General features: G+C 48.5%; 1 protein-coding gene and 1 long non-coding RNA gene across 3 annotated transcripts; one reads left to right on the forward strand and one right to left on the reverse strand.

Moving 5' to 3' along the window:
• Positions 1-318: 318 nt before the first annotated feature.
• On the reverse strand, positions 319-91,077 carry CPLX2 (complexin 2). Of its 2 annotated transcripts, none has more exons than XM_070796840.1 (4): positions 90,946-91,077; positions 5,530-5,649; positions 5,209-5,384; positions 319-4,460 (listed from the first exon to the last, which is right to left on the reverse strand). In XM_070796840.1, the coding sequence occupies exons 2-4, from the start codon at positions 5,558-5,560 to the stop codon at positions 4,263-4,265; spliced, it is 405 nt and encodes a 134-aa protein (XP_070652941.1). In that variant the 5' UTR covers positions 5,561-5,649; positions 90,946-91,077; the 3' UTR covers positions 319-4,262. The 2 variants fall into 2 exon arrangements, with proteins under 2 accessions (XP_070652941.1, XP_019823610.1); XM_019968051.2 differs by lacking the exon at positions 90,946-91,077 and adding an exon at positions 13,114-13,343.
• Positions 68,578-74,194, forward strand: LOC109564444 (uncharacterized). The gene is made up of 3 exons (XR_002181495.2): positions 68,578-68,686; positions 70,659-70,800; positions 73,221-74,194. It is a non-coding gene; the product is annotated as an uncharacterized lncRNA (long non-coding RNA).
• Positions 91,078-143,339: the final 52,262 nt, after the last annotated feature.

The following is a 143,339-nucleotide window of genomic DNA, read 5'->3' on the forward strand; positions in this document are numbered from 1 at the left end:
CCAAGAAACTTGTGAGAAAGGGTGGCAAGAGATGGGGTGTGGGGCTTACAGTCAGGCTGAACCACCAGCTCCTGGGGTTGCCAGCTGACTTTGAAGGGCAGGATGTGAATGGCCCTGAATCTCTGGAGCCAGCCTTCACTCTGGCCTCAGTGGTTTCTGGGGGTCATTCATTGCCACAAGGTCCTGGCCAGAAGTGAAGGTAAAAGGGAAGGTTTTCTGGGGCCGCTCCAGCTCTGTGGGTTGGCCCCTCACTTCAGCTGGTGTCGCAAGTCACCCAGGCGGTGCCGATGGACAGAAGAGGACAGACAGACCGAGAGCTACTGTACAAGGTCTTTTCTTTGTGTCATGGTTGGTTTGGTACATCTTAGCATCTGCGTCATACAAAGGGGGAGCAACAGCCATGGCTTTTGGTCAGGTTCAGGGGGCATGAAGGGGTGCCCCTCCCCTCCCCCCAGGCACTGACACATTTAAAGGAAGCAGAGCAACAAGGACACAGCACAGAGGTGGGGAAGGGGCTCCCCCACATGGGTAGGATGGCCGTCCTCGCCCAGGCCTCACTGGGACCCCCAGCCCCCACTGCCCCAAGGGCCAGCAGGAGTGCCTCTTACTCTCTTTCCATGAAGATAGGGGACACCGGGGTGGGGAGGAGAGCAGGGGCTGTTTGTGGGGGGGCACGTCCTCAGTGCCAGTCTGACCCCCAGCCCCTGTGCTGGCCCCCACATCCCAGCCGGATGGAGCAGTGGCGTGGCGGTGGTGGGCAGCCCTGCCAGCTGGGCTCAGGGGCTCGTGGGGCTGCTGCTTTGCCCCCCTTTTACTCTAGCCAGGAGCCTGTGGGGAGGCTGTTTTGCTCACCAGCTGTCTCATCTGAAAGGGACCTGAGCTGGAGTTATTCTGTACCCTTCTCTCTCTCTGGCTCTCGCCCTCTCTCACAGCCAGAAAGGTCTCTTGACCTTGCATTTGGAGGAGACTGCTTCCTAGTTAAGGACACCTTCTGGCCCTGGATTGGAGGATGTACCTGTGTGGAAACCCTAGCCCTCACCAGTGCCCAGCACAGGGGACCTGGAGAAGCCCGTTCTCTGGTCTCTGGCGGTCAGCTCCCAGGCACATTGAGGAGGAGGCCTTCCCTGGCAACTTGACCTCTTGTTCTGTTTTCACTCACGGGTGCTGATCACTCCTTCCTTTCTCCTAGCTAGGGGATGCCTCCCTTGTGTGCTGTGTGTGTGCGTGTGAATTGTGGGGTCACTCCCTCCCTGCCCCGCCTCCTGAGTGTGTCGCATGCACACTGCCCCATTTGGGTGTGATACACTCTGCGTCCTCCCATCAGCGGGCCTCACGTCCCTCTCACCCCATGTACTTCATGGGACCATCCATTCCCAACTAGAGTGCCCCACAAATATTCTGTGCCCCCACAAGTGTGTTGCCCATGACATCCTCTCTGGTCACATGTTAGCCTCTCTCCACAGTGAGGTCTGTGTCAGGAACGATGGTCATTGTGTTTCTCTGGACCCAGGAGTCATCCCCTGGAAGTGGGATTTCCCCTCAGCAGAAATTCTTCCCCTGTCTCCTCCTCTGGAAAGATGGCTAGTCCTGTAGCTCAGAAGCAGGCTGGAGGAGTCTGGGATGTGCACCAGCCTGAAGCCAGACAGCTTGGAAGGCACTCTCCTCTGGGAAAAGCCCTGAGCCCACTCTGGGCGTGCAGAGGGGCTGTGAAGACTGTGAGAGACACCCTCTGAGGGTCTGGTGCTCCTCGGGCCTGCCTGGGATGTCCTGCATGTATGAGTAGGTTCCCCTGTGCATCTGAAGCGCCCTGGGCCTTGGTCTCCACTGCCCATCTCGCATTCTCTGTGCCTTGGTACCACCTCTGAGGTCTGTGGGCCCTTGTCAAGAGGGAGACCTCTCTAAACACGTGGGGTCCATCCCTCTGTCTAGGTGGAACCTACACACAGGGTTGGGGAGGTCTGGGGCCCCAAGATTGGACCCCGTCTGTTTCTGCCTCAGGCCCCTGGGGCCCCTGAGAATGACCATCCTGCCCAGGATAACAGACACAAATAGACAAGCAGACAACAGGGGTGCAAGGTGGCTCCCCATCACAGACACAGGCACAGACACGGGCCCCTGGGGCAGGACACAGGGGCACAGCAGAGGTGGTAGGGGCGGGGGAGAAGGGCAAGTCCAGGGGACTGCAGCTGCTGAGGCCCTGCTCCCCAGAGAAGGGACAGACCAGGGGACTTTTCTGGTTCCCTAAACATATGGATTGTTTTGTCTTGTCTTTAAAGTATTGCAGTCTAACTGATATGGCTTTAACTATTGGAAACAGACAGAGAAGACACATGTCTGTCTCTGAAATAAAAGCATAAATTCACTAAAATGGAAAACCTGCAGAATGCAAACTGGGGCCAATGGGGCAGGGGCTTCGGGGCAGGCAAGTCGCCCCCTCCCTGGCCCCTGCTTTTGGGGTAGGCCCTGGTGGGGGCCAGCATGGCTTCTTGGGGCACTGCCTGGGTCTGTCTCAGTGGACTTCTAGGACTTCAGGCAGGAACCCCCCAAGGGCAGGAGGACTCCAGGCCAAGGACAAGGTCTCCTGTTGGATGTGGCCACCCGTGACTAGTGGTTTTGGGTCCAAGAGCAGCCATCTTACCTATCTTCCTTTTCCCCAAGCACACATCCAGCACACAACTGCTTTTTCAGAGCCCACACACATGCATACAATAGTCTCAGCATATCTGACAGCTCTCTCAAACATGTACTTTTACAACATTTAACACATTCTTATCACTCCTGATGTATACACTATTTTTGAAAACAATTGCAGACATGAGCTAACTCATGCAAGCTGTAACACACATACGAGATGGTTAGTTTGCACCTATGACACAATCTCAACTCATACATACCACCTCAAACAAGCATACATATACAAGGCTGCCTAACATACATGGATCTCTGACACAGGGATGATGACTAACACACACACAAAATCTCAAGACACTGTAATCACAGGGCTATATGTATAACCTCAGGACACACAATTGCTGGTACAGTCTCTGCCATGCACATTCATGCATGGCTGGACACACACCTTCCTCTCTCACGTGCTCCACGACTCCCTCGTTCTCACACAACTGACTGAGAAGGAGGCCTTGAAAATTTGGGGTGGGGGGAACAAATGTCCATCTCACATCCCAGAGGAGAGATTGTTCTTGGCCAGTGAGATGAATGAACAGACACCTTCTGTCAAGTGGGAACTGGCTTTTCCCCAAAAGCTTGGGGCTTTGGCCAGGAAGGTCAAAAGTGGTCTTCCTGGGGTCTGTGGAGCCCTGGAAGCCCATGAACAGGACAACGTGAAGAGGGGTGGGTAAGAATGGGGGCAGCGAGGCTGCGCCAGGGGGGGAGTCCCATGGCATAGGCCATCGCTGCCCAATGGCTCCAAGTGTTTTCCGGGGGCCTGGGCAGCCCCTTGGCTGGGCAAGCTGGGCCCAGCCTGGCAGTGGGGCTCCAGACCTAAGTGGAGTGGGGGGAGGGACAAGGGGCTGCCCTACCCTGGGGTCCCTCCATAGATGAGTCAAAGTCCACAGAGGATCCGTGTGGAGGGACTGGCTTGGCAGGGGCTGTGCCTCTTCGGGTGGGGGTGGTAGAGGGGTGCTCCTGGACCGGGTGTCTTTAGAGGGAGGCAGGAAGGAGAGCCCCAGCCTCCTGCCCAGCCCCGGGCCTGGCCACAACAGAGCAGGCCAGCCTCAGGCTAGGCCCTGACAGGCCAGACTTACCCTGACTCCCTTTCTCAGAGCCAGGCCACTCAACCCCTGCCCTGACCTGGAGGCCCACGGGGATTTAGAGGCCAAAGGTCAGCATGCTGGGCAGGGCTGGAATGTGTCATTACTTTGGCTGGCTGGGGACAGTGGTCCTCCTGGCAGTGGGGCGCATGAAGGAATGTATGGGCATCACCACACCAGCACAGACTTCAGGCTTCCGGAGGGGGCCTCCAGTGCCTCCCGCCTTGGGCTTAACACCTCCTGTTGGAGAGAAGCTGTCTTCTTCTTTTCAAGCAACTTGGGAGTGAGGTGATGGAGGCGGGATACCCTGGATGAAGGAGGGCATGAAGGAGTGCTGAGGGGGAGGAGCCCCTGGCCGGGGAAGTGGGGCAGAGGCCAACTGAGGTTTTCCCCTTCAGAACTGAGACTTAACAGAATAAAAAGAAAAGAAAGAACCAAAAAGAAAAGAAAAGTAACAAGTGGATGGGGCCGGGGGTTGGGGCGGGGGGCTGGTTACTTCTTGAACATGTCCTGCAGCGGCCCGGGCAGGTATTTGAGCACCGTGTCCAGGATGCTCTCCTCCTCCTCCTCCTCCTCGTCCCCGCAGCCTGCTGGGATGGCCTTCTTGGGCCGGGTCAGGCTCCCCTCGCAGGGCTGCTCCAGGGCCGCCTTCTCCTCGGCCTCCTTCTCCTCCTTTTTCTTCAGCCCATACTGGGGAGAGGAAGGGTGGAGAGGAGCGTGAACGGGGCAAGGAGAGAGAGCTGAGTCTCACGGTCATGCACGTGCAGCTGGGGCAGCCCATGGGAACTTGCTAAGCCTCGGGCCTCCCATCTGTAAAATGGGCATAAGGGCATCTTCCTTGTGGGACTGTGCCTGTCTTCTGTGGGTTTTTAACAAGAGAGACGATGCACGGGGTTTCTTTTAAAATAAATACCTGCCCTGTTAATTTCTCTGCTTTTGTTTGAAATCTTTCAAGATCTGAAAACTGAAGGGTCTCCCACATGCTTGGGGCCCAATTTTGGTGACAAAACTTGTCTTGAGCTTATGGAAGGCTACTTAGAGCCTTGATTTTTCTGCAGGGCAAGCAGACAAGTATTGAACTGGCACAGGGCGGCAGCTGCAAACCCACCGGAAGTGATGCATGACCGTGCTCGGGGCACTATAGTCCTTCCCCCAAACATCTAAATTCTGGATTCCAAACTTGTATGGTCTCCAGGATTTTGGACACAAGGTCATGGACCTATAGCAGCAAACATTCAGGACTGTGTGCACTATCTTAGTTAATCTCCAAAACGGTCCTTGAGGGAGGGTGTTCTGTGACATGCATTTTTCTGATGAAAAGAGTGAGGCTCAGAGAGAACCAGGTCTAAGACAAGCACCAAGATTCAGGGAAACCTGAGGTTGTGGGGCACCTCTTTTACCCCCTACACTCTAGGATGGGCAGGAGGGCGGCGCTGACCTTGTCTCGTATCTGCTGCCGGACCTTCTCACGCTCGGCCTCCATGCGGGCGTGCTTGGCCTTGCGTTCCTCCTCTTGCTGCCGAAGTGCCTCCTGCCGCTCCTCTTCCTTCTTCTGCGCGTCAGGGTCCTTCTCCTCCTCTCCGCCCAGCATCTTCCCCATGTCCTTGGTGGCCCCTGTGGGGGAGGGTTGGGGAGGAAGAGGGCGGCGGCGTGGTGGCAAGGCTGGCATAGGGAGGCCCGGGGCACTGAGGCCCCTGGGTTGGGAGTGGGGAGCGGGTGCGGGGGGCGGGGAGAAGGGGGTGCAGGACTAGGGCCTCACCTCCAAGGGCCTGCTTCATGACGAAGTCCATGCCTACAACGTGCGTTAGTGTGCCCTAGCCAGCAGCTGAATTTGCATGCAGCGCTCCAGGCAGGCCTGGCTTGGGGGCGATGCGGCTACCTGCAAAAAGAGGAGTTGGAGGTCAGATGGGCGAGGCCTCTGCATAGGCAGGATGGTGGAGTCAGACAGAGGAACGCCTCACTCTAGTTCGGCATCAGGCACCATCAGTCAGACCCTAAAATCCAGTGCTTGGTACTTCAGGGAAAGGGGATGGAAAGGAGCTGTTTCCTGAGCACTATGCTTCATGCAAGGCATGAGTGCGTGAGCATGCTCAGTCCCGCAGTCCTGTCCGGTTACTCTTTGCAACCCCATGGACTGCAGCCCACCAGGCTCCTCTGTCCATGGGATTTCCAAGGCAAGGATCCTGGAGTGGGTTGTCATTTCTTCCTCCAGGGGATCTTTCTGACCCAGGGATCCAACCCATGGTTCCTATGTCTCCTGCATTGCAGGTGGATTTTTTTTTTTTTTTTTTTTTTTTTACCGCTGAGCTATCGGGAAGCCCTGTGCCAGGCACATATATGCTGTCAAATGACTTCTGATCCATATTTTAAAGCCTTCATCTTGTCTGTATTGTTTTAATTTGATTAAGTCCAGGAAAGCTGGAGAAAGTGCAGAATCTGGATGCAGGTGGAGCTGGGTTCTAATTGCCACCCTAACTCCTTATTTACTGTGTGACTGCCACACAAGTAGTCCAATCTCTTTGAGCCCCCGTTTCCTCCTCTGTAAGACAGAGATGGCAGTGCCTCCTTTCTCAGGGCTGCTGTGGAGACTGGAGAGAATTCCAGCCTGGGTTGCTGCATCAAGCCCTAGAAGGAGTGAGCTTGCATTTGGGGTCCCAGCAAATCAGAGGTGGGTGGAAAAATGAGAACAGCCCGCTTATATTGAACATATCCAGGCTTCTGAAATTAGACAAATGGAGAAATAAGTTATTTTCATTGCATCATACATGTAAGTTTTCTGTTTTATAGCTTAATACTGATTTTTATTTTGAATTATGCATAGGGAGTTAGAGAAATGGTAATATTCTTGGGGCTTAGGCCTTTAAAGTACCAAGCACTGGGTGTTGTAAGCACTCAGCTTATGTTAGTCCTCCTTTCCTTCTCCCTAAATCACCAACTTTCAGTTTCTATTATATTTTTTATTGTTATTTTTTTGCCTCAGAAGATTTTCTCCAAATAAACTCTTAATGGGAATCTCATTATGCAAAACATAAATATGGAACTATTCCAGCAGTGGTGGAGTGGAGGGGTAGCCTAGAGCCTTTCTCTACCCTTGGCCTCCTTCTTATGCTGATCTTCCTGCATCCCTGAGAATTTGAACCCAGATGCTCTAACTCTCAGACTCTTTCTTTTTATTTTAATCATTCAATTTCACTGGTGCCTTTGTAGGCAAATGCACCACAAATTCTTTCTCGGGTGTGGGGGGGACATCCATGAGCTAATCAAAGTGTGCCCTGATGGTCAACTGAAGCCAGACCTACTCCCCGAGGCTTGGGGGTCTTTATGCTTGGCGAGGAGGATAAAGGGGTCCTAGGAAATGGTGGCAGAGGAGTCAGGCCGGATATTACAACCAGGCTGAGTTCAAGGTCACTGGCTGTTTTCTGATCTTGGATTTTCCTCATTTCTTTCAAAATGAGGAGACGTATCGGCAGACTGAGATCTTTTAATACAATGGTCCTGGAAGTTCATCTGAGGACTTCTACGTGAACACATCACCTGATTATGGGTTGTTTTGTGGGGAGAAAGTCATGATGGAGTTGAAATCCATCCCCAGCGACTTTGGTATCAGACACACCTGGTTTGAAATCCTGCCCCCACCCCCAGTCCTCACTGGCTGTGGCTCCCTGGGAAAGCTTCAGCTTGTTCCCTGCAAAATGAAGGAGTGTTAAAGGCTAACCCTGCACTGATGTTAGAAGGGGAAGATAAGATACCGGTCAGGTGCCTGGTGTGTGGCTGGTCCTCCTTAATGTCAGCCATCGCTGACTGCATGTTTATGAAGACACTCCAGAAAGGAACAGGATTTCCAGGAAATGCAGGAGAACCCACCCTGATCCAGAATTCTGAGTTTGAAGGCGGCTCAGCTCAGTCAAGATGTTTTCATTTGACTAAAAATATTGTAAAGAGACTGCATTTCTAAGAACAGGAAACGAATAATAATCAAATGATTTCAGGAACTCTTGGGTTCCTTCTCTGTGTTTACATGCAGCTCAAGGAATTGCCAGGTGGTGGTGGAGGACGCAGGAGTCTAATTTGAGATGTTTCAAATTGGTCCACAGGGCACCTGGGCTTTAGTGCCTGCCTCATCCCTAACTTGCTGATCTGGCGAGTCTCTCTCCAAAGTCAGATGATCTACTGGGCCCTTTTCCCAGCTCTTCTGTTGAAGCAGTTCTGAAACATTTGAACTGCTCCCTACCCCACTGTATCCCCAAACCCCTCTCCTTTCTTGCTTCTGTGACTCAGTTCTTTCCTCGCCTCCTGCTCCTTCTTCCCTCCCTTCATTTGCTGCTTCTTTTCTTCCTCTTGTCTCTTCAAAGTGAGTTCTCCAGGACTCTGACCTCAGTCCTTATCTCTTTTTCATCTCTAATCTTTCCCTGGGGGAACTCATCCTTTCCAGGGGCTTTGATGGGCACCAACACTGATGACATCTAGGCATCTTTTCTGGGCACCAGATACTCATTCATCCAATAAGCATTAGTTGAGCCCCACCTACTGCATGTCAGGCAGTGTGTTAGGCACTGGGGAGATAACAGTGAACAAGACAAAGTCCTGCCCTCATGCAGATTACATTTTGGGGTGCATGTGAGTGAGTGTGTGTGTGTGCACGCACGTATGTGTGAAATAGGCAAATTAGTCCAGAAATACACTTGCCTCCCTCTTGAACGCCTCCCCCTGAATGTCCCCTGGCACCACACTCGACATGCCACCTCTCTATCACCAAACCATCTCCTTCTCCAGACTCCTCTGTTTCCTGCATTCATTCAGAAAACTTCGATTGCCACCACCCACGCCCCTGCATGCAAAGCAGTCAACTCAAGGACTCGAGTCTTCTCCATGCTACACCCCTGTCACTCCAGGGGCCTCTTACTCCCAGCTTGCCAGGATCATGGAGCCCAGCTTCTTGGGTCCACCACCAAGGTCCTGCGGCTGACTCCCAGCATGGCCCTTTCAGCTGCTGAGCCATTTGTTCACCCTAGTGAGACTCCCCCTAACCAGTTTCTTAAGGCCCAACCTACTCCTTCCTCATCCCTCTCAGCAGGTGATTTCCTTCTCACTCTGTATGATGTGGTTCAGCTGAAGGTTCAGGAGGCCTGGAGTCAGGCACATCTGACTCAGATCCCAGATCTGCCACTTTTTAGCTGTGTGATAGTGAGTAATCGACCTAACCTCTCTGAGTCTCAGTCTTCTTTATAAAGTAAGGATTGTAATAGCCTTTTGAAGGCTTAGAAATAATCTATGGAGTGCAGTTGGCATAGGATGGAAGTTCAGTAAATGGTGGCTGTCATCATTATCAAAACAATTAATGTTTTGGTAGTGTAAGCTCCCGGAGAAGGCGATGGCACCCCACTCCAGTACTCTTGCCTGGAAAATCCCATGGATGGAGGAGCCCGGTGGGCTGCAGTCCATGGGGTTGCTCAGAGTCGGACAGACCTGAGCGCCTTCACTTTCACTTTTCACTTTCATGCATTGGAGAAGGAGGTGGCACCCCACTCCAGTGTTCTTGCCTGGAGAATCCCAGGGACAGGGCAGCCTGGTGGGCTGCTGTCTATGGGATCTCACAGCGTCGGACACGACTGAAGTGACTTAGCAGTAGCAGTAGCAGCAGTGTAAGCTCCTGCACGCCGCAACCCCCCTCCATCCAACTCCCAAGGGAGAAAAGTCTCCCTCCTCCCCCCCGAAGCCTATCCATCTGCCTTAGCTTCAGAGTTTCTCTCTTTGCATCTTCTCCTTGATCCGTTTACTACTCCCATTCCCTCACATCGTCAATCTCTTCCCCTTAGGTGCCTCTCATCCCCTTCCTTCTCCAGCCCCTGCTCTGACGCCCATCTTTCTCTTAATCTCTGCCTCCTAGCTTCATGATCAAGTGGTTTCCCCTTGGTGTTACCACTTTTCCACCTCCCAGTCAAACGCTTTGTCTCTGTGAGATCAGAGACATGGAACTGCTGTCCTGCTGTCGAAGCTGCCCTGGCTGGAGTTGCCAGAGTCCTCCTAATACCAGACCCAGGAGTGTTTCCATGGCCCTCCTCCTCCACCACCTCCATCCCTCTGCAGCATCAAGGCCGATGAAGACCCCTCACCACCCTTTCACTGGCTCCGCTGTTTTCAACCTTCTTCCTAAATCTCCTGAATTCCATGACACAGCCCTCCTGTGGTCATCATCCTACTTTTCAGATGGTCTTCCTCTATCTTTTGCTGACTCCCCTCCATGGCCCCTCACTCTCCCACTGTTTAAGGGGAAATTTCACCTCCCCTTAATGGTTTATGCCCTTCTTCAACCCTCTGTCTCTCCCCAAACCTGCACATTTAACTCTCTGCTAGATAGTCTCATTTTGGATCTATCCAAAGCTCCATCTCATCCTCATCTCTTTTTCCCCTTACCCCTACCAACCACCTTTTCCTTAGCATGCCTTGTTCCCATGGCCTCAGTGAAAAACACCAGAGTCGGTGAATGCTTCATTCATTCCTTCACTCACTCACACTACAAATGTTCTTTGAGCATCTTCTGTCTGCCAGGCATTGTTCTGGGTGCTGGGCTGCGGCAGGGAACAAGGGAGTCATTGCATTTGGTCTCACAGCATTCAGTCAGCTGCGGAGGTAGACGCTGAACAAAAACCGCAAAGGGAATTGGCAAGTTATAATTGGGATGGGCTTCTGAGGGAGAAGCCCAGGGATTATAGCTTCATAGTGTTTCCTGCATCCACACACCCCCTCTCCTGAGGCTGCTAATGCCATGGTTCAGGGCCTCCGTGTTCTGAATTTGCACATAACCGCTAACTCTATCCCTCCGCTACCTTTCATCCATCCTCCATAAGGCTGTCCGATTAATCTTCCCAAAGGGCAGATGTGCTCCTGCAAACATACCCTGCAATGGCTCCCCATGGCCTGGTTAAACCAGCTAGAGTCCTTGTGGTGACCTTCAGGTCCTGCACAGTCTAGCATCTGCCTGCCTCACCATTCATTTCCCATTCCTTGCATGTGGCTCGGTATCAGCTATACCTCCACATATATCCTTTCCAAAAACTCCTGGGCATCTGTTCAAGCTATTTCCACAGCCCTGGAACCTCTTAACCTCATCTCTGCCAGTTCAAGCCCTGGCCTCTCAACTTAGAGTGACCTTGAGCAAATGACTTTATCTTTTCTCATCTGTAAGATGGGGACAATAAAACTTATGCCCAATTCATGTTGTAAGCATTCAATTAAATAATGCAAATAAAGTGATCAGTCCAGCATTTGGCACATAGTAGGTTCTCAGTACATGTTAGCTGTCATCATCATCACCATCAGCAGCAGCATTAATTTTCAAAGGTTCCCTTCATACATCATTTTTGCCATAAAATTTCCCAGATATCTTTGGTGACATGTGATGGAGTCTTCCTCTTTTGAGACCCATGGCACGTTCTAGGGCAACCCTGCCTGCCTCCAGCTCATGCACCCTGTCCACCTATGCGTCTTTCCCTTTCCAGCCACTCTGAAATCTTCCCAGGGCAGGGTTTGTATCTTGTGCTTTTTTTTTTTTTCCTTTCCCAGAATCTACAATCTCTCCTAGCTAATGGTAGAGCCTCAGGACATGTTTGCTGGATCGAATTGAATGCTGTGTTTAGCGAGTATGTGGGAGTGTACTCGTTCAAGGTATGCTCCTGTGTGTTTGAACTTAGGCATCATTGTGATTCTTCGTGAGCGTGAGTGCAGGCGTTTGTGTAGATATGCCTGGAGGAGTGCTGAGGTCCGGCCGGGTTGCCTGCAGTTGATTTTGGCCAGACCGCCAGGAGGCGCTCCTCAGCGGGTCTGCGGGAAGCTTGGTCGATCCCTGCGCTGGAAGGGCGATGGTGGTGGTGGTAGTGGGGACGGAAGGCTGGGGGAGGGGATGCAACGAGGGGTGGGGGAGGGATGCTGCTGCAGCACCAGGTTTCCTTGCCCTTAGCGCGCCCGGGATGCAGCACGCGCCTTCAGCTTCCGCTCCCAGACTCTCCCAACTCATCCCAGCCCGAAGGCAGCTGAGGCACCTCCTCAGGCTCGACCATCTGAGCCCCGGGCAGGTTTTAGGACTGGGCCCCGCCACCCGACAAGCAGACTCGAGCACCTGCAGTGTTTGTTCTTGTGACTGTTTATCCGTTTTTGTTTCTTTTCTTTCTTTCTTTCTTTTTTCTTTAATAGCTCATGTCCGGGCCATGTTCGCTGCAACTCAATTCAACACTCATTTGCTTTTTGCGGGGAACTCTATGCAAATGCGGTACAATGACAGGGGATGTCCCCCCATCCCCCTCCCCACCCCCACCCCATGCTAGAAGGGAGAGCGCTGGGGGAGAGAAAGGAGCAGTGGAGGGTGGGAATGGGTAAGGAACTGGCTTCTGGAGAAAAGCGGAAGAGGCGGGGGCTTCGTAATTCTCCCAGCAGAAGAGGGGGACAGAAATCCTGGCGCCCCTCGATCGGTCCCCCGCGGAGATCAACGTAGCCGGCTGCTCAACCTGGAGCTCGTGGTTGGCCACTGAAAGCGCCCCTCCCCACCGCCCCCCAACACTCAGAGCTCCAACCTCAAGACCTGGCCGGGTCTCAAACTTTGCTGAGGGAGGGGGCAGAGTAGGGCCGGCGACTGTCCTAACTGACCCCAGGCAGCGAACAGGGGCAGCCTCAACCCCGGCCCCTCCTCCTCCACGACAAATAGAGTCCTCTAGATTCCCCACCCCCAGTCGACGTGTGGGCTCTCCTCCCCACCACCTTCGGTCTGTCCGCCCCACTCCCGCCGCCCTCTGACTCACTCCGATACCCGAACCGTACCCCTTGGCGGGTGTGTGTGTGTGGGGGGGTGTAGTCCCTCTTCCTGGGCGAAGAGGGCCTTGGCTGTCTCCAGGTTAACCACAAACCTAAAGTAGCTTAGATTGACGTGCCCCCATCCCTCCGCCAAGAGCTCGAAGTTGTTCTCTAGGTTCAGACTTGAGTCGCCCGCCGCCTTCGGGGCGGTCCTGGCTCCCCGGGAGCCGGGCAGTTTTGGGCTTCTGCCCGAGGGTCTCTGGCTCAGGGACCCACCCCTCCTTCCCAGTTGGCTAGCGCTTCACTGCCTTTCCCTTCCGCCTGCAGGCGTCCCCTTCTCGCGGGGAGCTGTCCTTTCAGCACCACCGCGAGCGCGCCCGGAGGGTCCCTGCAGCGGCCGCGCAGCCTCCGTTTCCAGCGCCCGGGTAGTCGCGGGGAGCTGTCCCTCCGAAAGCGGTACTCCGCAGCTTCCCGGGCTGCGCTGCGGCCTCGAGGCGAGAGCCCAGACCCTGTTGCCCACAGCCCGGCTCCGCCCTCCCGGCCCGCGGCCAGCACCGACCTGGCGGTCCTCGCAACCGTCTGAGCCACTGCAGGGCTCCGGCCGAACTCAGCGAGGCAGTTCCTTCTGCGATTCCAGCTCCCACTGCCGCCTCGTGCAACTCCGCCCGGTGAGCTGGGGCCGCGGCTACTGCCGCGGGCGGCTGCCGGAGGCGCCCTCCAATCACGCCCGTCAGCCAGGCCCTGACGTGCTACCGCTCCCCTTCCAGATGGGAAATTCAAATCTCTCTCTCTCCCCTCTCTCCCCCCCTCTTCTTCCTCCGGCTCTCTCCCCCTCTCTCCCTCTCTCTCCGTTTCTCCGTCTCTCCCTCCCTCTTCCTCCTCCCCCTCCGTTTCCCTTTCCCATTCTCCCTCCTTTCCCCTCTCCTAAAATAGAGATATCTCCCCTCTCCTTCCTTCTCCACCTCCCCTTCCACCTTCTCCTCCAGATACCCCAGCAATCCCTCCCGCAGGGATTTAGGATAGAGCTGCCTATCCCGGCCAGGCTCTCCGGACGGCAAGCTTGCTCCTTCAATATTCCAAGCGGTAGTGCGAGTCAGGAGACGGAGGGAGGGTGTTTTTTGTTTTTTTTTTTTAAAAAGCAGAAATCCAAGATCCATTGCTCAGGAAAGCCCACCTTGAGCCGCTTTTTTGGGGGGGTGGGGCGGTGGCGGCAAGAATACTGGAGTAGGTAGGAGATCCTCCCGACCCAGGGATTGAACCCGAGTCTCCTGCATTGTAGGCAGACGCGTTACCGATGAGCCACCAGGGAAGTTAGGAAAGCCCACCTTGATTCCTCCAGGCAGAACTGATCACACTTGCCTCAGCACTCGCTCAACCCCCGCTCAACCCCCAAGCACACCCCTGTTTCTCTGTTTGCTTGTCTCTTGCCTGTGAGCTCCTACAGGGTGACAGGACCACCGTCAGATCATCTTTGCAGCCCCTCCACATCCTGTCCTGTTATGGGAGCACTCAGGAAACGGATGGATCATATGGGCAAGGCCTCCATAGGCAGTAAGGAACATTCCACGTGGACCCAGAGGGAGAACACTGCTGCAAAACTGCTGTGGACCTTGGGCAAAGTGAAAGTGAAGTCGCTCAGTCGTGTCCGACTCTTTGTGACCCCGTGGACTGTAGCCCACCAGGCTCCTCCATTCTTGGGATTCTCCAGGCAAGAATACTGGAGTGGGTTGCCATTTCCTTCTCCAGGGGATCTTCCCAACCCAGGGATCAAACTCAGGTCTCCCGCATTGCAGGCAGATGCTTTAACCTCTGAGCCACCAGGGAAACCATTGCTAAGACGTTCTAGATCTGATATTCTGTGAAGAATAAGAATAAGGAATTCTTTGGCAAAGTTTATTCTGGAAGGCCATATTTTCTCTCCTTTGCCCAGGGAAGAAAAGGAACTACCAAGAGGCAGGACAACATATGCCCCCCCACCACCCCAGTCTTTCTTTCCTCCTCTCCTCACACTCATCTTTCCACTTTATGACTCTCTCCTTATGAGCCTCTCTATTCTGCTTGCATCTTTTGGCTCTAAAACGCTTCCTTTAATCCAGCCCCATGTGTAGGAAAATGGCTTCAGAGAGGAGGGGCCATGCACCAGGCCTTTGAAAGATTTGCTGGAGTTTATGCATCAATCAGGGTTATGTCAGAGTGGAGATGACTCCTGCTTCTGTAGGGGATGGCTTCCTTCCAAGAAGGGAGCAGTAAGAGCGGCAGAAGGGCAGGATCTGGGAAAGGCAGGAGGCCTGATTTTATTCCAATAAACGGGGACTATTCCTTTATTTATGTCAACAGCAAAGACCTCAAAATGCAGGACCCACCCCACCACCACCCCCAACCCCCCGCCGCACACACACACACACACACACACACACCAGAAGGCATTGGAAGACCTACCTTCCTCACCTATGGAGTCACTTTCTAAAGCTTATCTCAGGTTGTGAGACTGGGAGTAGGGGAGTCCCTTCCTTTATGGCTGAGTTTTCCATTCCATGCTGTGTTGGCCCATCAGCAGGCTCATTTAAGATTTTTCTTCCTTTTTTAGAGGCAGACACTAATGGAGGGGGCAGAGGGGAGGTTGTTTGATTAGAGTGACTTAGACTTGCCACTAATGCCTGGAGGGGAGTTCTGGGCAGAGAGATCTGACATCCTGTCATTTCAAGAGTCATAGTCCTCCTCTCTCCGCTCCCCTCTTTTTCCCTGTTCTCCTAGAACAGAAGCTCAGCGAGTGGATCTGGCTGGCAGCACTCTAGTTGCAATTTGGCTTTTTCCACAGTGGGCATCGCCTTTGACATGGATGTTGACTAAGCTGGGCTAAAAATCCAACTTAGCCTTCAGAAAAATACTAAGCTCAATTTTGGTCACAACACTTTAAGATAGATTTTAGTAGGCTCAAATATGATTAGAAAAGAAGCAGAGTGGTTAAGTGGTGGGTGTCTGGAAATCAGGTTAAATGAGAGATGGTTGAGGGATTTGAGGATGCATTTTACCTGGAGGAGAGGGTTCTTAAGTGGGATTAGCCCTTCAAGGACTGGCAAGTTTTGCTCAATTTGTAATTCCAGCACTTAGCATGCCCCTGGCAAAGCAGGCGCTAAAGAATGGCTGTTGAATGAATAAGTGACCATTGCAAGGGAAAAAAGGAACTATCATTTTTACCAGTGCTAATGACAGAATGGGGGCAATGGGGGAAAGGTAAAGGAAGGCCAACAGAAGCTCTAGGAGGAAGAACCTTCTGCCAGCTGGAGCTGTACAGCTATAGTATGGACTGCCCATGTGAGGTGCTGAGTTCCCTATCCCCAGAAGATAGCAGGTGGGCGGTAAGTGACAGCTAAAACCCCCTTTGAGCCCAAGTTTCTATGAGCCTATTAAAACTGCATGAGCTGACATGAGTCATGTCTAGCTGCAGAAAATCTTACTGGCGAATAAAAGGGCAGCTCAATCAAGTTTTGGTGGCTTTGTCCTTTGAACGACTAAGACATGATATTAGCCACTTCCTGTCAAAAAAAGATGGTAAAAAGATGAACACTTGCTCCTGTTACCACTGTACCAGTGGACAACGTTCAGTGTCACCACTGAACCAGTAGACATGGTTCCCAAACACTCTTTTATAATTGCCAAAATGTTGCTAAATATTGTGAACATTTCCTACTGATTATATTATTGCTAATCATATGACCATCAGGCCCCAGTTATGTCTTAGGTGCTCACTTCGGTGCTTTGCATAAAGTATGCTCTCTCCTCTAGTTCACACAGACCCCTATTTTCAAGATACAGAGGGCAAGGTCCAGGGAGATACGGTGAGTTTGGGGCAGATCCAAGACTCCAGCCCATGATGGCATGACACTGAGCTCCAGGGGCCTTCCACCAAGCTGGGCTGCTTCTCTTCTGACACATCCCACAGCCTATGGAAATGTAACTTTTGCTCTGCCGATATATTTTTTTTACATTGACATTTATCGTCTTCCCTGTTCTCCAGTTTCTCGCTTGAAAAAAGAAAAACCTGCTATGAGTTCACACTCGGATTGAGGTCCTCATGTCATGTGGGTTGTCAGCGTGTCCTTCATCTACTGCATCTCTAACCCAGCCTGCTGAAGTCCCCACCCCACCCTGAGTCTTGGACCTTGCAGAGCCTGCTCTGTAGACAGCTTCTAAGACACCTGCTAAAATATGAATATGGCTCTGCTTAAGGTGTCTAACCCTGGCTAGTGTTGGATTTCTACTCTTATTTATGAGCCCTGTGGGCTGGGGCAGGGGGCCAGGTTTGAACAGATTTTAAAAAATGATCATGTGCATGTCTCGAATGCTCACTAAGAAGCCAGTCAAGAGAGCGAATGTCAGTACTTTGTGTGAGGAGTGAGGGACAGTGTGTGAGGAGTGACAGCTGTCAGAGACTATAAATGTGATCAGTGAGAATGGCTCTTGTCCAAAGGTCAGCCCGTCTCTTCCCTGCAGCTGCCTCTGTCCAAAGGACACCCTGGCTGCCATGTGGGAGATGAGGAGGGTCTTGCTGAGCTGGCCCTGACCTCCGCTAGGAGATGAGCTGGTCAGTGCAGGGAGACATTTGAATGCTCCAGATGCTGACTCTACATCCTGCCATTCCTAACTGGAGCCTGGAGGGGCAGAGTTGGTCTTGGTTTGAGGGCATGGCTGCATGCCAGAGGAGGACCAGAGCTGTGGGGGTGGTGCACAGGGAAGGGCTCTAGGCCACCTTACTCCTCTGGTGAGTGCCTCCCCCCTTGTCCCTGATAAGGCTAGGGTGCCATCATTGTCGGGCTATGAGGTCAGGGGCCCAGTTTCTCTCCTTCAACATGGAGTGACACAGACAAAGGCAAACCCGCGGATGTTCAAAGCTGCGTGTGTGTGTGTGTGTGTGCCCACTTCTGGACGCCATGCAGGTGGGAGTGGGCAGCATCCCTGTGGGGGCATACAGGGGCTAGCAGGGCAGGTGTGGGTCTGTCTCCACGTGTGGTGGTGTACCCCTTCTGACCTGAAGTGACTCTGGTGTGAGCGTGTGATTTTGTGTAGAGCTTAGTGGGTTGTTGTTACAGTAGAATGTGATAATGGCATGGGGTGATGGTTTGGGTGTAAGGCACAGGTATTATATGCAGCTAGACTCTCGAGTTATGACCAACCCAAAGAGCATATTAAAAAGCAGAGACATTACTTTGCCAACAAAGTTCCATCTAGTCAAAGCTATGGTTTTTCCAGTAGTCATGTATGGATCTGAGAGTTGGACTATAAAGAAAGCTGAGCGCTGAAGAATTGATGCTTTTGAACTGTGGTGTTGGAGAAGACTCTTGAGAGTCCCTTGGACTGCAAGGAGAGCCAACCAGTCCATCCTAAAGGAAATCAGTCCTGAATACTCATTGGAAGGACTGATGCTGAAGCTGAAACTTCAATACTTTGGCCACCTGATGCGAAGAACTGACTTATTTGAAAATACCCTGATGATGGGAAAGATTGAAGGCAGGAGGAGAAGGGGACGACAGAGGATGAGATGGTTGGATGGCATCACCAACTCAATGGACATGAGTTTGAGTGAACTCTGGGAGTTGGTGATAGACAGGGAGGCCTGGCGTGCTGCAGTCCATGGGGTTGCAAAGAGTTGGATACGACTGAGCGACTGAACTGAACTGAATGCAGGGTGTGCTCTGTGCAGCGACAGAGGGTGCCCTTTATGTAGACCGTGCCAGGTGCAAAAGTTCTGGGGCATGTCACCATGTCTGTGTGATGATGGATGTCCTGTGTGTTCCTGCCCATGAGGGATGACACGGTGTGTCAGCGTCAGTGTGGAGTGGTGCTGTCACTGATGGTAAGGGTGCAGGGGTAAGTGTGTCACAGTGAGTTGGCACACATGCCACTGTCCCTGCGTGGGACAGAGGGGCTTGCACGTGCAGCCAGGAGTGTGTCATCACCACCGTGCAGGCAGACAGCCTAAATGTGTCACCAAGGATGAGCGATACTTTCTTTTCCATTCCCCCACTCCCAGAGAAACCCCTGGTAACCCAGCCTGTCCCGTCTGGGAAGCCGGAAACTTTTGCCTCCCTTCTCCATCCTCCGCTTTTGTTTCTCAGGAAAAGGATCCCAGGTTCCTCAGCTGAATCCTGACCCTTTGGTGGCAAGTGGAATGTGTGTGGGAACATTCTGAGGAAACCCTCTCTATTCCAGACTCTGCTCCCCAACTCAAAGCTCCTCCCCAGCCCAGCATCTGCCTACCAGCTCCTCAGAGGTCCTCCCTACCATCCTCCTGTCCCCACCCTCCCAGATCCAGGCACTCATTAGCATGTCAGACAGTCCTCTTTCAGCCCACACGTTGTACCCTGGGATATCCCCACACAGTTGGCTTCCTCTCGTCCTGGGTTTTCCTAAAGCCTTACATTTTCATGTCTGCCAAACCAGTCTGCACATCCCCCCCCCATCCAGCACAGGCACAGGGAGGATGTTTTGGGGTGAATCCTTCCTCTGTTGCCACAGGTTCTTTTTTGAGCTCTCTGCTTGGCTACTGCCTCCACTCCTCCAGCCTCAGCCCTTCCAGCTCTCTGGGACATGGTTGGATCTCTCTGTCCATCAGGAATCCCCCCGATGGTCCCGCATGCATGTGTCATCCCAGAACCAGCCAACGCACCCCACCAAGTTTCTTCATTTGAGTCCTAGTGCTGGACTTGCTCAGGCATATCAGTAGAGCATCAGCCTTTGGGCTGTGCCCTCAGGAAGTTCCCCTTCCAGAATGTCCCTCTAACCCCATGACACTGGGTCCCTTTTCCCCTCCCCCAAGTAAAAACCTTTACTCAGAAAGATAATCTTTAGACCTTGGAATCTTGTCCTTAGGCATATGGAAACAGAATAAGAGTTGCAGAATACTAGAATCATGAGCACGGAGAAGGCAATGGCATCCCACTCCAGTACTCTTGCCTGGAAAATCCCATGGACGGAGGAGTCTGGTGGGCTGCTGTCTATGGGGTCGCACAGAGTCGAACACGACTGAAGCAACTTAGCAGCAGCAGCAGCAGCAGAATCATGAGCAAAGGGCCATTTTAGAATCACATTTAGAATCACAGACTCTAGAATGACAGGCTCTCTAAGTGGTCGCCTCCTACTCAGATCCCATGCGATGGGGGGAAGTGTTAAAAAGATTGCAGACTTTTGGGGCTCATCCCATGTGAACAGGCAACAATCTTAGAGATGGGAGCCCAGGAATTTGCATTGGTTACCAAGACCCCAATATACCCTCTAGTTCTCAATACACCCACTAGTTCCCTGGTGGCTCAGACAGTAAAGAATCCACCTGCAGTGCGGGAGACCTGGGTTCGAGACCTGGGTTGGAAAGATCCCCTGGAGGAGGGCATGGCAACCCCCTCCAGTACTCTTGTCTGGAGAATCCCCATGGACAGAGGAACCTGATGGGCTACAGCCCATGGGATCATAAAGAGTCAGAGACTGAGTGACTAAGTACGCACACTAGTTGAAACAGCCTTGTCTTGGGTCAGTAGAATCTGACTACCATATGATCCTGGGTCTTATAGGAAAAAAAAAGACTGGATCAAGGAATCATAGAATATTTTACAAGCTAAGTTTCAACTAATCACACACACGCACTCACACTTTGACAATGTCTTGAACTGCGGATTGGAAAGCCATCCTACAGTGTGATTTTGTTCCTGTTCTAGGAGGAATTTTTCTTTTGCAGCCTCGCTGCTCCTTTTGGAATGGAAGGCTTTTCCCCCGTCTCTGCCTCCATGGTCTTGCCTCCATTTGTGGAGTTAAATGTTCTTTCCATCTGGGTGCAAAGGCGGCCGACAGAACCCCTGTGTTTACGGAGCAAGTGAGCTGGAAATGACTTCTACTTTCCATTTAGGACCAGCACACCCTGGCCCACAAAACAGATTTTGCTGCTTGATAAAATGAATCTGAGGGGACATTATCGCTGTTTTACCAAAGCAGTCATAGCTGACGAACATGGACAACAACGGTTAGTAACCTCATAGAGCTTCTTCTGGTCAAGGAAATGAAAGACAGAAAATGCCGAGGGGCAGCAGAAGGCTATTTTGGAGACTGACGGGAATGCATGTGGGGTGTGTGTGTGTGTGTGTGTGTTTGGGGAGGGGGAGTGAAGGGAGGCGATTAAACATGCATGAAAAAGCACATGTATTTCAGCAGCACTGAAAAGGTACATTTCTGGCCATCTCACCCAATGTGTTCAACTCACAGATGAAGAAACCGAAACCCCCAAAGCGGGGGACTTTCTAAGGCCACACGGCAAGTTATTGAAACCCCTAACTCCTGGATAAGTGTTCTTTCCCAGTTGCAGCTCAGCATCACGTTCTTAAAACACCTCCAGCATGCCAAGCACTGTTCTAGGGATGTTATAGACATCAACCCTTTCAGCTCATGACAATGCTATGTGGTAGGTCTTTTTCACTCAATTATTCTTTTATCAAGCATGTGTGGAAGGCCTCTGACACCAGGCAGTCTCCTAGGCAGACAAAGATAAGAACTTTCAGAGTTTCTCTTCTCCTCTTGATTCTGCAGCAAGAGATGCAAATATTCCCCAGAGAGATAACGCAGGACCAATTCACACGTTCAAGATCTTTTCAGATCGGAAGCTCTGATTTGAAGCAGTCAGGAGTGAGCGGGGAGAGGTGCCCACCAACAGTCAATGATAAGACAACATACTAAGTGCTATCCTAGTGAAGAGGCAGCTCTGAGGAGGAGAATCAAAAACACAGCTTGCAAGACAGATGGGACTGGAAGCCCAGAGCAGGGAAGGACAGGGAGGCTGGCTCCAGGGCTGCGCGAGTCATCTCAGAGGCACCATGGAGGGGACAGCAAGGGCTCTGCTCACACAGAGAGATGGGTGAAATCTCAGCAGCTCTCTGCCCTTTCCGGAGACAGTGGCTTTTCTCTGAGACTCAGTTTCCTCTCAGTGAAATGGGTTAACAGTCCCGAGCTCCCAGGGCAATTGTTAGACTCAGACAAGACAGTGCCTAGGGAATCACAGCACAGTCTCAGCAACCTCTTTCTCTCCAACAGCTGAGGAAGGTGGGAATTTCTTCTGGTGTCTGGGGCAGGGTGATCATTAGACAAAGCCTCCTTTTATGAACTTCTTGGTCAGAGGACTCTGCATCACGAGTCCTCTGAGTTTGGTTAAGTTGGGGTGAGAAAGGAGAATTGGAAGCTTAAAGGAAGCTGGGTTTGGGGAGGGGGATGTTTCTTCTCCGTCTTTACCCCTCCTTGGGCTTCCTCTCCAGCACAAGTGGGGTTGGAGCATCATGTCCTCTCATGTGAATTGCCTGGTAGAAGTCCAGAGGGGGCTTAAATTGGGGCTTGAGAACATGAAGAATTTTCCACCCACAAATCTAAAAATGGCTGCTCTGTGCCACTCAACCTCCAGTTGTTTCTTTCTGGCAGGAAAAAAAAAAAACCACCTTTTATTTGGCAAACAAGCAAGGGGTTGGAAAGGTCTTGGGAACATGAAACCAGGGAGAAGCTGAAGGGTTTGAAGAGGAAGGAATTTTCATATCCTGAACCTCTCACTGGGCTAGGTGATTCATATCTTTATCTGCTTTAATCCCCACACAGACGCCTCCCATACCTTAAATGTCACCATGTCCACTTTATATTCAGGTAGTGATATTCACACTCAGAGAGGTTAAGGGCCTTGCGTGGGGTAGCACAGCTGAGAAGTGGCAGCAGCAGCAGCATTGGAACTTGGTAAGTCTGTACAGGTGGCCACATTTTCAGAGGGGGACCAGGTGGGTTTCTGGCAACCAAGCTAGGATCTGCAGCTTTGGGGCAACTGGTCCCAGAGTGTAGGTGATCCTGCTAGGGCACCTATATGGGGATCATGCCACAGGCTGGTCCTTTATGGGGCTGGGTGTTCCAAATCTGAGGTGATTATAGGTGATGGGGGCTGTAGGTCAGGGCCCTGAGGATTTAAATGAAAAAAATCCCCCCTCTGCCACACTTGGCTCACTTCTGCTCAGGCTGGCTCAACCTGACTCTTCACACTGGCATCTCACCATTGCTTCTGCCTCTGGTCTTCCTGCACGTTGACTTTCTAACTGGCTTCCAGATCTGTAGGAGAACCATAGCTTTCTAAAACACGGCCTGATTGCATCAGTCTCCTCCTCAAAACACATGGTGGTCACAGCTTATTTTGCCACCTCGCACCCACTCCTCCCGCGCGTGCCATCAGCTCTGGAGGAGCCAGCCTATGTATCTCATCTGGAGCCACGGATGGATCACATGACCTGGGCTAAACCAATCAGCATCTCGTTCTCCTTGGTTCCCCAGGTCAATTCAGGGATAGTCCCAGGACCCAAGTCAGACCAGTTGGGGCTACAGAGACACTCGATTCTGGAATTACTGCTTGAGCTAAAGGACGTGGACTCTCTCTCGCTTCACTGATCTCTATGAATCGAGTTTCCCAAGAGCTACCGTGAGGAGCTTCAGAATGGGGACCAGCTCAGAGTCAAAAAAAGGAGAATGGAAAAACCCTAGCCTGGTGACCTTCTTTTCCCCCTTGGCTCAAGCTGTACCTAGAGCTCTCCTAGATCTTATCATTTTTATGAGCCGATAACCACCCCTTCCCTTTTTGTTCTCCTTAAAGCTGCTTTAGTTTTTTCTCTTCTTGCAAAGAAAAGGATCTTAACTGACACAAAAAGTCCTTTAATGTCTTCTGATTGCCTTCAGGAGAAAGTGCCAACCTTTTAGACTGGTCCTTCAGGCCCTCCCAGACCAAACGGTTTCTCCAGCTCCATGAATGCCATCTGTGCTGCCCGACCCCGGTGCCTCTGCACCTCTGCCCACACTGGCTGCTCCCAGCAGAGGCCTGCCTGCCCTATTCCGCTTTGACTGGCATGGCTCAGCTGAGGTAGAAAGGAACCCTTCTGGAAAGTGAGGCTGAGTCCAGGGTGTCCTATGTGTTCCCACGTCGACCTCTGCATTGTAGCACCCTTGAGATTTTACATTGGATGTTGATTTCCTTGTCTTTCTCCTGAGATTTTGAGCCCTTTGAGGAGGGGGGACTCACTGAGCATGAGGGATTCATTCAGTCAGCAAATATGGACTAAGCGCCTACAACAGGCCAGGGACTCCTGTAGGTCCTGGAGATACCACGGAGAGAAGAAAACAACTCACAAACTTCTGTCTTGTCTGAGGGGGGAAGCAAACGCTGCTCCAGTAAACAGACACAGCACTGGGTTCATTTCAGAAGGCACTCAGGCTATGAGGTAATAGGGGAAGCCTGCCCCCGTCTCTGGGCTCAGAGGCTAGAGGAGAGCCAGGCTCAAAGCAGGCCCTCAGGAGCAGTTTTTTTCATGAATGAATATTGAACATCCCCAGACACCCGGGTGCCCCTCAGCCTTCCTTTATGACGACTGCTCAGAACTCTACCAGGACGTCTTTGTTAGTGATTTATTCCCCACTTCCAGCCTATGCCCCATCTTGTGGGGATGAGGGGGGGTCCCAGTGACATAAATGACATTTTTTGTTTGTGTGACACTCACCTGTCCCCATAGGGGTTAAACAAAGCCACCTTCTCTATGACTTCGTGATGTGGCTCCACCTGCAGCTCGGTCCCGTGTCAGAAAGCAGGGTGCGCCTCTGCCTGACTTGGATCAAGTCTAGGCCTGGCCTTTATCTTTCCAGTCCTCGCTCTGTCGTCTCCCTCCACAGACCTGTCGCCAGCCCTTTGATCCCCTCTGTGACGCTCCTTTGGACTGTATCTGGCTCCATAAAGCCGATGAAACCTCTTCCTGCTTGTGTCACTCCCGGGCTCCGAAACCTTCGGTGACTCACTACTGCCTACAGCAGGTCCAGACCCACGAGGGGTTCCCTTGATCTGCCTCCTGCCTCCTCCGCCAGCCGCTCCCTGCTGCAGTCCACTCCACACTCTGAAGTTCACTTCGTTCCTCTATTAGTTCATATATCCTTGGTTGTCTTCTCCTACTGGGGTGTAAGCTGCTTGAGGGCAAGGAATGTGTCTTGCTCATTCCCGAATCCCCAACATCAAACAGTGAACTTCCTCGCTGTGAACGCTCCATGCCTGTCTCCAGAGGCAGCATCTGTGCATTGCATCGCCCTGCCACTTGGGGTTGAAATGGCTTGTGGGCCTTGAGACCTTCATCTTAGGTGCGGGAACTTGGAGACCTAGGCTCCTTGCTGGGCAACAGACCACAAAAATAGTGCTAGCATCCTCATTTAAATCTTGTACTGCTGCTCCCCTCTGTCCCCTTCTTGTTTTTTTTTGCATTTCGTAATCCATACACATAACCCCCAGGAGTCCCTTCCATGCTTTGGTCCCATCACTATGGTGTTTTGTCATTGGGATGTTTTTGGTGTCATTTGCTGTGGTGACCACATTTTGGCCTGTTTGGCATCTCTGACATCTTTTTGTTCCCTGCTTTTAGACTTTATGATCCCGGTGCGCATTAGACCCACAGCCAGCCAGTGAGCACTATTAGCTCACACAGCTCTGGCCACTGTGATTGGCTCAGGGTTGGCAAGTGACGCAAGTTAAGCCAATGAGAGTCAGCTCTGGGACTTTAGTAGGAACCAATGAGAAAGAAGCTTTCTATTTCTAAGGGATTTGCAAGGTTGGCAGAATGTGGGCCTGAGCAGCTGGACCTTTTTGTCACCACCCAGAGAGAGCCTGCCTGAGGGTGATGCCAACACAGAGAAGAGGAGAGCCAAGAGAAGGGAAGGAGACAAATTCCTGATGGCAGCGTTTGAGTGTCCAGATCTCGATGTGCCTTTAAGCATCATCTGCTCGTGTACTTTTCCATTATGGGATCAGTAAATGCCATCTTTCTGCTTAAATTGTTTGGAATGAGGCTTCTACCTTCGCCACCTGTAAGGGACTTGCTGGAATCTGTGATGTTGGAGCTGTATGTCCCCTCCTTCCGAAAACTTCTAATCAAGCAGGCTCTGACCCTGGAAGGACCCTCTGTTTAATGTTCTCACATCCCGGGAAAGAAAGAGCTGCTCGTCCTGGTCCCAGTTTTCTCTCTGTCACCAGTGCGATGGTTCCCACGGTCATGTTGATTTCAGCGAGAGAAGGACCTCACATTGCCAAAGCCCCAAACTTTACATCCACAATTCCAGTTCACATATCCACATCCCCTCAAAAATGCACATATTTTTGGCCAAGAGCTATGCAATTTCACCCTTGAGTGGCATCAGCTTTCTTGGGCGGGTGCCATCTCTTTCTGGCGATTTGTCTGCATCTCATTTGTCAGTTGGAGTTGGAACATTTGCCCGTCAGAACAGTGCCTTTGGTGTCCCCACTTCCAAAAAGCAATTTGGGAGCAAGAATTTCCCTGAGGTCCTCCGCAGTCAAGGCTGACGCCGAGGCTCCCTCAGATAGTCCAGACTTCTCCTTTTCGTCTCTGAGCTCTCTCCCAGAACTGGGATCAGAAAGCATCTTGCTGGTCCTTTATCTGACCTCTTTCCATCTGATGGATGTGAAAGACTTAGGATTCTTGTCCCCACATTCCTTCTCAAGGTGACTTTTGGGGTGTCTTTGGACTACATCATTTCAAGGTCTCACTGTCCTGGGTAAGCTTCTTGAGCCTAAGTCATTAGTTTGTAAAGGTTTTTCAAAAGTTGCCTTTCTCCTTGCAATGCCTCTGAGGCACCTCTGTTTAGCTTATTGTTTTATCTTGTTTTGTTTCTGACTATAGTAGTCAGACCATGCTGAGCTGTGGCTGGGAGAAGGAGGTTCTATGCAAGGTTGATGAGGCTCAAGGAAAGTTCTACCATCTTGATGATGCTGCCAACTCGATATGTGGCTTCCAGGGTCACTGTGGCAGGAAGGGAGAGCTGGAGTGTCACAGAGGTTCCCACAGCCTCAGCTGGGAGGCGATCTTGTGGGCTTGCTTCTGTTTGCAGCTCGAGATCCATGCTCCCACTTCCTGCCCAGCTCTGGGCCCACAAGCCTCATCCATATGGACCAATCACCAGGCTCCCTTTGCCCCTGAGCTTCTTTGTCTGTGTGTGTGTGTGTGTGTGTGTGTGTGTGTGTGTGTGTGTTTATGGGAGTTACTGGCAGGGATTAGAGGATGTTTAGAGCAAAATGAGAGCGGCCCTTGTCTGAAGGCCACTGCTCCTGTCAAGTGGTCCTTTCCGCATAGGTACCTGCTCCAGGTTTGGCAACTACTCCCTCCTTGCCCTTCGGCCTTGGAGGTGGTGATGGCTCCCCACCAATGCTGGCCCAGGGGAACCGCACTGTCCCCATGGGACATGCCTGTCCTGCCTATGTTTCCTCATCAGCGAAAAGGGGCATTGCCACTTTCTTTAAGATGCACTGGAGAGCTGAGATGGTGCATGTACAGGCGCTGGCACATGGAGGCATCCAGGGAATGGCAGCTAGAATTAGCCATCACATCCCTGCCTTGGAAAGAGTGGCATCCAGGTAACACGTTTCCCCATGCACCTGCTCAGGGTTGGGTGTGTCTCGGTGCTGGAAGAGGGGTGGGCAAGAGAGAAGAGGTATCTGCCTCGTGGAGTGTTTCTGGTAGGCGTGGTCAGGCAATTAACAAGTAAATGGAAAGACAGATTATTTCAGAGTGGTGAGTGCGCTGCCGGAACAGAAAGGGGAGATTTGCGAAAGAAAGATGGGGTAGGGGTGTCTGGGAAAGGCTTCTGGGGATGACACTGGAGCTTGGCCTGAATATGGGATGATGTGGGGCAGCAGATTTGGGCTGAAGGACCCCCCCCTTCCCCGAGCTGAGTGTGAGAGTGGCCTATTCCTGGAACAGAAAGGAGCCTGGGTGGGAGGAAGTGTAGGGAGCCAGGGGTACAGAGCTGGCATCCTCTGAGTCCTTGTCAGCCACACTGAGAGTCCAGGGTGTTACTCAGCTGGGATGGGGTCATTTGCTAGGAGGTCAAGGGTCAGGTCAAACTCATGCAAAGTCTCTGGTTGAATTTTGCTATCCCCAACCCCAAGTGCTCTGATCTCATCAGCTGGGGTAATTTCTTTCTCAAATTGCCATTTGGGGAGAACTGAGGGCCTCCGTTGCAGGGAATCTGGGGCCTGCAGTCCCTCGGGTCCGGCCATAGTCCCCTTGGATCCCCTCTGAGGGAGAGCACAGCTGCTGAAGCCCCTCTGTCCTCCAGGCACAGTGCGAGCCCTGCATGCATGCTCTCTCCTTTCCTGGCTCCACCTCCCAGAGAAACTGGCGTGATCCCCTCAGCTCTCTAGATGTGGAAACTGAGGACCCAGCACCTCCTGTTCCCTCCTCACCTCAGGACGGCTCCCTCTCTCCTGCAGCAACCCACACGGCATCCTGTAAATAACTGCATGTTCCCAACACCTCTCCTCCTTCTCCTTGGAAACCTGCTCTCTCTTTGGATTAGGGCTGCCTGGTTGTTAGATTCCCCTCTGTGGTTCAGAGCTGAGCATGGTGGAAGCGGGAGCTGAAACGCTGTATCTAAAGGCCTGGCCTCTTTCCCTCATTAGCTGGGTGACCTTGGGCAGGTCACTTCACGTCTCTGAGCCTCAGTTTCCTCACCTGAAGCTTGAGTAGTGGATGGTAACTAACGTTCATGATGGAGATCAAATGGGAATCTGTAAACAAGGGCCCAGCTGAGTGTGGGACAGGCTCAGGGTGATTCATGAACGTGATTTACTGCTTTTCTTGCTGCTCTCATCAGTTCTGCCTCCTAGATGTTTGGGTCGGGGAGGGGTAGATCAGGGTGCACACACTAGGGCACTTGTAGGATCAGACAGATGACAGACAGGGAACACAGCTGAGCTCCTTGGGAGTGTCCTGTGAAGCAGCTGGTTCTCTGAGCAGACCTGCACAGAGCCTGTAACAGGGAAGGGAGTCTGGTCCCCGGGAGGAGGTAGCCAGAGTAGTCCAGGTTCTGATGCCCCCTCCTGGGAGTTCACTTTAACTCAGGGCTGGCTGCAGACTCCCCCAGATTACAGGATCCACTCACTTAGGTTTCCTGTTGCCCCAGAGTTTCATATTTCCATCTAATTTCACCAAGTGGAAGGTCAAATATGGCCTTTTGTTGGCTTTTGGTGGATGTTCTGGAAGCAGGGGGAAGGGGCTTTATCTGCGGGGAGGGATGAACCAACACGACCCCTGAAGTTCAGAACCTGTGGACTGATGGTAGTGACAGGAGCCAACCTGACTGAGCGGCTGTGTGCTTCATACCTGCTACCCTGTTTATGCTGCGCGACCGCCTTAGGAAGTACTACCGCTGTGCCCATTTCACAGATGAGGGAACAGGCAGAGACAGGACAGGAAAGTTGTCAAGGTCACACAGCCAGAAGCTGCCCTTAAGGATTTGCATCCAGCCTGTCTGGTCCTGGAGTAGGCGCTCACCCCTCTGGGACCAGGGAATCTACCTGGGGGTGGGACTCACGCCATGACCAGGCTCAGGCTGAGGCGACTCTGAGAGATTTTTGAGCACGGTTAGTGTGTCCCCGACTGCCGTAGCCCAGGTCCCTGTGTTTCTGTGTGTTTGCTATGGCAGACACAGCTGTCTTATCTTATCCTGTAGCTTTTATTCTGCTCAGCAGCTTAGTACTCCCTTGAGGACCCACCCTCCCCTTGTTCTCTGGCCGTGTGGTTTGCATGGAGTCCTCTGGTCCTCTTTCCCTCAAGCTCTAAGGGACTGGTACATAACCCAGGCCTAGGGATGGATATGTGACTCAAGATGGCCCAGGGACACTCAGTCCTGAAGCTTGTTTTGGAAACATTAGAAAAATTCTCTTTCTGTTGGAGTTACTGAGCTGAAAAAGTGTGTACCTAGAGCTGCAGGGTCATGGTGTGGAGAGAGCCTGCCTAAGGGGGAAGCCGTGCCAGAGAGAAACTGAACTGATAGAGAGGGAGAGAGACTGACCCCTCACGATTTTGCATGACTCCTGGATCAAGCCTTTCCTGAAATCCAATACACTTGAATTTTTCAGTTACACGAACCAGTACAATCCTTTTTGCCCTTAAATCACTTTGTTTGATTTTTCTACTATTTTCTATTTCTAAAATAGGATTGACAGGCATTGTGCTAACTATTCCATGTATGTTATTACCTTTAATCCAGTGAGAATATTGGCGTGGTGCCCATTATGCAGCTGAGGGAACTGAGGCTCAGAGAGATTTGTTATACTGGCGAAGGTGTCACAGCTAGTACATGGCAGAGCTGGGATTAGACCTCAGGCATTTTGACTCTAGACACCTTGATCACTTTGCCTTATGATAGAAGGCTGGTTTTACCCCCTAAATATCTCTTATAATCTCTACTCTCCGATCTCATCCAGCTGCTCTCCCTGCTTCTCCTCTGATCCCCTTTAATCCCCACTTCCTATGAGAAAGAAGCCTTCACCATCTACACCCTCAGACTAAGCTCTGTTTCCTAGCAGACATTTTTATGGCACAATGTACTTTTTCTTCTTAGCTCCACTGAACTTCAACAATGATTTGTTCCAGGTTTATCTCTTCTGCTGGGTGGGAGTCCCACGGGGGCAGAGATGACGTCTGTTTGGCCATTCTGCAGTGCTGACGCCTGGCACAGTGCCTGGCCTGTGGTGGGTGCCTGGTAAATGTTTGCTGAATAAATGAATTGTGCAGTTTTTTCGCTCCCACGGTGGCCCTGGATCACTGTGCACCTGTTTGACTGCAGTTTTGTATCATTCTGACACTGCAAAATTTGCTTGCGCTCTATTCTAGTTCACTCTAGTGTAGGGTACCTATGACCTTGGATGCTTACTTATCTTAGTGTATATACCAGAGAGTGCATTCTTTGGAGACTGGGGCAGAGTCTCCAACCATCATCCCTCAAGTAGTAGGAATAATAATAACAACAACAATACAAGGAATAATACTAACAATGAGCACTTACTATTTGCTGGGCTCAGCTCTGAAGCTTTAACATGCATTGCTTCATTTAATCCTTATGCCAAATGTATGTGTGTATACTATGATGACCCCTTATACTTAAGGGCAAACTCAAGCTCAGAGAGGTTATATGGTCTCCTTTGTGTCTCTAGTTTAGAGCTCAGATTCTGTTGCATGCACTCAAGAGAACTTGCTCCCCTAGTGACTTTAATGCAGGAAGGCGAGCTGGGTTGGAAGGCAGGAGGAGTAGCAGAACGGCTGAAGGGGGGCTAAAAGGGCCTCTTGGAAGGAAAAGCATCTTCACTGTGAAGGTCAGTGGAGGGTTGAGCAGTGAGGCGGGAGGGGAACCCTGAGGGCATGGGGGTGGGGTAGGAAGAGAGCTCAGGGGTGCCATAGAAAGGGCACCGGATTAAGCTGGAGAGCCTGGGTTCCTGCCCTGGCCCAGTGCTTGCTGGCTGTGTGACCTGGGGTAAGGGGCTGCATGTCTCCAAGCCCACGTTGCAGAGCAGATATCAGCCTCGAGATAACACCTGGCAATTGCCTAGCCGGGGTCTGACACCAAGTAACAGGCACCATGCCAGGGGTGGGGTGCAAGCCACTTGCTGGGGCTGCTGTGAATTCCTCCGCTGCCTGAACTCAGGTGTCCCTCTCCAGACCCCTAGGAAGTGGGCCCTGTGACGGCCCCACCCTGCAGAGCAGGGGCCTGGCGGGCCACGTGGCCTCTTGGCTCAGCATCTCCCAGCATATGCGAGGCAGCTGGACCGTGCTCTGGCTGGGTGGGTCCACACCTCCCTTTACCCTTGCACTCTTCTCAAGAAGGTTGAACTTGGATTTCAGTGGGAGAAGGGGCCAGGTGGACAGTTACTCGCTTGGTACTGTCGCTTCTTTGAGGCTCCAAGTTTCTCTTTTCATGGTTCTGCCTCTAGGGCCATGCCCTTTCTCCCTGGTGATCTCAGGGGGCAGCAGACAGGTATGTGTCAGCCCACGTGTGGGGGCCTGCGCTGGCACGGGGCCCAGGAAAAACAAGACCCCGAGCCCAGCCTGCTCTGTGAGCAGGGAAGCGCTGGAGCCGGCTTCTCAGGGGCCCCACCAGTCAGCTCCAGGGACGCCGCGTGGGGCTGGTGCCAGCCCCGGCCTAGAGGTGAGGCGCCCGCTGTGGCAGCCTCACTCCCTGGAGTAGCACCTTCACGGGTTTGTCACATCTGTACAGCACCTCTGCTCTTTACTTAACGTCACCCTCTAATTCCACTCACTTGCAAAAATAAAACCCTTCACTGCGTTCACTTAAAAAGGAAACCTCGACTTCCCGCTTCACACCGGAAAACCAGTGTCACTTGCTGTAACGGGGTAACGGTGTGCACACACACAAGGAAAAGGAGCTGCGTGTGTGTGTACAGCTCTGTGCTCGGGGGCGGGTGCGCCCCGCGCCTGAGGGCAGTGAAGGGGAGGGGCTTGTATTGGAGAGTTGTGAGGACTCGGCCTGAGCCTGTCTCCCAGGCGCGATGAAACCCTGAAAGAGAACTGAAAAGGAGGCGTAAACCCAGCCAACGACTTTGTCTCTAAAGAGGCACCTCCCAAAGGACCTGCAGTCATCGGGGGACCCAGGCTTCTGGGCCCCGGCAAATACCCGCAGACACCTCACTGCTCACCTCGCTTCCCCTCTGTCCAGAGGCCTCCTTGGCCTCAGCTCCTCCAGCACCGAGGAAGCCACGACCTTGCAGACTGGTTGCTGGAGGAAAGGCCCCAGGTCGAAACAGCTTTCCCTGTAGCCAAGCGGGAGGGCACTTTGTCTCTCTGACCCTCAGTTTCCCCATCTAGAAACTGGGGATGACAGTTCCTATTTCCAGGACTGTTTGAAAAATTAAAATGAGATGCTGTGTGTCAGAGTGACTTTGTATGGTGCCTGGCACAGTGAGCGGGACTCAGGCGGCGTGCCTTCCTGCCTTTTTATCCCAATCCAATCTAATTTAAAATTCTGCCGCCACCTTTGCTGCAATTCCATTTCCTATCTCACAGGCTCTTTTTTTTTTTTTTTGTCTAGAGACTCTGACAGCCTTGAACTCAGATCTTCTCTCCTTCATGTCCTCCAGGGTCAGGTCACTTCTCTGATCTTCAATTTGCTCATCTTTAAAATGGGAACAACAGGGAATTCCCAGGTTAGGGTTTGGTGCTTTCACTGGCAGGCCCGGGGAGGAAATCCCTGGTCAGGGAATGGAGATCCCTCAAGTTGCAAGCATAGCCCCAAAACCCCCCAAACAAAAGGGAGCAATAGCAGCCACCTCATCAAGTTGCTGTGTGGGCAAGAAAACACATCATTGGCAAAGTTTGGTACACATGGACTGACTTATTTTTATGGTTTGTGACCCTCTGGGATGCGAAGATTGCTGAAGTGTTTCTGAGGTTGGACTGCCCATATCCTCGGGGGAAATTATCTGAGTTTGAGCCCACGTGAAAGACTTCTGAGTTCACGACAGGCGCGAGCTGGTAGCTCTGCAGAGGGGGATGTCGTGGGCTCCAGCTGAGGCAGCTTCTGTTTTTAGCTGGAACCATTGCTGCTGAGTCCTGCCCACCCCCAACCCCCCACTGCACCCCTCCCCCATGTGGGAAAACGGAACGTGGTGCAGAAATAGCCTGGTCCCAGGGGCTGCCCATGAGAAGGGCTTATTTTGACTCAGGATGCTGTAGAAGCTGTGGCAGGCTTGTCAAAATACATCTGCCTCTTCCCGAGCGGCCCACGGAACCTCAGACTGGCGCCAGGACCAAAGCACCGCTGCCAGACGTGCACATGTGGAACCGGGCCCCTGGGAGCCGAGGACAGGCCCTGCTTTGTTTCCAACAATAACCACCTCCCAAGCACTGGAGGGCAAAAAATAGATACCCTCTGACAGCGGCGTGGAGGAGCCCACCTGGGTCCCGAGGCTTGTTCATCACAGTGACTCCCCCACCCTCTGCCTCATTCATCTCCGCACAGGGCCTGGCAGGGCCTGGGAAGTGGATGAGAGGGCATCACAGCCCTTCCTCTGTGGTCCTTACAGAGGAGCCTACCATGAGGGTTGTTATACCCATTTCACAGGTAGGAAATCTAAGGCCCAGGCCATGCAGTGACTTCTTGTGATGAGGCCTCTTCTCCAAGCCCTTCTTTGCACCTTGAGCTGCCGTCGCTTTCCCCCTGGGGTGCCCTTCCTCCTCTTAGGATGGCTCGTGACTCAGGACACACGTCTTCTTCTCTGCGCAGAGCTGGTCCCCGCCTCCTTGGGACTTGTGCCTGTTCCCAGATGGCTCTTGTTTGCCTGCCTGGTGACTTGGCATAGTGGCTCGTCTCAGAGATGGCAGTGTCTCTGCACTGCTGGGCTGAGCCTGGCCGGCCCAGGGTGGACCTGACAAATTTACTGTAGGAACGAATGGCTCTGGAGTATTTTCATCCAGGGGCTCCCCACTTAAACCCAGGGATTGACTGAGTGCTCAGTTAGGGAGCAGAGGAGGGCAGGCCTGCATGGGGCTCCCTAACCCGAGGGTAGCTTCAGGATGACAAGAAAACAGGCTCATGGCTTTAGAGGGTGCAGCCACCTGACCATGGGCTCTTCCCGTGCGAGGTGCCTCAAACTGGACTCCTGCATCTACCATCAGGACCGTTGTTAAGTAGCGGCTCTGTCATCTCCCTGTTTCCTCAAGCCCAAAGCCCCGGGCAGTGTGAATGCCCAGCTCTGAGTCTGGACTACCCACCCCATGCCATCTCTGCCCTTTCTCCTCCCCGTGGACTCCTCAGGCCTTACCAGCTCCCCCTGCACTGTGGCCCAGCCACCTGGTGTGTTTCCCCACCTCTGCCTGGCTCCCTCAGCCCCACCTCCCTCCATATCCCTTGCATGAGGCTGACTCACAGCTCCTCTGTGCGCTGAGCTCTGACCACGCAGTGCTGACCCTGCTCAAAACACTTGGCAGCTCACTCCTTTCTCCACCGGCATTTTTCCAGTGGGTCGTGCAGGTGTCCACAGGGATTCTGTGAGGAAGGGAGCCCTCCGTCAGGTGAGCGGGGATTGCTGGGCTAAGTGAAGTCAAACAGATTGTTCCCTGCAGGAATTTTCAGGGCCTTTGATGTGCTGTTTGGATTACGATTCTCTGAGAGACGACACAGCGCCTGGCATTTCTAGAGCTTATTTGAGCACAGGACTTTCCGGTATGGAAGGAACATCAAGGCGAGGGGTGTTCTGAGGCGTGCACTTGGGAAATGCTGCAGTGTTGGCTGGAGCCTGAGTGCCTTGCCCTGGAGGTCAAGGTCCTTCACAGCACAGCCCTAGCCTGCCTTTCCAGCTGCCAGTCCACAAACATCCAGAAATTTCCACCCAGAAAGCGACCCTTCAGATGCTCCCTGTGCCGGCTGCGGCTGTCTGCCGCCCCCTCACCCACCTGCCAGCTCACTCGTTCTGTCTGTCCAGAGCTGCCTTTGCTAAGAGTGAAGATGGAGTCGCTCAGTTGTGTCTGCCTCCTTGCTACCCCATGGCCTGTAGCCCACCAGGCTCCTCTGTCCATGGGATTCTCCAGGCAAGAATACTGGAGTAGGGTGCCATGTCCTCCTCCAGGGGATTTTCCTGACCCAGGGACTGAACCTGGGTCTCCCGCATTGCAGGCGGATTCTTTACCATCTGAGCTGCCAGGGAAGCCCCCAGCCCAAATGGCAGCGACTCTCCTGAGCGATGGCATGGGAGTTCTCCCGAGCGATGGCATGGGAGTTCTCCCGTCTTCCTCTGGCTCCATGGGTCCCAAATCTTGCTGCCCTCAGGTCATTCTGAACATGACTTTATTATGGGGAACTCTTTGGATCCCCTCTAATTTGCTTTTAAAAATTTGCAAACTTGAGTATTTTAACCCATATCAGTGCAAGCCCCTCACTTACGATGCATGTCTGGTGTATCTAGCTGCTGAGGGTGAGGCTGCTACGCAGACAGTGCCTCCCGTGTGTGTGTGTGTGTGGGGGGGGGCATTAAGAACTCCTGATTCACTAGGCAAACAGGACGTGTGCAAAGCCGTGCTTCTGATGCTCAGCTCACAAGTTTATTCCCCCTAAAGGAATGATCTTATTAATATTCTGGGAGAGGCTAGCATTTACTGAGAGCTCTCATGGTGCACGGTACTGTCTTGACGCTGTACACCTGGCACATTACCTATTGGCCAGAAAGGTGCCAGGAGGGGAGCTCCCAGGAGTGGAGCCATGGAGCGCTTGAGGGAACAACGTGGAAACGTGACCCCAGCCCAGGGTGGTACCAGAGCTGGGCTTCTGCTCTAAGGTCCCCAAGCAGGACTCACGTCATAGGACTCCTCTTCCAGGAGCCTTCCCTCACCCCACGGACCAGGCTGCCTACACTCAGCCAGAGCCTCTGCTCCTGTGTTTGAATCCCCCACTGGGCTGGGAGCTCCTCAAGGTCAAGGCTTACTTGTCTTTACACCTCCAGTCTCTAGCATGGGGTTTGGCTGCATGCATGGAGTCGTGTGCCTGAGGGAGGGATAAATGTGTCCAGGCCTAAGGAAGATTCCGGGCTTTTGTGGGAACAGTCCTGGGAAGATACAGGCTGAGGTCCAGCGCCCTGAATCTCACATCACACATTCCTATGAGTTTCCCTCTCCTTTGGCTCCAGGGTAGCTGGCCTGCCTGATGACTAAGAACATCACTTCTAGCTGCAAACAGCCACCTGGAGGTGGCTGGTGGCAACAGGTAGGCCAGCCCCACCCAAACAAGAGGACTGACTAACTTTTGTTCTCTGTTGGTACCTGCTGAAATGTGGACACGGTTCAGCATGCTCTACAGCACTGATTGGCATCAAAACACACCAACACAGTCTTCCTGGCATGCGGAGGAATCCTGAGAAAATGCAAATTAGATCATTGCATGCTTTTGATTAAAACCCTCCATTAGCTTTGGAAAACAACAACAACAACTACACTTAAAATGAAATACGACATCCTGGGACTTTCCTGGCTCTTCAAGGCCCCCGCGGGAGCTGGGCCCTCTTGCCCACCATTTGCCCTTCATTAGCTCCACTCCAGTCATACGAATTCTTTGTCTTCCTTGCGCTGCCAAGCTTATTGCTGCCCCGGGACTTTTGCACCTGCTGTTCCTTCTGCCTAGGACACCTTTCTGCCATATCCTCACCTGGCTGGCTCCTTCTTGATATTCATATTTGCCTCAAACATCCTCTCTTCAGAGGCTGCCCCTCTTTTACTCTATCTAAATTCTATTTAAATGAGACCATCACTTCTTATCTCCATTTAATGGTCTTCATGTCACTTGCCGCGGTCTGAAATCGCTTTATCTTTTTTGGATGTGTTTGTTTACATGCTTATTGCTCATCTCTCCAGCTAGAATACCGTCTCCATGCGGGCAGGAACCTCCTCTGCTGTGTTCACTGCTGTGTCCCGCTGCCTGTTTCACCCATTGCCAACAAGAGGGCAGCTGGGAGACAGTGGGGTGGTTTGGAATGTGGGCTTGGGCTGATGGCCAGGGTTCAAATCCAAGCCTGCCATTCACTGGGAGGTGACATTCTCACTTTACAGATGATGAAACTGAGGCACGAGGAGATTTACCCTGTACACAAAGCACCCTGGTGGCCCTGGGGAGGAGTCATGGTCCCATTAGCTGTGGGGCTGGGGACAGGAGCGTGGGAGTAGAAGCTGGCGGTCCGCGGGCTTTGGACCTGTGTCCTTAAGCCTGCTGCCTGCACCTCCACTGAGTCGCTGCCTCTTTAACCAGCCTTCCCTCTTGTCACCAGGCCACCCCCATGTGGCCAGGCCCTCTGCACCAGCTGGACTATCATTCTGGCTCTCTAGCTGGACTTGGGTTCCCTGAGTCCCCCCACCCCCCTGTCCCAGATCTGACCAGTGTCACCCCCCTACACAGAAGCTCTCAAGAGCTCCTGCCTGCTTTCCAGATGCAATCCTGCCTCCCCCACGTGGTGAATAAGGATCTCTGCCATCTAGTCCCTGTGAGCCTCTAGGGCCTTAATCCACCTGCACCCAGCCCCCTGCCCCGGCATCTCTCCTTTAGTTGCTCTGAACTACCTGCGATTTCCTGAAAACATCCCGTCTGTGTTCTCGCCTCTGTGTCTGGGCCCCTGGCTCCTCCCTTTGCCTGGGACACCCTGTTTGTCAACCTGGCTCATTTACCTCCCCAGCAGGCTCAGCTCCGCACCACTTCATCCGGACACATTTCCTGACCACCGAGTCTGTGAGCCCCATCAGCAGCAGTCCTGTCCCTGGATTCTCACCGTGCCTCAGCCTTGGTCGCTCGTCCGTCTTCCCCGCCCTTCTCTGTACCTGGCTCCCCGTGCCCCCAGCTCTGTAAGCAGGTGTGGTGGGCCCTGGGAGCCTTCCTGAGTTCCTTGGCTGGCTGAGGCACCCCTGTCTCTGGAAGCTGGCTGTGCACCCCTATCACACACTTACCATCCTGCAACTTCCCACCTTCCCCTCCAGCCTATGGGCTGTATGAGGGTAGGGATCTGTCTAAACGTTCTCCAGGGCCATGGCCAGGACCTGGTGTCCAGCAAGCACTGCAGACAGCTTACTGAATGAACAAGCAATGATTGTCAGCCCCGCGAGGCTGCTGCCAGGTGGTGGCTGGGAGCCACGCTGACAGCATCACTGACTGGAAACCTCACTGATTACAAGAAGACCTGAGCCTCACAGGGCACTGGCCAGCACAGCGTTTGGGGAGGGGCCCAGGCTGGGCCAGAAACGCAACCTGCTGGGGGACCTGGGGAACCATGGTGCTCGGCTGTAGGCAGCTCTTTCTGCTACTGACTAGTCAGGCCTGGGGAAGCCGGGGTTAACTCCGTCGTGATTGGTACCAAGAAATGGAGCCTGTGTGGATCCAGGCATGTTTTGTATAGGCTGGCTGGTGCCTCTCTTGGAATGGAGGGCCCTGGGCTGAGCAAGGCTTTCCACTCTATCTAATCCTGTCCTGGACTGAGATGAGGGCAGAGAACGCCTATCGGAGACTCAGGGTTCCGGGGACTGGCCCATTCCCACCCCCACCTACTTCGAGTTTCTGTGACTGCATGGAGGGGCATTGAATTCGATGTCCTTATAAGACCTGGGTTCAAATCCCAGCTCCCCAGCTTCAGCCACAGCTCTGAGATGGACTGGCTGGCCAAAGGCGATGTGCAGGAAAGTGCTTTATCATGGTGCTAAGTCGTTCAGTCGTGTCCGACTCTTTGCAACCCTATGGACTGTAGCCTGCCAGGCTCCTCTGGCCATGGGATTCTCCAGGCAAGAGTACTGGAGTGGGTTGCCATTTCCTTCTCCAGGCTGCCATTTCCTTTGTCATTGCCAAGGGGCTAATGCAGCTCAGGAGGGGAGCCAGCTGGAGAGTTTCCATGGAGCAGACCTTCAGCCTGGGGCCATAAATGCAAGCTGGGTTAGGGAAGAAGAAGCCCCCAGCCCCAACCTGCTTCTCAAACTGCCTCGGATGCTGGAGTGCTGGGGAAGGGTAGGGGGGCTCACTTATAAGCGTTTTCCAGGCACAAATCCTGCTCACACTCCTCCACACAGCTCTTCCAACCCAACCTGTGCTGTGTTGCCAGAAGAATCTTCCTAAAATATTCCCATCATATCACTCCCTTGCTCAGAAGCTTCCTGTGGTGGCCCCATGTTGCCTGGGACGAGCCCACCTCCTCTGCCAGCACCCACAGCCCCCTCCAGCCTCGTGTCTCTCTGTCTCTGTACTCAGGGTCCCATCTGGAACCTCCTTTGTGTCCCTGGCACCACGGTCTCCTTGAGTCATCTCAGTGTCTCCGAAGATCAGAGGTGCCCCCTACCCATGTTGTATATGAGGAAGCTGAGGCTCATAGAGGTGGCCTGACTGGCTTTGCTCTTCCTCTTTGGAGCCGCAAGATTTCTCAAAAATCACTGCATCCAAGCTGCTTTCCTTTTGCAGATGAGGGAACTGAGCTTCAGAGGAGGGACTGATCTGCCCAAGGTCACTCTGCTACAAGTGGGTGGAGAAGCCTGGAGCCTGGGTCCCCAGCTTCCCACCCAGCCCTGTGGTCACGTCACCCCACCGCTGGGCTGACCACGTGCTCCCTTGAGCTGCCGGGGACACACAGGCGTGGAGCACTGGTGTGTCGTGCTTGCCCTGTGGAGTCACAGGTCGGCATTCTGGGGGTCCCGAATGGCTAGTGCTGGAACTGTGCCCACCCCTGGGGAGGACTGGCCTGGCACCAGGCTGAGGGGTGTGTGGGACACGGTCAGCAGTGAGTAACTGTAAGGCAAGCCTCAAAGGGAAGGGAGGAAAGAGCCAGGGGTGGCAGGAGGGTTGCTGTCCCCACTGAGGTCGGGTCCCAGTGATTCAGGAGGGGGAGGTGTGAGCCAGGAGACTGGTCGTTTGTATCACTCGGGCTGCAGAGGTTGAAGTCACAGGTGACTCCCCTTTCCTGCAACCAAGACCACCCATCCTGAGTTCCCTCCCAGTCCGGGGCCCCTGAGACCATCTCTGGCCTTAGAGGGTCAAGGGCTTGGGTGACCTTGGACACAGGTCTGTCCATCCATTCCAATAATCTCCCCTGGGCTCTTGCTCTGGGCCAGGCAGTGTGTCAGGCCCTACCAATGAGAGCCCTGCCCTTAGGAGGCTCTCCATCTAGCAGGGGCATCAGACAACACCTAAACAAACAAAAGACAAGGTAATGTCAGACAGTGATGAGTGCTCTGAAGACAGTGAGCATGGGATGGGGGGGAAGGGGCCATGGGAGGGCTTTCTCTCAGAGAGCAAGCCCTCCCGAGGAGGTAACATTTGCACTGCAGGCTGATCTGCCAAGGGAAGGAAGTGGCAAGTGCAAGGGCCCTGGGGCAAGAATGACCTAGAGCTTTGCAGCAATGGACAGGAGACCAGTGTGGCTGGATCTTCAGCAGCAGGAATTTGGGGAACTGAGCCATGAGAAGCCACACTGGGCCATGAGGGTCCCAGAGAAGACTGGATTTTAGTGTAAGTGTAGTGGATCCTTGTAGAGTTACAAGCAGGGGAGGGACAGGTCCAAATGCCTTTTAAGAAGACCTCGCTGGGTGGTGTGTAGAGAACAGATTAGGGCAGGGACCTGAAACGGGGTTGATGGGATAGAAGCGGGTAGGTGGGTGGCTTCCTGGGAGAGGCAGACAGTGAAGGTGTTATGTGTTTGGCCTCTTAACATCTTAGAGCTTAAATTTTATGTTCCAGAAAAGGGATCTGCTAGTGACTCTTGCGCAGGATTGCTGAGAAGTTAACATGAGAAGCCTTCAGGAGAGTGAGCAGTTGGCCATGGCATCTGCAGCCATACGCTGTCCAGGGCGTTGGGAAGGCCTTCCGGAATCACAGGTCAGGTCCGTCTGGGGTTGCTGTCTCTAAGAACTTATCACTTTTGGAGATATTATAGGCAGAGGGGGAGTCTGGAAGCCCACCAAGCCATGTCTCTAAGTCTATGCCAGCCTCTTCTGTCTCTCCCAGGGGCTACTGCATTGAAACAATATTTTCCAAAAATACAACCCAGCTCCCAAACAGAGATGCCTCTTTCCAGCCTCTGCAATTCACAAACACTCCATTTGTAGGACTCAATATCCTACAGAATCTTGTAGGAGTTTTGTCCTGCAGAATGTGTCTATAGAATGCCCTCCTCTGGAAACGCACTTTTCTACTCCCCCCTTCTCTACTCACTCAGTCTCAGAGGGTCTCAGTCTGCTCTTCTGGGTGTGACAAGTTATTCCTACCTCAGGGCCTTTGCATTTGCTCTTCCCTCTGCTTGGGTTCCAAGGGAACATTTCATGAAAAGATGGGGACAATAAAGGACAGAAACAGTATGGACCTAACAGAAGCAGAAGATATTAAGAAGAGGTGGCAAGAATACACAAAAGAACTATACAGAAAAGATCTTAATAGATCTTTTAAGATAACCAGATAGCCATGATGGTGTGATCACTCACTTAGAACCAGACATCCTGGAGTTTGAAGTCAAGTGGGCCTTAGGAAGCATCACAACGAACAAAGCTAGTGGAGGTGATGGAGTTCCAGCTGAGCTATTTCAAGTCCTAAAAGATGATGCTGTGAAAATGCTGCACTCAAGATGCCTGCAAATTTGGAAAACTCAGCAGTGGCCACAAGACTGGAAAAGGTCAGTTTTCATCCAATCCCAAAGAAAGGCAATACCAAAGAATGCTCAAACTACTGTGCAATTGCATTCATCTCACATGCTAGTAAAGTAATGCTCAAAATTCTCCAAGCAAGTCTTCAGCAGTATATGAACTGAGAGCTTCCAGATGTTCAAACTGGATTTAGAAAAGGCAGAGGAACCAGAGATCAAATTGCCAACATCTGTTGGATCATCAAAAAAGCAAGAGAGTTCCAGAAAAACATCTGCTTCTGCTTCATTGACTACACCAAAGCCTTTGACTGTGTAGATCACAACAAACTGTAGAAAATTCTTCAAGAGATGGGAATACCAGACCTCCTTACCTGCCTCCTGAGAAATCTGCATAAGGTCAAGAAGCAACAGTTAGAACTGGACATGGAACAGTGGACTGCTTCAAAATTGGAAAAAGAGTACGTCAAGGCTGTATATTGTCGCCTTGCTTATCTAACTTATATATCATGTGAAATGCCAGGCTGGATAAAGCACAAGCTGGAATCAAGATTGCAAGGAGAAAATCAATTACCTCAGATATGCAGATGACACCACTCTTATGGCAGGAAGCGAAGAGGAACTAAAGAACCTCTTGATGAGAGTGAAAGAGGAGAGTGAAAAAGCTGGCTTAAAACTCAACATTCAAAAAGCTAAGATCATGGCATTCAGTCCCATCACTTCATGGCAAATAGATGGGGAAACAATGGAAACAGTGACAGACTTTATTTTTTTGGTCTTCAAAATCACTGCAGATGGTGACTACAACCATAAAATTAAAAGACGCTTGCTCCTTGGAAGAAAAGTTATGACCAACCTAGACAACATATTAAAAAACAGAGACACTACTTTACTGATAAAGGTCTGTCTAGTCAAAGCTATTGGTTTTCCAGTAGTCATGTATGGTTGTGAGAGTTGGACCATAAAGAAAGCTGAGCGCCAAAGAATTGATGCTTTTGAACTGTGGTGTTGGAGAAGACTCTTTAGAGTTCCTTGGACTACAAGGAGATCCAACCCGTCCATCCTAAAGGAAATCAGTCCTGAATATTCATTGGAAGGGCTGATGCTGAAGCTGAAACTCCAATACTTTGGCCACCTGATGTGAAGAGCCAACTCATTTGAAAAGACCCTGGTGCTGGGAAAGATTGAAGGCAGGAGGAGAAGGGGATGACAGAGGATGAGATGGTTGGATGGCATCACCAACTCGATGGACATGAGTTTGAGCAAGCTCTGGGAGTTGGTGATGGACAGGGAGGCCTGGTGTGCTGCAGTCCATGGGGTCCAAAGAGTCAGACATAACTGAGCGACTGAACTGACTGACTACTTGGGCTGCTTTTCTCCTTTACCTTCACACAGCTGGTAGCTTCCCATTCAGATGGCAAGACAATTTCAGGGCACCCCCTCAGAAGCCTTCTGTTATTTTTTCTTACCCACAAGCTACCTTCCTAGTCACTGGGGATAATTGCTGTATTTTATTTTTCCCAGCCATTATTGTCAGTGGGGCCATTATCTGTGTGCTTGTGGGCTGTCTTCTCCCACTAGACAGAAGACCCTTGAGGCAGGCCCTTGTCTGGCCCTGTTGGTTTCCATAAACCCAGCACCCAGTCCACAGTAGCAGCTCAATAAAGGTTGCTGAATGAATAAATGACCAATTCTTTTACATAGACACTCATTTTCCTGATGAAGAAAACAGAAGATGCTTGCCTTCTGGCACCTCCATTTCTCTCTCTCTCTCTCTTTTTTTAGTAGCAAATACTTTATTTCATGTTAAAGAAATTTCAGAATAAAAAATGTTTTTAATTTGACCCAGGATTATCTGCAATGGCAACCCACTCCAGTACTCTCGCCTGGAAAATCCCATGGACTGCCTGCAGTCCATGGGGTCGCGAAGAGTCGACTGAGTGACTTCCCTTTCACTTTTCACTTTAACGCATTGGAGAAGGAAACGGCAACCCACTCCAGTGTTCTTGCCTGGAGAATCCCAGGGACGGTGGGCTGCCGTCTATGGGGTCGCACAGAGTCGGACTCGACTGAAGCGACTTAGCAGCAGCAGCAGCAGGATTATCTGCGTGCCATATATCTGACTTTTTAATAAACATTTACAGGAATGTTTTGTCTGGTTATTACTAATTCACTATTCTCCTTTTTTGAAAATGGAAGTGTATCCACCGCGTTGTGTTAGTTTCTGGTGATGAGCAAAGGGATGAGTTATACACATGTACATGCATTCTTTTTCATACTTTTCCATCATGGTTTATTAGAATATATCAAATATAGTTCCCTGTGCTAAGACCTTGCGATTTATCTTGGGGGCCCCGTTTCTGTTGGTGGTCTCCACCCTCTCCCCACTGCCTTCCCACTGCCATTCAAAATTGCGACACAACCATTGGCTGTTCCTCCTTGCCCCGCCCCCAAATCCTGCGGGCCACTAATAGCTCCACTTGGACACTGCTTTCAGTCTGCAAAACTCTCCGGAGACAGCCTCTTTTTATTAATAACAAGGCTCATTAACCTCGTCCTACAGACAAGGAAACTGAGGTCAAGAGTGAGGCTGAACGTGCCACCCCAGGCTAGCCCCTGGAGGAGAACACAGTGAACCAGACCTTTTGGGCGGAGGAGTTGTGAATGGCTGTCTCGGTGGTGGAGGGTGGGGTGGGGCCTCCCCAGGGCTCCGTGGCTCCTGCGAACCCTCTCATTGCTGGTTTGCCCAGTGCCCTCCTCCCCATAATTTTGAAGGGTCATCGCTAGGGCCTGAAGAGCCAACCATCCCCTGTCTTGCTCTCTTGATCTCTTGTTAGCCTCTTGCTGGTGAGAAGTGACAGCCTTCTTCCCCTGAAAGGTCTCTTCAATCCTTTAGGTGATGGATTTAGGGAGAGACACTTGAGTGCCTCCATTACAAAAATGCGAGGAGACAGGAGGTGGTGTGTGCGCTCTGGTGAGGGGGTGTGTGTACACACGTGTGTGTTGAAGGTGTGTGTACCTGGATGTGGCGTGTGTGGACGCACATGACTCTGTGAGTGTGTGTGTGTGTGTGTGTGTGATATTGCACAGTGTGCATGAACCCGTGTATGTGGGCGGGCGGGGAGGGAGAGAGGGACCAAGATCATAGTATATGCTCCTGAGCGCCACTGTTTACAGCTCAGGGCTTTCTGGCTGGTGCTCCAAGGCTTCATCAGGAGCTGAGGAAGGTCAGGCTGCCACAGTGATACAGCTGAGCTTGGCCAGTCCTCTCAAGACTCTTGAGGAAGGCAGAGATGAGAGGGAGCCTTGGAGGAGGGTGTGAGCCAGGGCTGGCTTGTCTTTGCTGTCTGACCAGCCGCCCCTGCCCGGCTGACTCAGACACTGCCTGCCAGACAGTGACGCTGTCCCCCCGGCCCGCTGACCTCCCCGGCCACCGGCTGGCTGACCCTGCTGGCTGGGAGATGCGCCTCTCTCAGGAGCCTATTCCCTGGGAAGCCCGCCTCAGTCCTAGCTCAGCCTGAGGGCTGGCTGCTGTTTGGAGATATGAATTCTGATTCCCTTGGTAAATTAAGAAGGGTCTTTATGCCTTCCGACCCACTGTTTCCCTAAGGCCTCTGGACCTCATCTCTAGGGCTTCTGGTTGTACGTTCCCCAGTTTCCTCCTCTGTGAAATGGCCACAAGTCAAATGTGCTGTGAGAGTCGTGGAAAGGCAGAGCCAGCAGATCCCGGGCTCGGGAAGGCTGCCTCAAGTCCCAAAGGCCAGGCCCTTTGCCTGGGCCACGGCAGAACAGCCTGGCAACTTCAGGGGGGCAAGAAGGGCCACTGAGGTCGCGGGCCAGGCAGGGCCAGAGGAACAGGGCTGAGAAGCTGGGAGCACAACCCCGTGGCCATGCCTCCATAGGCTCCAAGTGCTCAAAGAGATGTCAGGTTGGGAGGATGCCATGTGACTTCCTGTGAACGGGGAGGAAGACAGTCAGGTCGTGGGGGGACCTTTGTGGCAGCAGCTGAGAGCGGGGAATGGAGGGGGAGAGCGTAGGTTTTGGAGTCAGGCTTGGCCCAGATCTCAGTGACCTCGAGAAGTTCACACCCCTTCTCCTGGTTTCCTCTTCTGTAGGATGAGATAATAATAGCTGTCTGGCTGTATCGTTGGGAGTGTTGGTTCACTGAACAGGAGCATGTGTGTGAAGTACCCAGCCATGCTGGGGGTCGTCAAGGAAATGATGATGAGGGGGCCCTAGTGGACCAGCTGCTCCTGACTGTACGTGGCCCTGTGGTACCACCCTGCAAGGCAGCCCCAGAATCGCCCCGCTAGGCAGCCTGGCTGCCATGTCCTCCTCTCAGCTCCCAGAGTGCTCTGTATCCCCTCCTTCCCAGCGCTTCCTGTCAGACAATTATTATCAATTATTTGGATCTCTGTCTTCTCCATAATTCTTCAGCTCCTGGAAAAGGGGACTAGGGGAGAAATGCTTGTGCCTGATTGAATGGTGTCTGTCTGTCTGTCTGCTGCATTGAGCAGTGAGCAATGGAAGGGCAAGGTCAGGGAAAGGTAAACAGATTTATTCAACTCCTTCTAGCTGTTCTACATACTTCACATCATTTCTCACTAAAACTTTGCAAGGTAGGCGTCATACTCCCATTTTGCTGATGGGAAAATTGAGGCTCAGAGAGAGGGGGCACTGGTCTGAGATCACTCACAGCAGGAGAGGAGGGACCTGGATTCCCTCTCAGTCTGTGCTTCTAATCACTACGCCATTCTGACCTCAGGTGTAGAAGGCAGGCCCCTCACCTGTCCACCCCAGGCCCGCTGAGCAACACATATCCAAGAGCCAGCTCTGCAGTAGAGGTGCATGTGTGTCCCTGTGAGCCAGGACCTCTGTCCTCTGGCGCTGCAGGGGGCAGGGGTGGGGTGAGGAGGAGGAGGCGGCTTGGGGTCCCAGGACCCTAAGGATCAGATCAGGGCTTTGTCCACAGCAGGCACAGGCACACAGCAGTTCCACGCTCCAGCTGTCTCCACCTGTAAGTTCAGGCTGTGTGTTCTGGCGTGTGTCTCCCGTGTGTCTGGGTTATCTCCATGTGTGTGACTGCTCCCTGGGTGGGCCTCTGTGTGTCACTGTGTTTGAACCCACGTGAGCACATGGGTAAGCCTATGGTGCATCCGTTGGGGGTTTGTGCAAAATAAGCACCTGTGCGCCATGGTTTCCGACTGGGCCTCTGAGTGTTTGTATCCAGGCGCAGGTTTGCAGTTTGGGGGGGATGTTTGATCACGTGCAAGTCTAGGGTGTAGGGTGAGAAGCAGCCACTGTCCTGAGTCTCACCTTCCCCTTCAAACTCTCTGCTTCTGGAATCATTCAGGTGACCAAATGTAACACTTTCCTTGTCTCTACTTTCAAGCAGTTCTGGCACCGCCTTTCCAGTTAGAGAGTTCTCAGTTCGAATCCCAGCTCCACCACCTGCTGTGCGGGAGGCTGGTGGGTTACTCACTCTCCCAGGCCCTGGTTTCCTCCGTCAAATTGTAGTGACGACCCGAGATGACACCCCTGTGCCCAGCACAGAGGAGATGCTTGGAGCTCAATGTGCTCAGAAAGTTTTGTCACACCGCGAGTAGTTCCTCTTGCTTCCCCACGTGTGTGGAAACCAGATATTTCCCAGATGTCATTACCAGACAGTCGCCTTGCTGTCTGGCCACGCTCATCGCTTTCTCGGACACCAACTAGTGCAGAAGAGGCGAGACCCTGTCAGACCTGCTGTATCTGAGAATAAGTGCATACTTGGCGATGGGGCCATGTGGCTGGTGTGATTGACTTAGCCCTGCCATGAATTGTGCGGACTTTTCACCTCTGTGGAAGGCCAGATATGAAGCTCTTAAACTAAAGACAGGTGTTTCCTATTTTTAAATGAATGGGTAACCAAAATTTTTGGAGCTACAGGCTTGATAAATGAACGTGTGAATTTGTTTTGAGGATCTTATGACCTTTTCGTCGGAGAAGGCAATGGCACCCCACTCCAGTACTCTTGCCTGGAAAATCCCATGGACGGAGGAGCCTGGTAGGCTGCAGTCCATGGGGTCACGAAGAGTCGGACACTTACTGAGAGACTTCACTTTCACTTTTCACTTTCATGCACTGGAGAAGGAAATGGCAACCCACTCCAGTGTTCTTGCCTGGAGAATCCCAGGGACGGCGGAGCCTGGAGGGCTGCCGTCTATGGGGTCGCACAGAGTCGGACACGACTGAAGTGACTTAGCAGCGTGACCTTTTCGAGCAGGGTCCACCTAGTGGTGAAGTCAGACATTGCAACTCAGCTCTATTCGGGCTTGTTAAATACCCAGGGGGAAAAAAATTCAGGTTTAAATAAGCTTTTTGAGAGCTTCCACTGAGCCAAGCTTTGCACTGGGTTTGTCTCCATGTGGTCTCATTCTTTTGATTAGATGGCAAGCTCATTTTATAGGCGAAGCATCCAGCCTGCTAGGGGTCATTTGCTATTAAGTGATACGTCTGAATTTAAATCCTGGTCTCCTGACTCTGGGTCACCTCCACAAAGACGGCTGTTTCTTCAACCTCTTTCACAGAAATGGAATTCTCTTTTTAGAGAAATTTGAAAATAGATAAGAACATTAGAATAACTTTGCTATCTGGGGTGATTGTGGGCCTGGAGACCCCTGCATGGGTCCCTTCTCATCCCAGAGGTAGACCTCAAGTCCTCTTGTTGAATATTGGTGTTTCAAAAAACACAGCTGGCAAACCACATGCCCCCGCCGACCCCGACTCTACCAGAAAGGCCTGGCTTTGGAAACTCTGAGAAAGTGTAAAGGTGATTACTACAAGAGGGGAGATATGGAAAATGCTAGAAACAGCTGACTTCCCACCTGGGAATGTACGAGTGGGAAGCTGCTGTTGCCCTGGATCTGCCAGGATATGTTAGGGTGCCCCCAGCTTCAACAAGATTCTTAAGCCCATGACTCTGTCCACTGTGACCCCTCCCTCCGGTTTGGGAAAAAGTGAAAGTGTTAGTCACTCAGTTGTGTCTGACTCTTTGCAGCCCCATGGACTGTAGTCTGGCAGGCTCGTCTGTCCATGAAATTCTCCAGGCAGGAATACTGGAGTGGGTTGCCGTGCCCTCCTCCAGGGCATCTTCCTGACCTAGGGATGGAACCCAGGTCTCTTGCATTGCAGACTGATTCTTTACCATCTGAGCCACCAGGGAAGCCTAATTTCTAGATGAACATTACAATAAAAATAAGTCATTTTGGAACAGGAGGGAAAAAAAATGAGGAGGGAAGGGGGCAAGGCACAACGTTTAAAAGAATGACATAGCCCTTGAGGATAGGGCATAAACTGATTAGAACCAACTAGACCAAAGATGTCAGAAGATTTGACTTCCAGCGGACCTTAAACCTCATTATATGCTCATTGTAATTTGGACTGCAAGGAGATCCAACCAGTCCATCCTAAAGGAGATCAGTCCTGGGTGTTCATTGGAAAGACTGATGCTGAAGCTGAAACTCCAATATTTTGGCCACCTCATGCCAAGAGTTGACTCATCGGAAAAGACTCTGATGCTGGGAGGGATTGTGGGCAGGAAGAGAAGGGGACAACAGAGGATGAGATGGCTGGATGGCATCACCGACTCAATAGACATGAGTTTGAGTGAACTCCGGGAATTGGTGATGGACAGGGAGGCCTGGCCTGCTGCAATTCATGGGATTGCAAAGAGTCGGACACGACTGAAGGACTGAACTGAACTGAACTGAATACATTAACATCTAAAGACATGCCCACTAGCGCCGTGACAGTTCTGAGGCTGACTATCAAAGGCCCAAAAGCGGGCAGTAGCCCAATTCCTACATATCTCTTCCCCTTCTCCAAACCAGTTGGAACAATCCTCCCACTCATTAGCCTATGGAAGTACCCACCCCACAAAACGAACCACCCCTTATCTCAGGGCCCTTCTCATCTTTTGAGAGGACAGAATTCTGTTTACAGAATGTGTGTCTCTCTAAATAAATCCACTTCTTACCTATCTCTTTGCCTCTGAATTCCTTCTGCTCTGAGATGTTAAAACTTGAGCTTCGGTAAGTCCTGATACAGATGAGCAATTTCAACTAAAAGACAGTTGGGTTCAACTCCCAATCTGAGTTTTGGCTGGGTTCAAATTCCATCTGAAGTGTGGTTTCAACTTTATTACCCAGAAGAATTTAGAGGTGTGTTGTGGTTTAAAAAAATACATTTATGAATTTGTTTTCTAACAACTTCACTGTCAGCAGCTGTGATTATCTTGCTTGCTCTGTCTCTCCAGTGAGACACAGACCAGCTGCAAGAGAGCAGGAACCTTGTCTATCACGTTCTGCGGGCTCCCAGGGCCTGGCCTTGGGCCAGCAAGTTGGGTGCTCAGCCAGCAGTGGTGAATGACTAACTGAAACAAAGGGGAAGACTATTCCCATTTCACAGATGAAGAAACCGAGGCTCAGAGAGGCTCAGGGGCTGCCCATGATCAGGCAGCTGGTAGACAGCCAAGTCAATTTGCATCCAGCTACAGCTTTACTGTTCGCTGTGGAGCAACAATGAATTGGATGAATTTATTCACCCACCCCCGTCCTGCTGAGCAGAGATGGAGATTGACTAGACTCTTGCCCAGTAAGCCCCCAATTCGCCCTCCAGCCTCCTGGTCTGGGTCCCATTAACCTGTCTGCCGAATGGGGATATAAAGACAGAATCTCTCTGGGGCCTGGGGAGGATTAATCAGCAATTAGTGTGCAAAACATTTTCCAGACAAATGTTAAGTATTATTAGTATTTAAATTTAGTTTCATCTTCCCCTGCATCCAGACAAAAGGGAACAGATGGCCCTGGCTCCAGGTGGAGAGGGGGAGGGCGGGGCCGCGCCACACCAAGCGGGAAGTTTCAGCGCTCTGCCTTCCAATTAGCCCCTGCCTGATGTGGGAGCCCAGGGTGTCGCGCTGCAGTTGCAGGGAGATCTTAATAAAAGCCACGTGAAGGTCATGGGATAGCAGGGTTTGGGGTCTGAATTTCCCTTCCTAGCTGCCTGACCTTGGCCAGGTCAGTGCTCCTCTGCAAGCCTCAGAACAATGATATGTGCTTTGCAGGTTTGGAGTCGGGGGTGAATGAGACCCAGTGTGAGAAAACGCTGGCTGTGGCCCCCGAGCCGTGAACCAGGGTCTCCTTCTCATCCACGCCTTCAGGATGCCAAGCTTGGATCTGCTTTCCTCTGGAGAGGCTTTCTGGGAACTGAAAAACCCTGGGACGTGGAATCCTGGAGATGTGAACGCAAGCTCTGGCTCCACCACTTTTGGGTTCTCTTCTAGCCGTGACCACGAGCCTTACCTGTAAAATGGGCGTGATGCTGGTACCTGCTCTGCTGCCTTGCAGCATAGAGATTGGCTGAGACGCTGGCTTTGTAAACTTTAAAGGAAGGTATAGACGGCAGTGTTTGCTTCCTGTTTTTTGCTCCAGGCCTCTGTCCTTCGGGCTGTGGAGGACAGTAGTAGCAGGTAGGAGGCTTGGACAAAAGCTGCATGTATCTCACTCTGGCTGAACCCCACTTCTGGGCCCCATCTCTCCACCTGCCCTCTTCAGTTAGGAGACCAGAACCCAGAACACAAGTGTTCACAAGTGGGCTCTGGATTCCAGAGTTGCAGGGAATGACCTGAGCAGGAAAACCAGGGTAGCCAAGATGGCTATGCCATTCACGTTTTCCTTGGGGCCAGAAAATATGCCTGAAGTATATGGGCAGCAGAGGGACTGTGGGCAGCCTGATATGCAAGAAAAATGGGCTGCAGAGACATCAGAGCTCAAATCTAGAATCTGCCCCTTCTAATATCTGGGCCCCTGGGTATGCAGTTTTATCTCTCCAAGCCTTCATTTTCTGATCTGTAAAGTGGGAATGCTAACACCCTCAGAAGGGCCACTGCTGCTGCTGCTGCTGGTAAGCCACTTCAGTCGTGCCTGACTCTGTGCGACCCCATAGACAGCAGCCCACCAGGCTTCCCCGTCCCTGGGATTCTCCGGGCAAGAATACTGGATTGGGTTGCCATTTCCTTTTCCAATGCATGAAAGTGAAAAGTGAAAGTGAAGTAGCTCAGTCGTGTCTGACTCCTAGTGACCCCTTGGACTGCAGCCTACCAGGCTCCTCCGTCCATACGGATCAAATTAACAGAGAAAATATGGAACCCAAAGCTGGAGTGCCTCCTGGGATGACTCTGAGTTTTCTTAAAGCAGAATAGAAAGGGGAAGAACTTCCAGTTGGGTACACTGCCTTGACATTGCCATTATCCTTATTTTCTGTGCCTCCTTATTTTCTGCGCCCCTTCTGATAACAGCGCCTTGCTGTATTATCTGGGAAGCTACCATAGTTCTGTTGTCCATCCGCGTCTAGTTCATCAGATCACTGCACCTCTCTAGTTTAGGGAGGCCACGTGACCTGAGCCAGCAGTCCGCAAACTTTTTGGCACCAGGGTCTGGTTTTCTGAAAGATCACTTTTCCACAGTGGGAAGGGATGGTTTGGGGATCATTCAAGTGCGTTACATTTATTGTGCGTTGTGTTTCTATTATTATTATTATATCAGCCCCACCTCAGATCATCAGGCATTAGATCCTGGAGGCTGGGGATCTCTGACCTAAACAAGCCAATTTGAATGAAACCTAGGACTTCTGTCGGCATTACAAGGAAAGGGGTCCTGCCCTTCCAGCTGGCTAGGAGCTGAGGGACAAACACTTGATGCTCACGGCAATATTTTGTGACCTGAATTCTTATTTTGGGCTGCACACAGGCGCTGACAGTTGTTATATCATCTGAATTTATGTGTCATGGTTTTCTGTTTTTACTTAAAAAAAAAAATCAAATTGTTTACAACCTGCTTAAAAGATATTAACATAATATAGTTAACTTTGATCTTATCTCAAAGCAGATATGCTCTGCTTAATTTTCAACTTCTTTCACTCTGCGATGTCCCAAATTGACCCCTTGGTCCTCCCTTCTGGCCTTTGCCCATGTTGTTGCCTCTGTCTGCAACTCTCTTCCCTGACCCTGCCCCAGCTTACACCACTGGGATCTTGCTTTTGCCAAGTTTCTTTTTTTTTTTTTACTTCCCATGCTGAGCTGGCTGACTCTCCTGGCTATCCGTAACCCCTGTGCCTCTCCATAACCAAGCACAAATCATGTTATATTGAACTTGTCTATGGCTATCTCTGTCCCAGATACTGAAGTCTTTGAGGGCAGACCCTGCATCTACTCAGTTCATTGCGGGGTGCCAGCTCTGAGCACAGCGGCTGGCACATTGGTCCTGGATAAATGCTTGTTGAATGAATGAGCATTTATCACTATTCATGCCACAATCACAGCAATAATAACACCTACATGTGCACGTGCCCACGCTCAGTCGCTCAGTCGTGTCCAACTCTTTGTGACCCCATGGACTGTAGCCCGCCAGGCTCCTCTGTCACTGGGATTTCTCAGGCGAGAATACTGGAGTGGGGTGCCATTTCCTCTTTCAGGGGATCTTCCTGACCCAGAGATCTAACCTGTGTCTCCTGAACTGGCAGGTGGATTCTTTACCATTGAGCCACTTGGGAAGCCCCTATGTACGCATATCTCTGAACAGTCTATGAGCGGTATTCACATGCATCATCTCATCTGACTCTTCACAGAATTCTGTGCAGCTGGTGTTATTGCCTGATTTTATATTTGTGTGGACACTGAGGCCCAGAGCCGTGTGATGACTTCCCAAGCTGTGTAAGTGGCAAAACTACCTTTCAAAGGTGAGTCTTCCTGTCTCTAGATCCAGTGATTCCCCCTCCATTTCCATTTCATGCCAAGACGCTATTGGTTTGGAAAATACGGTAGGATTCACCCCGAAGTGAAATCGTGTGTTGAAACTGTGGCCAGCTGGAGGGGTGGTGCTCCAGGAAGGAGCACTGGTTTGTGATGGGGGCTGGAGCCAGGCTGCACTTCCAGGTTTGAGAAGTTCACAGCTCACAAGGAAAGGAGATGTGATGCAGGAGAACTGGAACAGGGAGCAGGAGGCTGGCAGTAGCTTAGCCCAGGGCCCGGGTGGGGTTTCCAAAAAGGGGCCAGTTATGACAGGAAGGAGAGTCCTCTCCAGTCTGGGGACCAGCTGACTCTGGAGATGAGATCTACTATCCTTTCTCTGGTCTCCCATCCCTACCTCAGACTCTTGTTGCCAAAGCTTTCAGACCACACCCATCTGAGGACTGTTGAATTAAGACTTCTCAGAGGGGGTAGAACCTGGGCTTTGGACTAGAAGCTTTGTTCTATTGTTTATCATTTCTTCCTGTCCATATTTTCCTGTTTAACTTTGACTCACCCTCAGGTCTCAGTTTAGAGGTCTCCTCCTCCAGGAAGCCTTCCCTAGTTCTCCCTGTTGGAAAAGGAGTCTTTCCTGTGCCCCTATCTTCCCCCTCCACACTTCTATCACAGCCATAAGTACCCTCAATCTATCACAGATAGATTACCCAAGTGGTGCCAGTGGTAAAGAATCTGCCTGCCCATGCAGGAGATGCAAGAGCCATGCGTTCAGTCCCTGGAGAAGGACATGGCAACCCACTCCAGTATTCTTGCTTGGGAAATCCTGTGGACAGAGAAGCCTGGCGGGCTACAATCCGTGGGGTTGCAAAAGAGTCAGACACAACTGAGAACACACTGCCACTGAGTACCCTAGAGGCCCCTTGTGGGTTTGTATTTCTTGACTGTGATTCTTTGAGGGTGAGGGCCGTGGTTTGTTCATTTCCACAGAGACAGTGCTTGTCATCTGTGAATGGATGTAGCCATACCTAATCACAGGGGGGCGGATTGTGAAGATTCAGTCATAAATAAGATTTTGAAAACCTACAAAATGTTATGGCTGACATGCGATGTGGACTAGTCACTTTCTTCTTAGCTAATGTTATGGAGAGCTTACTCCCAGCAAGCAGAATGCTGAGAGTCTCACGTGCGTGGTCTTGCTGGGTCCTCTCTGTGTGCACTTCCTTTCTTAGTCTGAGTAGTGAAGGGTTCTGGGCAGGGATGCTTTTTTATTAATAGAAGGCATGGAAAACTAGGAGGTCCAGCCGTGTCCCCTGAGGCCTCCCCATGTACTCTGACCTCAAGTCTTCTGGGCCTACATTGGCTCCTTAGAGGTGGACGTTTGATCCCATTTTCTTTGAACCCAAGGGCAAAGAAGCCCCCTACTGCCTAGGGCCTTGCTACTGACTTGACTGGCATTTCCAAAAGGAACATAGCTGAAAGCTTAGAGGACTCAGTGAAGAGATGGGTACAGACAAAAGAACAGCAGAAGCAGCAGTTTCCAAAGCCTATGTTCCCGGTCATGCAGACAGCCAGCTGGGCCTGGCAGAAAGGACCCAGACTCCAGAGTCCCACAGACATGGCTTGCCTCTGCACACTGTGCTCAGTCTCAAATAAGTCAGTTCATCTCTCTGAGCCTCAACTTTCTTTTCCAGAAATGGGGCCATCAGGACTTAAGTTTCTATGCTCTAGTAGGGACTCATGCCTGGCATGGCAAGGTCGTCACTGAGCTTCCTTCCTCTCCCCCATGGTCCTCTCATCCCTCACTGTGCTGAGCACAGGGCTGAACACATGGAAAACAAGGAGATGCCACTGGCGGGCTGAGTCTCCTGCTCTGAGTCTGGGACTGCGCTCGAGTCCTGTCTCTAGCTCCTGCACCACTTTCAGGGCCAGGCACCTATTTGGGGCCCAGGACACGTTTGCTGAAGGAGAGTAGGTTCTACGTGGTGGAGATACAGGAGCACAGGAGAGAGAGGTGGAGGGCAGACTAAGGTGAGGGTGAAGGTATATCAGGAAGGAGCTGGATCCAGCTAGAATAAAGTGTGAGGATGTAAATAAGACCCCTTTGTATAGGCTGTGCCCCAGGCTTGGAATGCCCAACTTCAGTGTCTGAGGTACTTACTGAACTGCCACATTGCCTCTCTTCAATCCAAACTCAGATGTCACCTCCTCACTAGCTTTGCTCAATCTTCTGGGCAGGCTCACGTGCCCAGGCCTCTGTGCAGAAAAGCAGGTGCTTTTACCCCCAGGTCATAGTTTTTGGTTTACTTGCCTGACCTCCTGCAGCCTCCTTGGGGCAGGCACCATCGAGCTTCTCTTAGGATCTCTGTGGGCCCAGGGTTCAGTAGCCAGTCAGCTCAGCTCATGCTCTTTCCCTGAATCAAGGCTGTGTTATACTCGTGAATGTTCTGCTCGGAGCCCAGAACAGATGCGCATGTGCCTGGACACCTCTCCTTTCTCAGTCACCAGTTCAAAGCCCAGTGGGGATGAAGGGCTCAACTGACCCTTATTTGTATGGGAGCAGCTGTTGACCTTGGAAATGCAGCTTGTATGGTGTGATTGGGTAGACAGGCTTTTTTAATGGGGAGGAAGGGAACCGGATTCCAGTCCTTTCTTCTGCTGCCTGACGTCAGGCAAATCCCTTTCCTTCTCTGTGCTTTGAATTCTCCTTCTGTGACTTAAGCCGTGGAGATAGCAGGGGCTGAGCTCAAGAGATAGCTTATGTTTCTCCAGCATCTAAAATTACATCATTTACCTTCTGGGCTTCCCAGACACACATAAACACTTATGTGTATACACACCTACACACAGAAATAAACAGATAGAGCCTACCCAGACACACACACACACGCACACACATAGATTCACATCAACATACTGACCTTCAGAAGCAGAGACACCCAGTCACATGTCACACTTGCGCGAGACACAGAGACACTCGGGCTGCCATGGACACACACCACCCCCAGATACACAAGACTCCACTTTACGGTACTCAACAGATGCAAAGTCTCTGATACCCACGAGTGTTGGCGCACAGGCACACACACATCGCCTTTGAGGAATCGGAGGCCCCGTCCAGCTGGTAGGGTGGGGATGCTTTGAATGAGAAACACGGCCCTTCCCCTGGCACGTGACATGTCCCCCTGCCCTGTCTCCCAGGCCTGGGCCAGGTGGGGGCCCTGTGGTCCTCTAGGCTGAGCAGTGAGTGGGATAAGCATCACTTCCCACCAACAGGGGTGAAGACTGGGCAGGGGACCCATCTCCCAGGTTACTGCCTACGGATGCAGCTTTTTAAAATAGCTTCCTGCTGTTTCCAGGAAAGCCCTGTGGAATAAAGACTCCAGAGACTGGATTTTACTTGTTCCTTGCTGTCTGTGTTGCTATGTGCAAAGTACCCCAGAAAGACCTCCAGCACGCCTGCCCAGCCTCCCTGGTCGTGGCTGTGGGCTGCAGCCAAGAGGCAGAGGCTGAGTGTATCTGATGGTGAGGGCTGGGGTGTGCTTCACCACTAAACCAGTCCCTCCTGGAGGAAGGCCACTGGCTCAGCAACCCTGGGTGGGGGCTTTCCGCACCTCCTGGGGGTGGCATGACATAGTGGTTTACACCTGGGTTCTGCCACTCCCTGGCTATGACCTGGAATCCCTTAACGTCTCCGAGCATCAGTGTTTTCACCTGAAAAATGGTACAAATCATCTCTCTCCCACGAATTGTGAAAATTAAACCACAGACTGTAGGTCCCATCCTCTCTCCCCCTGCATGCCGCCCTGCCTTGCTCCCCTTGCTGAGGCCCTGAGCTCTGTGTCTGTGGGCTCTGGGCAGTCGCCATCATGCTAAGGGTCTGGGCCTCATCCCCAGCTCTGTGACTCCTGACTGTGTGTCCTTGGGCACAAGACGCAGCCTCTCGTTTCTTCATCTGTACTGCGGGACCTCTATTGTCCGTGTCTCAGGGTCATTTCTGGGTCGACAGGCCATGGAAAATACTCTGTCAGCCTGGATGTGGCCAGAAGACATCATCCCCACCCAGATGGAGACCTGGGAATGAGAAGACTTTGGACGGTGGAATTCTAGACCTTAGTGTTGAAGGGACTAGGTCAGTCCAGAGAGGGCAACAGCCTTTCTGAAAGGCCCAGTAGAATTCAGAGGGCAGGTATTGCTCCAGGCCCGCTGTTCCTCCTGATGCTTTGGCAAATGCTGACAGAGGGACTTGAGGTGCTGGTCTGTCTCTCACCCACTATCCTGGCAAAGGGGCACATTCCTAGGAGGAACTGATACTTCCTTCTGGCAGGTGAGCTGGTGAGCATCCTTGGGAAGGGAGCATGGTGCAAGGCATGTGGACCTCCTCCAGGGCCCTTTCCACTGCTTATTTGCTGGCTGATCTCCAAGAATTGGCAGCTTCTCTGAGCTTCAAATCTCCAAGAAATTGGGGATGCCTGCCTTGCAGGGAGAAGAAGAGAAGTGAGAAAAGCCTAAGACCACTCATGAAAAGGTAGAAGGAACATTCTACCTCCATGACACTGGTTTCTGCATCAGCCTCTTCTGCCCTTTGCCTGACCTGGGGGGACGAGGCCAATTCGCAAGATGATTTGTGGGTGGAGGGCCCATCCTGGGTAAGAGAGATGATGCATGCTGGAGGCCAAGTCAGGAGTGTGGGGTATATTCTGCCCCAGGGGCTGCTTTCCCTCCACAGACCTGCCTGTCCCCCTGGCTATGAATCACAGCATCTCTACAAACAGAAGGTGCTTCACACCTGTAGGTTTGCTGGCCTGCTTTTCTTAGGCATTAGGAGCCTTGGGGTATACATAAGACAAAAGTTGCCTGAGTATACAGAGACATGTATGAATACCTGAGGCAAGACATTTAGATGAAGAAGAAGATAGAGTTATCTAGCTCACTGAGGCTCAGAGAAGGGCAGGACCTCACCCAAGGCCACATTGTAAGACAATGACTGAGGTAGAACTCAACCCTTGGTTCAGGAATCTCCCAGTTGGAAGAGTCTGAATCTTTTGGTACAACTTTCTATCCAAAAGTTCCTGCTTACGTGCCTCCAGGGGTGAGGAGCTCACTACCTTATACAGCAGCTTATTCATTTTGTGATAGCTCTGTCCTTGGATATTTCTCATTCACACTGAGCTAAAATTTTATCCCCAATGACTTGAACCTCTGCCCTGAAGACCAACATTGCATTGCTTCCGCAGGTAGATATTTGACAATAGGCATCACATGCCACCAGTATTGTGTTGTCTGGTCTCCAATTTTCCCCTGATCTAACAGATCTTTCGGAGAAGGCAATGGCACCCCACTCCAGTACTCTTGCCTGGAGAATCCCATGGATGGAGGAGCCTGGTAGGTTGCAGTCCATGGGGTCGCAAAGAGTCGGATATGACTGAGCGACTTCACTTTCACTTTTCACTTTCCTGCATTGGAGAAGGAAATGGCAACCCACTCCAGTGTTCCTGCCTGGAGAATCCCAGGGACGGGGGAGCCTCATGGGCTGCCCTCTATGGTGTCACACAGAGTCGGACACGACTGAAGTGACTTAGCAGCAGCAGCAGCAGCAGCAGCAGCAGCAGCAACAGATCTTTACCATCTTAGTCTGTGGAGAGACCACCACACCTTGTCATATCTAGATTTCCAAAGAATAAATCATGAAAACACCAGAGGCTGCCTCAATGAGAATGTTCAATAAATGCAATAACAACTAGATTTTTTTTTATTAGTAAAGGCAAAATTGACTCAGAAGTAAAAAGGGAATTTTAAAGGCCTTTTCAATTTGTGATTCTCATGTGAGGCAGTTAATCTAAAAGTAAATAAAAGCATCCAAGTGCCAGAAAAAAATATGCAGTGAAATGTAATTTTTTGCGGGTAAATCTGACTCTACTAAATTATCAGAGAATTATACTTAAAATAGACTGTGAATTACTTGGGGAAGAGTCTGAGTCTTTCCATCATCACCCACAACAGCCAGAGCTGGCCAGGGCACACAGACTACGTGAACGGATAGTTTCAGTTGGTTTTACTTTGAAAGTGCAAAAGGCCAAGCACATCTCCTTGCTCTAGACCTTAAAGATGTATTAAGCAGGCCTGGGTGCAAGATCTAATATAGATGCCAAACTCCGGAAGGCATAGTGGTCCTTCTGTATAGCTCCAGGCTGCAATGGAAAGGAGGTCAATAGCTGGTAGTTTTGCATACTAAGCACCCATTTCCCTTTCTTTTAGTAAGGCACCCCCATTTCCTTTGGGGGAACAGCTCCTCTCCCAGACTCCTTTCATGCATTAACTAGAATGAGCCTGGCAGCCTGAAGCGCCAATAGATGTCACATGGCCAGGGTTTGGCCAATCAGCGCCGCCCATTCATCTGGGCTACAGTGATTGGCTCGAGGATGGGCATGTGACCCATGAGAAGCCAATGAGGCTCAGCGCGGGAAATACTGTTGAAGCTGTTGGGAAGCCTCTTTCTGTGGTGGGTTGCTAAGCTAGCGGGCTCTAAGTCTAGAACTGCAGGGACCCGAAGCTGACTGAACATGAAGCAAACACCAAAGGAAAGAAGAGCCAAGACCTGGAAAGAAGCTGAGATCTACTCTTATCATTCTAGTTGCCTGATTCAGCTAGGGAGGAAGCCAATCATCCTTTGAATTTCTCATCACATATGCCAATAAATTGTGTTTTTGCTAAATTTACTTTCAACTGAGTTTGTTTCACTTGCAACTGGGGGATGTGTTGACCAGTAGGAGAGTACAAGAGTTAAACTTCCTCTTCAATTTTGGAAGATAGCTGATAGGAAGTCATCCTTCTCCAAGCTTCCTTGGGAACCTGAGTTGGCCTGGACATTGGTAGGTCAGGTAGAGTAGAGGGGCAGGTAGGAGCCAAAAAGCAAGGTGCCATCTTGAGAGATTTCTTGCTGTCTCTCATCCCCACATCCAATCAACCATAAAATTCAATATATTCACCCTCCACAAAACCTCTCTAGCCTAGTTCAAGGCCCCTCTGATTTTTACATGAACTATCACTCATGTTTCCAAACATCTGCCTCTAGTTTTATCCTTGTGAATCTTTTTTCTACAAATAGAGAGCTCTTTCTAAAGTGCTAGTCTGATCACAGACACTCTTGTGCCATGGCTTTCCATGGCCAAAGCCTAGAATCCATTACCACTAGCGACGGCATTCAAGACCTTTCACTCTCTAACCTAACCCAACACAGTTTTCCTTTTGTCCACCCTCTTCCATTCATACAACCTAGAATCATCCTGAAAATGTTCTCCCATGGCCCTGTCTTTCCATCTGTCCCACTGTCTGAAATTGCCTTTTATACCAGGTTCAGCATAAACATCAACCTTTTGTGAAGTTTCCCCATGTTTCTCTCCCCACTCAGTCAGCCCCACCTATCCCTGGGCTCCCACACCTGCACAGAGTTCTAGCATAATCTCTAAACTGCCTGGTGGTCCTAGCTTGTCTTTGTGTCCATCTCTCCCTCTAGTCTGGGAGCTCCTGCAGGGCAGAGCCAGACCCACTCATCCATTAGTCCTCAGCACCCAGCTCACAGCTGGCCCTGGGAGGAGCCTCACAAATCTCTGATATACTGCATATTGCCCAAGCAATTCTTAGTGTTCCGTCCTACTTACCATGTCTATTGAACTTAATCATTTAAAACCATTTCGGGGTGGGAAGGACCAGGGAGTCAATTGCTCAACCTCCCCTTTGTCCAGGGCAACAACCATGGCAGGTCGAGGAGGTCGCCCTCTCCAGCTGCTGGGAGCTAAGATTTCCACTTAGGGAAATAAATGGGATTTTCAGGAGGGTGGGGATGAGGTGTAGAATTTTCAAGACATCTGATCTGATACCAACAAAACCAGACATAAGATGGTGATGGCCAGGAGAGCATTCACACTGGAGGGATAGGGCCTCGTCCCACACTTGGCTCCAGTCTTAGAATTATTGGACCAGAGGAGGACAGTCCATTTAATTGATAACAGAGGGAGAACAGAGCAATACTTTTCTTATCCCAAGTCTAGGAGATGCCCCCGAACATAAACAATCAGATCTCTCATGCTGACTTCTGTCAGTTTGGATTTTTAATAAATAAAGGAGAAGCCAATTCCAAATGCTGTACCCCAAGATCTGTGCTGGACTCTTAAACATCCATTGTCTCTTTTGACCTTCCACAATCACTCAAGGAACAAGATATTACCCCAGTTCCCCAGGTGAAAGAATGGAATCTCAGAGAGATAGGATCATTAACCAAATCACATGGTTGGTAAGAGGTGGGCAGAACTTGAGATCCAGTCTGAATGGCTGCCTTGTTTCCTCCCAGCTAAACCAGTGAGGTAGAATGAGTATGAATTTCACAGTCAATGGGAGAACCTGCTGGAATCCTGATCTTTCACTTTCCAGCCAAGGGGATTATGTAACCCACAGAGCTTCTTTGATGCCCAATTTCCTCCCATGCATCATGAGGCACAGTAACCTCTCCTCTCAGGGCCATTGTGTGAGAACAAAGTAGAAGAATATATCTCCTGAGTCAGGTGCATAGTAGGGTTCCAATGAAGGTGCTGGCTATGAGGCTTTTCCCCCCTGCCATCCTCTTACTTCCATATCCCTATCTCACTGCCAAGTTCTAGATCAACTGAAGCTGGAGAGGTCAGACCTCAGCCTTCAGTTCGCACTGATTCTGAGACTGCAGGCAAGTCCATTCATCTTTCTGGGTCTCAGTTTTTTACTCTGTGAAGTGAGCATGCTGCCAGAAGCCCTGTACCCCAGTTGCGTGTGTGTATGTGCTCAGTCGCTTCCATTGCGTCTGACTCTTTGCGACCCCGTGGATTTTAGCCTGCCAGGCTCCTCTGTCTATGGAGATTCTCCAGGCAAGAATACTGGAGTGGGTCGCCACGCTCTTCTCCAGGGGATCTTCCCAACCCAGGGATGGAACCACCATCTCTTGCATTACAAGCAGATTCTTTACCCAGCAAGCCACCTAGGAAGCTCCTGTTTTCCAAAGCAAGCCACCTAGGAAGCTCTTGTTTTCCAAAAACAGTAATGAATGGGGGTTGGGGAGAGAAAGTGGGTTTTTTCCCTAACAGCAAGGTGGGTTTGTCTAAAAATGTTGTCAAATTTCTCACTTTTGGGTTGGAGTGATATCCTTGTGACTTACTTCTTGCTGAACAAAGCTCTGACTGGCAGTTAAGTGTCTTTGATTAATAAAAAATGGGAAAAATGAATTAATCATGACTTAAATGCAGTGTGTTTGGGAAACAATCTTTAAAAGCTCAAATCTCCTGGGATCAGGAGAGGGGAAAAAAGTGTCCTTGATGGTGAAAGGCTGAGGACCCCCGACGTCCATGGACCCTCCAGCTGTGGACAGAGGACTGTGTGACTGGGGTGTGTGGGGCTGCCCCTAGGGACCAGAGGCTTGGTCCCTTTAAGGCTCTTCTCCCCTCCACCAAGCCCCGGCCTCTGCGGAGGAGGACATGCATTATTGAAAGCGCATTTCAATACCTATTCACTCTCCTTCTCCTCCTCCTCCTGTGGGTGGCAATCACAGTTTACATAATCTGTCTCTCTGTCCTCCCCGGCAGCTGCTCCCTTCTGGCTGAGAGGTTTGAGGAGGGGGAGGGAGGGGAGGAGGGAGACACATTAACTGTGCTGCCCCCGTCAAGGAGTGGCCAGGTTCCCTCGGAGTGAAACAGTGAGAGCAGACCTTGACACCGCACAGCCCTGAGTGCAAGTGTCACTGATGTGATGGGTGTGACCTTGCATGCATCACTCACCCACTCCTGCCCCCTCCCTGGTGATCTTGATCAACTCTCAAGGCCTCCACAATTGCCTCCGGGCTGATAGCTCTCAAATCTCTATTTCTACCCCAGACCTGCCTCCTGAATTCCAAGTTCATCTGTCAACAGCTTAAGGGACATCTCTGTACTCACAGGCAGCCTATGCTTAGCACATCCCAAACTTGTCCTGCTGGTTTTCTTCCAGACCATTCATTCGTCTATCTAGCCAATCATCCATCTCTTCATTCTTCCATCCATCTCCATCCATCCATCCCTCCACCCACCCAGCCACTCATCTATTCATCCAACCACTCATTCATTTATTCATTTCAACCACCCATCCGTTATCCATTCCTCTAACCATCTATCCATCATCCCTACATTCAAGCACTCATCCATCCATCCATCCACTAAGTGTCTAGCATTTGTCAATATGAAGGCTACCATAACACATAAGACAGGCACTGTGGTTTTCTTCCCAGCACTGTGAAGGAAACAGACAAGTAAATAGAAAGTTATAATGAATGTGATGAGTATGACGGTAAGGGAAGCATAAGGTGCTGTACCATGAGGGTGGTGGTCGTGATGGTACCCTATACAGCCTTGAGAGGTCCGAGAAGAATTTTGGAGGTGCTGACAACTAGGCTGAGACCTGAGAGACAAGGAGTACATCTTCTTTTCCTCTGTGTTCTTTGTCTGCATTACCCAGGTGAATTGACCCCCAGTACCCATTACCCCACAAAGAAGGCTGAGTGCCAAAGAATTGATGCTTTCTAACTGTGCTGGAAAAGACTCATGAGAGTCCCTTGGACAGCAAGGAGATCAAACCAGTCAATCCTAAATGAAATCAACCCTGAATATTCATTGAAGGACTGATGCTGAAGCTGAAGCTCTAATTCTTTGGCCACCTGATGCGAAGACCCAAGTCATTGGAAAACACCCTGATTCTGGGGAAGACTGAGGGCAGGAGAAGAAGGGGGCAACAGAGGATGAATGGCTGGATGGCATCACTGACTCGATGGACATGAGTTTGAGTGAACTCTGGGAGTTGGTGATGGACAGCGAGGCCTGGCGTGCTGTGATTCATGGGGTCGTAAAAAGTCTGACACGACTGAGCAACTGAACTGAACTGAACTGATGCAAAAACCCAAGTCATTGGAAAAGACCCTGATTCTGGGAAAGACTGAGGGCAGGAGAAGGGGGCAACAGAGGATGAGATGCTTGGATGGCATCACCAACTCTTTGGACATGAATTTGAGCAAACTCTGGGAGATAGTGAAGGACAGGGAAGTCTGGCGTGCTTCAATCCATGGGGTCACAGAGTCGGACACAACTTAGGATAAGTCATAAGTCACAACAACAACAACAACCTGTTAAGTAAATAAATAGGATATCCATTGTCCCTACTTGTAACAGTGTAACAGTGCCTCTCTGGGAGGACCTCGCCCTTTCCCACTCATAGTCATGGGTTCGGTAGGAGGATCACGTCATCACCAGCTCCGGGGTGAGTGTGTGACCCAGGTCTGGCTATAGGGATGGACTAGGAATCAGTTCCCTGAGATTCAGTCCCCACTGGGAATTTGGTAACCTATTTCCACTGGATTGACTCAGCTAGTGGAAGGTGGTTGCTGTGTTGCCACTCAGAGTGGGAATGCATGCCTAAGAATGATGCCAATGTGTGGAGGAGCAGACCCAAGAGCTGCAGAAAGAGATGCTTGAGGTTATCATTTGAGTCTCTGGGTCCAAGAGTGCGTGACACAAGCCATGTCAGACTTTTCTTTTTTACTTTAAGCCATTCTGAGTTGCATTTCTGTCCTTTGCAGTCAGAAGAGCCCTCATTAACGGTAAAGAGCCTCATTAACAGTAGGAAAGCATTTTCAGATCCTTTGTCTTATTTGATTTTCACAACAGCCCTAGGAGGCTGTTTACAGATGATGAAATGAAAGCTCAGAATGTTGAGTCAGTGAGACTCAGACCCAGGTCCTTCAGACACAAAGTCCACGCTTTATTCAGGATTTCTTGGAGGTTAAATAAGGAGGACACTGAGCAAGACTTCCACGTGAGAGGAGTGCACTGAGCAGCTAGCCCATAGGAGGCAATCTTCCTCCCCGTAGTCAGCCCACATTCCACGACACGACCGTGTTCTAATGTCTGACTAAAAGTCACCTCCTCCATGAAGTCCCCAGGAACCCCTCTCCTTGATTCCCTTCAGCCCCTATCTGTGTCTCCTTTATCACATCAGTCACTTACAGCCTCCCCATCTCACTTATTCAAGTGCATGACTCATCTCCATTCCAGGGAATTGCATGCTTTACTCATCTTTGATTAGACCCAAGCTCCTTGCCCCATGTCTGGCACCCAGTAGGGGCTCAATCCATTAAAAAAAAAAAAAAATCAGTATTTGAAGTAAATTAATGTCTGAAAAAGACATACATTTAGGATGTGAATTAGAGTGACAGGGGAAAAAAAAAATAGAGTGACAGGGAGATGGTGGGGGGTGGGGGTGGTGATCAAAATGAGACACAGAGACAGACACACAGCGAATGAGTCAGCAAGAAGGTAAAAGGCAGAAAGAAGAGGGGGTCTGAGAAGAGAGAGTCCTGGGTGTAGGGAGCCAGGAGGGGCTGCTGGCCTTGACTGGGGCTCAGTTGGCCTTGTCCTATGTTGGGGCAACCAACTAGAAAAGACTGTTTTCTCCGAATCCAGTAAGATTGGAGGGTTCAACCTATGGGATGGGTAGGGAAAAGCTGGGGGATCGAGAAAGAATTCCCAGGACCCTCTCCCTGCCACTAGGGCCCAGAGTAGGCAGACTTTGAAGGAGCTGGTTCGAGAGGAGGGGGCAAAGCAGTTGGGAGTCAACAGCAGCTATGACCTTCTGTTGCAATGTCTTGGGATCTCCCCACAGCGGTGGCTGCGGTGACCCTTCCCTCCAGGAGTTGAGATTGGAACCCAAACCAGAGAAGGATATAGCCTTGCAGGCAATGGGCCTATGACTCTCCCACTCTGCTCTGGGACTGAGTGGTTGCCCACGTGTCCCCCTCCATCAAATCTTCCCCTTTCCCCATGTCACGGCTCTAAGGGAGGTAGAATAGGGAAAAGGAGTCCAAAATGGCGGTGGCTAAAAGACAGGGAAGGGAAAAGCCCATGAAAATAGAACAAAAGAAGGTCTGAGGACCAAAGAAGGTCTGAGGACCGGAGTGCGGATCTCAGGTAAAACAAACAACACTCCTGGCTGGCCCAATTTACATAGGACAGGCCCAGGGAGAGATAAACATATAAATAGAGGAGCCAAAGCTAGCTCTCTCTCTCTATCTCTCTCTCTATCTCTCCCACGTGCTGGGGTGCTCTTCTCCTTGTGTCTTTGGATCGACGTGTGCTCACGCCTCGAAGATGGATTTTCCTGCTATCTTCTAAATAAAATAGAGCTGTAACACTGATTTGTCTAAGAGCTATAACATGGTCCATTCGAGACCTGAGAGCTATAACATGGTCTATCCAAGACCCGAGAGCTGTGACACGCCAAGGGGGCTTTAATGTCCGTCACTCCAAATCTTTGTTGTGATGAGACAAAGAGCCGAAGAACATACACTCGTGTGACAGTACCATCCAAAGTGATCCTATTTACAGTAGCCATCTGCTTGTTTATTATCCATCTCTTCCCCGAAGGGGAAACTCCATGATGACAGAGACCTTGTGGGTGTCCCAGTGCCTAGCAGTGCTTGGGATGCTCACTAGATGCTGAGTGGATTAATGAATGGGAGGACAGGCAGGATGGCACTGTGGGGTGTGTGTGTGTGTGTGTGTGTGTGTGGTAGGAGTGGGAGGGTTGCTTGGAGGTGGCGTTGACAAAGCACTTCGCAAAGCGAGGCTCCCAAAATAAAGACGTCTGGGCTGAGAGCTGAGAGCCCTTGAGAAGAGAAAGGCCCTTCTGGGGTTAACTGTGTGGCTGTCAACCTGCATGTGGGCAGCTGTGGGGAAATGGAGCTCCTGGTGGGAGGGGAGGGGCGGCCTTCCTGCCCCTGCCACACCTGCGCTTGAGCAGTGAGGAACCCTCCAGGGCCTGTTGTGGCTGCCGGAGACAAAAGGATGCTGCTCCTGCCACTCAGGAAGGCAGGAGGCAAAGAACAGGGCAGTGGGCAGGATGGGGAGCCTTGTCCCCAGTCCTGGAAGGCTCAAGGGAGGGAATGGGAGTGTGTCACCTAGACTGGTGCTACCTCACGCCAGGCAGGGAGCTGGCTTGCTGGGTCCCCTCCACAGGCTCTGAGGAAGGCGGTATTGAAACGGATGAAGAGCGTAAAGGCCCAGGGAGGTAGTGACAGGTCGAGGGCCCACAGTGGGTGGTGGAAGGCGGGGATCTGACTTGGGTGGGCCTCGCTCCTCCTTTCACGTCACTGGGCATCCAACACAATATTGGGGTTGGTAGGCACGTGGCTTCTGATGGCTGCCCACCTTTGCTAGACTTCTGGGGAGAAGGAGGAAGGGAGAGGGGAAAGGGAGAGAGAATCTTTTCTGGTGTAAAATAAGAGAGATAAGTGTCTTTGTAGTTGTTTTTTTACTTTTCTTTCTTTCTTTTTTTTTTTTCCTATTCTTTTTTTCCTCCCACAATGTCCCACTCTAGTCTGAGACTGATGAGGAAATGAATTGAGGGTCTGAGGCCCCCATCCGTGGGCTTCACTCTCAGCCCCAACTGTGAAACCTTGGGCAAGTCATTCCTCCCTGTTACCCCAGTCACCTCATCTGTGAGAGGTCGATAAGGAGGCATTTGAAGAAGCAGAGGAAGTAGATGAAGTCCAGCACCTACATGAGACGCCATTGGTATCAGCCAGAAATTTCAGAGAACCTACTTCTACCATCTCCACCATGCTACTTGGCCACCCAAGGTGACTTTCTGAAGTGCAACGTAGACCTTGTCTGTCCCCTTCCAAGGACTTGAATAAGTACTTCAGGAAAGATGATGGTCAAATGGCCAGCAAGCCTACACGTCAGTTTTCAACTTTACTAGTCCTCAGGGAAGTGCAAATTACAATCAGTGCATTCTCACAAGAATGGCTTAAATGGAAAAGTCAGAAAATGCCAAGTGTTCGTGAGAATATGGAGCCACTGGAATGTTCATGCAGTACAGCAGGGACTGTAAGTTGGGTCTACCATTTTGGACCAAAAAATGTTTGTTCTCCACAGGGAACCTGTATCCTCTTGGATGCATTGATTCTACTTCTTGGCATAAACGCAACAGAAATGTACATAAATGTTGATCCAAAGCCACGTAGAAGAATCTACATGGCAGAACTTTTCATAAGAGCCCGAGGTGAACACAACCTGAATGCCCCTTGGCACGAGAGCGGTGGACAGACTTTGGTACAGTTGCACAATGGAATGAAATTTAGCAATGAGGATGAACACCGTGAAAGAGTGCAACATGATGCAACAACACAAAAGACATAATATTGATTGAAAGAAGCCAGACACAAACACTGCATGATTTCATTTACATGAAGTTCAAAAGCAAGCGAGCTAATCAATGGGGTTAGAAGTTGAGACAGGGGTTCCTCTGCAGGGGATGGCGTCTGGGAAGGTGAGTGAAGGGGGCTTTGTGCACTGCTTTTAACTTTCTGTTTCTTGGTTGGTTACAGGGGTATGTTCATTTCGTGAAAATACATTGAGCTGTAAATATATGATATGACCACTTTTATGAATGTAGGTTGTGTTGCAATAACAATTTCCCACAAAGCCTCACACCTTTCCAAGCCTCCTCCTAGTCTGGGGCAGGGTCTCAGCTCTGCGCTGTCATTCCAGGCCCTCTGCTGCCTGCTCCGGCCACCCGACCATCACTCCCTGCCCTAAGCAGCGGGACAGTGCGTAGGTCTCTCCACAGGCCAGGATATTTCTTATCCTTGTGTCTTTTCCTACGTTGGCCCTCTGCCTAGCATCCCCATTTTTGCCCACCTCCTCATCCTTTCCTAAATCCCCCATCCTCAGGTGGGCCTGGGGCCCCTCTTCTGAGCTCTCACAGTCCCCATACTTCCCTTTATCTCAGCAACTCCCATCATATGGGTTTAATATTATTATCACATGGTCTTCCCCAGTATCAGGGCCTATGGCTGATTCATGACTCCAGTGCTCAGCATGGAACCTGGCATAGAGGACTGTGAATGCTTGCGAAATGAATAAAGGAATGTTCATTCTTATTCTGAACTCCTGTTGGCGCCCTTGTAGCTTCCCTTACTCCCAGGCTAGGCCCCCATCATTGTCCTGTGACAGTCTTCCAGATATTTCTCTTCTCTGTGATCTTGTCTCCCATGTGATGAGTTTCTCTGTCCTCTCTCTGTAAGCTGGAAATGGACTCATATTCCCCTTCTCTGAAACCCTCACCTCCTTCATTCTCACTACACTTACTTTCTCCTAGGGGCAGAGGTAGTGATCAGTCATCTAGAGAGGAGAGTTGGGCCAGGCACCTTTCCCTCCAACTCCAGTCCCCAGGGACATCAGATCCTCTCATTACAGATACCATGGGAGTGGTTCAAAAATGGAGCAGGATGCTTGGGGGTTGGGGGCCAGATATATAGTGGACTTCTTATCAACAGAGGCATGCAAATGGGAACTCGCTGACTGCACTCAGGAGTGCTATTGATAGGTTAGAGTCAGTCCTTTCAACCCAGTGGGGAAAAAGAAAGAAAGTGAATTCGCTCAGTTGTGTCTGACTCTTTGGGACCCCATGGACTGTAGCCTACCAGGCTCCTCTGTCTATGGGATTTTCCAGGCAATAGTACTGGAGTGGATTGCCATTTCCTTCTCCAGGGGATCTTCCCAACCCAGGGATTGAACCCGGGCCTCTCGCATTGTAGACAGGCTCTTTACCGTCTGAGCCACCAGGGAAGTGGGGAAAAAGAAATGATGTCACTTGAGGTACTACTGTGTGCCAACTAGGCCCTTTACATGTACCTCACAGACTTTGCACAATTGTTCTGGGAGGAAGGTGTTACCATTGTCCACATTTCCAAGATGATGAAACTGAGGTTCGGAGAAGTGAAGAGTCTTGCTTAGAATTTGACTTATTAGGAAAGAACTAGAATTTGAACCTAGGCGTTTCTGGCTCCCAAAGCTTGCCCTCTTTCTAGAGCATATCTACCATCCTGGGATTCCATTTCATGGAAACATCTGTGATTGCATTGTGCCCAGCCTGTAGAAGGCATGATGTGTGTCTCTGAGCTTCTGGGGGGCCCACTGACCCCCCCACCTGCCCTTGGCTGAGTTTCTGGCCAAGGGTGGCTGCAAGGGTCAGGATCCCTGAATGCATCGGCATTTGATCACAGAAGAGAGACCCTCTGAGTAGTGGCAATCATTCCCAGGCCATCATGGACCTCAGATGAGATGCCAAGGGCCCAGACGTGATTTCACTATAAATGGTTTGCTCATTGGTGTTTGACCTCTACTTTCCATCGATTTGATTTCCAGTTCCTAGTGTTTACTGATTGGGGAAAAAAAAGCTCAAGCTAATGAAATCTCTCCCTACTTCTTTCCTACTTTTCTGGATGTCATAAATGAAGAGGTGTTTCCATGCGGTAACCTTAAGAGTCCCATTGTTTCCTGTGAATGATGGGCCCTGGCTGCCTTCCACCCATATTTCCAGGCCTTTAGAGTGAGACTGGTCATGGGCCTCCTTCTGGCCAATGGCTGTGAAGAAAGCAGGTAAGTGTCGCTTCTAGGCTGAGGCTTGTAAGAGTGGGTGTGAGTTCTCCTGTGGCGCTCTCCCCCTGCTCCCTGATGATGGAGGTAGTCTGGTTCCCCAAGTCACTGCTCGGAAAGAAGCTGCCTGGAGAGCTGCAGGTCCCACAGCAGACTTCACAGGAGAGAGAAACAAGCCTTTGTTGTATTAAGTCACAGAGATTGCAGGATTAATTTGTTACCACCGTATAACCTAGCCACCTTGACAAACGCAGTCCCCACAGCCCCCCTTCAGCAACACCACAGCACCTCGTACATGTCAGGCACTGTGCTAGGAAGAGACATGAGACACAGTGGGTGTCCTCACCCTTGACGAGGCAGCAGATGAAAACAAATGAGTTTTTATAAAGCAGAGTGTCAGTACTGTGACAAGAAGAAGTGCAGCATCCACAAGGAATCCAAAGAAAGGGTGGACAAGGTGGAGGGACGAACAAGTCACAGAAGGCTTCCCAGCTGGGAAGTCCCTTCTCAGCTGGGTTGTAGTGGATGAATAGAAGTCAGTCCGATGGCTGCAAACTGGTGGTTTGTACCATTTGGTCAGCACGGTATTTTAAATGTTAATAATATTTAAAAATGAGGAGTCTTGTAAAATTCTGGATTTGGGGCTTCACTTTAAAAACTCAGGATAAAGGGATTTCCCTGGTGGTGCAATAGTTAAGAATCCACCTTCCAATGCAGGAGATGAGGGTTCGATCCCTGGTCAGGGAGGTAAGATCCCACAGGATGCAGGGCAACTAAGCTGGCCTGCCACAACCATTGAAACCTACATGATCTAGGGCCAGTGCTTCACAGCCAGCGAGAAGCCTCCACACACGCAGCTAGGCAAAGTCTTCATGCTGCAGTGAAGAGCCCATGCACCACAGCAAAGACGCAGCTCAGCCCCTCACCCCCAAAAGAATCCAGCTCCAACAACTGGCTGGAGCCGGCAGAGGCGTCCCCTCTAGACAGGCACGGCTATTCCAGGTCATCTCAGTTACCTTCATGCATTTGCTCCCTGCCAGCCAGCAGACAGTTGGGTTTGCAACCCCTGAGTGAGCAATTCTCATTAGACTTTGTCAACCCAGCAGATCCTTTTCAGCCATGAAAAGTCTGAAGAACCACGAGCCAGGCTTGTCCAGCCACCTTCGTCTCCCAGACCATCAGAGGCTCCAGGAGATCTTCATGGGAAGCACAAGAGGCCCTGCCTCGGCTGACCATGTCCCCAGAGTGGGAGGAACCCTGGTCCAGCCAGGGTGGGAGAAAGGAAGCCCCGTTATGGTCCCAGAGAGGCAGGCCTGCGCCTCCCACACACACCCCTTGTAGAAGACATGCGCTACTGGGCTTTGGCTGCCCAGAATCCATTTCTCCTCCTTTTAGTAATAGTCCTTCTATTTTCTTTTCGGGAACAACCCCTTCCTCAGTGTTCAAACTTGGAGTGAGTCTAATCAAACCTCCATGCTGTCTGTTGGCCAAGAGGAGGACACAGGACACACGGCAGGCCCGCTTGTGCCCCTCCTGGGGCTGTGAATCACATGAAGACTGAGGCGAAGAAGAAACAGCTGTTGTGGCCGATGCAACCCAAAGGGGAACTTAGGGAAAAATGACTTCAGTTCCTGCTCCCGAACTCCTAGTCTGCCCCAGCCCCTATCCTTTCCTGGGTCTGACAACAAGCCTGGCCTTTGATTCTGGGAGCTATCTGATACTGTCTTCATAATCCCTGCTTCTGGTTGAGTGAGGCTGAATGGTTTCTTCCTACCAACACACCCTAACTCATACCCAGCCCCTCTCAAAGGCTGGTATGAATGGCCTGGGTTCACACCAGATTTACCCTGAGCACCTAGCTGTGGAGGCAGGCCTTGCCTGTCCCCAGTCCTCAGCTCCTTCCTCCCCTCTGTCAGAGCCACCTTCTGCAGGCCCAGCCTCACTAGGAACTGGGATCCCTCCCGGGCCCACCCTCTGGGGTCACCCCTAGCTGTCCTGACTACTGTGTGGCTGCTGCCCTGGTCAGCCTGGCAGCTCAGGGTCATCTGCCCAGCAATCTGACTACTCAGGATGCGGCCTCCTCTGCCCTCCCCAGGACAACGCTTGCCCCAAAGCTTGTGGCCAAGTCAGAAGACATCCTGCTTGTGGGCCGGCCTGGACTCTGGGGCCGTGCCTCTGCCAGCCTGAGTTTTTTCTTGGTCGAGGACTACCTTTATGTGTTTCTATGTCTCTATCCTACTTGTACTTTTATTATCTTTATACTGAACAAAAGTAACACTCCCTTTTTAACCTTTAAAACATGTACTTGAAAAGGGAACAGGAGATCCTTCTCATAAACAGAATACCTGTATTGTGTTCTATACATAGAAAGTAATAGTAAAAAAAAAATACATGGAAAAGACAACATTGTTATTCATTTTCAGCCAGATACTCTTGGCAGCTGAAGACTGGGTCTCTGTCTTGGAAATGAAGATCAACAAGCATTAGAGAGGCCTCAAGGAGATGCTCCCCTACAACTGAGACTTCCTCCTTGATGGAATCAGCTGAAGAGGAAGTAACTCTCTCCCGGGGGTATTTGACTTGTGTCTGAATAACTCTCCAAGTAATCTCATAGACCACTTGTGGTTGGCACCCGTGGATGCTGCCTCAGCAGCCTCTGTCTGCTTCAAGATCCTGTGGCCAGCTGACTGCCAGGACCCGCTCACTGCTGCCCTCTGGGGCTGGCCCACTGCTGCCTGCCTGAAATTGACCACTGCTGCCTGCCCCACCGGAGAAGGCAATGACACCCCATTCCAGTACTCTTGCCTGGAAAATTCCATGGATGGAGGAGCCTGGTAGGCTGCAGTCCATGGGATCACTGAGAGTCGGACATGACTGAGTGACTTCACTTTCACTTTTCACTTTCATGCATTGGAGAAGGAAATGACAACCCACTCCAGTGTTCTTGCCTGGAGAATCCCAGGGGTGGCAGAGCCTGGTGGGCTGCTGCCTATGGGGTCACACAGAGTCGGACACGACTGAAGCGACTTAGCAGCAGCAGCAGCCTGCCCCACGCCCATCAAACACTGGATTCCAGACTGACCAGGCCTGGACAATTGCTTTGCCCGAGTGGAGAGCTTGGTTCTAGGCTGAGCCATCCCAGCAAGGTACAGAAAGTTATAAGAATTCACCATCTTGAGCCCGCCTTAAATGACAGGCACTATGGTAGCTGTTTTATACACATCATTTCAAATTTTGCCACCTTACAGTCATTCATGTATCACCTTCATGATTTCTGCTGTTATCAGTGCTGTTCATTTACTTAGTGTTTTTCTTTAAATCGATTTGCCTTTCAAAAAGCAGAGAATTTTATTTTAAAAGGAAATGCTGTATTATTTTCATAAATCATGAAGTCTAATATGCTGCTTATATTTTTCTAACATGCATCAATCGTGAGCTATTAAAATAATAAATGTTTATCCCTAACCACCTAAAACCATCACACACACCATCAATCACAGGCGCACCAGCCTTTGGGAAATACGACAGCATCTTAGCTAATGCTCAAACATCCTTGGAAGAAGGATGGTTTACAGACAAGAATGTGGAGGCTCAGAAGGGCCCCATCTCATGTCCATAGGCGGAAAGTCTAGGGGCTGAGATTTGCATCCAGACAGCCTAACGCAGATGCCTAGACTATTTCAACACTGGTGCTTTCCAAATGATTTTTTTCAATCCAAAGAATCCTTTAAAAATGAAAATGTGTGGATACCCAATATACATGTGTGCGAAGTCACTTCAGTTCTGTCCAGCGCTTTGCGACCCCATGGACTGTAGCCCACCAGGCTCCTCTGTCCATGGGATTCTCCAGGCAGGAATACTGGAGTGGGTTGCCATGACCTCCTCCAGGGGATCATCCCAGCCCAGGGATCGAACCCACGTCTTACGTCTCCTGCATTGGCAGTTGGATTCTCTTTACCACTAGCACCACTTGGGGAGCCCAATCCAATGTATAAAATAGATAAAATTGCAGTTTTAAAAATCTGAATGGCATGGTCTAGGGTGGGTCAGGGGAATTTCCCTGGCTCAAACTCATCCTCTGGTGGCCCCTGAGAGTCTGCCTTCGAAGCCTGGTACTCTGAGGAACATTATTTTAAACCTGCACTGTACCACTCTTTCTTGACTCTCCTTAGTCCAATTTTCCCTATAGGCCACACTTCTGAGGGACAGCTTTTGAATCTGTGCTATCCTTTCTGGCTGGACGTCTTCACCCTGGGCTTTTGCCATCTTGAAATCTTGACATTTTCCATCTTTCCCTCTGGAAATCTTCTACTGGCATTGCAAGCCTTACTCTGCTCTCATAATTCATTCATTGAACACTGGCATCTAACCTGTGCCCAGCTTTTTAGACGGCATGGGGGACTGAGGAGAGCAGATGCCGTGCCTCTGATGGGTTCTGAAGCCAGCGTGGGAGAGGGACTCACAGACACAGCTGCGCAGACTCACATTGCAGCCGCGCTTCACCAGAATCCCATTCATTTCCTCAGTTCCCTCTCCCTCAGATGCCTGGTCACATCCTGTGATGGGTGGTGACTGAGACAGAGCCAGCAGAGGGGACCCCAGCAGTGCTGGCTGGCCTCAATGTTGGGACTCCAGAGGTCTTGTCTGATTACTCATTAATGTTCCTGCATTGCTGCTCCCTTTAGTAACCACTGCCGGATGGAAACCTTGAATTAGACTCATACTCCCTAAGAACCCCAAACCTCCCCTCCAGCAGGAAGACCAGTTTATGACTCTGCCAGCATCTGCAGTATGGGAGCTCTGCCTAACTGTGGGCTACCACAGGCCTTCTCCCCTCATGGTGGAGCTGATTTGGCCCCTCAAAGCTAGAGTCCATCTCCCACTGAAGTGGGTATCCCCCAAAGTCCTCTGTCTCCCAGGAAGAGAAGACTCTGTTGCCCTAAAATATGGAAAGATCCTCACAGAGTGCCAATAAGTTTTAAAGATTCCTGAAGGACACTCAGCCTTGCGGTGCCCCCACCACTGCTACTTTTTGGCAATGGCCCTGTCCTCTCTGAAATGCCTGCATCTTTGGAAGGCTCTGAATGCCCAGAACAGCACACTAGGGGTCTCCCCTGTGGGACCATGTCTAAGTCAGGCTCAAGTTCTAGGAAGCTTCTCCCTTGGTAGTCCTTAATTTGAGTCCATTAACAAATGCAAAACAAGTCAGTTCAAGCCAAGTCAACTCAAGTCAATTCTACTCAACTCAACCCAACAACCCATTTGTTGTTCAGTTGCTCAGTCTGAACTCTTTGTGATCTCATGGACTGCAGCACACCAGATTTTCCTGTCCTTCACTATCTCCTGGAATTTTCTCAAACTCACGTCCCTTTAGTCAGTGATGCCATCCAACCATCTCATCCTCTGTTATCCCCTTCTTCTCCTGCCCTCAGTCTTTCCCAGCATCAGGGGCTTTTCCACTGAGTCAGCTCTTTGCATCAGGTGGCCAAAGTACTGGAGCTTCAGCTTCAGCATCAGTTCTTCCAATGAATATTCAGGGTTGACTTCCTTTTGTATCGATCTCCTTGCAGTCCAGTGCATAATTACTGCATACTCATACCTCAATGCATACTTACTGCACATCTCTTTGTCTTACTACCCTGAATCCAGCTCTTGTTTGGGGAAAGTTAGAATCTGACAACAAGACACAATCTTTACTCTCAAGGAGTTTTCTATTTTGAATCTAGATTCAGCACAAAATTTCCTGAGGGAATGGATACCTTCCAAAGGGGCCACAGAAAGAATGTCCCTTTCTGGCTTGGAGACAGTCCAACTGGTAGCTTAATCCCTGTGGTTGGCACCATAAGACTTTTCAAACCGCCCTTGGACTTGTCTGACCTCAAGACTTCAGACTGCAGAGTCAGTTGGCCTCTCACACTTCAGAGTAGGATAGTTTATTCATAAGAGTCCTGAGTAATTCATTCATTCATTTATTCATTCACAAACACGTATTGAGCATTTTATGTGCTAGGTACTTTACAGTCATTATACCATTTAATTCTCACAGCAATCAGTCTGGATGCAGAACCATTAAGTGGTCAGCTAGGATGTAACTCAGCCCTAATTCCAAAGCCTATTCTCTTTCTGTCTCATCCCACTGTCTCTTAGAACAATTGAGTAGAATTCATAATAAAGCATAGAGATCCCCGAATGCTTAAACAAACACATTCTATATGGAGGGAAAGAGTGGATTAATGAATGTTTTATGTGAGGCAAAATCCCACCTGACCAGTTTAGTAGAATGCTTTGAGAAGTGAACTATATACGGAGATAAAGGGTGACTTTTACAAAAAGCCTTTGTCAAGTTTTCATCCCAAAGCCTATTAATAAAATTGATTCATTATAGAACTGGGCAGAGGTGGGTGGTGAGTGGGAGGGAGTCTATTTTTGCATGGATAGAGAACTGGCTTAGAGACAAGAAAGAGAGGGTGGAGATAAATGGGTGCTTTTTCAAACAGGGAACTAGGATTCCCCAGGAATCGGCGCCGAGTTTGGTCTTATATAACACCAGCACACTAGCATCAAACCCCTAGTGTGCACAGGCCCTGTGTTAAGCATGGGGGTATCCAAACAAGCCAGGCTCAGTTCCCCTCTTGGAAGAGTCCACGAAAGGGGATGCTCAGGGACAGCTCCAGGTTTACAGAGAAGCTCCTGTGAAATGGCATGACCTCGGAGAGCAACTGGAGAAGGCTGCTGGGGGATGGAAGGGAGTGCCAGACAGCAATCAGAAAATCTGAGCTCTGGGACCAGCTGCACTACCAACTTTCTGTGTGACTCTGGGCGAGCCCCTTCCCTCTCTGGCTCCCAGTTTCTGCTCCTATACAATGAAGAAGTTGGATGAGATGAAGGGCTGTGGTGTCCTGGATGGGGGACAAGGATTTGGAATAGGGCTTGGTTATGAGACAGTCTGCATATATTGTGGCCAACACGTCTCTTTCTGTCCCTGAGCTGTGGTGGGAGAGACCACTCTGTCTCTGTCTCTCATTTGTGAAAAGTGAGGATGAGGCAAAGAGCCACGAGGTCTGTGATGCTGGGGCTCAGAGCCCAGCCTGGAATCCCTCAGTGGCATTCTCTGCGAGTGACTCAGCATCATAAATAGCTCCCATCTGGATGAGCAATGATATCTATAGCGATCAAGCGATCTCTATATCCACACACACTCTCTCTGTGCAAATATGTGGCTCAGTGTATGCTAAATACGAGGTGGCCTGGAGACGTTCCTCCTCTTAAAAGACTATTTGGTATGAAACTCAAGACTGTTTATTTAAAGAAACAAGTTTACAACTATGCACGTTGGATTACTGGTAGTGGGTGGTGAGGAAGAGGCGAGGTGGATGGATGAAGGGATGCTGGGTGTGATCCAAGCTTGGGGGCCACCTGGAAGAGGAACCAAGGCTGACAGGTCCACCTGCGGGGGTGGGGGTAATGAACATCCACATGAGATGCTTGGGATCCCGGGGTGGGGGTGCAGAGGGGAGTGTTAAGCTCATCAACGCAGAAGCTCAACAAAAGGCATAGGAACTGGGAGTGAGAGGAGAGTAAGCTTCCAGCTCTGCTCTGCCCTGCCATTGATCTTAGGCAATTCATTAGTTCACTCATTCATCTGTCAAACAAACACCAACCACATAAAAGGTATGTAGATCACTTGGGGATACAGACAGGAAAAAGAGGGTAGGAGCTCAGGCTTAGCCACCTGCAGCTGTCCGTCTTCAGGCAAGTCCTTCCCTTGCTCTGTGCTTCAGTTTCCTCATTTGTAACCTGGGATAATACCTCAAGGTGTTTTGGGGGAGGGGAGGGTCTTCACAGAATAAGGTAGCACACACAAAGATGTTCTTCTCTGTTGTAAGCTAGCGCCATTCTAACACGTTGCCAGGTTGACCCATCTCATTCCCACTGGGGAGTGCTCTTGGTGACCGCCAAGGGGAAGTGACTTCATGACCACCTTCCCCAGGAATGGGGGTGGGGGGCGGGCGGTGCGCTCTGAACACCGCGTATGGGTGTGAGCCTGGGCAGTACCCTCACCTTTGCTTCCTGGCTGAGCTGAGATGCAGGAGCCTTCAGTTACCAGGCAGAGCAGGTAGCATGCCAGAGACCCACAGACTTCCTGGAACCGGGGAGAGGGTGGTAAGGGCGGGGCGGGGAGAGGGCTGCAGGGGGTGGAGCGGCCTCCTGAATGGGCACGCCTCCCCAGCCCCCTCTGACAGATGAGCCCTTGCCCGTGTTGAGGCCACACTGATCCTCTGGATCCTGGCAAAGGGCTGGGCAGTTCAGAATGGGGTCCTGCTTGGCAGGAGACCGAACCCTGACCCCACCTCACCTGCTCCTGACAGCAGTCGTCCGTCTTAGTCACCAGTTCAGGCAATGATGCTGCGGTACCACTGACCACACTGCTTTCTGGCTTCATTGTGATTTCTGACTGGTGTCAATGGTTGGGATTTACGGTCGGTCAGATCTGGCTTTGAGTTCTGGCTTTGGGGAAATCCATTCCATTTCTCTGAGCCTCAGCTTCCTCCTGTATAGAATGCGGTTACTAATAGCACCAACCTCATGTATTGTGCCATATAGCTGCTTGTTATTATTTTTGGTTAGTTAATATTAGTGTTAGTCACTCAGTCGCGTCCAATCCTTTGTGATGCTGTGGACTGTAGTCCCCCCAGGCTCCTCTGACCATGGGATTCTCCCGGCAAGAATACTGGAGTGGGTTGCCATGCCCCTCTCCAGGGGATCTTCCCCACCCAGAGATTGAACCCGGGTCTCCTGCACTGCTGGCAGAGTCTTTACTGTTTGAGCCACCAGGGAAGCCTCTATTATTATTGGTGGTGGTGTTACATAAGATAATGCCTGTGAAGATTTCTGTTTCATGGTAGCCCCTGAAATCCTAGTTACCTTCCTCTGCTCTCTTCTAGGAGGTACCAGATATACCTAAAAAGGCAAAGGGTACCCAGTAAGTATTTGTCGATTGAGCAATGCTCAGCAAATTCGCTAGATTTGCCTTCACATGGCTTGGAAGAACGAGGTCGATGCTCCGTTCCCAGATGGTAGGTGCTCACACAGGGGCTGGAAGGGGGCATGATCCGCTCGGTTTGTGCAGGGGTGAGCATGGAGCCGGGCGAGACCCGGCAGCCTTCGCTCTTTCTCTCCCGCTGCAGTCCGCTCTGCTCTGGGCTGGACGCCAAGGCCTCAGCCACTGCAGGGACCTGAGCACAACCTGTCACCTCCTCCTCGAATATTTTCTCTTCCTGCCGCCACCAGTGTCCTGCTTGCTGTGACACAAGACGTGCAGATTCCCGTCTCGGCAACAGGGCTGGGGATGGGGGCTTGGCCCCAGGTCAGGGGTTCCAATACATCAGCCGACTCAAGGCCCTTTACGTCAATTGGCGGTCTTCTGGGACCACCCTGGGTAGCACAGCCCCAAGCTGCTGGGTCTCAACAGCTCCCGGCACTATCGCCTCCTCACAGAATCCCCTCTGCCCCCTCAGCCCCTCCACTGAGACAGGAGCGGAGTGAGGAAGGGCCCTGCTGCCGGCTCCCCAGAGCCTGGCACTTAGCAGGGCTCAATAAATATCTGCTGACTGAGTGAATGAACAAGTAAATAAGAGGCTGGACGACTGTGCCAGGCCCTGTTCTAAACGCTGGTAACAGCACAGTGAACAGGGCAGGCAGGCTGCCTGCTCTGGGGAGGCTGACAGTGTTTGAATTTAAAGCTAGCAGCTGGATGGGCCAAAGGGCAGAGTAGCTTCTTCCTCGCTGGTGAGGTGGCGTGGGGGAGGGGGTCTCTGGTTGGGGCTGCTGGCTGCCGGGAGCATCTCTGAGCAGGGTCTGCGTGTAGAGTTGGGAGGCTGACCCTGCTAGGCAGATTGGGGTCAGTAGGTGTGAACTGTTACATTTGGAATGGATAAACAAGGTCCTACTGCACAGCACAGGGAACTGTATCCAATCTCCTGGAATAAACCAGAATGGAAAGCAGTAAAAAAAAATACGTGTATAACTGAATCATTTTGTTGTATAGCAGAAATTAACAAAACATTGTAAATCAACTGTACTTCAAAAAAACGGTGGGGGGTTGCCAAGGAGAGGAATGTAGGTGTTGTAGTCAAGTGCTTCGTGTCCACCTACTGCTGAGTCCCAAAGAGGTAGCATGTTGCCTGGCACATAGTAGGTACCTAGTACATTTTGTTTAGTGAGTGAAGGGTAGGCAGAGAGTGTGTTGGGACTACACAGGTCTAGGGACTTGTGGGAATCAAGGGTGTTAACTACTGGAGTTCTTATGACTCACACTTGAATGGGGCTTTGCTCTTTCTAGAGCTTTCATGCAATGGTGATTATGCTCACTGAGCAGGTGAGGGGCCCACTTGGCACAGGTTTACAAGTGAGCCCACTATGCTGGGTTTTAGTGTTATTGACATAAGCAGCAGCATGGTGACAGCAGTTTCAACGTAACTGAGTTGTCTCAAGTCCTTCACATCCACAATCTCTAATACTCTCATTAGAGTAGCCAAGGTCATACTCGTCATCACAGAGGAGGGCTCAGATGCTCTGAGAAGTGTTAATCTTGCACAGTTGGAACCCGGGTTTACTCTAGAGTGAGGTGTTAAAAAGCTCACAACCTAATTGGGACCCAAAGAGGAAAGTGGAGAGTTAAAATACGATGTGACATCCACCTGAGCGGGGGTTGGTCAGAGGAGACTCCCTGCCAGGAGGCAGTGGGAGGGCTTCCCTGAGATGAAGAGTCTGGAGCTGAGGCTTAGGGACAGTAGGGTTGGAAGGGTTTCCCAGGCAGAGGGAAGAGCATCTGAAGAGGCATCAAGAGAGCATGGTCTTCCCAGGCACTTGGAGGAGTGAGGTTTGGCCAGAGCCTTGGGGAGAAAGAAAGATGAGGCTGGGAGATTGTTGGTGCCAGGTTTGGGGGCTCAGTTTAGCAGGGTGTGGGCTTCACCCCGAGGATCCTGGAGGGCCCTGCCGGGCTTAGCTTAGCTCTCTAGAGAGCTCCTCTGGGAGACAGCTGATGAGTTGGGGGCCGGGAGGACTCAGCAGCAAGGCTTGTGTTTGATGAGGCGCAGGGCACAGGAAAGAGCCTCTCAGCCTCCAGGCTTGGGTGATGTGTCGAGTACAGAGATGTGGGTTCTCTGTGAGTCAGCCCTTCGGTTGGCTGACCCACCCTGCAGAGTTGGAAGCCCTCCTGCAACTCCAAGAAGACCAGTGGGTCAGGTCCTTATCTCTGCCCCAGCCTCAGCCCAGCCGAGCCCTCCTCTGCCACCTGACTGCTCCCAAAATCTGTCCTAGCAACCTCACAGGCTTCACCTTGGCAACTGCAGCCTCTGCACTCCCCTATTCTGGCTGGGCTGGAGTGGAAGGAGGAGTTGGGGTCCCTCCCATCCACCAGACTTGCCTTGCAACCCTGGCTGCCAGCACCCTTGGGCTGATCAGGTGGAGGCTGGCCTATGTGATGAGGGATGTGGGTCTGGACACTGGACAAGGCCCTGGACTGAGAACCTCGTGAGCTGTGTTCTGACTGCAGGGCTGGTGCTGTCTGAGTAACCTTGGTCCAGGATCTCCAACTCCCAGGGCCTCAGTTTACCCTTCAGTAAATAAGGAGAGAGGACAAGACCATCTCTAGTGTATAATATTGTCTTATTCCAGTTATCCCCGTGTTTAATCTTTTCTGTGGTTATTGGTTGGATGCTCTGATGATGGCATGGATTTTAGTGTTGGACTGCAGGCATTTAAATCCTGGTTTACTTGGACAAGTCACTGCACATTTCTGAGCCTAGAGTACTTTCCTCTATAAAGTAAATAAACTGCATGCTATCTCACCCAAAGGATTGAGAGTCAGGTGATGGTATGTAGGAAAGTGCTTTGTAAATGACAAAGAGCTACACGAATGTTACCTATTTCATCACATGGACAGTGCTCAGTAATGATGTATTAAATGCCACCCACCCCAACAGCAACAAGAGCAAGCATTCAGTGATCTTTAGCACAACAATTTCATATTCACAACAACCAATAAAGTAGCTATTATTATTTCCATTTTCCAGGTGAACAAATGGGGGGGCCTCCATAATTAAGTATAGAAGGAGCTCAGCCAGACTCCCTGGCTTCAAAACTTGACTGTTCAAAATTTAATGAGGTGGCCACACCAGCATCTCGTCTCTCCATCTTTGGTTTTTCCTCTTGCCTCAAGTCAGGATGTAACTCAGGGTCTGGTGGGTACAGGGGCAACCTTGTCATTTTTTGTGCATCTTCCAAGTGCCAAGAATTGACCACTTTCTCAGGCGTTCACAAGCATGCCACCCCCTCCCAGGGAGTCCCGTTAAAATGCAGGTTCTGATTCCATGGGTCTGGGAAGCAGCTGCACTTCTTCATTTCTAATAAGTTCCCAGAAGATACTGACTTTCCTGGTTTATGATCACACTTGGAGTAGCTGGGTCCCATGGCTGAGTGTGTGCTCCGTCACTTCAGTCATGTTCAACTCTTTGCAACCCTATGGACTGTAGCCCCCCAGGCTCCTCAGTCCATGGGATTCTCCAGGCAAGAATACTGGAGTGGGTTGCCTTACCCTCCTCCAGGGGATCTTCCTGGCCCAGGGATCAAACTCGTCTTCTGCATTGCAGGTGAATTCTTTACCACTGAGCCACCGAGAAGGCCCAGCTAGGTCCTAGAAGACTTTAAAGTGAAAGTGAAAGTGAAGTCGTGTCCGACTCCTTGCAACCCCATGGGTTGTAGCCTACCAGGCTCCTCCATCCATGGGCTTTTTCCAGGCAAGAATACTTGAGTGGGTTGCCATTTCCTTCTCCAGGGAAATCTTCCCGACCCATGGATTGAACCCGGGTCTCCTGCATTGCAGGTAGATGCTTTACCCTCTGAGCTACCAGGGGACTTTATCTTATTAAATCCTGGGGATCAGGTTTAATTGGCCCCAGGGTCACAGATGGGGAACTGAGGCTTGAGACGCAATTTGCCTTACTCAGGATCCCACCATGTACAAGACATGGGTTTGAACTGCTTGACTAATGCAGTGCCCTGGGGGTTGTGGGCCTAGCAGTGCCTCCAAGATGTGTGGTCCCTGCTTGAGCTCTCTCTCCACAACTGAAGCAAGCAGTGATCTCCGAGTCCCTGTTTGGAGATGTTTGTTTCTTTCAGTTCATCAAGAACAGACTAGTTTTAGATGCTGGCTCCCTGTGGGAACAGGGCCCTAGCCCAGGAAGTGTCCCTGCAGGGGAGTGAGCATCTGAGGGTCAGGATTACATCCTGCACATGAATGACTCATCTTTCAACCTCTTTTGGAATCCTGTCTTTATTTGAAAATATTTTGTATTTTAATCATCATAGATTTTTTGCACTAACCTTATTAAAAAATACTGCACAAAATGATATTTATGTTGATGGCTGAGCTTTTTAGCATCCCCTTACATTTTGCACCTAAGACAGGCACCTCTCCACCTGCCACCCCCCAGCCTGGGCCGGCCCCGTGTCTTCTCCCTCCCTCTCCTGCCTCGTGGCATTAGGATGCTGCCTGCGAGGCACTGCGGTGCCCACCCGGCAGCCAGCCAGCTGATGGATTTATTTCCCAGCAGGAGAATCCATCACTTTGCTTGCCTTTTGGCTGACCTGCTCTGGCGATGGCAGTGGGGACTGTGGGTCTGAAGAGGTCCCAGGGATCTCTCTGATGTGGGCTTTGTCACATCAGGTCCCTTATGGCTAGGGTAATAGAGGTAAATGACTCAGAACTTAGATTCTGTCACCTCTCTGCTTCAACCAGAGCCCTGCCAGCTCTGCCCTCTTCTCTCCCGCCTTCCCCTTTGCTCAGTAGGTTTCTGTCCTGTGGTCTCATCAGGCTTATTCCTACCCCAGAACCTTTGCACTTTCTGCCTGGACAGCTGCTTCTCCCTATCCAGATGTTGGTTTCAATGCCTCTTCCATCAAGCCTCCCCAGCCTGCCTTACCTAAGCAGCCCCACTCTCCTTAGCACACCCCCTCTTTTATTTCCTTCCTAGCACTTACATAACTTGGTGGACTTATATTTGTTTACTCGCTTATTTCCTCTGTCTCCACTAGAATGTGTTTTTATTTCATTCTTCACTGACTCTCCAGCTCCCGCAAGAGTTACTGGCCTGTCACAGGTGCTCAGTAAGTACTGAGGGACCAATGAGCCATATCCTGAGTTTCAGTTTCCACATTTGTGAAATGAAATACAACTCTAAGCCCACACTGTCAGAATCAGAGGCCAAACGGCCTGGGCAGACTGGCTGTAGTGTTCCCATTTCACAGTTGATGAACCTGAAGCTCAGGGAGGTGCAATGACTTGCCCAAGTTCACCCAGCTGAGAAGGGCTAGGGCTGGGGTTCTCCCCAGTTTGGAGAAGCACCCACTTCCATGCCTTGCTCAGAGGAGGCAGTCAGCAATGTGAAAACTGGATCTGAGTGCTCTGAGTATCTTGCCATCTGCTGCTTGAACTGCAAGACCCTACTTGCCCGCCTGGCTGTCACAGCTATCTGACAAGTCAGAGACAGGAATTCTAATGGCTGGTTTTTGTGGAACACAAAGTCCTGCTTCTTGCCAATGGAGAGATACATTTTCTCTGCATTGGCAATTACCACACTGAATGTCTGGGGAACGGTTCTCATCTTCCAGGCACTTTACCAAGATTAACTTCTGAACCCCATGCAGCACTGCTTGCTGCAGTTAGGGGGGTCCCTGGGGGACTGTGGGCAGCAGTGTCTCTGTCACAGGGGAAGCTGGGGTTTGGAGGGGCTTGAGGCTCCCAAGTCAACATCTCCAGGAGTTTATTTTCCTAAGAGCAGTTTCTCCACTGTCCAAAATGCCCTGACCTTCTCAAGGATTCAAGGATTCTGACTTTCCCTGCCCCATTTGTTCATTGGCTCAGCAGTGTATCTACAAATATTTACTGAGACTATCCTAGGCATTCTTATAACCCTGAGGCTGCAATGGAGAACAAAATAAAATATATACTGTCCTGGCCCTCCTACAATAATGAATCTGTAGGGAGACAAATGACAGTGTCTAGTAACTGGCTGTGTGACTCTGGGTAGGTTCCTTTCTATTTCTCGGCCTTTGGGTTTCAGTTTATTCTCCACCCCTAATGCCCCCTGCTTAAGAGACTTTGATGACTTCTCACTGCAAAAAAAAAAAAAAAAAAGGAAAAGGAAAATAAAAAGCAAGATGGGAAACTCCCCTGGTGGTCCAGTGGTAAAGAATCACCTTCCAAAGTAGGGGACCTGAGTTGATCCCTGGCCAGGGAACTAAGATTCACATGCCTGAGGGCACCTAAGGCCATGCGCCACAACTACTGCACCCACACGCTCTAGAGTTCATGCCCTGCACCCGGAGAAGCCCACACACCTTGACTAGAGAAAGTCTGAGTGCCTCAACAGAGACCCAGCGCAGCCATAACAGCCATTGGCTTGCAGACAAAAAACACGCAAACCAAGTTGGGCCTCCCTGGCCTGATCTTCAAAATCGGGCCCCTCAGTGTTGGGCTTTAGTTGAACTTTCCCAGCACGTGTTCCCTGCCTTTCCACCCCCATTTTGCCACATTTTTATTTAACCAACACTCATTTGTCACTTTCTAAGTGCCAGGCATTGTCTAAATGCTTCACAAAATGTAACCTGTTTAATCCTAACAGAAACACCTTGAAATGTGTTGTAATTCTCATCTCCATCTTAAAGATGAGGACCCTGAGACACAGAGAGGTAGGTAATTTGCTTGAGGGCACACAGCTGCTAAATGGACCAGGCAGGCAGATGCCCTCTCCCTGCATCCACTGGCTCTGTGTTCCGTCTCTGCCTGTTTCAGAGACCAATCCTACCATCTCCTCTTCTAGATACAACTCAACAGACACTGCCCACCTCCAGGAAGCCTCCCCTGATGTCTTCTTGTCTCTGGGTTCCCGCGACGCCTTGCACATCTCCCCACAGTAGCCCTGCCCGCGGAATACTGTTGTTCTGGTTTGTGTATTGTCTTCTCTATTGGATGCTGAGCATCTCAGCGGGGGAGGCTGTGTTTCACCCTCTCTGCTCCCTCTTGCCCAGCCCAGCATTCCCAGATCATCCACTCTCCATGCTGCAACCAGAGGCAGCTTTTAAAAACAAAACTAGTTTTTATCACTCCACTGCTTGAACCATGCAGTGACAATCCATTGCACTTAGCAGGCTTTGCATGGCCTGGTCCCTGCCCACCCCTCCTTATCAGCTGCCACTCTCCTTCTCACTCACTTGGCTCCTAGCCACTTTGGTTCCTGTCTGTCTGCAGACAGTCCAGGCTCACAATAAACGCTCTGTTGAGCTATTTCTTCTGCCTGGAACGTTTTGCCCCACATCCACACATGACTGACTTTTTTTGTAATTTGGGCTTCACTCCCATGTCTCCATTGCAGACAGACCTCCCCTATTGTTTGTTTGTTTGTTTGCTTAACTACTGTTTTCATATTTACCTTTTACTTATTGTTAATGACTGTGTCTATTGCAAGTCTGTAAGCCCCATGAGAGCAGGGGTTTGGAGGGTCTTGCTCAGCACATGGAACAGTGCCTGATATAATAGCCACTCAATGAGTTCATGTTGAAGGAAGAGTAGATGCTCTCCAAGGTCTCTTTGGGGAGCAACAATTCAACTAAGCCCGGATAATATAATATAACTTATCTAATTTGGTCTCATCTCAGGCTAAAAGCTGGGATAATTTCACAAGCTGAAATTCATGATCTTCATTACCCTCCTACGTCTTACCTGCAATCATACTCCTAGAAATAAGGCCACTTTATTGACTATTCTCCGCTGACTTCTCTTCATCAGGGATGCTTAAACTTCTTATACATGTTTTAATTTGTCCAACTAAGACTCAAGGAAACTTGTGAGATATTGCCCTCACCATTTTGCAGGCAGGGACATCCCTGAAAAGCAAAACTGCTGACTTGAGAAGTGCCCAGAGCCCAATGGGAACACACACACTCGTCACAGCCATCACATTTCATCAACAACAGGAGAGACATCATGCTCCGGGAAGGCACAAGAGCTGAGCCCTGCCAACGCCTGGGCCAAACGCTACTCATTTAACGTCCCAAAGGAGTGGCTATCTGTAGCCAAGAGGGATGTGCAGCCAAAGTCAGGGCAAATGGGAAGTCTTCACATGCTTCTGGTTAAAGCAGGCAGGATGGACACACATGCACAGAATTAAGGTCTAGGTGTCCGACTGCAGAGCTATCGCTAATGTGCAGCAGTCAGAACAGAGGTACCATCGTCCTCAACTTTCTCCAAAAGATATGAGAGGGAGCTGCGTCAGGGTACCTCAGAGACCAATTGTCACACATTGTCATCCTCTTGAGAACCAGAAAGGACCCTTCTTGCCCTACTTCTGCCTCTTCCTTCCAGCTTCTTTGAGATGGGGAAGGAAATGGCATCTCACGTGGAGGGGCTGAGAAACTCTAAGGCCTAATCTTTTGGGCAAAATGGAGAACTCTTGAATTTTAAGTTCAAAGGTCTTGGCTCTGGTCTCAGCCCTGTAGGAACTTGGATACATTCCTCCCCATCTGTGTCCCTTGTCTTCTTCATCTGTAAAATATGGCTGTTGGGTTGGATGATTTCCATGACTTCATACCTTCTATATTTATGAGCTTATGATTCAGATGACTTTGAAAAGGAATCTCAGTTTTTTCTTCTTCTTTATGGGGCTCTATTTGTCTTTTGATCAGTTTTGCCAATAGTCACTGGCCCCTGGTCACAGTTTAGGTAGTAGAGAGTATTCTGGCTTGGTAAAATTTGTAAAGAGTTGATGTACCTTTTGCTTTTCCTAAAATAGTTTCTCTAAAGCATGTGGCTTATCACCATGGTGTGGGCTTCTCTCAAAACTTTTTACTAAGGAACAGGAATGTTCAGAACACATTAAGAAGAGAAAGTCATGGTTTGAGTTAGTGACTTCTAAGGTGGAATGGCATTTGAATGGCAGAGATTGTTGCTGATGTTAAAAATCCTTCTGTATGAAATGACAGGATGTCTTAGCTTTGCTTCAAAATAAGTCTGTGTTTGTGTGTGTTTGTACATGTATGTGTGATGAGAGTAGGTGTACAGATGAAATAAATTGCCCAACTGTTGAAGCTAGATGATGGGTATGTGGGGGATTTATTATACTATTCTTTCTATTTAAAAAAATATGTTTGAAATATTTCATCACAAAAGGGCCTTTGGAGACTGACTCCAGCTTTCTCTACACTCTCATTTCCTACTCCCCGTCCTGAGGACCCTGTGTCACAGTGACATCACCCTGGTGGCTGTGATTGCACACATGAGGCCCCTACTCACAGTTCCATCTGTTCAAGGTAGTTTTCCTCCTTTCCTCACAGTTCATCACTCCTGCCTCTGTGATCTCACAGCCTCGCATACTCACCTTAATTACAGCACAATCATATCATATTGCAGTTGTTTACTTTTCTGCTTCTTGTGCTGGTCTGTGCCCTTTTCAGGACACTTCTCTGTCTCCCTAGTTCACAGCCAGGGCACATAAGAGTCCTCAGCACAAGTTTACAGAGGGAATAATATCAGGAATAGTAGTTATTATTTTTTGAGCACTTATTATGTGCCAGGCACTGCCCTAATCTCATTATATAGGTATTTCATTAAAGCCTCACTACAAGTGGGTACTATTAACCTGTCTTCTCAGAAGGTCATTTCTAAGGTCACAGACTTGTAAGTGACAGAGCTGAGATTTGGACTCAACTGAAACTACTTGGCCGTTCTCTGAACATCTGGTATTTTAAGACTTCTCGATCAATCTTATACAACAAGTCCAGGATTTGGGGAGCATGAATTTTAGGCTCAATTTTGCTACAAAATTGCTAAGTGACCTTGGGCAAATTACCTTTGCCCCCTAAGCTCAGTCTTTCCATCTCCCAGTGAGACTCTCAGTAAGCGAGGATCACGTGATTCCAGGGCCCTCCCTGCTTCAGCAGAGGAAAGGTTTCCTCTTCCACATTTGATCTCCTGTCGCCGAACTGGCCTCCCTGTTTGGGAACCTCCCAGCTTCTCATCCTCTTTTCTGGCCACTTGCAACCTCCCAGAGTCAAGCCATTTTCACAACCTGCTGCCCAGGTCCCCTCCTTCCCCCTTCTTTACTTGCGGGCTTCACTCTGGAGGTGGGGGCGGAACCCTAGGCAGGAGGGAGGGGGAGCGTGTAGCCGCCGGCTTCGTGAGGCTTCCCCACGGTTTCTCGGCCCCCTTCCCCCCACGGAAACTCAGCCTCACACTTTCTAGGGATGTTCCGGGGACAGTCGGAGTCAGTGATTGCAGCTGCCAGCCTTGGGCATCTGTGTTAGGCTCTCCGATGGAGCCCGCGGTCCCGAGCTAGCGTGGAGGTGGGGATTTGGAAGAAAGAGGGGGCGGCGCACGCCTTCCTCTTAGCCTAGGCCCAACCTGCCCAACTGTAGCCCGGGACCTTTCTGTGCCGTCGCCCCTCCCATCCTCTTTCCGACTTCCAGCTGGGACCCGCCATTGCACCGCCAGGCCTTGGCGAACTGCAGACCCAAGCCAAGAAACGCGCGAATATGACTAGGCCCCCTCCCCTGCTCGCCTCTGGCACTGCTCTGGGGGAAGTCGAAAGACCCCCACGGAGGTAACCACCCACTCCCAAGGAACGCGGGAGGCCCCAGCCAGCCCCCTGTCTTTGTTCGCGGCTCGCTAGGAAGCTGGCGCCCGGCGAGAGCTGTCCGCCGCTACGGTGCTGACGCGGGGAACGGAGCCCGCGGGGGCGGAGGACTGTCCTCTGCGACCGTGGTACTGAACCCAGACAGAACCATTAGAGGAGCCGGCCGGGCGGGCGCGGTCCGCCTGTGCGAGAGCTGACCCCAGGGAGAGGACGCGGCGGGGCGCGGGAGCTCCCCCCGAGGTGGTGCTGAAGCGAGTTGGAGCCCGTGGCGCCCTCCGCCTCGCCCCGGAAGAGCCGGCGGCAGCGCAGAGCTACCCGGAGAAGGAAGGAGGGCGGAGGAAGCCGCCCTCAGGGAGCTCAGCAGCGCGGGGCCTATGGCTAGGGTCTCTCCCGCGAACCTGCTCCAGCGGAGGAGGTGGCGGCTCCGCAACGGAGAGCGAGCGCGAGTTCTACGAACCTGTTGGAAGCTGCAGCTCCACCGCGGCCGACCAGGGCGCCCGGGACCGAGGTTCTGGAGCGCCTCTCCCTGCCCCCTCTTCCTGGACTCCTCCGCGGAGGCGCTCCCTCCTGCCCGGGCTAGCACATGTGCACGCAGGGGGCGCCGAGCCCCTCTTCGATCCGCCCCGAATGTCCGTCGGGCTGCAGGGCGCCGAGTCGACAGGCCTCCCCCAAGGGCAGACCCGCTCCCAGGGAGACCCAAGCTTCCTGAGAAAGGAGGCGGGGGCTGGCGACGGGGACGAGAGAGGGCGCCAGCAGAGGTGTCTGTAACCCAGAGGGAGGCATGGGGGAGCTCCCTAGAGTCATTTCTGTCCTGAAGTTTAGAGACAACAGGGTCCTGTTGCTTAAGGGACAAAGGGCATCCTGCTTTGGAAACATCCCCCACCGCCCCACTTCATTTCTGGGATCAACGACCAAAATGCAGATCTTGTACCTGCTCTGCTGCAAACTCCACTCACTGGTCCAACTGCCTTTCGTACCCAACTCCAGTCCATCATCTACCATTCCCTAGAGAGAGCTTTCTAAACCTGCCCTATTTATCGTGCATCTGTAATAAAACACAAGCTTCCCTGGTGGCTCAGACGGTGAAACCGCCTGCAATGCGGGAGACCTGGGTTCGATCTCTCGGTCGGGAAGATCCCCTGGAGAAGAGCATGGCAACCCACTCCAGTATTCTGGAGAATCCCCATGGACAGAGATGCCTGGTGGGCTGCAGTCCATGGGGTCACAGAGAGTGGGACACGACTGAGCAACTAAACACTAGCACCAGTAATAAAATATAAGTTCTTTGGTGTGGAATTTAAAGATCTTTTACCAGGAAGACCAAGGGCCTCCTCTCCAGCTGTGTTCTTGTCAGGACAAATGAGCATACCTCCTGAACAGGATCACTGCAGTGCCCTAGCACCTGCCGCTCCTTTTGACTGGAACGTTCTTCCCCCTTACTACTTATGCTTTGTCTGTGAGTCAAAGTGTCTTCATTTTTAATGAAAATTTCCCTAATCTCTAAGGCACAATCAGCTCTCTTTTCTAAGCTCCCTCAGCCTCTACATTCCTTTACTAGACTTCTTGTCACACTGTTTTGTAATTACTTATGTATCTATATCCTCTGTTACCAGGCTCATAAAAACTGGTTTCATATTTTGTCTTCCTCTGTATCTCTGTCTCCTAGCATGGTGATTGAGACACAATAGAATAGCTGAATTATATATGCTGAATGAATGCACACAGGAGAAACAGAGGTCAAAGGAACTTCCCTTTCTTCATGTGATTGCTCATTTGAATATATATCCATATATATTGACTATTTCAACATATAATTCATCCAACATATGAATATATACTCAAGTGAGCAATCTTATAAAGGAAAGGAATATATACATATATGTATATATTAAATATATATATCAAATCACAGCCTGCAAAGTCCCATGTGGCAGCATTCCTCCCTAGCCTTCCTGCGTCATCACCATCAACTCTCCCCTGACTCAGTAATTTCACCTACAGCAACTTCTGCTTTGTACCAAGCTGCTCTTTGTGTGTGTGTGTGTGTGTGTCTGTGTGTGTGTGTAGCAGAGTTTTATTAAAGTAAGAAAAGGGGCAGAGAAAGCTCCTGACATAGACATCAGAAGAGGGACGGAGCGTGCCCCCCTCGCTAGTGTTAGCAAGGCAGGTATAACTTTTTAAATTAGTTATTGCAATAAATCAAAAGAATGTCTCAAGGTTGTAAAGATCTTACTAGACCCACTCCCATAATTTACATTTTAAGATAACAGGATTAGCCAGAAGGTTTTCAGGAAGGAGAAACTGTCCTCAAGAAGGATACATTGTTGTTATATAATCTTAGTACAGAGTTTAAACTGAGTTGTTCCTTGTGTAATCATAACTTCCGGGCTTAAAGAAAAAAATGTTTTATGTTACTAAGACTAAGGAATGTAGAGAAAAAAAGATGCTTGTCCTTTCCTCCTCCTTGAGAACCCCAGACCCCTCTCTCCTTGGGGACCCCCGGACTTCTTATCAATCTGCCTAGGAATTGACTCTCTTATCCCCCCCTTTTCTTTTAGGAGAATTATGTTGCCAAGGGAAAGGGGTGTCATTTCATTCCATAACTACTTCCTGCTGTGATGGGGTGCTGTCCCTAAATTGTTGAGGCAACATATTCTCCTAACCCTTATATTGAGGGTCTCTGATCCAGGGGCCCCAAGTAATAGTTGGAGGAAGTTGTGGCACTTGTAGGAGCTTGGACAACCATTTGTAACCTAAAAGCTTTCAGACGGTTAGAAACAAACCCTGTTTTACAGTTACAGATGTAAGGCAAACAGCAAAAACAGAAAAATTAGAATTATTACGATTAAGAGAGTTTTCCACCATGGGGAGCTAGTTAACATTTCTCAAAGTGAGGTGACTGAGGCTTCAGGAGAATCCATAGTCTGAATCATCTTGCTCATGTGTTTAGTAAAGTGAGTAACATTAGCACTATGTTGGGTATGAATAATGGCACAAGTTCCTCCTTGTGCAGCTGTTAGAATATCTAAGGCCAATCTGTTTTGTAAAACCACCTTTCTAATTTGTATTTGTTCAGCATTAAGGGCTGAAAGTTAGTCAGAGCATCAACTCATAGGATAATATCTGATCTGTGGTTTCCAGAGAGGGAACAAATATTGTAGCCAGATAATCATACCAGTGAAATATAGATCTTGCCCTATGAGTTTTAGGGTGTAGCAGATTAGTGGGTATCTCTGGAAGCTCTACCAGCTCCAAGTAAATATAATATGCCTTGCCACTGTTAATGGAGAAGGCAATGGCACCCCATTCCAGTACTCTTGCCTGGAAAATCCTATGGACAGAGGGCCTGGTGGGCTGTAGTCCATGGGGTCGCTATGAGTCGGACACGACTGAACGACTTCACTTTCACTTTCACTGGAAGCTCTGAAAATATGAAGCCATGAGTAAAATTTAGACCTAGGGTGCATCTTCCTATCCAGCCAGGGGGAAGCCAAACCCACAGGTAAGAGCCACATATCCAGTAGGTCCTGTTTGGAGCAGACCAGCGTGACTTCACTTTCACTTTTCACTTGCATGCATTGGAGAAGGAAATGGCAACCCACTCCAGAGTTCTTGCCTGGAGAATCCCAGGGACAGGGGAGCCTGGTGGGCTGCTGTCTATGGGGTCGCACAGAGTCGGACACGACTGAAGTGACTTAGCAGCAGCAGCAGCGTGACTGAAGGATCCAGTCCCACCAAGCTGCTTTTTAAAACTCAAAAAAAAAAAAAAAAAATCTTTTTTTCTTTTTTCTCTATTTTGGACCCTTGTAACCTTGATCTGAGTCCTTCTTGTCTTTTGGGTTTCAGCTCAAATGTCTGCTCCTAAAGAGGCCCTTTCTGGCCACACTAATGTTTGCTTTCGAATTATTCTTTGACATTGTCTGCTTCATTTTTCTTAGTAATTATTATTCTGACATTATTTTATTTGTAGGTTTTCTTGCTGATCACTGGCTTTCCTTCAACTGGAATTGAGACTAGGGCAAGTATCATGAATGTCTTACTCCATGTAGTATTTTTAGTGATTAGCAATCCGAGGGGCACTTACCTCATACCAATGCATCTGTAGTCTGTTTCTCCCTGGGAAGATTTTAGGTATTGTGCAGGTCATTACGCAATCTTTTACTAGGTGTAAATTAACCGAGAATATTAAGGAAAGAAGATCACACTGACATTCCGTGGGATGGGGAAGAAGAGGAAGTGGAGGGCCACAGATATGTGGCTGTGAGATGACAGGCCCGAATCACAGTCTCTCTTCACCATGCTGGCTCCCTTTTCCATTCCATAGAAAGCACTTGCACACCCACAATCCCATTTGATATTCATAGCAACCTGATCTGGTAGATATTGTTCTCCCCAACATAAAAAATAGCTGAGGCCAAAAGAGCAAGACTCACTTAACCGAGATCACACAGCTTGTAAGTGGTGATGCCATTCCTGGCACTGTGCTGTGTGCTGGGGATCTAGAACTAAGACATGGACCCTGGAGAAGGAAAAGACAACCCACTCCAGTCCTCTTGCCTGGAAAAGCCCATGGATGGAGGAGCCAGGTGGGCTGCAGTCCATGGGATCTCAAAGAGTTAGACACGACTGAACAACTAACACTTTCAACAACTTTCAATGCAGTTCTGTGAATAACAGTAGTGGTTCTCAACCTGGAGATGGAAAAGAAATGAATAGGCTTCCAGCTGCAGAATAAACAAATTCTTTTCAATAACAATTTCAATTTGTCCAGTCCTTCCCAGGTGTCAGGTACTATACTAAGTGTCTTACACATGTTGTCTCCATTTATCATTCTTACCTATTTCTATCCTCATTTTTTCAGAGCTAATAGAACCTTTGGGCCAGGAAGGTCCCCTGGAAGAGGGCATGGCAACCCACTCCAGTATTCTTGCCTGGAGAATCCAATGGACAGAGCAGCCTGGCGAGCTACAGTCCATGGGGTTGCAATAATGGGACACGACTGAGCGACTTAGCATGCAATAGAACATTAGGGAGGTTGACTAACTTGGCTAAGGTTGTGAGGCTGGTAAACAGCTCAGCTGGGACTTAACTTGTTTGTTTGACTCAAAGCCTGAATTCTTAACCATTATGCACCCCAGACCTACTGAATCTGAATGTCTGGTGAGCAGGGATGGCCTAGAATTTGAAGATGATCTTTAGGTCATTCTATTGTATCTTAACCCCTTTGAGAAGCACTCCTGTAGAGAGTGTGGCAGAAGGAGAGGAAGAAGGGATGAAAGTTATCCATGGGGAGGGGAGGTTGAGATTTGGTCTTGAAGGATTAAGAGTTTCTAGGCAGAAAAAAGGTAAAGGATATCAGTCAGAGGGAATGGAATGTACAAGATCCTTGAAGTATGGAAATGAAGGGACTTGGTTTGGTGTGAATGGAGACTAAGGCTGATGGAAGGGATGAGAGATGAGAAAGGAGTCTGGAATGCAGTTTGGACTTGACTGTATGCCTTTATCCTACAGGCAGCAGAGAGTCATTGAAAGGCAAGAGCGCTTCTTTAATAACTGCCATCATCACCTTGATCATCTCGCAAGAACAACATTGGATAAGTCCTTTATAATTTGCAAAGTGCTTTCTATAATATGAACAGAAATACTGCTCTAGAGTGATGTGGACCTGAAGCTCCATGAGGGCCCCATATCCTTGGGCTTTTCTTATTGTTCCTAGTACCTAGCAGAGAAGCTGGTACAACATAGGAGCTCAGTAAGTATCTGTTGAAGAGGAAAAAATTGGAGAAATCTAGTTTAGAGGCTGCTGCAATAATTCAAGTAAGAGAGAAGTGATGAGAAGCATCACTTAATCCAAGAGTGTATAATTCTTTGAACTACTGACTCTGGAAAGGAAAAACCTATGGCCGCCTACCTCCAAGCACCTTCAAGAGGTTGGAATTTAGTTATCCAAAATGGTTGCTGAATAATTGCAACAATTTTCCTCTCCAACATACCAAAAATAAAAATGGCACCTGGGTGGCCAACACCCAGTCAAGCCAGGATTTCCTCTGTTGTATGCTCTTTATGTTTTTTGGCTCCTGAATTTTGTCCCAATGGTCTCTATTATGTGGCAATAACATTCCATGCCATTGTTTGCTTCAGTGTTTTAAAGGGCAATCACCATGCTAATGAAACTCAGTCTTGGCTCAAGAACTAAAATCTACCTTCTGTTTCTCCACCCCTCTGGGAAGTCCACATGGACCCTGATAATAGCTAACCTACAGATGACTGACTTATATTAGGCTCCTTTATAGCACTCGGGGCTTCTCTGGTGGCTCAGATGGTAAAGAATCTGTCTGCAATGTGGGATACCAGGGTTTGATCCCTGGTTTGGTCTTGCCTGGAGAATCCCATGGACAGAGGAGCCTGCCAGGTTGCAGTCCATGGGATCATAGAGAGTCACGTGACTGAGCAACTAACACTTTCACTTTTTTTTTTCACTTTATAGCCCTTGACATATATTAACCCTGTGAGGTAGGTATGACTCAGATGAAGAAAAAAAGAAGTCATGAGATTTGCTTGACAGAGGCAGACCTCAAACTTTGGCTATTTGACTTGAGTCTACTGTTTCCAACAATATACCTGACTGTCTCCCAGATACAAAATTTCCTATTTTGTTTCCTCCCAGACTGCCTGTGTAAGCCTGGAAAATAATTTAATCTCTGAGAGCCCCAGTTTCCTCTTCTGGAAAATGGGGATAAAAGTAGCCACTCAGGCAGGTTGGTGGGGGAATAAGTGAGGTAATATACGAAGACAACTAAATGGTGCTGTTTCCTTTCCTGGTCTTCCTCATCTGGGTCAGCGGTTCCACATCTGCTCAGCTGCTTGGGCCACTATTAAATTCTTCCTTCTCCTCAGCATCCAGTCCATCAGCAGATCATTCAAGCTTTCCCACCAAAATAGTTCATGTATAAGTTCACCTCTTTCCCTATTCACCACATCCCATCTTGTCCACACCATCATCTTCTTCATGGACTATTGCAAGAGCTTTTAAACTGATCTCTCTGGTTCCACTCATTCTCCCAAATGTGATTTTTAAAATGCTTATCCCATACAAAAAAGAACAAAAATTGTGAAAACGGTTGTCCAGTTAATCACCACAGAGTCATCACAAGTGTGCAACCAGCACCCAGACAGTACAGTCCCTTTCATGGGATCTCAGTTATTACTCGCTTACTCTGCCTCAAAGGTAGCTGCATGTCTGACTTCTGACACTATAGATGAGTGTTGCTGACTTTTAAAATCATATACCAACGTGTTTTGTGTTTGGCATCTTTTGCTCAATACCATGTTTGACATTGTTGCTTTTGTCAGCAACATCCCACTACACAGTGGGAAAGAAATACCCATCTGAATGAAGAGTTCCAAAGAATAGCAAGGAGAGAAAAGAAAGCCTTCTTAAGCGAAAGATGCAAAGAAACAGAGTGAGACAATAGAATGGGAAGGACTAGAAATCTCTTCAAGAAAATCAGAGATACCAAGGGAACATTTCATGCAAAGATGGGCTCGATAAAGGACAGAAGTGGCAAGGACTTAACAGAAGCAGAAGAGATTAAGAGGAGGTGGCAAGAATACACAGAAGAACTGTACAAAAAAAGGTCTTAATGATCTGGATAACCACAATGGTGTGTGTGGTTACTCAACTAGAGCCAGACATCCTGGAATTGTGAAGTCAAGTGGGCCTTAGGTAGCATTACTAAGAACAAAGCTAGTGGAGGGATGGAATTCCAGTTGAGATATTTCAAATTCTAAAAGATGATGCTGTGAAAGTGCTGCACTCAATATGCCAGCAAACTTGGAAAAGTCAGCAGTGGCCACAGGACTGGAAAAGGTCAGTTTTCATTCCAATCCCAAAGTGCAATGCCGAAGAATGTTCAAACTACCAAACAATTGCACTCATTTCACATGCTAGCAAGGTAATTCTCAAGCTACGCTTCAACAGCATGCGAACTGAGAATTTCTAGATGTACAAGCTGGATTTAGAAAAGGCAGAGGAATCAGAGATCAAATTGCCAACATCTGTTGGATCATAGAAAAAGCAAGGGAATTCCAGAAAAACTTCTGCTTCATTGACTATTCTAAAACCTTTGACTGTGTGGAACACAACAAACTGTGGAAAAATTCTTCAAGAGATGGCAATACCAGGCCACCTTACCTGCTCCTGAGATACCTGTATTCAGGTCAAGAAGAAACAGTTAGGATCAAACATGGAACAACAGACTTGTTCCAAATTGAGAAAGAAGTAAGTCAAGGCTGTATATTGTCTCCCTTCTTATTTAACTTCTAGGTAGAGTACATATGTGAAATGCCAAGCTGGTTGAAGTACAAGCCAGAACCAAGATTGCAGGGAGAAATAGTAATAACCTCAGATATGCAGATGACACCATCCCAACAGTAGAAAGCAAATAGGAACTAAAGAGCCTCTTGATAAGAGTGAAAAGGGAGAGTAAAAAAGTTGACTTAAAACTCAGCATTCAAAAAAACTTAGATCACGGCGTCTGGTCCCATCACTTCATGCCAAATAGATGTGGAAAAAGTAGAAACAGTGACAGACTTTATTTTCTTGGGCTCCAAAATCACTGTGGATGATGACACCACCATAAAATTAAAAGACTCTTCCTCCTTGGAAGAAAAGCTGTGACAAACCTAGACAGCATATTAAAAAACAGAGGCATCACTTTTCTGTCAAATGTCCAGATAGTCAAAGTTATGATTTTTTCAGTAGGCATGTACGGACATGAGAGTTGGACCATAAAGAAGGCTGAGTGCTGAAGAATTGATGCTTTCAAAATGTGGTGCTGGAGAAGACTCTTGAGAGTCCCTTGGACAGCCAAGAGATCAAACCAGTCAATCCTAAAGGAAATCAACCCTAAATATTCTTTTGAAGGACTAATGCTGAAGCTGGAACTCCAATACTTTGACCAGCTGATGCAAAGAGCTGATTCATTGGAAAAGACCCTGATGTTGGGAAAGATTGAAGTCAGGAGGAGAAGGGGACATCAGAGGATGAGATGGTTGGATGGCATCACCGACTCAATGGACATGAGTTTGAGCAAACTCTGGGAGATGGTGAAGGACAGGGAAGCCTGGCGTGCTGCAGTCTATGGGGGTCACAAAGAGTTGTAAATGAGTTAGGGACTGAATAACAGCAAGTATATGACGATATCTCAATTTGTTGATGGATTTTTCAGTTGTTTTCAAATTTTGTGTAGATCTTTTGATATATATATGTAAGGGTTTTTTTTAATATTCCCATGAATGAAATAAATGTGTGAGGTGTGTGTATATATTCAACTTTAGTAGTTATTTCCAAAAAGTTCTCCAAAATGGGGATACCAATTTACACTCTTAAAAGCTATGTTTGAGAGTTCTGCTTGCTCCACATCCTTGACAACACTCTGCATTGTCAACCTATTTTCACTTTCGACCATTTTATGTATGCAGTGAATATGTAGTGGTTTCAATTTGAATGGCTGATCAAGTACATGTTTAATGATTATTTAGAAAATTTCTTTTGTGAAATGGTTGTTCATTTCTTTTATCAGCTTTTCTATTGTGTTATCTGTCATTTCCTTATTGATTTATGGGAATTCTTTACGTATTCTGGGTCAGAATCCTTTCAGGTTATATATATTGTAAATATCTTCTCCCAGCCTGTGACTTGCCTTTTTCCTCTCTTGATGGTATCTTTTGAGCAACAAAAGTTGCTAGCTTTATTTTTATCAAATTTTCCTTTATAGTTAGTGCTTTTTGTGTTCTGTTTAAGAAATTTTTGTCCATGCAAGATGACAAAAACATTCTTCTTGTTATCTTTTAGAATCTTTATTGCTTTATCTTTTATATTTAGATTTACAACCTGCAGAGAACTGATTTTAGTCATGGTATGAAGTAGGGGTTAAGATCAATTTTTCTGACTGTATGGCTACGCCATTGACACAGCACCATTAATTGAAAGACCATTTTCTCTTGCACTGTTCTATATGCTATTTTTGTCATAAATCAAGTGTTCATATTTGTTTGGGTCCAATGTGGCTTTTAAAAGTGTGAAACAGGTCAAGTCATTAGCGTCTTACATCTCTGATAAATCTTTCCTGTTGAATCCAGAATAAAATGCAAACTTCCTATCATACCCTTAACGATTTCACGTGGTCCGGTCCCTGTTAGTCCTTTTATTCCACCACTTTCCCTCTTGCTCACTCCACACCAGGTGAGCAGTTTCTTTTCCGTCCTTGAATATATACGTCTCATTCACAGCTCAGGACCTCAGCTCTTTCCATTGTTGAGTATTCCTCGACATGCAGACATTTTTACAAATGTCTTCTCTGGGAAGTTTTAGCTGCCTATGTTCTCCAAACAGCCCCTTCTCATCCCAAGTGACATTCCATAGGATTACCTTGTTTCGCTTTCAATAACGCTGATTGCCCTTTGAAACATTTGTTTTCTGTTTCTCTTACCAGAACATAATCTCCATGAGAGCAAGTCAATTGCTTTTATCTCTGAGCTCACGGTGCTGGAAAAGGTGGCTCAAGGAATGTTTTTTGACTCGGTGAGAGTGACAGCTTCTCCACTCTGTTTTCCATTTCATCCAACTCTTGAGTTAGTGCAGTGCACAGCATCTCAAAAGTTGTAGTGTTGTGTGACATGAAAATTTCCAACATTATCAATTTCATGCTTGACTTATTTGCCTATTTTTATTGATATTCTTAAAATCCCAGCTGTCATTATTTCATCAAATCAATTTATGAGGGGAATTCTCCTAATTTTTGAGGGGAATTCTAATTTTTGAGAGGAAAAGGAGAAACATTGTTATTTTTTGAGCACTTATCTCATTCAACCCCAAACAGCCATTTGAAGGAAAGTGTTCTCACCCTCAGTTTACAGATGAGGAAATAGGGACTCAGAGAGGCTCATAGTGCAGTCAGTCCTCATAAAAATAGTTTAATCAGATTGCACACAGATTTCACAATGAAGCCAGTTCAAGCCCATGTCAGAACAATTCCACAGAATTTGTGGCATATGAAAATGAGGCATTTAGCAGAGGATTTAAATTTGGTTTAGGGGAATAGAACTTGGGTTCTAGACTTGGTCTTATCCCTTAAGAAATTTGTGACATTGAAAAAACCACATGAAACCAAATTTCCTCATACCTAAAGTGAGAATAAAATAGAATCTATTTTTTAAGATTATCTAGGGGATTAAATGGTAATATGCCTGTAAAGTGCTTGTATATAAAAAGAGTTCAGTAAATGTTGGTTGCTATTATTATTGCTGTCTTGAATAGTAACCCAGCTTGCTCTTTCAAGATTTGCTGAGGAGTTGCAATAGGAGATAAGATGATTAGAAGTAATTAATGTAGAACTTTAGAGTTGTATGTAAAATCCTGCAAAACAGAACTTTGAGAGTCATCTTCTTCTGGTGGAGAAGAACATTCTGAATATGTTTCCACTTGCCTGTACAGAGAAAGGGAATAGGCTAGAGAGGTGAACTGACTTATTCAAAGTCACGGAGCTTGGATCCAAACCCAAACCCCCTTCACCCTCAAGCTGGTACAATTCAAGGTACTTAGTCCCCTCCCCTGGCTCCTGAAATCACAGCCCCTCCCCTCTCCATTGTGTCTGCCATAGGGATAGAGAAAATCCAGAGATAATCCCTAAGCCTCATTTGAGCTAATAATCACATCCATTTATCTCCCCACCAAGCTGCTTATTGCAGCAATGGACAACAGTCCAGCTGATCGGGGTCAGCAACTCCTCTGGCACTGCCTGGTTGGGGGTGGGGGTGGGGCGGGTAGAGAATGTTCTAGTGACATGGTGGGAGGCAGAGTCCTACAGAGAAAACAGCAGACAGACCTGGACTCACTGGTTGGGGGTGGCATCCAGGACCTGAAGACAGCGTTACCCATAGCTCTTTAGGGCAAATGAGAGACAAGTACTTCATGAGCATTTATTCGGGTTCAGAGACCAGAGAGGGTAGACTCTCTGAGCTTCAGTTTCCCTATCCACAAAATAGAGATAAATACATCTGTGTTGCAGGGTCCTTGTGAAAATTCAATGATATGTTGAATCTCAGGGTGTTGACATGTTGCGATGTGTTGAGATGGCCTGTTTCTAGCTAAGTGTCAGTTGACACCACAAAAGCCAGAAGTAAAATATAGGTGCCAAGCACCCTAGGCAATGTGAGGTGCCAGTCCACCCATGAAAGACATACTAATTGATTCTGAAGCAAGCTTGTCATCATCGTTGTTGTTCGGATGCTCAGTCGTGTCCGGCTCTTTGCGACCCCATGGACTGCAGCATGCCAGGCTTCCCTGTCCTTCACCGTCTCCCAGTGCTTGCTCAAACTCATGTCCATTGAGTCAGTGATACCATACAACCATCTCATCCTCTATTGTCCCCTTCTTCTATTATCTTCAATCTTTCCCAGCATCAGGCCCTTCACATCTGGTGGCTAAAGCATTGGAAGCAAGTTTGGCCAAACTTAAGGGCATAAAAAGATTGAAGTTAAAAGAGAGAAAGAGAGAAGGTACCTTTGGAGTTAGTGTCTTTCTGGGTACCACCCTACCCTCCCTCTGTGATGGGGATGAAAGAGGAACACCTTAAGAGCAAGAAGGGCTCCAAGGAGATTTCCCTGGAGAGCCTCATCTGTATCTTCTGATGTCAGAAGACACGAGGCTGGTATCATCTATGTCTAGAGAACCCTAAAGAGTATGATTAGGAGGCTATATTGATAGAATTCATTATTTCAACAAATATTTACTGAACATCTACTATGTGTCAAGAATAGTTTCAGATACTTAAAATTCATCCATGAACAAAACAATCCCTGACTTTGAAGTGCTCACCTCCTCATGGGAAGGGAGATACACAATAAACATATATATGAGTAAGACATTTGCTGTGAACATTGTAATGGGAAATTATTGAGCAGAGATGGAGCTAGGAAGTGCTGGGGATTTTAGTATTTTTTCTGGTGGGTCAGAGAAGTTCTCACTAATAAGGTGCTATTTAAGCAACGGCTTGAAGAAAGCAAGGGAACAAGCCACGTGGGCATTGAACAGGGACTGCAAAGGCCCTAGGGTGGGAGTGTGCTTGGCACATCTGAAGAATCCAGCTAGAGATTCAGTTGGCCCGACTGGGGTGAGCAAAGGGGAAGTGGTTAGAAGGGGAGTCAGAGAAATAGAAGTGGGGGAGCTTGATTGTTATGGTGAGGACTTTGGGTCTAGGTAGATACTCGATAAACACTGAATGAATAAAGGCAAGAGCAGAAGAAAGGACTGGAGTCCAGGGCAGTTGGTTTGGATCCTGGCAGTGAATCTGCCCAATGGGAAACAGCACTGTCAGGGGGCCTTAAGGCAGGACAAATCATCCCCTAGACTCACAGATGGTGGAATGCAGGGTTTTCAGAATCATAGACATAAAACTGGCTGTCATAGGGCATATACTTGTGTACTGAGCGGAGGGCAGGGACCAAGAACTTAGGCCTGGACCAGGTTTTGCCATTTAGGGGCAGGTTTGAATTTGGTTTTCTAGAAACTTATCTTGTAAGAAGTCAGTGGCACTTTCATGGAAAAAAAATAGAATTTAGGAGTTCAAGTCCATCTCCACTGCTGACCTGTCATGTATTCTTGGCTTGAATGTCAGTTTGCTCATCTGGACAACTGGGTTACTAGTATTTACCTTTCAGAGGAAGTGTGAGGCTCCAAGAATGTAGTGGGTGGAAAGGAACGTGGTAAAATGTAAAAAGGTGTGAGACTTAAATTGTTATCGCCACCTTGGGGGCGGTTAACACAACCTCCATTCAGGAAGTATGTAGGACTTGTGGTCTCGAGTCAATTTCTAGTCATCCAACATCTCTTTTCCCCTTCGTAAGAGTAGCTTTCATCTCTCATCTCATATCTCATCAGTATCTTTCATCTCCGTCGTCATGGAAATGACATGAGGATCAGCCAGTGACATAATCAAAGTCAGCCAACCAGGGCCAGTAAGACTCACCACTTTTTCTCTTGTTCAGCAACCTCCATCTCCTGTCCCCCTCACTTTTATTTTTCCTGGAGTATTTTAAAGCAAGTCCTAGAATCTTACTGTTTGACTTTGTGCCTCTTACCAATAAGAACTTTTTCTTCCTTTTTTACGAGTAACCATAATGCCATTATCACAGCTCATAAAATTAACAATAATTTTATAAAGGTTTTTGACAATAGCAAACTGAAGCATTAGCTCAAAATTCTAAATAAAAACACTGGTGATTAGGAAGCTTGCAAAGATGTACTGATCCAGGGACAGAATTAGATGGTACTATTAGAAATTATATTGTAAAAGAATATTAACATGGGGAAAAGTTCAAAATGAGTGTATATAGTAAACATTTTGTAAAGTATGAAGTAGGTATAACATTTTTATTGTGTACAAATGTATATGTGTATATATAAATATACATATATATACATAATCTGCAGATGGTGACTGTAGCCATGAAATTAAAAGATGCTTTCTCCTTGAAAGGAAAGCTATGACAAACCTAGACAGCACATTAAAAAGCAAAGATATCACTTTGCCAACACAGGTCCATATAGTCAAAGCTATGGTTTTTCCAGTCATGTATAGATGTGAGACTTGAACCATAAAGAAGGCTAAGTGCCAAGAATTGAAGCTTTGGAGTTGTGGTGCTGGAGAAGACCCTTAGGAGTCCCTTGGACTGCAAGAGATCAAATCAGTCAATCCTAAAGGAAATTAATCCTGAATATTCATTGGAAGGACTCATGCTGAAGCCAAAACTCCAATACTTTGGCCACCTGATGCAAAGAGCCAACTCATTGGAAAAGCCCCTGATGCTGGGAAAGATTGAAGGTGGGAGGAGAAGGGGATGACAGAGGATGAGATGGTTGGATGGCATCACCAACTCAATGGACATGAGTTTGAGCTAACTCTGGGTGATGGTGAAGGACAGGGAAGGTGTGGTGAAGGACAGGTGTGCTGCAGTCCATAGGGTCCCAAAGAGTTGAACATGACTTAGTGACTGAACAATAGCAACAACAACATATATTTTAAGAAGCTGAAAAAGCACATACTGATATCTCCAGGACTATCTGAGAGGTGAGACAAGTGTTTATTTTTTTCCTTTGCATCCTTTTATGCTTCTGTGTGTGTGTGTGTGTGTGTGTGTGTGTGCACGCACACATGTGTGTACTGGGGACCAGGGACAGGAAGAATGTTGGGGAAGGATTATGGTCACTCTGATGGAACTGAATTAATGTAATGATAAAGACTCATTTCTGAGACTTATATAGAGTTGTTGGCAAATGAACTTCAGTAATCTTTGGAGATACTGACAGATGTCCTCTGACAAGGGATTAGCTAGCTTTAAAATGAAGATATTGTTGTAGTAGGCAGAGAGGAAAGATGGAATGAAATTGGATTTTTGGTGGCATCATTTGAGAGCCTGAACCAAGCCTTACCTGAAACTAAGCCAACATCTGCCCTTTTCATTCATGTGAGGCAACAACCTTGTTTTATTGTTTAAACCAGTTTAAGTTGGATGTTCTGATACTTTCAACATAAAGAATTCTAACCACTATATAGTTGGTTCTGATCCCAAAGTTTGATGAAAAAAGACTGGATTTGGAATTTCCTGATGTGAAGTCCCATTCACAGACCTCCTGCCCCAAGGCAGTGTAGCTTGTCAATCTCAGTGAACGCATGGTTAACTGCTACCTCTTTCCCTTGGTGATAAATGGGGCCAATCCAACAGAATGTAATTGTTGTGAACTGGTGTTGGGGACTGGCTGGAACTGGTCTGGGTTATTTCCTGGAAGAGGCTGGTATCGTCTGAGCAGACATCTGGAATGAAGAGGAAAACTGAGGACTGCACAGAGAAGAGGGGAAAGAAAGACAAAGAGCCAAGGAGGCAGAGACACACGGAAAAGCAGGATGGGAGGCGGGAGATGAGCTGTGGCAGGGCGTGGTGGGGTTGTGGAAAGGGACAGCTGTCCCTGATGCCCCTCTCAGTGCGTGCGAGGAAGGCCTGGGGCATATACTGAAGGATGGGCAGGCTGGCAGCGGGAGGATATCCTGAAAGATCGGGGAACATCCTCCTTTGATGGGGCAAGTCTGGTAGCCAAGGAACACAGCAATAACATGGTGGTCAAGGTCATTGAAGAGGATCTTGATTTCTCAAGATTAATTGGGGACAAGAAAAATACTCCACTTAACATGAACCACCTCAGGTAGGGGCTACCACTTAGTAGTAAATGCAGGCTAATAGATTTGATTTGGACTTGGTCAAGGGTTTAAAAATGAAATAAAATGAATGATAGCCTATATTTAACAAAACAGAGGTCATAATGAAAACGATATGTTGGTTTTAAGGACAAATAAGAATTGAATCAGGTGTTGAATTTAAGGGTGTTTTTTTTTTTTTTTCAGTAAAATTGGACAGCTCATTACAACCTTCTTTATTTTTCACTTGACTTTTGTAGTACATTTATCAAGAGGCTCATTTTTGAACAAATATTCATGGATTAAAAAAAAATTCCCAAGGGTGTCTCATAATACTTTGATATCAAAATTATGCTCCTTTGAAGTGCCTTTGCATCCATTTGCATGGCGTTTCAGTTACTTTGCTACATAATAAGCCACTTCAAAAGTTAGTGGTTTGATAAGAAACAATCATCTATTTAGGTCACTAATCCAGAGTTTGGGCAGGGTTTGTGGGGAAGGCTGGTCTCGGCTCCACGAAGCATCATCTGGGGATACTTGGCTGGGGCTGATGACTTCAGCCCTGAGGTTGCTGACTCACATGGCTGGCAAGTTGGTGCTGATGGTAAGCTGGGATTGAGGATTGGAGAGGACAATGGCACCCCACTCCAGTATTCTTGCCTGGAAAATCCCATGGACAAAGGAACCTGGTGGGCTGCAGTCCATGGGGTTGCTAGGAGTCGGACACGACTGAAGCAACTTAGCAGCAGCAGCAGCAGCAGTGCCCCGATAGCTCTCCACCTGACCTTGTCACAGCTGGTCAGCCTTCCTCATGTCTGGATTCCAGAAGCTGCACGCCTTGTCTAATCTAGCTTTAAAAGTCAAATAGTGTCCATCTTTCCATACTCTGTTGGTCAACCAATTGCTAAGTTTGGCTTTGATCCAAGAATAGACATAGACCCAAGCTCTTGATGGAAGGGATGTCAAAGAATTGTGGAGTCATGTTTGAAAACCACCATGACCTACTCCCTAATCAGAAATCATTTGTTTTTCCCATATGCAAAATATATTCACTTCTACTAGTACTTTCCCCAAATCTCATCTGTTCTGTGGTCAGGTGCAAGCTCAAGGTCTAGAATCACACCATCTGAATCAGGTTCGGTTGTGGGTGACGCTTCTCAGCTGCAGGATCTGGGTACGGTGGCCAGAGTGTCACTCCTCTTAATCGAAGAGCTGGGGAACTAAACAGGTCAGTTATAGGCCTCCTCCTTCAACCTAAGTGATGAGGCAAGCACAGCATATCTGCTACAAACACTTTCACTGGGAAAGGGGCGAAACAAGCCAGCCCCTTTTCATCAATCCCATATTAAGCAGTGGGGTAACTGAGGCAGGAGATGTGGCCCTGATAAAGAAGGTGTTTATTTTTGAGGTTCCATATCTTAATCTTTGTTTGGAAGGCTTTGATTTTTTGTTGTTGTTCCTTTATGCACAGCCAGCCAACCAAAGCTTAGAAGTTTCTTTCCAGTGCTCCCAATATTCTGAACAGCTTTGCTGAATACTTCCCCCTTTTCTATTATTCCCTCAGCAAAGATAAAGCAGATATCAAGATTATATGACCTTAACCTATGGGGGCAAAACATGGATAATTCACTATAGATATTTTTAAAGTTTTATTTGGAAATGATTTCAAACTTACAGAGAAATAGCAAGAGGAATAAAAAGAAACTCAAAATGTTTTTTATTCAGGCTGAAGATAAAGAATCTCAACTAATTGGCTCCCAACTCCAAAAGAGAGTGTAAAGTCAAAAGAGAGGGCAGGATGTCTCTGAGAATATAGGCAAAGCTTGGGCTCACCTCCAGGTGCAATTTGAGCACAACTCTTTAAAATATCCAGTAATGGACATCATTTGACTGCTGGCCAGCAACCTTCCCCCTTCCTCAATGTTAATAGGATACAAAATTTCTAGATATGTGCTTTGCTTGGGACTGACCCCACCATGGGTCTCTTACAACAACCAAGCATGGGCTTTGGTCCTAAGCTGGACCAATGAGAATTAATTTGCTAGAATTATCCTAAGAATTCTGTGACAAAGAGCTGTTCTTCCCTGTTGGTCATAAAAGTAGAAACATATAGCCTAGGGAGCTACTTGAATCTATCTTGGGAATACTAGGGTAACAGCTTTGGGATGAAGGCAACACTGTAGATGATAGAAACCAGATCTTTGGTAATGTCACTGAGCTACTGGATCTAGCTTTGCCTGAAGCCTGAAATACTTCTAAAATTTTTAATGTCCATCAGCCGATAAATTCCTTTTATTTTTAAAAGTCCATTTGAATGAGGTTTCCTGTTATTTGCAACCAAAGGTTTGTTGATGTACTCACCCAATGCAGATAGTCAGTTAGGGACTGAGGATATTGGGCCAAGGATAAATTCCAGTGAAGGAAAGAGATCCCAAAGTTGGAGGGATAAGCGTGGTATTGTGTGATATGCTTTAGAGAGTGCAGCTGGGTTTCTTTCAAACTTCCTGATTTGTCCAGAATTGGAACAGAACTGGGTCTGTAGAATGGTGGTCAGTGGGCCTCAACTATGAGGATATGATGACAGTAAAAGCTGGTACCTGATGCTGGGCAAGAGCTCACCAGCTCTGGAGCAGACCTGCCTCAGAACCTGGAGAAAGATGAGGGCAGGGGCTGGACAGTTTCAGGGGGTAGGCAAGCAGGGGAAGCCTCGGGCTCTCAGAAACTCTGAGTGCAAAGAGCCTTCTTCTTGAATAGTAGAAGGGGCTACACAGGGGGCAGTGGCTCACAGGAGCACACAAGTATGACTTATCACGTGCCTGTGAGGGTGAAAGTGACGGTAATGATGTTAGTGATGGCAGTGGTAGTAACAATAATGATTTCGAGGATGAAAATTAACCGTTTGTTGAAAATTAACAAACCCTATGCATGCTTATGGATGTCTATATTTTGACATGTCCAGTACAATTATCTTATCTATAATAGCCTCCTTACTTTCCTTTGGATACTTTTTTCTCCACCATCAGTCCTTGTTGGAACTGGGTGGGATTGAGCCCGCCTGGAATCCAGGGTTTCAAACACGGCCGCTGCTTAAGCTTGGCCAACAGGAATATGGTACTTCCCTGGTTATAGTGATTGCTTGAGGAGTAGACATTTAGCCTAAAGTGTGCCAAGCAAAGCCCTTTCCAATCTTTCCAATCTAAAGAAACACTCTCTGCTGGTAGAATATAAGTCTAGGGCTGCTTCAAGGGAACATTTATTTGAAAATAAAGCAATTTTGGAGAACAGCAGAAGAAAGAGGCAGCAACAGAGAGAGATTTCTGATGATGTCACTTGACGGCCTGGCTTTTGAAGTTAGATGTACTCTTGACTCTTCACAGTTACACCTTGAACCAGTAAATGCCTCCTCATTTTTTTCCCCTTGAGTTGCATTCAATGAATGTTGGTCATTTCTAATCAAAATAGTTTGAATAGTGTATCTCTCATACGACCCTTATAGTAACCCTTTGAAGTAGACATGTAGTATGTCTCTTTTCCAGATAAGGAAACAAGCTTAGAGTGAAAAGTGCCTGCCTCCACCTGCAGAGCTGGTAGAGGGCCGAGTTTGCTGAGAATCAAGACTTTTTCTGGCTCCAGGGTCAGTGAGATGCACACTCTATGGCCTGGATGAGTTCCACATTCCTTCCCGGCACTCAGATTCTATTTCTCTGTCCTCACTGCCTCTGAGTTGGACCCGTGCCGGGTCGGGGGTAGCAGGTAGTGGACCAGCTGCTGCCTGGGTCAGGAGCCCAGCATGTTCTCAAGGACACAGATGGGTTGGCAGCCTTATGCATGGGCAGGGAGCCTGAGGCGGGGGTGGACACTGGCTCCTGGAGAAAAAGCTCATTCAAGACTCACTGATACCCAGCATTGGGCTCTAAGCCCCCAGGGTGCAGGCTTGGCACGATTATTCTCTATGTGCCCAGTGCCCAGCATGCAATGTCTGTTTAACTCAGCCCTTGAGAGCTCTTACACAATCGGGGGGAACCCCCCTTGGCGATGGTGATTGTCTGCTTGGATGTGTGTGCAGTGGGGAGAAACATGGAAAACTCTGGAAGCACATCCTAGATTTTTAGCATCCAGGGGAGCCCCAGAAAAATCTTGTTGAACCGAGAGGAATAAATATCTTAAATCCCTTGGAGTTGCTAGACCCATCAGTCTAGAATTACAACTCTCGGATTTCTGTAAGATTAATAAAGGAATAGATGACATTTTCTAGATTACAAACTACTAATGACTAGTTAGCACCATTTATTGAACAACTATTATGTGCTCGGTACTAGTTTGGAACTTTACATTCGCGATCTCATTTGATTCTCAGTATAGTCCATAAAGAAAAGAATCTGCCTGCAATGCGGGAAACCTGGATTTGATCCCTGGATGGGGAAGATCCCCTGGAGGAGGGCATGGCAACCCACTCCAGCATTCTTGCCTGGAGAATCCCCATGGACAGAGGAGCCTGGCGGGCTACAGTCCATGGGGTCGCAAAGAGTCAGACACGACTGAAGCGACTAAGCACAACACAGCGCAGCTCAAAGTCCATGAAGATGTATTTTTATTTCCACTTGATAGATGAAGAAACAGAGGCTTGGAGACATGAAATCGTATATTGAAAGCCCCATGGAATGCATATTAGCAGAGATAGGAATTTCTACCCAGATCTGGATGTTCTCAAAACCGTGTTTTTTTCCACTGTACCTGTTCTGCTGCCAATTATTGAATCAAGCAAGAGCAATCAAATATCCTCAAGGCCGAGTGGCTTTCACTTGATTTAAGCATCTAGAACAGCTCTGCTTCTGAGAGGCATCTCCTCAGTAGGTCTGAGCATCTCTGGAAATCTCCTGGCTGCCTCTCAAGCATATTAAATGGCCAACACAGAGGCCTTCATCTTCCATACCCTAAACCTGCCCCCAACCCCGCCTTCCCCATCTTACTGGGGGCAGGGTGGGGACACTTGATCAAGACAGAAACCTGGACATGACCAGAGACTTTTCATTCCTGTGTCTAATCCATTGTTAGGTCTGGTGTGGGCCCCCCTCCCCATCCCCACCTTGCTCCCATGTTAGTTTAAAGCTCTTCATCTCTTGCCCAGGTGGCTGCAGCAGCCTACTCAGTGGTCCCTGCTTCCTTTCTCCTCCCATTCTTCCTCTCTATGTCAACTGTTCAAGCGACCTTCTTGAGCACAGATTTGTGTTCAATCACTTCTTGTTGCCTGGAGGATAAAGTCCAAATGCTTTAGCCTGGTAGCCAGGACCTTCACAGACAGATGCCTGCCTACTTCCTCCTTCCCAGCCTCATCTTCTACCAGATCCACTTGTCACTTCAGCATCTCACACAATACGCCCTGATGACTTCCTATCGCCTATGTGAGGCAGGAGACAAGAGCTGAGAGCCCCAGAAGCAAGAAGAGAGATGGCTGTGACAGCGAGCTGCCTTTTCCTGGCACATGGACCCTATTCATAGGCTGTTCAGAGTTGTAGGGTCCTGCTGGTTCTTTCCTCCCTTTTGGGAGAAAAAGTGACAGAAGGATCAGGCCAGAGCATGGACAGATCCCCGCCCAACATGGGCACCATGGGGAGGGGGTCAGAAGTATAAAGTAGTCCCTATCTGGCTTTCACTAACTATCTCCCTCAATAAACGACTCGACTCTAATCCCAGAAGATGGTGGCAGGCAAAAACCAAGGCCAGTCGCTTATTCTCCAGTTGAGTTGACACAAGTCTTTATGCTCTGCCAGGTGAGCTGCAGTGTAGCAGGAGCCATTTGTATTTTTTACCTTGAAATAACTCATTTTTATGGAGTGTTTCCTAAGTATTTCCTAAGTATTTCCTAAGTATTCCTAGCTTTCACAGAAACAGCCACATTGTCTTTTTTGCATTTGTATTTTATCAGTGCATGTTATGTTCAACTAAAGAATGTAATTACAAGAAGGAGTTCAATACGAGTGAAATATAGGGAAGAAAGTCCTATTTCTTTGAGAACTAAGTGGAATGCTTTTGGAAACACTCCATAAAGGTCAGTTGCAAAAATTTCTTTTTTGTCAAATTATGTGTGGGTGAGATAGCTGTAAAATATTAGGGAAATAAGCATAGAAATTCAGAAAGATTCTGCACTCAGGTTGCTTTTTCTAGTTTCATTTTGAGGGTGCCTGAAGTGTAAATGTTAGACATATTATGGCTACAGTTTATGGAGAAAAGAGAGGCAGGATTCTATCACCAGGGCTATTCTTCAAAGCCTCAGAGGCTTCCATCTAAATATTGTTCTGATACATGTACATTTTACATGTTTTAAGTTAGAACAAGATGTTTAGCAGTAGTATGGGTCTGAGTATTTGAGTACCCCCCTCCACCCACTAAATTTGTATGTTGAAATTCTAGTGCCCAGTGTGATATTATTAGAAGGTGGGGGTCATGAGGGCGGAGTCCTTATGAATGGGATTAGTGTTCTCATAACAGAGACCCCAGAGAGCTCGAAGCCCCTTCTACCACGTGAGGACACAGCCAGAAGGTGCTGCATCCAGGCAGGGAGCCTTCGCGAGAACACGGCTGTGCTGACACCTTGATCTTGGACTTCCCAGCATCCACAACTGTGAGAAATTCCTTTTGTTTGTAAGCTATCCTATTTAGGGTATGTGGTCATATCAACCTGATTGGACTAAGACAGGCCGCATATATTATCTAAATGATTTTCCTGCTTTAATGGACTTTTGTGATTAACCAGTCAACTCCCAGCCCCAGCTATATGCATTCAGTTATAGTCACCATACACAGTGCAGAGGGAGGTGACATTTTTGTTCGGGGAGCTTAGGAGTTGGGAGACCAGACGGTAGATACAGACATGCAGAGATAGAAGAGGAGAAACCCAGACACGGGGATGCTGCTGCTGCTGCTGCTGAGTCGCTTCAGTCGTGTCCGACTCTGTGCGACGCCAGAGATGGCAGCCCACCAGGCTCCCCTGTCTCTGGGATTCTCCAGGCAAGAACACTGGAGTGGGTTGCCATTTCCTTCTCCAATGCAGGAAAGTGGAAAGTGAAAGTGAAGTCGCTCAGTCGTGTCTGACTCTTAGCGACCCCATGGACTGCAGCCCATCAGGCTCCTCCGTCCACGGGATTTTCCAGGCAAGAGTACTGGAGTGGGGTGCCATTGCCTTCTCCGAGACACAGGTATAGAGAGATCCATATACAGTCACCATTCTTCCACCATTCCCAGTTCACGAGGATGCTCTGTGAACTGTTTCCCGCCCCCTCCCCAGGCAAAGTCATGCACTGTTACCTGCATTCTGCTTCACTTTCCACATTGCACACTAACTCTTTTGTGTTTTGGACATCCAGAGATAAGTTTGCAGCAGCAGGAGCCCGCGTTTTGAGACCAGACAGACTTGAGTTGGAATTTCAGTTCTGTCCCTTGCTGGCTGTGTGACCTGGGGCAATACTCACAAACCCTCTGAACCTGAGCTGTGGCCTTCAACAGGAGCACATACAAACAGCCTCATAAATAAATGACAGGTGTTATAATTCTTGTTATGGGACATCCTCTTGTTTTGTACAATTCTGTTGATGCATGGTTTTTCTCTGGAGCTCCCCAAGTGCACGACAATGTCCTATTCTACTTTGTATTCTCGGCATCCCTTGATTAGAATGAGAATCCCCTGAATTTGTAGAATTAAATCATCTTGTTCCTCTTTGATGTTAATAATTTTTGAATCATCATCAGGGGCCTTAGGGTGCTTCCTTGAAAATTTCAAGGGGGATAAGGGGAAGGAGAGAGGAGTCAGAGTTGGGAGGAAGGCAGAGGGAGAAAAAGAGAAAGGCAGGACCTGGGGCGTCGGGCTGGCTCTTCCACCCTCTCATGGCCTCATTAGCGGCCGGTGACCAGGTGGAAGGACGCTGCTGAGGAAGATGCCTGAGATGGGGGCAGGCTGATGGAGATGGAGCTGCTCTGTCAGCCAGAATGTCAGTTTCCGTCAGTCACTCTGGTCCCTCTGGCTGGGAACGAAGCTGGTGCCAGGAGCCCCAGGGGAGGCAATAACAGATGTACGGATGGGGACAGGGGAGGGAGTGATGGCATTCTCTGAGGCCTTGCTGTGACTTTGGCACGGTGCTAGTCCTTTTTACCCCATCCTCATTTCCTGCTCGTGTTGACCCCAAAGAGGAAGGCAGTAATTGTACTGCCAAGTTAAATATGAGAAGCTGAAGACTAGAGAGGCTAAGTGTACCATACCACAGTCACACAGCTGCAAAGAGGGTTTGAAACCAGATTAGCCTGAAGCTGGGTACTAGGCTTTTTTTTTTTTTTTAAGCAAGATGTCATCCAGTCTTCTGCTCTGGCAGAGCCGACCAAGAGCCAACCAAGAACACAGGATCCTGTGAAATAAATTACCTTAGGACTCTTATCATGGATTGTTACTGACTTAGGGTCAGGAGCCCAGTGCAGAGTGCCAACCCTGCCATTTCCTGGCTTTGTGACCTTGAGCAAACCATTCCACCTCCTTGAGCCTCACTTCCATCACCTGCAAAAAGGGGCAATAATATGCATCCTGACTAACAAGGGGACATGTTGGAAAGGTGGAAAATATTAATAACAGTTACGGAGTGCTTGTCCTGTGTCAGGTACTGTGACAAGCCCCTAAGAGTTCTATTGCATGTAAACTTCACACAAACCTGGGATAGAGGTTACTGTTAGTGCCATCTGAAGAACGTGGAGAATGAGGCTTTGAAATGTTATATAAACTTCTCCCTGGTCACACATTTAGAGTTGGAGGCAGGCTGCCTCATAGACCATATGAGGCAGAGCCTGGATGCTCACCTTCCCTAAAATGTGGGTAAAAGAGCTTTTTAGAATGTAAAAGAAGCACAGAAATCTATTACCTAGTGAGGCTACCATGGAGCAGGTCTTTTGCTTATGGCTTCATCTGCATCATTTCACATACTCCGCAACTGCCCTGGAAAGCAAGGTCCAGCAACCGCGCCTCAGAGAGGCTGATTCATCTGCCCAAGGTCACACAGCCAAAAGTGGGATACAAATCAGGGGTGCCTGATCCCACAACTCTAGGGTTGATGCTCCCATTGTAGACAATGATGGCGGTTAACTTGGTCCTGGGGTGACGAATCCAGAACGTGGCCCCAAAGTGAAGCCGTCACCTCCTGAGTGCCTGGATGAGGTCATGTTCTCAGTGGCTCTCTTGCGCTTCCGCCTGGAGACAGCCCTGTGGATGCTGCTGTTTTGTTTTCCTTTTAATGTTTTCACTCATGTTTCAGCTCGGCTTCTCTGTCCCGAGGCGCTTTAATCACCAGGGGCCCTGTTCCAAACGTGCCATGCATAAATAATGAAGGAAATAAAGAATGCCTGCTGCTTCCACTACCAAGCTGAGCGGGGGTGGGGGTGGGTGCAGGGGGGCAGGTGCAGTGGGGGATGCGGTATGCTGGGGAGTGGCAGGAATCTCCCAGGGTTTGCGCCCCACCCTGCCTCTGTCCTGCGGTGTGACCTCTGCCAGCCCTCGGAAGCTCTCTCTGCTTCAGTTTCCTCACTTGCCAAATGGGGAGGAAAGCGCCCCTGCAATCCTCACAAGGATGGCCCAATCAAACCGTCCTCAGGTCGTTTGGGGAGATGTGAGCAGGTGAACAAGGCAGGCGGAGGGTGTGTGGGTGTGACTGCTAACTACCCGTGCAGTTTAGGTGGGTGACCTTCCGTCTGCTTCTCTCTGTAGCCCAGCCAGGAGGCACCAGGAGCCCAGGTTTACAGCGCTCAGAGGGGAAGCCTCCAGCAGACACCCCAGATCTGGGATCACGTGTCTCCTAGGCTGGTACTTTTTACCTCCAGGATCCAACCCTGTGGGGAGCGGGTGTCCCAGGCTGCTCTTCCCCGGGGAGGAGGTTTTTCCTTTGAGCAGAAACCCAAAGCTCCTGCTTGCACAAGACATACACAAGGGCTTGTCAGCTGGAGTGGAAGGGGCCCAGTGCCTCTCTGCGCCCCGCACGTGCAAGCCAGATGTCCTTAGAGACACTCAGGATGGTCGGGGTAGCGAGCGGCTTCAGAGGGAAGCATGCTGAAGCTAGGCCCACTGTTTAAAGAGCAAGGGCCACCCAGGGCCTGGAGGTAGGGGACAGGCATGGCACAGAAGAGGCCCTGGGAGACCATCCCTGGGACAGTGGTGGACCTCGGGGTCCTGGAGGAGTCATCCAGCCATATCCCTTTGCTCTCAGGATTGCAGGCTCTGAGGCTGGTGGGATTGAATCCTATGGTCTGTCACCTCTCAGCTGTGCCCTTGAGCAAGCGACCTAACCCTTCCAAACTTCACTTTCCTCATGTTGATACTCTCATCTCATAGGCTGGTCATGAGGTTGAGTGAAGATACATAAAAGTGTGTGATGCCTGGCAAGCTGTGAGTATTCAAGAATTTCTGTTGGTTATTCATGTTTGCAAAAGTAGAGTTTGAATATCCTCCCATTCCATACACTAATCCATCTGGTCATTTGTCCTTCCACCCATTGGTAAATCCATCTATCCACCTATTCTTCATTCTTTCATCCATTTATTCAATGAACTTTCATTGAGCCCTACCCACATTCTAGCTCTTATCAGTGCTGACCCCTGGAGTCCTGCGATTTAAAACAAAACCAAGCAGAATGGAAACACACAGTTTTCATGCGCTGGGAGCTCATAGTTGAGCTGCAGGGTTAGCTATGTGTGTCAGATCAGGGCCTTGTCAGGAAGAATGTGAGTCCAACTGCGAAAGGCTCAGTGGAGGAAATATTCACAGGACAGGGACCAGGTTAAAGGGCTAACAAGAGATGGTGTACTACCTGGGAAGCTGTTACCACACTCAGGGGACAGAGGACAAGAGGAAGAAATGGTTACTTGAGCTCTACCAGAGCTGTGGCACAAGCTGGAATGAAGCAAAGCTGGAATCAAGATTGCCGGGAGAAATATCAATAGCCTCAGATGCGCAGCTGACACCACCCTTATGGCAGAAAGTGAAGAAGAACTAAAGAGCTTTTTGATGAAAATGAAAGAGGAGGGTGAAAAATCTGGCTTAAAACTCAACATTCAAAAAACAAAGATCATGGCATTTGGTCCCATCATTGCATGGCAAATAGATGGGGAAACAATGAAAACAGTGACAGACTTTATTTTCTTGGTCTCCAAAATCACTGCAGATGGTGACTGAAGCCATGAAATTAAAAGATGCTTGCTCCTTGGAAGAAAAGCTATGATCAACCTAGAAAGCATATTAAAAAGCAGAGACATTATTCTGCCAACAAAGTTCTGTCTAGTCAAAGCTATGGTTTTTCCAGTAGTCATATATGGATGTGAGAGTTGGACCATAAAGAAAGCTGAGTGCTGAAGAATTGATGCTTTTGAACTGTGGCATTAGAGAAGACTCTTGAGAGACCCTTGGACTGCAAGGAGATCCAACCAGTCCATCCTAAAGGGAATCAGTCCTGAATATTCATTGGAAGGACTGATGCTGAAGCTGAAGCTCCAATACTTTGGTCACCTGATGTGAAGAGCTGATTCACTGGAAAAGACCCTGATTGAAGGCAGAGAAGGGGACGACAGGGGATGAGATGGTTGGATGACATCACTGACTCAATGGACATGAGTTTGGGTAAACTCTGGAAGTTGGTGATGGACAAGGAGGACTGGCATGCTGCAGTCCGTGTGGTGGCAAAGAATCGGAAACAACTGGGCGACTGAACTGAACCGAACCAGACCAGAGCTGTGACTCTAGGAGGAGCATTGCCTAAGGGTGGGATAGGGTGGGGTGCAGCTGGAAGGAAGCCAGAGATTCAACCCCCACCCAGTCTCCTCCTCACTCCATCCTTTACTGGGGCCTCCCATTTGCTAAGCCAACCAGATTAAGGGGTTGAAGGAGCCCAGCTGCGAGGAAGGTGCAGAGGTAGAGGGCGAGCAGCAGTCAGTGTGGGATCTCCACTCTGTTCTGCAAACAGCCAGGAATGATGCTTGCATCTTGCATGGGGAGACGGTTCTGTGGCATCACAGCAGAGGACTCTAAATGCTGGTGGGAGTGATGAGGGCTTCTTGGATGACAGGACCCTGGGGTCTAGGGATGAGTACGTGTTAGATTGCATTCCTGACCAAGAGCTGCCTGAGCATGGAGATCTGGGTGCAAAGCAGGGCAGCATGGCATGCATATGCAAGAGGAGGGGCAGACAGAGAGGCTCCCCTGGGGCAGGGCAGTGGGGGGGCAGAGTGGGGCGCAAGTGCTTACTGGTGGTCCTAGAGCAAGGAGGGGAAGGACTGGGATTGGATCCAGGTCCAAGGGCTTCTCTGGTCTTTTCCTCCCTCTAGGACTGCATTTCCCAGTTAGAGTCATTTTTGAAAAATTAATTTTTAATGACACAAGTAAGCCCTGAATATATTCTCCTTGTCAAAAATGAAAGTGCTGTGGATCCATCACTCCTGCTGCACTGCCTGCCACGTGGCTGGGGTTTGGTCTGCGACTTCCTTTGTTTAGTAGTTCTCCACCAGGGGCAACTGTGCCTTCCAGGGACATTTCTGATTGTCACAGTGGGCTTTGGTACTACCTGCATTGAGTAGGTAGAAGCCAGGGAGGCTGCCAAACACTCTGCGATGACAGGACAGCCTTATACAATGAAGACTTCTCTAGCATATCAGTAGGGCTGAGACTGAGAAATACTGGCCTAGGCTAGGAATTCTTAACTTGTTTTTTTCACTATTGCCCCCCTAAAGAGTCTCTCTCTTTTTTCCTAAATACTAAAAAAAAAAAATACTAAACATATCTCCTCTCACCCATGATGTATTTTTATTATATCATTTATCTGCTATGTAGTCTATGCATATCTGTGCTTTATATACAAGGAGGGTAAGACTTAGCCTCCCTCAAATTGATTTTTGACCCTTGGTAATTTTGAACTCTGGTGTTGGAGAGGACTCTTGAGAGTCCCTTGGACTGCAAGGGGATCCAACCAGTCCATTCTGAAGGAGATCAGCCCTGGGATTTCTTTGGAAGGAATGATGCTAAAGCTGAAACTCCAGTACTTTGGCCACCTCATGCGAAGAGTTGACTCATTGGAAAAGACTCTGATGCTGGGAGGGATTGGGGGCAAGAGGAGAAGGGGACGACAGAGGATGAGATGGCTGGATGGCATCACTGACTCGATGGACGTGAGTCTGGGTGAACTCCGGGAGTTGGTGATGGACAGGGAGGCCTGGTGTGCTGCGATTCATGGGGTTGCAAAGAGTCAGACACGACTGAGCAACTGAGCTGAACTGAACTGAACTGAATATTGCTGTCATTGAGAATGTAGGGTGTGGGTATTTACACAGTAACCACGCTCTGTGTGTGTGTGAATTTTAATGTAAATGGTTCCATGCTACATAAAGAGTTCTGTGACATAGCTTTTCAGGTCAGAGAGAGGTTTTTTTCTTTTTCCTTTAGGTTCTACACAATATTCCGTTTTATGAAGCTGATGTTATAGACAACCATTCCCCTTCTTGAAAGTGAAAGTGAAGTTGCTCAGTCGTGTCCTTCTCTTTGCGATCCCATGGACTGTAATCTAGCAGGCTTCTCTGTCCATGGGATTTTCCAGGCAAGAGTACTGGAGTGGGTTGCCATTTCCTTCTCCAGGGGATCTTCCTGACCCAGGGATCGAACCCAGGTCTCCTGCATTGCAGGCAGACGCTTTACCCCCTGAGCCACAGACAACCATTCCCCTTCTTAATCTGTTTCCAGTTTTTTTCCCCTGAATACAAGCAATATTACAATTATTTTTTAAATAAACGGTCTATTTTGAGGTAATTGTAGATTGACATGCACTTGTAAGAAATGATACACACAGACCCCATATACCTTTCAATCAGTTTCTCCGATGGGAACACCTTGCAAAATTATAGTACAATATCAAAACCAGGATATTAATAATAATAGAGCTGAGATATAGAACAATTATAACAGTGAAATGTGTATATATATGACATTATATTATATGGTATATATAATGTTATTATATATAAATTACATACTCTTAGAACTTCTCAAATATATATATAATAAATATATTCTTCATTTACCCTAGATACTCGTCCTTGTTGGATACGTAGTTTGTGATATTTTCTCCTAGTGTGTAGCTTGTCTTTTCATTCTATTAACAGGATCTTTCACAGAGAAACATTTTTTAAAAAATTTTAATGAGATCCATCCAACTTATCAATTTTTCCTTTTATTGATTTGACTTTTCACATCAAATCTAAGAACTCTCTGCCTGGCTCTAGGCCCTGTAGATTTTCTCCTATGCTTTTTTTTTTTCCCAGAAAGTTTTATAGTTTTACATTGAACACAGAAATTCATTTTTAAGTTAATTTTTATATAAGCAATGAGATTAAGGTTGAGTTTTTTTCTCCTATGGATGTCCAATTACTTTAGCATTGTTTGTTGAAATCCAATGAAATGCTTTTGCACCTCTGTCAAAAATTGGTTGAGTGTATTTATGTGGATGTGTTCCTCGGTTCTCTATTCTCCTCTTTTGTTTCCTGAATATTTATTGTAAGGTGTGATGCTGAAGATGAAACTCCAATACTTTGACCACCTGATGAGAAGGACTGACTCATTGGAAAAGACCCTGATGCTGGGAAAGGTTGAGGGCAGGAGGAGAAGGGGACAACAGAGGATGAGATGGCTGGATGGCATCACCAACTCGATGGACATGGGTTTGAGTAAACCCCAGGAGATGGTGATGGACAGGGAGGCCTGGCATGCTGTGGTTCATGGGGTCGCAGAGTTGGACACGACTGAGCAACTGAACTGAACTGAAGTGAATACCTCCATAAATACCATACAATCCTGATTACTATAGTTAAATAATAAGTCTTCAAATCAGCTAGAATGCTTTTCCCACTCTGTTTATTTATTGAGGCCTCACTGCATGGCGTTCAGGATCCTAGACCCCTGCCCAGGAATGAAACTGAGACGGAAGCATAGCATCGAAACCACTGGGCCGCCAGGGAAGTCTAGTCTTCTTTTCAAAACTTGCATTAACTATTTCAGCTCCTTCACCTTTCCACATAAATTTTAGAATAATCTAATCTATATCCACAAAAATATGCTTAGATTTTGATGATAATTTTTTAAAAACTTAAATATTAATTTGGAAAAAATTGACCTATTAAGTCTTCTACTTCATGAACAGAGTATGCCTTTCCACTTATTTAGATCTTCAGTTTCTTTCATCAGCATTTTATAATTTTCAGTGCACAAGTCTTATACATGTTTTATTAGATTTATGCCTAAATATTTCTTTTTCCAAGTGTTTCTAACTGGCATTGTAATTTTAATTCTGGCATCCATGTGTGCATTGCTAGTATATAAAAACACAATTGATTTTTGTATGTTTATCTCATATCCTGTGACCTTGCCAAACTCATTTATACTCAATATGGTATAGGTTTGCTTTTGGGTTTTTTTGTTTGTTTTAAATTCCTTGGAAATATTTGTGTGCTTGTGTGTGCTCAGTCATGTCCGACTCTTTGCAGCCCCATGGGTTGCAGCCTGCCAGGCTCTTCTGTCCCTGGAAGAATACTGGTGTGCAGTCCTGCTTCCTACTTCAAGGGATCTTCCAATCCCGGGATCAAACTCGTGTCTCTTGTGTCTCCTGCATTGGCAGGCAGGTTCTTTACCACTAGTGCCACCTGGGAAGCCCAGGAAATGTTTACATATAAAATTATAATCACGTCATCTGCAAATACTGACAGCTTTATTTCTTACTTTCTGGCCTCATGCCTTCTTTTTATTTCCTTATCTTGCTTTATGCTGCTGCTACTGCTGCTGCTAAGTCGCTTCAGTCGTGTCCGACTCTGTGCAACCCCATAGACGGCAGCCCACCAGGCTCCCCCGTCCCTGGGATTCTCCAGGCAAGAACACTGGAGTGGGTTGCCATTTCCTTCTCCAGTGCATGAAAGTGAAAAGTGAAAGTGAAGTTGCTCAGTCCTGTCCGACTCTTCACGACCCCATGGACTGCAGCCCACCAGGCTCCTCCATCCATGGAATTTTCCAGGCAAGAGTACTGGAGTGGGGTGTCATTGCCTTCTCTGTCTTGCTTTATTGCACTGTCTAAAACTTCCAGCATTGTGTTGAATAAGAAGAATGATGAGATCAGACATCTTGGCCTTGTTTTTTAATCTTACACTGGGCTTTCAACATTAATGCTAGCCTTTGATTTTGTGTAGAAGCTTTCATCAAATTGAGGAAGTTTCCCGCATTTCTGTTTTTCTTGGAGTTCTTATCATTCATCATGAATGGATATTGAATTTTATCAAATACCTTTTTTGGGTCAGTTGGTATATCCTGTGATTTTTCTTCTTTAGGCCGTTAATATAGGCTTCATTAATTGTTTTTCAAATATAGACCAGTGTGGTGTTTAATTCTTTTCATATAATGCAAATTCCATTTGCTAATATTTTGTTAAGCTTTTTGTGTCTATATTTAAAAAATTTTTGTACTGCCTTTATCTGATTTGGGTATAAGAGTAATAGTAGATTCATAACATGAATTAAGAAGTTTTTCCACCTGTCCTATTTTCTGGAAGAGATTGTGGAGAATTGATGTTAACTTTTCTTAGATGTTTGGCAAAACTCTCTGGTAGTTCAGGTCTGGAGATTCCATTTTTGGAAGTTCTAATATTAAATTATGAATTTAATATCTTTAATAATTTTGAAAGTGAAAGTCATTCAGTCTTGTCCAACCCTTTGTGACCCCATTCACTATACAGTCTATGGACTTTTCCCGGCCAGAATACTGGAGTGGGTAGCCTTTTCCTTCTCCAGGGCATCTTCCCAACCCAGGAATTGAAGTTAGGTCTCCCACATTGCAGGTGGGCTCTTTACCAGCTGAGCAACAAGGGAAGCTCAAGAATACTAGGGTGGGTAGCCTGTCCCTTTTCCAGTGGATTTTCCTGTCCCAGGAATTGAACTGGGGTCTCCTGCATTGCAGGTGGATTCTTTACCAACTGAGCTATCAGGGAAGCCCTTAGGGCTATTCAAATGATCTATTTAATATTTGATGAGTCGGGGGTAGTATGTGCTTTCCAAGCACTGATCCACTTTATCAGAGGTGTCAATTGTGTGAAGAGTTGTCACAGTGTTCTCTTCTTATCCTTTTGATGTCTGCAGGATCTGTAGTGATATCCCTGCCTTTAGTCCTCATTTTCCCTTCCTCCCTTTGTTAGTCACACCAGAAGTTTGTCAATTTTATTGACCTTTTCAAGGAACCAGCTCTTTCTTTCCTTGACTTTTCTCCATTTTTTTTTAATGATTTTCAGTTTTATTTATTTCCCCTCTTTATTATTTCCTTTTCTCTGCTTACTTGGGGTTTATTTTGTTTTCTTTTTTCCTAAGTTCTTGAGGTAGGAGCTTTGATTACTGTGAGGCTTTTCTTATTTTCCATTGTAAGCACTTAGTGCTATAAATGTCTGTCTTACCCTGAATTGTGGCACAAATTTTGATATACCCTACTTCCATTTTTACTCAGCTCAATGGGCTTTTTGACACCCCTTGAGACTATCTCTTTGACTCATGAATTCTTTGGAAGTGTGTTGTTTATTTTACAAATGTTTAGAGATTTTTCTGCTGTATTTCTGTTATTGATTTCTAGGTTTACTTCACTGTGTTTGAAGAGCATACTCTGTGTAATTTCAGTTGTTTTAAATCTGTTGAGATTGGTTTTTGTGTTTGTTTGCTTTTTAATTTTTTTGAGTATTGATGGCCCAGAGTACGGTCTATCTTAGCCCATGTCCTGTGGGCACTTGAAAAGAATGTGTATTCTGCGAGTGTTGAGTAGCTGCTGCTGCTGCTAAGTCACTTCAGTTGTGTCCGACTCTGTGTGACCCCATAGATGGCAGCCACCAGGCTCCCCCATCCCTGGGATTCTCCAGGCAAGAACACTGGAGTGGATTGCCATTTCCTTCTCCAACGCATGAAAGTGAAAAGTGAAAGTGAAAGTGAAGTCGTGTCCAACTCTTAGCGACCCCATGGACTGTAACCTACCAGGCTCCTCCATCCATGGGATTTTCCAGACAAAGTACTGGAGTGGGGTGCCATTACCTTCTCCGAGTGTTGAGTAGAGTGTTCTATAAATGTCCATTAGACCCTGTTTGTTGTTAAGCTCTTTAATATCCTTACTGGCTTTCTGTCTAATTGTTATGTCTAATAGTTTTCTCAGTTATTGAGAGAATATGTTAAAGTCTCCAGATATACATTAGAATTTGTCTTTTTGTTTCAGTTCTATCCAGTTTTACTTCATATATTTTGCAACTGTGTTTCTTTGTTGCATACACAGTTAAAACTACTATCTTCTTATTGAACTGACTTTGTAATCATTATATAATGTCCTTCTCTGTCTCTGGTAATTTTCTTTGTTCTGATATCACTTTATCTGATATTGCTATCACCACTCCTGATTAGTTTAGAAAATTCCATCTTTGTCTGGGACTCCAATGATGTAAATGTTAGATATCCGTTATAATCTCATATGTCTCCAAGGTTCCTTTAATTATATTTTCAATCTATTTTCTCTCTGTTGTTCAGATTTGGTAATTTCTACTAGTCTATTCTCAAGTTCTCTGATTCTTTCTTTTGTTCTCTAATTCTACTGCTGAACTCATTCACTGAGTTTTTGTTTTGTTTTTGTTTTTAAGTTCAGTTACCGTATTTTCAGTTCTAAAATTTCCATCTGATTTTTTTTTATAGATCTCTACCTCTTGCTGAGGCTCTGTATTCCTTTCCCCAGCTTTCTATATTTGAATTTCCTTCAAGCATATTCATGATTGTTTGTTGATGCATCTTTGGGATGGCTACTTTAAGATCCTTGTTATATATCTAACATCTTTGTCATGTTAGTTTTCACATCTGTTGATGCCTTTTCTTGTTCAGTTTGAGATCTTCCTAGTTCTTGGTATGATAAGTGATTTGACTGAAACCTAGGTATTTTGAGTATTATGTTATGAGACTCTGCATCTTAGTTAAGCTTTCTGTTTTAGGTTGTTTCTTTTGAAACTCCTCTGGCAGGAGAAAGTAGGCGCTACTGTGTAGTTGCCAGATGGGGACGGAAGTCCAGATTTCCTGCCTTGTCTCTTTGATACCTGAGGTGGTGGGAACTCCTCATTACTGCTGATTGCGTGTGGGAGTTCCAGATCCCCATGCGGGACTCCACTGACACCTTCCTGGGTGGGAGAAATAGGAGTCCGTATTACTGCTCCCTATATGGCTTCTGGGACATCATGGGGGAGTGCGGGCTCATTTCTGCCCCCTATTTGGTTTTCTTTGACATCAGTTGGGGTTGGTGGGGTGGCAGATTGGGGCACATTCTTATAGCCTTATGAGGATGTCACTCTAGGCTTCCTGATTGGTTGGTATGGGTGAGGCTGGAATGATGATTTTTCTGAAATACAGTGGTAATTGTCTAAAAGTCTTTTGTCTTTCTCAGTTGTCCCTTTCCCAGTCCACTGGCTAGAGAAAGCAAGTTTTTGTTGAGCCTTTTGTATCTATGCTTGTTGGCATTTCTTGGTTGCTGGCTTCTTCAGCTCTAAGTCAGGAATGCATGAGGCAAACAATACAAAGCAAAACAAACAACGAGAAAACCCCAAACCAAAGCAAAAGAAAGCAAAAAACCCTGGGGAACTCACCATCGTGTTGTTCCTCGGATTCTGAGGTCCCTAGCCAATTTGCCTTCTCTCACCTTTCCATCTTGTAATGTTTGTCTTATGTATAACATTCAGGGTTTTTAGTTGTACTTTGCAGAAGAAATAGGGAAAGTACAATACCTTTACTGCATCTCCTTGAAAGTGACAGTCTTCTTTTGTTCATTTATAATTGTTAACATTCCATTTTATGCAGACATATGAATTTTTTTTACAGGTAGCTGCTGAGAAGTGGAATTGCTTGGTCAGGAACTGTGTGTGTTTTAAGGTTAAAATTACCTTCTGAGATGGTGGGCCCATTCACACTCTCATTAGCTGAGTGTGCAGTTACCCCCTCCCCGTATAGTCTTGCAATATGCAGCACCCTCAAACTTTAGAAATTTTACCAACTTACGTGAAAAAGTAACCTGTCATTACTTTATCCTGAAATTTCTTTTATTACTAGTGAAGGCAAATATCTTTATCATAGATGTATGACTGATTACATGGATTTTACATTTTAATAAGGGAGAGGAACAAAAGGCAAGCAAGCCAAGTAACCAGGTAATTTCAGAGTGATAAGTATTATGAAGAAAATGAAATAGAGTAGTGGACAAGAGTATTTGTGGTTTAAGAAATTTGGGCCTCTTCATAGGAAAAAGATGTGACTGTGAGAGGTGGTAATGTGGTGCTTAGCCAGGGTTGCATATGGTGTGAAGTCTCTCATAGCAAGAGCTGTCCAGAGGCTTATGGCAAGGAGGCCACATCCAGAGGGGAACTCCTGGGGGGACAGACACGAGGTTTTAGGTCTAAATGGCATCACTCAGCATCAGGGTGAGGAATCCCTGGATCAGAGACTTCGGAAGAGCAATAGGAACTTAGTTTTTGCTTTTGTTTTTTTCTGGTTGCACCATGCAGGATGCAGGATCTTAGTTCCCTGACGAGGATGAAACCAGCCCCCTGCAGTGGAAGCATGGAGCCTTAACCATTGGATCACCAGGGAAGTCCTAGTAGCCTTGGTCTTATAAACTCAAGCCCTATCTTGTCAATGACCAGTAGATACTACGTGTAGTTTTGTGGAGTATGCAAATCAATCAGGCCTTAATTGACTAAAATCTGCCTGTTGGTTTTTAAAAATTTGTAGATCTATAAAAATTTGAGTTTGGTGGGCTTTTGAGCTAACAGGTCTCAAAGAAATAACCTAGGGGTCAATATGCAGTGGCTGTCTTTGGCTGATTTAAAAACTAAAGAGTTATGGGGGTCAGAGGACTCCTTTAGATGGGGACAGTTAGGGAAAGCTTCTCTGAACAGGGGACTTTGAGCTGACACCTGAGGAATGAGAAGAAGGCAGCTGTAAGAAGATACAAAGGCCTTGGAAGTAGGAAAAAGCTTTGCCTGTGTGTTCAAGAGACAGAACAAAGCCAGAGGGGCTGGAGCTGAGTGAACAAAGATGGACCCATGATCAATGAGATGAGGTGGGAGGACAGAACAGGGGATAGGAGACGCTGGTATGCCAGGATAAGGAGTGGGCTTCTATTTTAAGTCCAATAGAAAGCCTTTGGAGGATTTTGATTAATATTTTAAATATTCCGGTTTATATTTGGAAAAAACTCGGGCTGCCATGCGGGGGAGGAAGCGGGGACAGGGGAAGCAGGGAGACTAATGAGGCTGTAGATAATAAAAGATGGCGGCTTGCATCGGGAGGTGGAGCAGAAACGGAGCGAAGAGAGCCGCTAGTCGGGGCTGGGGTGCAGTCAGAGGACTGGGGATGGGTGGGCTGCGGAGATGTGAGGCAGGGAGATGACCGAGGATGATGGGGGAGGAGGGATGGGTCCATTTCCTGCGATGGAGTAGACCAGGAGAGGAGCAAGTGTGGCGGAAATCAAGAATTGCCAGTGTGAGTCTCATCCTCCTTGCTGTGTGGATGCTGAGGGGCAAGATGATTCTTCACTGGGCCATTGGCTCTAGAGACGACCTGTTCTCATGTATGGATTTAACTGGGGCATCTGGACTATGTGCAGAAGACTCCAGAGGACTCTGTGTAGCCAACCAAAAAAATGAGATACCAGCCATTAAACTGTTACTCGATCAAGGAGTAAAAATACATTCTGAATTAGCCTCTGCTGGCTGCATGTGAATTACAGTTCCATTTAGATGGCTTCTTAAAGGCAGGGTGGTGGGGGGCTTGGGTGGGGTAAGGGAGGGAGAAGGTGGTGTCTCACACCACACAGGGCATGCCCGCATCTGTTTCCTCCAAGGAAGCCCATCGTGTTGTTTCTGTTCTCTCTGTCTTACAGGTGGAGAGTCTGAGTCTCCAGAGGGGAAATAACTTGGCCAGTGTCTCAGAGCCTGTAAGCAGCAGCACCAGGTCAGAATCCTGCTCTTTGGTCTCCAAAGCCTCTTCCTTTATTTTACCATCCCTGTCACGTGCACACCTTTCTATATTCCTTCATTTTCTTTAACTTGATTTAAGTTGAAATTCAACCCCTCAACTCATTTGACAGACCAGAAGATCGGTGTTGGTCATTAGGGGAGCAGCCTGCCCCTTGGTTTAAGGCAAAGACCACACATTCTTAGGCCTTGTCGCAGCTTCCGAGGGATCCCCACTCTCACTGGGTGGGCATCAGTGGTGCCCGTCAATCACCATGGAGACGTCCCTAGTCCTGGCTCCAGCAGAACTGGTAGTTCTGAGGTTTCTATGCTGCCCATGGGATTCAAGGGACTTTGTCAAGGTGGAGCGTTGTCCAGATTGAGAAAGCCTCTCCTGTTCCTCTCTGGCCAATCAAATTCTGCCTGCCTGTCACTGAAGACCTGAGCAGCCTGCCTCCTGCCCTGCCTTGGCCTCTCTGTGAGTCAAGGAGCACAAAGTTGCCAACTTGTGTGAGATGCAGGAAGAGAAAAACCTCTCTTTGAGCAAAAAGCACAAGTGATTATCTCCATCCAGGAGATCTCCATCTCCATCCAGGAACACTTCTTTCACTTCCCTTGGGCTGGGCCCTGTCCCAGGTTATGGTGGAGCCTGTTGAAACATGTCAGAGCAGCCCACACTGATAGCAAGCCAGGAGGCTTATTTTTATTTTTTAACATTTTATCTTGGACATATCAAACCCATACAGAATTAGTTGTTGTTCAGTCGCTAAGTCGTGTCCAACTCTTTGCTTCCCTGTCATTCACTTTCTCCCTGTTTGCTCAAATTCATGTCCATTGAGTCAGTGATGCCATCCAGCCATCTCATCCTCTGTCACTCCCTTCTCCTCTTGCCCTCAATCTTTCCAAGTGTCAGGGTCTTTTCCAATGAGTTGGCTCATAGAATCAGGTGGCCAAAGCATTGGAACTTCAGCTTCAGCATCAGTCCTTCCAGTGAATACTCAGGCTTGATGTCTTTTATGACTGACTGGTTTGATCTCCCTGCCATCCAAGGGACTCTCATAAGTCCTCAGCATCGTAGTTTGAAAGCATCAGTTCATCAGCATTCAGTCTTGTGTATGGTCCAACTCACATTCATACATGATTACTGGAAAAACCATAGCTTGGAGTATACAGACCCTTGTTGGCAAAGTGATGTCTCTGCTTTTTAATGTGCTGTCTAGGTTTGTCACAGTTTTTCTTCCAAGGAGCAAGAGTCTTTTAATTTCCTGGCTGCAGTTACCACCCACAGTGATTTTGGAGCCCAAGAAATTGAAATCTATCTGGGTCATTAAGACCTTTCTTGTATAGTTCTGTGTATTCTTGCCACTGCTTTTTAATCTCTCCTGCTTCTGTTAGATCCTTACTACTTCTGTCCTTTATTGTGCCCATCCTTACATGAACTATTCCTTTGGTATCTCTAATTTTCTTGAAGAGATCTCTAGTCTTTCCCATTCTATTGTTTTCCTCTATTTCTTTACACTGTCCGTTTAAGATGGCTTTATTAACAAGGAGAACAACTCTCCTTGTTGTTCTCTGGAACTCCACATTCAGTTGGGTATATCTTTCCCTTTCTCTCTTGCCTTTTCCTTCTCTTTTTTCCTCAGCTGTTTGTAAATCCTCCTCAGACAGCCACTTTGTCTTCTTGCATTTATTTTCCTTTGGGATGGTTTTGGTCACCACATCCTGTACAATGTTATGACCCTTTGTCCATAGTTCTTCAGGCACTCTGTCTATCAAATCTAAAGCCTTAAATCTATTCACCACTTTCACTGTGTAATCGTAAAGGATTTTATTTAGGTCATACCTGAATGGCTTAGCAGCCTTCCCTACTGTCTTCTATTTAGGCCTGAATTTGGCAATAAGGACCTCATGATCTGAGCCACAGTCAGCTCCCAGTCTTGTTTTTGCTGACTGTGTAGACCTTCTCCATCTTTGGCTGCAAAGAGCATAGTCAATCTGAGTTTGGTATTGACCATCTGGTGATGTTCATGTGTAGAGTCATCTCTTGTGTTGTTGGGAAAGGATGATTGCTATGACCAGCATGTTGACAAAACTCTGTTAGCTTTTCAGTTTAGTTCAGTTCAGTCGCTCAGTCGTGTCCGACTCTTTGCGACCCCATGAATCACAGCATGCCAGGCCTCCCTGTCCATCACCAACTCCCGGAGTTCACTCAAACTCATGTCCATGGAGTCATTGATGCCATCCAGCCATCTCATCCTCTGTCGTCCCCTTCTCCTCCTGCCCTCAATCTTTCCCAGCATCAGGGTCTTTTCCAATGAGTCAGTTCTTCGCATCAGGTGGCCAAAGTATTGGAGTTTCACCTTCAGCATCAGTCCTTCCAATGAACACCCAGGACTGATATCATTTAGGATGGACTGGTTGGATATCCTTGCAGACCAAGGGACTCTCAAGAGTCTTCTCCAACACCACACTTCAAAAGCATCAATTCTTCGGCACTCAGCTTTCTTTATAGTCCAACTCTCACATCCATACATGACCACAGGAAAAACCATAGCCTTGACTAGACGGACCTTTGTTGGCAAAGTAATATCTCTGCTTTTCAATATGCTATCTAGGTAGGTCATAACTTTCCTTCCAAGGAATAAGCGTCTTTTAATTTCATGGCTGCAGTCACCATCTGCAGTGATTTTGGAGCCCCCCAAAATAAAGTCTGACACTGTTTACACTGTTCCCCAACTATTTCCCATGAAGTGATGGGACCAGACGCCAAGATCTTAGTGCCCTGCTTCATTTTGTACTCCAAGGCCAAATTTGCCCGTTACTCTGGATATCTCTTGAATTTCTATTTTTGTATTTCAATCCCTTGTGATGGAAAGGTCATATTTTTTGGTTGTTAGTTCTAGAAGGTCTTGTAGGTCTTCATGGAGCCAACAACTTCAGCTTCTTCAGCATAGAGACATATTTAATAATCATCATATATCCATTACCCCATTTTAAACAGCTCCTGGCTATTCTTGTTTAATCTATACCTCTATCCATGCTCTCTCTTCCATACAGTTTTGAAGCAAATCACAGACCTAGTATCATTTCACCCATAAATATTTCAGTTTGTGTCTATAAGAAGCGCATATATATAAGTACATATATGAATATATATTTATATTGGAGTATATCTTTGCCACTCAGTGGACTGTGGCCCACCAGGCTCCTCTGTCAATGGAATTCTCCAGGCAAGAATACTGGAGTAGGTAGCCATTTCCTTCTCCAGGGATCTTCCTGACTGAGGGATCAAACCTGGGTCTCCTGCATTGCAAGCAAATTCTTTACTGTCTGCGCCACCAGGAAAGCCCACATAATTAAGTTACAATATTACATTAGTTTCAGGTGTATAAAATAAATAAGCAACAAGGACAGATATGTTTTTAGAGGAAGAAAAACTTCCCAGTTGAAAACCTTTACTTATTTGGAAATGGAGGACCATGATCCCCAGTGAGAGATGGGAGATTCCAAGCTCTTCCTGACCCTTCCACTGTGCAGGTTGATCAAGTTCTGTCCCCTTACTGCTTCCTTTTCCTCATCAGCAAAATGCAAATGAAAGTATCCACTTTACAGATGAGAAAACTGTGGCCCAGAGAGGGAACAGGATTTTTCCAAAGTTACCAGATTTTAAAATACTCAGGCTAGCTGGAGAAAATGTCACTTAAGTAAGCTAATAGTTTCTTCAAATCAGTATTTTTTAAATACGTGGTCAAGATTTATTTAGAGGTGATGCTTAGTATTGCCCAATTAGGATGAAGAAAGGGGATTCTGGTGGCTGCCTCAGCCTGTCCTTTACTCTAGCAATTCCATTCTAGTCCCAGCTTGTGTAACTTACCTGGCAGAAATCCTGCAGTTACCCTGCCCACTCTCCTTTGAAGGCAGTTTAGCAACTGTTTGTTATTCAATCAGCCCAGGGCTGGGGGGTGGTAGTGTCTCACTCTTGCCCCAGCTTCTTCAGTGATTCCTCTCAATCTCACAGAGTCCTCTCACTGAGATGAGTAGAGGTGATGCAAGTGACAGAAAACCTAACTCAATTATCTCAGCAGAAGGGAAAATGTACCGGTCAATATAAGTCCAATAGAATCTCCTTCAGGCTTGGTTGGATCCAGGAGGAATCTTTCACTTCCCCTTCTGGCCTTGCTTTCCCTGGTGTTGGCGCCCTTCTCAGGCAGGCTCTGCCCTCTGGGGCAGGATGCTGGTTTATTTCTGGCTTACATCATCTCCTTTCATCAGCCCAGCAGAAGGGAGAGATTCTCTTTTCTGGCTCTCATTGGCTCATTTTGGGTCACATGCTTATGCCTGAGCCAATCACCATGGCTTGGAGTTGAGGTGTGCTGGTTGGATTAGATCCAGATCATCTGGGGTGGGTCAGCCTCTCATAAACCCCAGTGGAGTGGGGCTAGAGGATTTTGATTCCCAGAGGAGAGTCAGTAGGTTGGCTGAGGAAGAGGGGTAGATACTGAGCAGCAAATAATGGATTTCCACTCTCCAGTTGTATTTCTAGGGATGTTTAATGCCTCTTAGTTGAGCTCTGGGCAACCACCAGCTGCTCTGTCCTTTACTGCAGCGCTGGCTTTGTCGGGGCTATAATTAGAGGCCGGGACTCCCGGCTCTCAGCCCGTGCTCTTCATGTCCTTTCCCTCCCACTTGCTGCAGGTATGGTCTACAGACAGACTGCCTGGGGCATCTCTTCTCTGGGCAGGGCTGCCTGTGGCAGGCCTGCCTCTCATCTTGACCAAAAGCAACTCTCAGCCTCTTAACCTGAGACTCAGGGAGCTCTTTCCTATTGAAACTGTCATCTGGTTTGCTATGACCTTGAGCAAGCTCTTCACATCTCTGAGCCTCAGCTGTATATTTTAAAACATCTGTAAAATGGAGCTAGTAGTGATACCTATCTCCCAGGGATGTGAGATGCTAAAATGAGTTTATGATTTGTAAATGAGTATAAAAATGGAAAGAATCATACTCACCATTACTATTGCTACCTGCTTCTTCCTCCAGGGAAATTTTTTTTCTCAGCCTACCCGTTTTTTTTTTTCCCTCCATTTCCCCCAGGGGAGCAGCCACTTGCTCATGGCTTTGATCAAGATGAGTTTTGATGGCTTGGAAGCTTTCAGAGCCTCCCACTCTTCCTCCTCTCATCCTGCTGAGCTGACAATTTCGTATGACATCAATTCCTCTGACAGCCGTGTAAACAGATGGTGGTCCCCGCTGCCCGGGGTGCTGGGGGGAACGATACCATGGTAACCCGCTAAACTGCGACAGGTGCCAGGACGGGGGGAAATCCAGGGCCTTCAGACGTGCACGCACATGGCTCCGGCAGCAGGCCCCGGGTTACAGGTTTATCTCAGACACAGGGAGGTGCTACTGGCCCTGCGGCAGCAAGGTCATGGGCTTGAGTGAGAACCCGCCCCCTTCCAGCCATGTGACCATAGCTAAATCGCTTCCTCTCATCTGGTCCATGGGAGATAAACAGCCTTATCCTAGAATCAGCAAGGGTATGGATGAATGTGCCTAACTCTAGAATGGGTGTGTTGCTGGTGCCCAATAAACGTTTGTTGAATGAATAAAAAAATGAGTGAAAGAGACCCAGAAGATCAATTCCCTAGAAGCTGGTTGGAAACGGGGCTCCTGGCAGGTACTGGCTGGAAAAAGTCAAAGTGCATGAATATTTGGATCCGGCCACCACCCCAACTCTTTCTCTGAATAGTTGGGACCCAGTGCTTTGCAAGTGGTAGGATCCCATTCCCAAGTGCCCCCAGGCCAGGAGGATAAGCCCTCACTCCCAGCTAGCAATCTGGTGAGTGGATCTAGCTTTTTATAAGTCTGCTTAATGGCCTTAGTTTGCCAAATTGTCCTCTCATCCCTGCTGGGCCTGGAGCTCTGCTTTAAACTGTGGGCTATTCCAGGCTCAGAGAGAGACAGGACATGACTAGGGCTGCACAGCTAGCCGTACAAACCGCCTGAACCTGGGGAGCCTCTCTCATTCTGCAGCCAGGCTCGGCGTGGGTATGGACATGGCCTCCCAGCCTCCCATCAGCCCTGTGAGCCCTGCTCTTTCACGTGGCTGCCCCAGACCAGCCCCATCCCCTCCCCTTTCTCGCTGTCTTCCTCTTGCTCCGCATGCATGCCTGCTGGGTTTGCCCCCTGCCTGAATGTGCTTAGTCACTCAATCACCTCTGACTTTTTGAGATCCCATGGACTGTAGTCCGCCAGACTCCTCTGTCCATGGGGATTCTCCAGACAAGAATACTGGAGTGGGGTTGCCCTTCTCCAGGGGATCTTCCCAACCCAGGGATCAAACTCAGGTCTCCCGAATTGCAGGCACATTCTTTACCATCTGAGCCACCAGGGGAGCCCTGACTGAATAATAAGGATCAGAATGAAGCGGAGCTCAAGCTCACAGTCAGGCTGACTTGGCCAGCTAGCTGTAGCCTTGGGCAAGTAACTTCAACTTTGGAAGTCAGTTCCTTCATAAGCCAATGGAGAAAGATAATTTAACAGATGGATTAAATTAGATAATTTCTGCAAAGTGCATGGAAGAGTGCCTGGCACATAGCCAACTTTTAATAACTTGTAGTGATTTTTGATGTTATGAAGACAGGGTCTCTCTTCCCTGTGGAAAGATTGCTTTCCGCCAATGGGACTGACTTCAAGCAGGATGCAGAGTGGCAAAAGCACAGGTACAGGAGACAGCAGGACGTGAGTCAAGTTGCGCGACCCCGAACAAGCCATTTACCTTCTCTGAGGGTCTGTAAAATAGGTCCAGTGACCCCGACCTACAGAGTCGTTGGGATCGGATGGGCGTGTGGAGCAGAGCAGGTGCTCAATTCGTGCAAGCATGATGCTGACTGTGGTATACTCTCCTGGAACAAGGGTTGTTTTGATACCACTGAGTGCCAGGATCCCTCACATTGCATTCCAGGAAGGTGGCAGCATGGTGGCCTCTGCTTGCATACCTCTGGGGACAGGCAACTCGTTCCTGAGTAGTTGGATAGCTCTGCTAGAAGCTGAACCTCTGTGGAGCTCAGATTTGCTCTGTGTGGGTGGCGCTAGTGGTAAAGAACCCACCTGCCAATGCAGAAGACATAAGAGATACAGGTTTGATTCCTGGGTCAGGAAGATCCCCTGAAGAAGGAAATGACAACCTACTCCAGTATTCCTGCCTGGAGAATCCCATGGACAATGGAGTCTGGCGGGATACAGTTCATGGGGTCGCAAAGAGTTGGACACAACTGAACAGCTTAGCACTTAGCACAGGTGTCTTCTCTGGGGTCTCTAGATCTGCCCTTGGGGCCACCAAGACCAGCTTTCCCTCCACTCTCTCAGGGCTCGGCAGCCTGCTCCTCTGAGCTGATAGGAACCAGCATGGAGGAGACGGCCCAAGCCCATGCCCATGGCACCCCCTTCTCTTACCTCCTCACCCCCAAAGCTCTTTCTGACCTTGTTGGCCAAGCTGGAAGGTTTGTGAGCTGACAGGCAAGTACAGAAGATTGTCTTTGGGAAGGCTAAATGGGCCATCTGTCCTGGCTGAATCCCAGAGTGGACCTGCGTGAAGGACCAGATCACGGCCGTGCCTAGGATGGATACCAAGGCGTGCATGGCTGTCTCACAGGCCCATGTATACATCCATCTCCTGTATTCACGACTGGGTTGGAGGGAATGGTGACAAAAATTCCTGCATCATAGGGTTCTTCGAAGGATTAAATGGTTGGAGATATTTTAATGTCTAACATACTTTTTGGAATCTGCTAATAATCACTTTTTTTGAATCCCTCATCAGTGAATGGGTTAATCTGCTCCAGTGAGAAGCTTCAAACGAGGCAAGCTTTTAAACATTCATTACTTTTTCAGCTTCAGGTTTTTTTTTTTTTTAATTATTTTATGCTTCTTTTAAAATTCATCAGCTTGGGGCAAGCTGGCTGCCTTAATAACAGCACTAAGGAAACGTTGATAAAGTTCTGCCAATAACAGCTATCCTCTGGCTGGAAGGCAACATCAAAACAGCCTCTGGAGACTTCCAGTCTTCCCTTTAGGTTTTCAGGTGAGACCTGACACCTCTAGACCCTTTTCCATGACTGTGTTAGCCACATGGCTCCCGCCTTGTCTACAGGAGACAGGGGGATTGAAAAGAAGGCAAGCAAAGACCACAAAGAAAGGAGGAACTAGGTCATAATCGCCCGCTACTTGTGTTTCAGGTTCCAGTAAAATTTGAGGCTTCGACTATCTGCTTTTCCCACTTTTGTTTTCATTTCCATCACACATCATTATACTCACAGGCATTACAGGAGAGAACACAGATGGGAGAAGGAAAGACTTTCAATCTTTCCCTTTACATTCTGGTTCTGAAAAAGCTATGGAATCCTGAACTTGGAAGAAAACTAAGAATCATTCAGCAGAGCTGACTGCCTACAGAGGGGTGCTGTTGTTTGAATGTTGTGTTCCCCTCCCCCCTCCCACTGCCAAATTCAAAGTTAAATCCTATTCCCCAAGGGGATGGGTGTGGGAGGCAGGGCCTTTGGGGAGTGATTGGACCATGGGAGTGGAGCCCTCATGACTGGGAGTAGTGCCCTTATAAAAGAGGCCCCAGAGCACTCCCTGACCCCTTCCTCCCTCTAAGGACACAGTGAGAAGTCTGTGGCCCAGAAGAGGGCCTTCCCTTGACCATGCTAGCACCCTGATCTTAGACTTCCAGCCTTAAGAACTGTGAGAAATGAATTTCTGCTGTTTGTAAGCTACCTAGACTGTGGTGTTTTGGTATTGCAAGTTTAACAGACCAAGATAACTGCAGGAAGTGTCCCTGGAAGGATGTGGGCATCCAAGGCCCCTTGTACACTTCCTCTGTGATGGAGCTTCCAACCTTGCAAAATGCTCAGGAGAGGGGAAAGACCTCTGAAGCAAGAGTGTTGAAATATGGATTCTAGTCTTGCCTGCACTGCTGAGCTACATGATTTGGACAAGTTGATTCCTCTCTGGATCTCCATTTCCTCACAGATCAAATCAGAGGGCTGGACTATCTGATAACAATAATAATCTAGAAGTCGTCTTTGCTTGGGCTTCCCAGGTGGCTCAGTGGTAAAGAATCTGCCTGCCAATGCAGGAGGTGTAGGTTCGATCCCTGGGTTGGGAAGATGCCCTGGAGAAGGAAATGGCAACCACCCCAGTATTCTTGCCTGCGAAATCCCATGGACAGGGAACCTGGCTGGCTGCAGTCTTTGGGGTCACAAAGAGTCAGTCGGACATGACTAATTGAGTGCACACGCAGGTCATTGCTTGGGCGCTTTGTGTGGACTGGATTCTGAGTTACATTTATAATATAAATGATCCATTTTCACCCTCCCAACAGCTCTAAGTTTCTTTGGAGAATCTGAGTGTCAATAAATATCATATTAAATCTTAGGTCTTTTATGTATCTGAAAATTATTTCAGTCACGTTTTTATGTATTTGCAGACATCGGCCTCTTGATAAAGAACAAAGAATTTGTAATTAGATATGTATCAGATAGGATTAGGTGCAGCTGTTTGTAACAGAAATCCCAAAGAAACAGGGGCTTAAATACACAAGGATTGACTTTACTACATAAAATAGTCAAAGAAGTTGGAGTGCAAGGTTGGTATGGAAGCTTTAGAAATTCATCAAACCACAAGGGAAGCCCAAGAATACTGGAGTGGGTAGCCTATCCCTCCTCCAATGGATCTTCCCTTCCCAGGAATTGAACCAGGGTCTCCTATATTGGAGAAGGAAATGGCAACCCACTCCAGTATTCTTGCCTGGAGAATCCCAGGGATAGGGGAGCCTGGTGGGCTGCCGTCTATGGGGTCGCACAGAGTTGGACATGACTGAAGCAACTTAGCAGTAGCAGCAGCAGCTCCTGTATTGTAGGCAGATTCTTTACCAACTGACCTATGAGGGAAGCCCCTTGTGGCCCAGCTGGTAAAGAATCCTCCTGCAATGCGAGAAACTTGGGTTCAATCCCTGAGTTGGGAAGATCCCCTGGAGAAGGGAACAGCTACCCACTCCAGTATTCTGGCCTGGAGAATTCCATGAACTGTATTGTCTATGGGGTCGCAAAAAGTCAGACACGACTGAGCCGCTTTCACTTTCATCACTGACTACTAGAAACAAATAAATAGAACATGATGTTGGAAAGAAGTGTACTTTGGCTGAATCAGTTCCCTTGAGGCAGCCTTCCTGGAGTGCCCGCAGTTCACTGTCATTCGCATGCCATTGGCCAGAACTTAGTCCTGTGATTACACCTACATGCACGGGGAGAGTGGGAAATGTAGTTTGTTTTTAAACTGGGAATGTTGCTACCCTCAATGAAATCTAGGTTCTGTTCCTAAGGAATAAGAGACCAAGGGACGCTGGCTGACAAATGGGACTCTCTGTTACAGCTGATTATCTGCAAAGGGCTATCTGCATAATCACAAACCAAGTGGACCATTTGGCAGATGTATTGATGTAGTGATTTGAACCTGGAACCTAAAATACCAGTGTTTGTATGTATCAGTTAGGATTCTTTCAGTTGTGAGAGAAACCCCATTTCTAACTGGCTTAAACAATAAGAATGTTTGTTAGGACACATGTTTTACTTCCAGAGGAAAGGTTAGCTTCAGAGTTGGTTGATTTAGCAGTTCAACATCATCAAGCCTGGGGTTTACCCACCAGTCTGCTCTCTGGTACTGATGTTGACTTTTTCTTTTTTAAGTTTATTTATTTATTTTGGTTGCGCTGGGTCTTCGTTGCTACACATGGGCTTTCTCTAGCTGTGGTCAGGGGCTGCTCTTCAGTGCAGTGCTCAGGCTTCTCGCTGTGGTGGTCTACTTGCTGTGGGGCACGGGCTCTAGGGGCATGGGCTTCAGCAGTTGCCGCCTGTGGGGTCAGAGGCTGTGGAGCATTGGCCTTAGTTGCTCCGCAGCATGTCTAATCTTCCTGGATGGACCAGGGATCAAACTTGTGTCCCCTGCACTGGTAGGCAGAGTCTCATCTACTGTACTACCAGGGGAGTCCAGTGTTAACTTTATCAGAGGTAGCTGGCTACACTGGTTCCAGGAATCCCATCCAGACCCAACAATATCCAAGCAAGGACAAAAGAACCTTATTTCAGTGACTCTCTCTTAGGAGCTACTAAGTCTTCTCAAAAATCTCTAATGGCTCAGTGCCAGCCTTGGATCACAATCTACCTTTGGCCAAATCATTGGCAAAGGGAAGGGACAATTAGGCCATATCCAGAGCTGAGAGCAGCTTTCCTGAAGCTTGACGTGACCTGGGGGAGCAGTAGATACCTTAAAAAAAACTGGGTTTTATTCACAGGTGCTGAAGGAGGAAGTGTGCTGATAGGCAGCCTACAGTGTTCACTACAGTTTGGAGACAGGTACTGTCCAATCTCCATTTTGCAGCAACAGGATAGAGGCTCAGAGAACTGAAGTGCAGCCAACGCACAGCAGAGACAGAGCCTGAACCAGGGAGGGTTGTCCCAGATTTAACATGCCTAGCACTATGTTCTGCAACCAGAGGAGGGAAGGGTTTCAAGAGTCAGCCCTATCCATGTTTCTGAAACTTCAGCCACTTGTCCACCACCTCTGTGACACTCTTCTCATATTTACTTCTATCTGCACTATGATTTACTTAATATTTTTATTTAAGTAATACAACTTTATAACTCTTGTTCAAGTAAAATCACATTTCTACATCAACAACAGTGTTTAAAAAGGAAACTAACACACTGACATAAATAGAACATTAGTCCAGCACTCTTGCCTGGCAAATCCCATGGGCAGCGGAGCCTGGTAGGCTGCAGTCCATGGGGTCGTTAAGAGGCAGACACAGCTGAGCGACTTCACTTTCACTTTTCACTTTCATGCACTGGAGAAGGAAATGGCAACCCATTCCAGCCTCTTGCCTGGAGAATCCCAGGGACAGGGGAGCCTGGTTGGCTTCCATCTATGGGATCACACAGAGTTGGACACGACTGAAGCGACTTAGCAGCAGCAGCAGCAGCACTGCTTGCCAGAAATTGAAGGTAAATCATCAGAAGACACCCGGTTGAGACAGCACTCGTATCTATTCTAGGGAGATGCCTCACCTGATAGAGGGACTGAGCGCAAGTTCTGCTCTGTTTCTGTTATGAAGACACGACCAGGAGTGAGGAAAGAGTAAAAGACTTACCAGGACCAAGTTGAAACCTCCTCCGTGATGAAATAAAGAGTTTAAGAGGATGGGACACAGCAGTGCTTTCTCATGATGCAGTGCAACGTCACGGAAGGCTCCTCCATGTCCTTGGGAAAGCATCCCACCTGCCATTATTTGAGAAACTTTAACTTGCAGCGAAGCCCTGCAGGTTAGAATTTGCTGCATTGCTCTCTGACAGGGTCTCGGGGGCCATACAATAGTAGCGCTCATTCTCAGAGATCTGTGCTTTAGCTAGTGCTGGGGAATTGATTAGCTGACTCTTCTGTCTAGCTGAGAACAGGGTCAGCAAACTTCTGTAACAAATCAGAAAGCAAACATGTTAGAATCTGTGGACCACACAGTCTCTGTAGCAATGACCAAGCACTGCTGTGGTGCTGTGAGGGCAGCACAGACACCACGGAAATCAGTATTCAGGCATGTGTTTCAATAAAACTTTATTTATGAACACTGACATTTGGATTTTTCTCAGACAGTAAAGAAGCTGCCTGCAATGCAGGACATAAGGGTTCAAACCCTGGGTCAGGAAGATTCCCTGGAGATGGGAATGGCAACCCACTCCAGTATTCTTGCCTGGGAAATTCCATGGATAGAGGGGCCTGGTGGGCTACAGTACATGGGGTCATAAAGAGTCAGACACAAATGAGCAACTAACACCGCACTTTTCACATGCCACATAATGTATTCTTCTTTTGATTGTTTTTTTTTTTTTTCCCAGTCATTTAAAAATGTAAAAACTTCCTTAGTGGCAGGGTCAAACCCAAACAGCTAATGGACAGAATTTGACCTAAAGAATGTCATTTGTTGGCCCCTTATGGCAGAAAGTGAAGAAGAACTAAAAAGCCTCTTGATGAAAGTGAAAGAGGAGAGTGAAAAACTTGGCTTAAAGCTCAACATTCAGAAAACTAAGATCATGGCATCTGGTCCCATAACTTCATGGCAAATAGATGGGGAAAGAGTGGGAACACTGTCAGACTTTATTTTTTTGGGCTCCAAAATCACTGCAGATGGTGATTGCAGCCATGAAATTAAAAGACACTTACTCCTTGAAAGGAAAGTTATGACCAACCTAGACAGCATGTTAAAAAGCAGAGACATTACTTTGTTAACAAAGGTCCATCTATGGTTATTCCAGTGATCATGTATGGATGTCAGAATTGGACAATAAAGAAAGCTGAGCACTGAAGAATTGATGCTTTTGAACTGTGGTGTTGGAGAAGACTCTTGAGAGTCCCTTGGACTGCAAGGAGATCCAACCAGTCCATCCTAAAGGAGATCAGTCTTGGGTGTTCATTAGAAGGACTGATGTTGAAGCTGAAACTCCAATACTTTGACCACCTCATGCGAAGAGCTGACTCATTAGAAAAGACCCTGATGCTGGGAAAGATTGAGGGCAGGAGGAGAAGGGGACAACAGAGGATGAGATGGTTGGATGGCATCACCGACTCGATGGACATGAGTTTGAGCAAGCTCCCAGCATTGGTGATGGAGAGGGAAGCCTGGCGTTCTGCAGTCCATGGGGTTGCAAAGAGTCAGACATGACTGAGTGACTGAACTGAACTGAACTGATCTAAAACCAAAGCTATCACTGCTTCTGCCAGGGCTGGCTTCCTGGGCATGTGTGCTGTGAAATTGCACAGGGTCACACGTATAAAAATTGAAAGATCAATTGTGAGTACTTTCAAAAACAGAGACTATACATTTGCATTTTGCAGTGAGGACCTGCTAATTATGTAGCCAGTTGTAGCTCTGCTCACAAGATGTGTGGTTTGTAGTTGCTCAGTTGCTCAGTCGTGTCCAACTCTTTGTGACCCCATGGACTGCAAGGCATCAGGCTTCCTTATCCTTTACCATCTCCCAGATCTTGCTCAAAATCATGTCCACTGAATCGGTGTTGCCATCCAGCCATCTGGTCTTTTGTCATCCCCTTCTCCTCTTGTGTGGAGGAGACATGGAGAATTAGCCCCCAGCAGTGGTCACACTGGCACACATTCTCTCGGTGGTGATGACAACCCTGCAAGAAGCTTAGTGGAAATGCCTGAGTCTGGTAACATCTAAGCTTGTGACAGGCTCATCTTCACTTCTGTCCACCGGTTTTGGCCAAAGCAAGTCATATGGCCAAGCCCAAAGTCAAATAAAAGCGAACTACGCCCTACTCTTTTGATGAGAAGGACTCATCATATGAAAAAGAGGTTAGCTGCAGGGAGAATTGAAGAACTGGAACCAATAATCTACCACCAACCCAGGAAAAGTATGTTAATCATTCTGGCTGTTTGCACACTTCAGTATCAAAGAACTCGTTACTCAGTCCTAT

Source organism: Bos indicus, chromosome 10, assembly GCF_029378745.1.
Source record: "Bos indicus isolate NIAB-ARS_2022 breed Sahiwal x Tharparkar chromosome 10, NIAB-ARS_B.indTharparkar_mat_pri_1.0, whole genome shotgun sequence".
NCBI classification, from domain to species: Eukaryota; Metazoa; Chordata; class Mammalia; order Artiodactyla; family Bovidae; genus Bos; species Bos indicus.

Coding starts and splice junctions, on each gene's coding strand:
- CPLX2 (XM_070796840.1), bottom strand. CDS start 5,560: ATGGACTTCGTCATGAAGCAGGCCCTTGGAG. Junction 5,385..5,529: donor CATGAAGCAGGCCCTTGGAG/GTGAGGCCCTAG, acceptor CCTCCCCCACAG/GGGCCACCAAGGACATGGGG. Junction 4,461..5,208: donor GGCAGCAGATACGAGACAAG/GTCAGCGCCGCC, acceptor TCCTCTCCCCAG/TATGGGCTGAAGAAAAAGGA.